The sequence below is a fragment of the Tursiops truncatus genome, chromosome 3 (genome assembly GCF_011762595.2).
Source record: "Tursiops truncatus isolate mTurTru1 chromosome 3, mTurTru1.mat.Y, whole genome shotgun sequence".
NCBI classification, from domain to species: domain Eukaryota; kingdom Metazoa; phylum Chordata; class Mammalia; order Artiodactyla; family Delphinidae; genus Tursiops; species Tursiops truncatus.
The window spans coordinates 43554607-43667081 of NC_047036.1; the positions used below are offsets into that span (position 1 = coordinate 43554607).

Consider the following 112475-nt stretch of genomic DNA (forward strand, 5'->3'; position numbering starts at 1 on the left):
TGTAACTCTCCTTCTTCAGTATACTTGGGTTGATTTTCCAAATCCCATCATATCCTGTATTTATAAACAAAGGAGAATACTGTCATGAACTTTATCACTTTGTTAAATACCAAATACTAAATTATTAGTTACAGAGATTTATTGAAAAAAATTCTTATAAAATTGTCTTGCAGACACTTGAATGTATTACCATGCTTTATGGATTTGTTCAGATTATTTTTAGAAGGCAAATGCTTTAGTCCTTTCAACTATTTGAAAACAAAAGAGTGTGCCTTGGATTATAAATCTTACATTTTCATTAGATTTTTCATAACTCTACCAAAAATTCAGCCAAGCATTTATCAGTCAGGAGTTAGAAAGTCAAAAGGAGTCCCTATTCCCTGGATTAAAAAAAAACTTTTTTTAATTTAATAAATTTACTTGGAAGGCCATGATAGTGACATTTCTTACTGAGAACCTCAACAAATTCAAAACATGGTGTCAACTGAAAAAACACACAACCTAAAAGTTGAGAATTATGTTTTATTCAGGGACATTACTGAGGACTATAGCCCAGGAGACAGCCTCTCAGATAGCTCTGAGGAACTGTCCCAAAGAGGTAAGGGGGGAGCCAGGATATATAGGAGTTTTTGCTGAAACACAAACAATGTAGTCAAACATCAAAGATTACTGCTAATCACAAAAACAGACATCTCAAATTAACGATTTTAGTGGTTTTCTATATAGGGGAAGTTGTAAGAATCTGGGCTCACTGAAATTATTCCTTTGATATACATCTTAACTATACAGGATCAGTACTCTGTTTTTCTCCATCCTGAATTTCCCTCATGGCATACTGGGTGAGGGGGGGCGTAGGGGGACGGATGGAGACTGCTGCTACATCAGTAGCTGATGTCTTCATGGTGGGCAGCATTCATTGTTTCCCAGGATGGCAGGCAACATTCTTTGTCCACAATGGTAATGACCAAATAGTAAGGACAGGGGTTGGGGGAGATTGTGAGTAGACAAAACAGAAATGTTAAACATTTATATCTAATAGTCACGAATTTCTTTCCTAAGAGATCTTTCAGAATATCACTCAGAGATAAGATACCCTTACTTTGTCCACAATTCTCATAAGCTTTTTCATTTGATTTCTCCCACTGTCAGTAGATGAAAAGTGGCGAATCAGAAGTGTGCAGACATTAGAAAGAAGACGGGTTCTTGCAGCCGCCAGCCAACAAGCCAGCAAACCTACAAGTTCATTTTGAATGTTAACTACTTTTCTGGCACTTCAGCAGTTGTTAAGGGACAGAAAAGTAAAAGCTATTATATTGTCCTCCATAGCTTATATTGGATTGGCCAAAAAGTTCGTCTGTTTTTTTCTGTAAGATGGCTCTAGTAGCACTTAGTTGTCCTTAACTTCATTCAAAACAATTTTGTTAGATTGTATTGTGACAGCTGTCATAATCAGCGTGCATGTAAAAAAAAAATTATCAGAATTGGTGAATTTTTGTGTAGCCATTTTAATATTGAAGATGGAAGATTAAAAGCAACATGTTCAGCGTATTATGCTTTATTATTTCAAGAAACGTAAAAACGCACTGAAATGCAAATAAAGATTTACGCAGTATATGGAGAAGGTGCCGTGACTGATCAAACGTGTCAAAAGTGGTTCGCGAAGAAGTTTCGTGCTGGAGATTTCTCGCTGGATTATGCTCCACGGTCAGGTAGACCAGTTGAGGTTGATAGCGATCAAATGGAGACATTAATTGAGAATAATCAATGTTATTACGACGCAGGAGATAGCCGACATACTCAAAATATCCAAATCAAGGTTGAAAATCATTTGCACCAGTTTGGTTATGTTAATCGCTTTGATGTTTGGGTTCCCCATAAGCGAAAAAAACCTTCTTGACCGTATTTCCACATGAAATTCTCTACTTAAACATAATGAAAACGTTCCTTGTTTTTTTTTTTTTTTTTTTGCGGTACGCGGGCCTCTCACTGTTGTGGCCCCTCCCGTTGCGGAGCACAGGCTCAGGACGCAAAGGCCCAGCGGCCATGGCTCACGGGCCCAGCTGCTCCGCGGCATGTGGGATCCTCCCAGACCGGGGCACGAACCCACGTGCCCCGCATCGGCAGGCAGACTCTCAACCACTGCGCCACCAGGGAAGCCCAAAAACACTCCTTTTTTTTTTTTTTTTTTTTGATGTGGACCATTTTTAAAGTCCTTATTGAATTTTTACAATATTGCTTCTGTCTTCTGTTTTGGTTTTTTGGCCGCGAGGCATGTGGGATCTTAGCTCCCCGACCAGGGATCAAACCCGCTCGCCCTGCACTGGAAGGCATATGCTTAACCACTGGACCACCAGGGAAGTCCCCGAGAACGTTCTGTTTTTAAAGCAAATTGTGACGGGCAATGAAAAGTGGATACTGTACAATAATGTGGAGCAGAAGAGATCGTGGGGCAAGGGAAATGAGCCACCACCAACTACACCAAAGGCCAGTCTTCATCCAAAGAAGGTGATGTTGTGTATATGGTGGGATTGGAAGGACGTCCTCTATTATGAGCTCCTTCCAGAAAACCAAACGATTAATTCCAACAAGTACTGCTCCCAATTAGACCAAATGAAAGCAGCACTTGATGAAAAGTGTCCGGAATTATTCAACAAAAAACACATAATCTGGGCTTTCCTGGTGGCGCAGTGGTTGGGGGTCCGCCTGCCGATGTGGGGGGCACGGGTTCGTGCCCCGGTCCGGGAGGATCCCACATGCCACGGAGCAGCTGGGCCCATGGGCCATGGCCGCTGGGCCTGCGCGACCAGAGCCTGTGCTCCACAACGGGAGAGGCCACAACAGTGAGAGGCCCGGGTACCGCAAACAAAACAAAACAAAACAAAAAAAACACATAATCTTCCATCAGGATCACGCAAGACCGCATGTTTCTTTGCTGACCAGGCAAAAACTGCTACAGCTTGGCTGGGAAGTTTCGATTCATTGACCATATTCACCAGACATTGCACCTTCAGATTTCCATTTATTTTGGTCTTTACAAAATTCTCTTAATGGAAAAAATTTCAATTCCCTGGAAGACTGTAAAAGGCACCTGGAACAGTTCTTTGCTCAAACAGATAAAAAGTTTTGGGAAGATGGAATTATGAAGTTGCCTGAAAAAATGGCAGAAGGTAGTGGAATAAATGGTGACTACGTTGTTCAATAAAGTTCTTGGTGAAAATGAAAATGTGTCTTTTATTGTTACTTTAAAACCGAAGGAACTTTTGGGCCAACCCAATATTTTTCTTGGGTGTAGAAAAGAGCTCCACACAAGAAACAAATAGAAAGAAATAAATTATGTAGCACTGACCATGATCTTTTTAAAAATTCAAAGAAGGGAGAAATCAGCAAGGAAGAAAGTATAAAAGTTTTCACGAGGCCAAATCTTTTAAAAAATATTAGAAAAATTAGAGCAGCCCTTTGTCTTAAAGACAAAAACCAAATGTCCGAAAAGTGATGCCGTGAAACCACAGTGGGAGAAATTTAAAAGGCTCTTTTAAAAAAAGTTTTGTTCAGAAGAGAAGATGAACGGGGAGTTTTAGGAAGCTTCAATATCTAAAACACAATTTTTTTTTGTAGATGCCTGGAAAATTGAATAAGAAGAAATCAACTTACAGTATAGAAGGAAAGATTTAGATAAGGCATTGGAATGTATCCTTGAATACAATTACGATTTTTAAAAGTCTTCCTTTTATATGCTGCTCTTTAAATGGTTTCGGTAAAACAGTGAGGAGGCACAGTAATGGGTTCAATGATCCCTTCCCCTTCCGTAGTCCTGGGTTGCATGACCTGTGTAGGATCACCTCTCCTGCTCTGTCCTGCCCCACCCCGCTCTGCCGCACCAGCTGTGCCAATCCACAGGAGCACTCACACTTTCCCAGCAGAAGTGCTCTCCTTCAAGGAGGTTCACAGAGATTATCATCTGTAATCAGGATTCTGAACAAGAACTTCATGAGCTGCTCTGCTCATGACCTAGGTTGGGAAAGAGGGCCAAGTTTGTCTGCTAGTATCAGTGGAAAATGGTGATGATAAAGGCTGTGGACTGAAGGTTCTAAAGGAGAGCAAACATGTACACTTCAAACTCGCTGGCTGACTCTTTGGAGATAGACACTGGCTTGGAATTTGAGGGCCACCAAGATAACCCCCAAATCACTTTTTTACCAACAAGAAAAACCCCCCAAATCACTTTTTTACCAACAAGAAAAGCAATGTAGTATGAAGAGAGGATAGTGGTTGTCTCTCCCCCAGGTAAAACACAGGCAATAAAAACAGTAAAGTTCCTACCAGCCAGACACAACTAATAATATATATTCCAGGTAAGTGGCCATTTGTAAATCTGTCCTAGATCAAAGATTGTAGAGAACAGTTTTCAAAAATGGAAAGAATATTTTCTCATTTTTTTGGATGCCATTCACAATGTAAAAACTATAGATGTGACATACTTTTAAGTTTAATTTGCATTATCAACATTTTTTTCCATCACATTCTTATTTTCTTTTTGCAGTACGCGGGTCTCTCACTGTTGTGGCCTCTCCCGTTGCGGAGCACAGGCTCCGGACGCGCAGGCTCCGCGGCCATGGCTCACGGGCCCAGCCGCTCCGTGGCATGCGGGATCCTCCCGGACTGGGGCATGAACCTGTGTCCCCTGCATCGGCAGGCGGACTCTCAACCACTGTGCCACCAGGGAAGCTGTCCATCACATTCTTAAGTCTAGACTCTAGACAACCAACAAAGCAGTAGATCAAGCCCTGATTTGCAGCATTTGCAAATTTCTGTGGTATAAATGCATCTACCATGGCCAATTTCAAGCTTCCAACATAATACCACTGAAAAATAGAGTCGCAAAGTGATGGGCAACAGCACACCATTCTAGAGTGTTTCCACCATACGGTTACAATACATGTAAAGACTTTCAAGAGCAAAGATAATAGCAAAGTGCAGCAAAATAATTAGGAAGTGATGAATTTTAAGAATTTACTAACTTTGTGTTTAATATAATTGTTAAGCCTGAGTTTATATAGTTTAATTTTTAACAGTGGATGTGCTTAACAACTGGCTCACAAAATTCCTGAAAATCGAACAATCAGCTCTCAAGAACCAGTAGGGGCCAGATCCAGCACACCCCAGGTTCCATTCATTCCTGAGACCTAGCTATATTTCCGTCCTGATTTCAGGAGCTGACAAATGCCCTTGTCTGTCCGTATAGATCAAGTTGCTTTCCGGTCACCGGCAACCCAAAGAATCTTGGCTTATTAAAGAGATCCCTGCCAGCTAGAGTGGACTGCTTCGTCAAGGTTCAAGCTACTACCTCTGAGGACTAATATTCCAGCCTACCTAGATGCTGCTGCTTTTTTTTTTTTTTTTTTAAACTGGGCTTCCCACCTCGTTAAATAGAATTTTCCGCTATGGAAAATCTGGCCATGCCATGCAATGGTCCCTTTAAATGTCCGCCCCAGATGAAGAATGTTTAATCAGCTGAGCGGAGCCTGCCCCTCCCCACAGGAGCTCTGGAGGATGTTCACAGCTCACAGCCGCTCCTGCCCCTTCCCAGGAGCCCCAGCGTCACTATGTGAAACCACAGAGGGTGGAGCCCAGGCTTTTCCCTGGAGAGGAAGTGGCTGCCGGAATGCCAGATGTGCCATTCCCACAGCAGCTGGTGGAGGGCCCGGCTCTCCCAGGGTGAGTAGCAGCCTCCGCAGCGACCAAGCCCTGGAAGTTTGCAAAGTTTCCACAGGGTAGGGAGAACCCAAGCTGCGCAGGGCCCCAGGCAACACAGGATGAGAAATAGAACGTTATTCAAGGCTGAATGCTCCCACGCACCTCGCTTGTTTCCTTCCACCAGTGTTTGGAAAACCTGTTTAAAGAGTTATTCCAAGTGTTTTTTCAAGCCTCTAATCTGCCTTCAAAAATATCCTCGAAGAGGAAACAAAGATTGTTTGCTAGCAGTCAACGAGGGTGGAAACAGCCAGGAAAAGTCTTCCCAGCACACCTAGGTGAAAGCCACAAATTAGGGCTGGGGAGGGCTTGGGCAGAAACCAGCCTGGTGGATCAGTTTGCAGAGCTCTGTGTGTCCTGCAGTTTTTTTTTCAAAAGGGGCAGCTGAAGTCCACAGCTCTTTGTGAAATCTGGGGGAGGGAAGATGAGGGCAGAGGGGAAATGAGGGGAGCAAGGGTGGAGATGCTATAGATGATTGGAAGTGGGGAGAGGGCTGGATGTGGGGAAGAAGTAGGAAAATCAAGTGTGCAGTTCATCTGAAATCTTGTTTAATGTACATTTTCTCAGGGGGGTTGAGCTGAACCCTTCAACTGTGCATCTGAAGTTGATTAAAAACCTGAAATTTTCTGTAATTGGACCTCATTAATAAATTCCTCAGGGTTCCAGTAGGCTCTGAAGAGGTAGAACAAGGGTCTGGAGAGAAGAGAGCAACAGGAGGTTGTAAGATCCCAGGCTGTGGAGTTAATTCCATTTAATCAGCTTGGAGAAAGTCCTCATTTACAACCCCCAGGACGCACGGAGGCCTCCCACCCTCTTCAGCAGGGCAAGATTTTCTCTCATTTGCTTCTCCCTTCTTTTTAACGCCCCTATTTCCAATCTGGGTAACTAGCTGCCCCATACGTTCTGCAAGCCAACTGTTAGGAAGTAATGCCTCTCTTCTCTTTAGGACCCTCGCTGTTTCTTTTGCAGGTGCGATTTCAGCATCAGAGCTAGGAAGGCTGCCACCTCCCAGCCTCCTCTGTTTATTTTCCACCCACCCCTGCCCACCACCACCCTGCCCTGCCCCACCCTTCTCCTCCCCTCCCACATCTATTCCCACCTCCATCCTCAGTTGTTAGCTTGACCCCAAATTCACACAATCCCAAACCTTGAATTGAGATATTAGCATTTGCTTGTTGCCACACCAAATCCTGCGTGCTTAGTAAGCGGCAAACCTGCTTGGTTTGTAATGTACCTTCTCTTTTTCCTCTGGTAGAAGTGAGCCTGAGATGCAACATGTTCAAGCGTCAGATACCTGGGGAACAAAACAGAAGCAAAGGGTGATGCCCAAGCTGGGAAATCAACTTCTGAATAGGAAAGGACAAAGGTCAAATGCAGGATTTTGCCAGGGCTCCAAATAGTTCATTCTCATAGCATCTTATCTTGTAAATTTTCCTTCCTTTTCTGGGCATTTCAGTGAGAAGTGTCATGCAGTAAAACCAGCATGGAAGAGGCATAGAAATATCAACCTCCATTCCCAAGGATCATCAGCTTCCATCCCCAAGGACCCCTGTGTGATACTCTGTATGTCTCCAGGCTGTGCTTGAGCTGCAGAGAAAAGGGGCTAGAGATAGAGGGAGCAGAGAGGAAGGGTCAACTTATCAGAGGCAGTGGAACCCAAGGAGGCGGTCAGCCCACTCCTGCAATTAACCTCCTTACTGCACCCTACCCACTCACACCCCAAATTCAAACTTGGAAGCATGAGAGCAGGCTGTCTCCTTGACTTCCGACTTAGCTTCTATTCACCTATTCCCTTGCCAGGCTGCATCTGGGCATGTTCCTTCCTCTCAACTTTTCACCATCCCTTCCTATAACATCTCCTCACCCCCACCCCAATGCAGGACAAGAAAAGTGTTTTGCACTGCTCTTTTTTATGATTTTAGAGAAGTCTCAGGTGACACAATGTTGCCATCATAGTGAAGTGATAGCTGAGCTGTAGCTCTCCCTCTCCTTGAAGGCCTCCTTGGTGTTCTTCCTCCCATCGTGGGGTGTTATACTCAGGCCATCATAACAGAAAAGGCTGATGAATGTGCCCATAAAATAAATTAAATAAAACAATGCACTTTCATATGGCAAATATGGTGTGCATCATAAACAAAGTCAAAAGACAGATTAAAAACTGGAGAAAAGTCCTCGCACATATCTGACTGACAAAAGTCTGGCTTCTTAATAAACAAAGAGTCTTTATAAGTCAGTAAGACAAAAGGGCAAAGAAAATTAACTATCTGCTCATAAAAAATAAATAGAGATAAAATAAGTGGACAAGATCACTCAACATTTAAAAGATAAAAATCAAAACAAGTCACTGCTTTTTCCTATCAGATTGGAAAATACTAAAGGTTTAGTCGTCCCCAGTGTTGGTAAGGATGGGTGAAACAGGCAGTCCCATACTGTTGGTGTAGCACTATTCAGTAAAAATAGCTTTATATATGTAAATTTGGCTGCATCTAGCAAAATGTTTTAAATGTGCATATACTTTGACCCAGAAATTGTACTGTGAAAGATGTATTCTATAAAGTACACAAAGATACATGTACAAAGATGGAAACTTTGTCAGTGAAACTTTATTTGCAATGAAAAACAAAAAAGAATGTGCATATATAGGCTATTACATTGATTTTTTAAATTCTGAGGGGACATTAAAGACACTGGTAAGTGTAGATGTCTTAGTTTGCTTGGGCTGCTATAACCAAATACTACAGACTGGGTGGCTTATAGACAACAGAAATTTATAGCTCACAGTTCTAGAGGCTGGAAGTCTAAGACCAAGGCACCAGCATGGACCCTTTCTGGTGAGAGCCCCCTTCCTGCTTCATAGCTGGTACCTTCTTTCTGTGTCCTCACAGCAAGGGGAAGGGGTAGAGGTCTCTCTTTTATAAGGGCTCTGCCCTCATGACCTAAGCAACTTTCAAAGCCTACCTCCTAATACCATCACCTTTGGGCATTAAGATTTCAACATGTGAATTTGGAGGGGACACAGATATTCGGTAGGATTGGGGGTGAGGAAAGAGAGAGGCTTTTATTTTTTGTCTAAAATTTTCTGTCTTAATTTTTCACCAAGTGTATTTTTAAAAAACATTCATTTTAAAATCAATAAATAAACAAACTAAACTCTGGCTATACCTCCTATGCTGGTTGCTAACAGTTGGCTGGTGCCCAAAAATTCCCCAAGACAAACACAAGGTTCACCTAACCAGTCCCAATTGGCCAATCCTTCAAACTGAGTAAAACCTTCGATATAGAGATATAGCAATATAGAGAAAGCTCCATAACAGAATAGTTGACAAAAGACAAAAATTCAGTCTTTCGAGAGTCCCTTTCCCAGTGACTCATTCAAAAAGAGTTGAGAAAGGCTGGGTTGCAGGGCAATAAAGTGGGATTTTGGAATAAGCAGCCACTAGCTCCACCCTGCTTTCTTGAGGTGGAGGCTGGTCTGGGTGGGGCTGGGAGCAGGGCAGCAGGGAGGTTGGTGGGCACAGGCACCCACCGATCTGACACCAACGGGCCTCTCTCTCTGGGCCGTACCCACTGTGGGAAAGAGACGAGGAGGCTTAGAATCCTGCTCCAAGGTATGATTCCAACTATATGATATTCTGGCAAAGGCAAAACTATGGAGACAGTAAAAAGATAAGTGGGTGCTAGGGGTTGGAAGTGGGGGTAGGGATGCATAGTTGGAGCACAGAGGATTTTTAGGGCGGTGAAACTACTCTGTATGATACTGTCATGGTAGATACATGTCCTTATATATTTGTACAAACCCACAGAGTCTACAACACCAGGAGTGAACTTAATGTAAACTATGGACTCTGGGTGACTATGATGTATCAATGGAGGTTCATCTGCTGTAACAAATATACCACTCTGGTGAGGGATGTTGATAATGGGGGGGGCTATGCAGATATGGGGGGGCAGAGGATATATAAGAAATCTCTGTACCTTCCTCTCAAAAAACAAACAAAAATGTTTGATGAGATAACAGATAATGCTAAATGTATGCTTGTTAGATGCTAAGTAAAAGCAAATCCTGCCCTAGGCTTTGCTCCTGCAACCACCGGGAGGAAGGAGAGTGCTGTGCACGCATCTCTCACCTGGGACACTTTTCACCCTCAACTGGACTCCTCAGGGCTTGGCCAGGTTCCACCTGGAATTTCACTCTTAAATATCTGGAGATGGGGTAGGGGCTTTCATTTTCTACTCCACATATATTTATAACTTGGAATTCTACAAGAATACCTTCATGCACTGCTTCTTTAAAAATAAAATAAAATAAATAGAATTTTGCAATATCATATTAGTTAAGCCTCTGACTTCAATTATAAACCAGATGTCTGCTCAAGCCTTTCTACTCTCTTGAATTTGTTAACCTTGGCCTAAGTCTTCCTCCCGAGACTTGAGATATGTGCATCCCCTCCCCACAAGTGTCCTGACTTCGTGCCTCATTCTCCTCTTTGCCTGTGCCCCACCGCCTCCCCGTGCAATGTCTCAATGGAGCTCCACACCAGGATGTTCTCAGACCCCACCCCCATCTTTGAAACCCAGGCATTTCACGAGGTTAGTAATTCTCTGGGGTGTGATGAGAAGGCATAGCTCATGAAAATGGCTCTCCACCATTTTCAGCCCCTGTGGGAGTGGAGTCCACATTCTCTTACTGCCTGCCTTTCTCAGCCCCTCTTAGGATCTCTGATGAATCCATTTCTTTCCAACTGAACAGAAACTAACTCCAGCTAGCTTAAACCAAAAGTAGAAGTCTGTCATGAGGGTACAGGGGGTCTCAGGAAATTCAGATGGACTATAAGAAGAACTGGAGGGACTTTGCTGGTGATGCAGTGGTTAAGACTCCCCAATCCCAGTGCAGGGGGCCCGGGTTCAATCCCTGGTCAGGGAACTAGATCCCACATGCATGCTGCAACTAAGAGTTCACATGCCACAACTAAGGAGCCCGCGAGCCGCAACTAAGGAGCCCACCTGCCACAACTAAAGACCCAGCGCAACTAACTAACTAAATAAAGAACGAACTGGAAAGTCTGGGCAGGACTGTCTCTGTATCTCCTCTTTGCTTATATATCTGCATTCCTCTCTCTCTGCAGTCCGTTTTCTCTGCTTCTCCATCTGCATGGGGGGATGTGGCTGCACCTTAGTAACCAAGTGTCTAGTTACATAGAAAGACAAACTGGCTGTCTCAGAACCCCAATCCCACATTCCTGGGAAGGAGTGTCAGTTTGGCCCTTGTCTAATTATCTCCAGCCAGAAGAAAGAGGGTCTTATAGCAGCAGGTCACATGAAAGGAGAATCGTTCATGGCTAGGCACCCTTGGGTGTATTGCAGTCTTATAGAACAGACAAGTAATATTCCTCCTAGGATTTGAGATTTGGTCATATTTTCAAAAAGGGCATTTGTTCTGTTTTGTTTTATTTTTACTGAAGTGAAACAAAGCACAGACTTTAAGATCAGACCCAATTGTTTTTGAGTCTTTGCTTAGTCACTTAATAACTGGACAATGTTGAGAAAGTCACTTAACTTCTCTGGTCCTTAATGTCCTTGACTATGAAATGAAAATGATACCCATTCAGAGGGTGGTTGTGAGTGGAAGATGATATCATTTATCTGAAGCACCCACTTCACAGCAGGTTCTCAGTGAATGTTGATTCTCTTCTTCCTTTATTTAGGCTCTTGATGGAGTGAGAGTAATCTTTCTACAGCATCATCTGGCCATGTCACTCCCTTGCTTAAAGCCTTTCTGTGGCTCCACATACCCTCAATAAAGTCCTGTCTCCTCAAGATAATATAAAAAGCCCTTAAAGATCTGTTCTCCACACTAATCACTCCCCATCACACCTATGCCCAGCCATACTTGCAGTTCCCAGCACCCATCATGCTCCCTCCTTCCCTGTTCCTCTTCACATCCATACCCCCAACCTTGTCTGCCTAATGTCTATTCCTTCTTGGGGACTTTTTCCTGGGGAAAATCTTCCTTGGCCATCACTTCTACCCACAAGACTATACTAAGAGTCCCTCTCATATGCTCCTAAACAGGAACTTTCCTCAGCTTCCCTGGTAACCAGCCTGCCCAGCTTTAATGGTTTTAGGGACTTTGCATTGGAAGGTAGAGCATTCCACTACTAATTTCTAGAAGGTTCTACCACTCTCATCCTAACCAACAATAAAGCTGAAAATGTCTCCCCAGAACTTCCACCCAGCAGTCTTAGCTTTTACCCTGGAACAACCTTCAAATTACTGGAAGCTTGAGTCAGTTACCCTCTCCTGCACTTCCCTAAATCTCTCTCTCCATTCCCTTCACTGGACCTTAGGAGATGTGGTTCAGAGAACAATCATCATCCCAAACATCCTCTAATTTGTCCCTATTCTTCTCAAAGCCTGTTGCTCAAGTGTGAGTCCAGCCACCACCTCCCTATTAGGCATCCTACAAACCCTACACAGCCTCAGACTGAGTCAATCAGGTGATCAACCTACCTACATCCTGTGGAGCTTCTGGTCAACCACACCCCCTCCAAGTCCTTATCATGCCCAGTCCCGTCTCTCCTTACCCCTGGACTTAGCAAGTGACTGAAGTTACACAACAAGCCAAGGACAGAGACCAGGAACCACGTCAAGATTTATGACACCTCTAATCTATCAAGGTTCAGCAATTCACTTGTCCACAATTCTCTGAACTAATGGCCTTGTATAGTGTGATAACAGTGAATGTGGCTGATGCTTACTGAGGGTCTACTTCATGTCAGGCTCTGGGCTAAGAAATATACATGCACTTTTCTCATTTAACCCTCACAACAAGGACTGTACAGATGAGGAAACCGAAGTTTAGAGAGATTAAGAAATGTAATCAATAGAATGGAGGGTTAGGTTAAACAACAAAGGAATAAAGTCTTAGAGCATACCAAATATGGCAGCTATAGATTCCCACATTTCTCCCCTATAATTAGGAGTTTCCTAATTTGAAACTCTTAGTACCAAACTTGACTTCATTTAAACACAGGAGAGAAAGGACTCACATCAATCAAATGAAGCCTGAGGGTCCAGAGGAACAGCCCGGCCCTCAGCTATTCAACTCCTCGGGAGTTCAGGTGCCTTCTTACAAGATGTGTAGAAGCCATACAGCTTTTGCCTCACTCATCCACCCCTTTTATTAACCTGAATGTGGTGTAAGAAACGATGTTGCAGCCTTGCAAAGCTTCTGTAGACATTTGCTATCTCTCTTACACTTTTATAACAAGGCTGCATCTCTGATTAATTTGATTATCCCCAGTCGATCTGATGTCAGGGCTACAAATTATAGTAAACCCTTGTTTGTTTATTTAACACAATTCCAGAATTTCCTTATATTCAATTTTTAAAAGGCAATAATGATTTATTGTTATAGCTAAACCATGGAATGAGAAACTTGCATTGGTTGTGTTGGCTCCCATGTAAAGAAGAGCTCATACGTTTTGTGACCTTCTGGTGACAGCCGACTAGCTTGACTGGCAAGTAGAGAAGTCCTCAGTCATATCACTTCCCTTGTAATCACTGTATAATGAAGAGATATTTGTCCACCAAACCTTTCACCCCCTTCTGGAACTCAGGGGGACCAGAGGCTGTCAGCCAACATCCTGGGTAAAGGCTCCCAACGGAAATTTCTGCTGGTTGAACTCAGATCTCGCCTTGCTTGTTCTGAAGCAGGATCAGACATCTGACTGCTCAATGTGTGGCTTCCCAGAAGATTCGGAAACACGCTTGATGTGGGTATGGGATGGGGACAGGGGAATTCTTGCGGCCTATGGGACAGCGAAGGGCTCCAAACACAACATTAGGGTTTGGCAAAACCCAAGAACATCATGCCAAGACCTTTTCCCTTCACTTTTAAGTCCATATGCATTTCAAAGGGAACTTAGTCCTCATTTCAGTAGCTAGTACACAATAGTCATCGGTGTACAGTCATATTAGCACTAAGGGCTGGTTCTAAAATGTCCCACTCTTTTTCTTTCCTATCCAATCTCTATTTATCCCTCAGAATCCAGTCCCTTTCCATCAAGACTTCTCCATCAAATCACCCATGAACACTGTAGCCCAGAGTAACCACTAGCCTATGACAAGATAACACTCATTACTAGAAAGGTGTCTCTTGACCATGTGCAGCCTTATGGCATCTTTTGAATTGTTTAACTATTTGTATATACATTTGTGCATCCATATTCATATTACAACTTTTAAGGCACTTACTCAAAAACTGTTTACTGAGAACCTGCTACTGCCAACCCTTGTGCTTGGTACTAGGGAAGCATTGGAGAACAGGAAGAGCAGGTCTTGGCCCTTCCAGACCTTACAGTGGGAATTCGTATTAAGTCAGAGTTCAGTGCAGACAACAGAACCCACTCAAGGTATTTCCAACTGAAAGGGATTTAGTGTAGGGAATGGAGTGCTTACAAAACTATTGGAAGGGCTGACGAGAAAGTCAAGGGACCACCACTGGACCATTTATTTCAAGGTTATACAGTTATAACTCTTATCTGGAAGTAGGGCAGATGCTGCTGCTACTGACACTGCTATCTGCTCACAACTGACTCACACCCACAAAGCTGGAGACTAGACGTGGGATGCTGGATTTACCCACCACAGCTGACTCTAACATCTCGATGGCCTTGCTCACCAGCAAGAGAACTTTACACGCATTTTCTGAATTTTGGAAAGGGAGGAAGGAGGGGATGAGTGTGGCCATAGATTTCTGTGTTCTACACAGCATAATAGAGCAGTCAGACATGTGCTGAACAAGGAAGACTGAACTGCCTTCTCTAGCCTGCAGGTGGTAGATTTTTAAGTCAAACAACAGTTTACAGTTGACATTTCTCTTTTGGACCGGATTGGTCTTCCTCCCCCATACTTTTTTTTTGCGCGGTATGTGGGCCTCTCACTGTTGTGGCCTCTCCTGCTGCGGAGCACAGGCTCCGGACACGCAGGCTCAGCGGCCATGGCTCACGGGCCCAGCCTCTCCGCGGCATGTGGGATCTTCCCAGACCAGGGCACGAACCCGTGTCCCCTGTATCGGCAGGCGGACTCTCAACCACTGCGCCACCAGGGAAGCCCCCCCCCATACTTTTTTATTTTAAGCTAAAAAAATATCTCTATTCATCTTTGAAGATACACCTCAAGCACTGCCTCTTCCTTGAAGTCTTTCTTTGTCTTACTAAGATAAGAACTGGCCACTCCCTCCTTAGGTCCCCCATGGAAGCGGATGTAGATTCTCATCAAGAACCCTGCTCTACTTCTTTGCACTCATACCACCAGTCTCTCTACTTGACTGTGAGCTGTTGAAGGCAATTCTTTGGCATGTGGCAGTGACAGAATTAATGATTGCTGAATGAACGAACAAAGCTGGGGTTCTTACCATAGACCCAAGACCCAAGTGGGGATTCCAGTGGTACCTATTATCCCATCTAATCAGAGAAGACGTAAGTAAATGAGTCTTCCTGTTTTAATCTAGGCTGAAATTTTGGACAATGTTAGTACATCTTAGCACTGGTACAGTTTGGGGCAATTGCAAGATACTGTAGCAAATAACTGAATAAGGGTAGCCTGAGCAGGTAATAGGAAGCAGAAAGAGTTAGCATCTGTTAGGACTCTTTTAGTCTCAACTAAATGAATTGAACTAACAGAAACTAGTTAACAGAAACTCAACTCAAGTGAGATAAAGGAATAAAAGTGAATGTTCTGACCAGCATAACTGAAAGTTCAGGGTGTGGGTTTCAGGCATAGCTCGATCCAGTCTACATCCTATGTTATCTAGGGTCTGTCACTCTGGCCCAGTTTTCCTCTGTGGCCTATATTCTCAGAGTGACCCTTCCACGTGGTAGCAAAGGTGATCACCACAGCTTCCAGCTTAGAGTCTACATAGTCAACACCTCAGTGGAAATGGGGAGTCTCTTTCCCAATACTTCCCCCAAATCTTTCTGCTCAGGATTGGCTCTAAAGTGGCCCAGTCTAGGTCCCAACTACCCCCACCCAAAGCCAGGAGGATAGAAGATGCAGGTCAGGGTGCTGTGCCCACCCTGAAACCAGGGGGCCTCGTGGTCATGTCAATCCCATCAACACCCATGGGCTGAGAGTGGCAAGGCGTGGCCCTTAAAGGAAAATCGAGGTAGTGTTATGAAAAAGATGAGTGTGGATGGTGAGTAGGATAAACAACAGGTTTCCTTCAGTACTTTGCTATCTCCAAAGGCGCAGTCTTCATTTTGAAAGAGACTTTGAACTATTCTGGGGCTCAGGAGCAACAACCATACTGGTACCATTCTCAAGGTGCTTCTCTGATGGGCTGCCCAAAGGGACGGGTACAAAACAGAGAAATTTGACATCATTTCTAAGTGTCAGTTGAGACTGGGGGGAGAAGGAAAAAACCCATCAGTGTGGGGTCTTGAATAGTAAAACAGGAGTAAGAAGGAAGAGGAAAAATGCTTGAGATGTAAATGTAATGAGCAACAGAAAATAATTGAAAAGGAAGTGGCTTCCTCTCGTGTTTCAGTCCGGCCTTGAGGAGAACAAGAGAAGTACCTTTTCTGGAGCCTCAGCTGCTCTGCTGCCTTTCCAGCCGCCTCCTTCAGAAGAATGAGGCTTTAACAGCTAGCATGGTGTCAGGGCTGGCTTCCACCCAAGCCTGAACAGTGCCCCCATTGAGGGACCCCGGGGCCAGCCCTGGATGCCTCTCCCTTCTCCTGCTCCCCTCAATGGGCCATTTGTGGGGCTAACAAGGCCCGGGAGACACACTGCCCATCTTCTACGAGCCCCCAGCAGCTGCAGGATTCCTCAGGAACTCCACAGGGCCCCTGCACATCTCTGCTAAGAGACTAGCAGGAAGATTGCTGGGTTCAGAAAGAGGTCCCTAGGAGCCTCCTGGATGGGAAAGAAGAATACTCCTCAGTTCTCCTCTCCTTTCCAGGCCTTTCTCCCATATCCTGGGATGGTAGCTCTTCACCCCCTAGATATTTGGTATCCTGCCTTCTTTCAGCGCAGACACCCTCCCTATTCCACCCTTCTGGCTGGCTGGGAGAGAGAAGAGAGAGGAGGAATGAGCTGAGAATTTATGATTGAAGCCATATTCAAATACTCCATCCTTATCGCCCACTTCCAAGACTGAGATAAAGTGACCTAGAGTAAGAAGGTGGCTAAAAAATTCCCATCAGACACCAAGATCACAGCTACTGTTCTTATTGGTCTTTTAATCCACAGCAATGCAAAGGAATGGTAGACAGTAATACTCTATTTCTGCAGTACCCATTACGTAATGATTGCTGTTGCCCTGGGAAAACAGACCAGCATACTGTCCAGAATAGGCGGGTGAGGATGCATCGTCCCTGACTTCCTGCTTTCATAGGATATGGAGATGTGATTATATATTCTCATTTAAGAGGTGCAAGTTGACCCCTGCCAAATGTCTCCCTCCAGGAGCTTATTCTTGCACATGAAAATCTCCCATTCTTGTGACATTTCCTTTGTTTTTAGCCTAAAGCAAGTGTAGTCGGCTTGAATGGAAGCGTGCCTCTTTGGTGGAAATTTACTGAAGTATAAATTTCTCAAGACCTCAAGCCTTATAAGTCATTAATATTGTGGTGGGATGCAGGTGATCCTGTCGTTCCCAGAATAACAGCTGGGATAAAGGGGACACGGGACAGCTCCAGAGACAAACTGCCTTCTTGGCAATGGATGGAATCTGAAGGCGGATCTAGTATAGCTTCACACTTCAATCTCCCCACAACCTCCTTGCCAGGTGGTTGATATCTGGCCTCATTCTGCAGGACCAGGGGACTCCCCTCCTCCCATGCCAGTGCATTTCACTTTTGAACAAATCTGTTCATCAGGGAACTTTTCTTTATATCAATCCCCAAAGGATTTCCCTGCACTCTCCAGAGGTTGATCCCAGTCTTGTCCCAGTGCTAGACGCTCAAATTCCAGGAAACCCTAAACCCTTCAGATAAGTAATTCCACACAGCAATCATCCAGGCCTCCTCCTGAGCTTTCCCCCTTTGGGCTAAACTGTGGCTTCTGCAATTCCTACAACAGTTTCCTATATGATACAGTTGCACGATTTTTGTCTTGGACACTTTTAAAGATACGGAATTCAGCTGAGGTTTGACCAGGGTTAAAATATAGGATCATCCTTGATAGAAGAATTCTACCTCCATGAATGCACTCTGAGAGCTGGTGCTCATCACGTGACACTGGACTCCCACTGAACTTTCTAGTGATAAAACTCATGAGCCCTTTCCCATGAACTTCTGTTAAGTCAGTCATCTCCAGTCAACTGATCTTTTTTAACCTAAGATCTAATATTCATTTCTTATTAAACTTCATCCCCTTTGTGTCAGTCCATCAATCTAACATGTGGAGGTCTTTTAGGAGTATTGATTCAATTAGTAGAATTTATGTAATAGTAGTAGAATTTATTCCCAAATTTATGTCATCTACAAACATCCAAATGTGTGTTCTACATTTGCATTCAAAATATTAAGAAAAGAGAAGGCAACACTGACAGGCTCAGATGAAGAGTCCTGAACCCATTGTTAGAGACCTAACAACGCCATATTCAAAACCATGTCAATATAAGAAAAATAGATTCTAGAATGCTGCAAGCTCACTCCTGCTTGTCAGCCCGGGGACACCTCAGAGAAAAGAATACCGTATTGTTGGACAGAAGGAAGTATTTTTATGTTTTTCTTTAGGTGATTTTGGATAGGGGTGGTCAGTACTGTTTTTCAGACTATGCAAACATAAGATTCTACGGATGCAGCAGAAGCAACGGCCCTTTAACCTACCTTATGCGTTAAGTAATGGGTCTCTGATCTTTAAAGATTACTTTTTATTAAAACAGCCTTCTTGCCAAAATCCTATATGTTTCTTTCTAAAACAGACTCCTGAACGAAAGCCTATCCAATCAATATGACAATAAAAGCCACATCGAAACCTTACTCCTGTATTTTCCTGGAATTCTCCAAACCCTTCCCAAAGAGGCACTATGTTCTCATTTCCCAGAGAAAAAGAAGACCACTCTATAAATTATTTTCAGAAACTATCATGAATTCCACATCCAAGTTCTTGCAGAGCAGATTCGAATGTTCAGTTAAGGCAGTTCTCAGGGTGGAAGCCTCCTAGTTTGAATGCAGAAAACCTTCTGGCAAAGTCATGTGAAAAAAAGTCTTAACCAGATATTTTTTCTAAGCCATTCCCCAGCTTCATGTCTAACAGAGGTTGAGTGTGAGCTGAAAAATGGATTGGATAATAACATGAGAATAAATAATTCACTTATTTCAGGTTTCTAATGGAAAAAAAAATTCACTGAAAAAGAAATGCACAGCCAAGTTCAGGTTTTGAACTAGTCTAATCATGGGATGAACACCCAAAGGGAAACCTAAGTAATTCTGTTATTTCTGGAGGTCAAATCCATCGGAATATTAATCCCTTTCCTATAAGGTCCTATTATAAATAATAAGGTGGATCATAGCTTACCTTGCCATATTTCAACCTTATAAAGGGCAGCTTACTTCTCTCTAGGCAGAGTTTACCTTTTTCCCTTGCCAAACCCAGTTCAATTTATCATGTACTCTTCTCAATCATTTTATAGCAACTGTTCTGATAAAATATTACTTCCCTCATCCAGTTCTAACCCCCAGCACCTTCCCACACAATGTCACCAAATCCATCCCTCATAATATCTCCTCATCCATCCCCTCCTTTGTTTCCATTATTACTTCCTATGGGAATGACATATAACTTGAGTCCTTCAGACTTTGGGGTTGCCCTTCCTTTTGATATCCAGATATAATTCTTGGAACTGCAGAAGTGCCCACCCAGTATTTCAGAAGATCAGCCACAGGTTGCTTCCCCTGGGGAACTGCCAGTCTCCGCTCTCCCCAAATCCCTGGCCTAGGCTCCTCCTAACCAGCTCTGCCCCGCTTGTCCACTCTTTACAGCCTTTTGTCCTTCGCATAGTCTCTGTTCTTGCCTCTTCTCTCTACAAGTCACCGTCAACATAAGTCCATGTTGTGTGACTAACACCGAAGGTGTAGAAAATCTGGAAAGGAATTATATAACACAACATAAAATCTAACTCAGGCATCACTGTTGTTAATGTCCATCCATAAATAGTCCTTGCCTGGCCAAGTTACTGGGCCTGCCCTCAGAATGGAGTCCCAGGTACCGCTCCCTCTCTTCCTTACCCACCAAGGGAAAACTCAATCTTCCTTAATATTATAAAAAAGAAAACAACCAACCAAAATTCTACAATAATTCAGCCATCCTGAAGTACAGATATGTCTGTAGTCAGGTTTTTTTAGAGCAATTTTTTAAATTTAGCAATTTTTTTAATGATATAAAAATGCAAAATTAATGGAGCATTATTTTTTTTTAAATCACAGTACGTCTATATGAGGTAATAGCATTCAGTTCTTTAAGGTTATTCTGCTACCTCTAAAAGGAGCAGCCTCTGATCAGATAGTTGCAGCTTTTTCAGTTGTGGGAAAATTGCTTATTATGTATTTTCAAAAAAAACCCGGATCCAAAATGGTATATAGAGTGTGATTTCAACGCTGTAAAAAGTCTGGAAGAAAGCATGCCAGATTATCAACAGGGATTACAGGAATATGGGTGATTGCCATTTTATTGCTTAAGCTTTCCTGTGCTTTTCAAGCCAACTGGATAATCACTGCCTTTTAAGACCATGCAAACCATCAAGACCATGCAAACCACCAACACCTGCCTGGCGGGTGCAAGACTGTTTTCAGGCTGGGGCTTAACCTAATCCCAGGGAAATATCTTATTCCACAAGATTCAGCTCAGACATCACCCCATCACCCATGAAGTCCTCTATGCCTACCCATCTTCCTTTCCACTGGGCAGTTGGTTGCTTCCTCCACCTCCCTATAACACTCTGTACAACCCTCTGAAATACCTCTCACAGCTGTATTAGTCAGGGTCTCAGCAAGAGACCACTAGAGCCCCTATACTGAAGAGAGTTTATTACAGAGACTCTTTACAAAGAAGCAGGGTGTAAGGAAACCACAAAAGACAGTGCATCCCCAGGGAAATGGAGAGGGGGCTCTGTTACTACCGCTAGCCTGAAAAGGTAACAGGAGGGAGTGGTTCCCAGAGCCTGGAAAAGGAATTAGAGGGATGCTTGCCGGGAGCTGCAGCCATCAGTAGATCGATGCAGCCAGCCTATAGCAAACCCTCAGGGAAGGAGCCAATTCACTCTCCTCCCTCCTTCCAAATATCACCTAGTGCTCATCATTGGCCAAATCCAGCTGGAAGCCAGGGGGCAAGAGAGCCCTAGGATGTGGGCCATAGCGGGCAGCCTCCCAGGAATGAAGCAGAGAGAAGGATGGTGAGTGGACCTGGGTGAGTGGACCTGGAGGGGTAAACCAGAGATCCAGTATAGTCACATAATTATTGATTTACAGGCGCAGCCCCAGTGTCTGTTACCTGAGATGCCCTCTTTCCCTTAATATTGCAAAACATGTAGAACTCAAAGCTTTATCCCACGCACTGCAAAGTCCAGACTCCTTCCATCTTCTCTTCAAAGGATTTCAGGGGGCGAGGTTTCTCCTGAGCTGGGCCTTGCTTCACCCTGTCTTGTTCCTCCATCTGCCCTCCTCTCACTAGACCACTTCCTACCATGCTAGACACCACCCTCCTTCCTTCCTCTTTCTCAAAGCAGCATGAATCCTTCGGTTACTGTATGTATCAGACTTCTAAGAGAGGGGGCAGAGGGGGTAACTGCAGCACAGTGTAAGGAACAACTTCAAACCCTTTTTAAGGCATCTCTTTCATAAATATTTATCAACCATTCTCCACCATGAAGAATTTCTCAGTTGTGCTCGCTGCCATCTCCCAGGGGGACCCCGTGCCCTCAAGGGTCTTCTCCTTCTAAAGACAAACCTCTAAAACCCTAAACTCTGTTACCACGCTTGTCTAAATCTTTAGATATTTTAATCCAATGGTTTTAAAAAATCAAATTGGAATATTTTATAAAGTTTTATTGGAACCAGGACCAGAATTAGGGTGAGGAAAGTGAGGCAAGATTATACATGTGTAGGATCAGATTCTCTCTTTATTTAAAATGTGCATACTTTGTTCATCATGGATTTTTTTTATTTTTTAAGTATTACATTATAATAGTATTTATGTTGATCACTGTGTTTTTTAGCATCCCCTTATTTCTTCGACCAAGGCAAGTATCTCACATCACATAGTCCTGACCCTGCCACTTGGGGGTTGGGGGGTGGAAGGGGCTCACCTTTCTACATTAAATATGCCCATTAAAGTGCTTTTCCAAACCAAAAGGCAACTTCTTTTCCAAGCAGAATTTTGCATTCAAACTACTGCCAATTTTGAGAATAATTTCTTCTTGCTACCCCTCCCCATTAGACCATGAGATCCTTCAAGACAGAAAATGATGCTTTGCCTGTTTCTATATCCTGGGTGCCTAGACTTAGTAGATGAATTGTAAATATTTACTGAATGTAAGTCTCTAGTGCAAAAGTTTGTGTGTAAGTAAGGTCAGTTGATTGTTCGATCTATTTAGAGCTTTTCTGTGTTGAATTGCAAAATCTTAGGAAACTAGCAGGCAAAGTCCTAAAGAGATCATTCAATCTAATCTTTTTATTTTATACATCAGGAGACTGAGACATTTCCATGGTTATATTTGTAAGCAATTTGCTCAGTGTTTATCAAGAATCATTAATATTTCCTACTGTCAGGGTGCCATCCCATCTGAATAATTTTGATAGCATCCCAGTGGGAAGAAAGGAGTAAAATTTTCCAGGGGGTTCAGGAAGCCCCCTGCCCCCATTCTTACAACACTATTATTTCTCCTGACGAATCTCGGGGCAAGAAAGTGGAGCTCATCCTGTGCACACACGCAAGAGATGGGAAGTGGGAACATTCCCCAACCTAATGACCTGAGTCAGAGCCACTTGTATCAGAGAAGCAGAAATACAAACATCAAGGAGAAACTAAACTTTTATATCAAAGCCAGAAAATGTATTTGCCCAAGGTAAAGGCATGAGTGTAAGAGTTACAGAGAGGACAACGGTGATAAGGAAAGCTTGCTTCTTTACAATGAACTCATTGTGTCAGACTGATGAGGCACCCAGCAAGCTGACAACGGTTCCTTCACCCCTGCGCCCAGGACAGTTTGGCCAAAGGACATTTAGGGTGACAAGCCGCAAACAGTCAGCACTAATCTCTTATCCCGGAATAGCCCAGAGAACCCGTCGAACCTGACTGGCTGCCCTTCAGAGACGCCTTTGGAATTCTTTATTCAGTCCTGCTTGGTTTACACTGGATTGTCTCTCCTGGGACTTCTCTGGTGACCTGATCTTCGGCCATGACAACATCCCCCAAGAGATCCACCAACCCCCAGATTTGCCCAGCAGGTGACACTAATAAGATCCAATGAGAAGTGATGCATTCAAAACAGACGAGGCACACATTCACACACAAGTCAGAGTCGCCACAAAGTCTCTTCTTCTTCACAACATTCCCCAGGCAGAAAAGAGATCAAACCGACCTTGAAGAAGAAACGTCCTTTTTCGATCCGTTACCATGGCAACGCCAGCCCTCTCTCCCCAGGGCACCTGCCCATGGGGGCTCGCACCTGCTGGCTGGTAGCAAGAGTGGCCCAGCAGCCTTAGTTCCCTGACATTGGGCTCATTTCACCAACAAAGTTGGCAGCAGTGCCAGTTGGCTTCATGATATGGATACCTGCCCACTAAGCATTGGCCTGGAGATCCGGGACTTTCACAAAGGCCAGCCAACAGCTGGCAGGCAGGCACCGCCAGGTCATTGTCATCCTGGGCTGAATTGGAGACAAAGGCTCTGTGTGTAACATGGCATCCCTCCCTCCTTCCCTTGGTGTTTTATTTTCATCTCCATGTCCCTTCCTATGGGAGGACCATGTGGCTAAAGGTGCCTTTCTCGGCCTTTTTTGTTCCTTTATCATTAGCCTGCCTGTGTACGCTGGTGTAGAAAAGCTTCCCCTGTCCCATGTCTCGTTTTATTGCAAATCAGGAAGCTCACCGTAAGTCACCCTGAGCCAGTGGATTCAGATTTGGAGCTGGTAACCAGAAGCCGTGTCAGACTGCCCCCCTGGCTCCACACCAAGGCCTCCGAGGATTTCTTGTCACATGCGGTTAGTGGAGTTTCACATCCTTTAAAGCAAATCTCTGTCGAAACTCTCGAGTCTCACATGGCTTCAGCTCAAAACAACACCCCACTCAGCTGCCTCTCTAACTGTTTCAAGCACCAGGTCAGGAGACCTGGGTTCTAGTTTCAGCTTAGTCTACTTGACCCTGAGCAATCACTGGTCCCAGATCACTTCATATAGAAAATAAGGGCCAATGTAGCTGTCACTAGGGTCCCTTTCAACTCTCCTTTTTTTAAAAAAAACAAAAACTTTGTTTTCCCTTTTTTAAGGACATTGCTAACCTGAGAGTTTCTGAAAATGAATAGAGATTATTTTAGTTTAAAAAAAAATGGATATACATAATATGGATGAATCTCAAAAGTAGAGTGAAAGAAGCCTCACACAAAGTTCTAGAATAGACGAAACTTATCTACGATAAAAGAAATAGGAAAGTGGTTGCCTCTGGGAGTGAGTTGGGAGCAGGGATTGCTCAGGAAGGGGCATGAAGAGACTTTCTGAGATGAAGGTTGTATTTTATATCTGGATAGGGGTTAGGGTCACACAGGTGAAAGCCTTTGTCAAAACTCATAGAATGCTGCTCTTGAGACAGATTGAGAGAGGGATGAAGAGATAGGTAGTAAAATAATTCTAGCAAAATGTTCATCATAGAATCTAAGTGCGTGTATGGGTGTTCACTGTGCAATTCCCTCAATTTTTCTGTATGTATGAAAATCTTCATAATAAAATACTGGGGGTGGGGGGAATATACTATAATAAATTACAAAATTCCTGTCCCACCCATGCCCTCCCTCTGTCTTGACTGTCCTCATTTTTCCACTAAATGAGTCAGGAAATGGCAATATTTATTGACTTGAGCAGACAAGTCAACAGAGCTCTATGATGACTAATACCTTTATAACTGTCCATGGCTTCAAGGGAGGAGGACGCAAGTCCTGCACACTCAGAACCCATCCTTTGGCCTCACCTTCCTCAGCACAATTATCAGAAATGGGATTCCTGTTAGGTTGGCCAGATGCCCACAACAGGGGTTGGTCTCTCCTCGCCCCACCTGCACCTCTGCTCTTTGATTACCAACGTCCTAAAAGCCTTACAATTAACACATTCCAATTAAGATATTTAATTCCATGAAATGGGGATATACATTTTTTAACATATTTATTGGAGTATAATTGCTTTACAATGTTCTGTTAGGTTCTGCTGTGTAACAAAGTGAATCAGCTATGGGCAAACGTACATCCCCACATCCCCTCCCTCTTGCGTCTCCCTCCCACCCTCCCTATCCCACCACTCTAGGTGGTCACAAAGCACTGAGCTGAGCTCCCTGTGTTACACAGCTGCTTCCCATTAGCTATCTATTTTACATTTGGTAGTGTATATATGTACATGCCACTGTCTCACTTCGTCCCAGCTTACCTTCGCCCTCCCCATGCCCTGAAGTCCATTCTACACATCTGTGTCTTTATTCCTGTCCTGCCCCTAGGTTCATCAGAACCATTTTAAATTTTAGATTCCATATATATGTGTTAGCATACAGTATTTGTTTTTCTCTTTCTGACTTACTTCACTCTGTATCACAGACTCCAGGTCCATCCACCTCACTACAAATAGCTCAATTTCGTTTCTTTTTATGGCTGAGTAATATTCCATTGTATATATGTGCCACATCTTCTTTATCCATTCATCTGTCGATGGACACTTAGGTTGCTTCCATGACCTGGCTATTGTAAATAGAGCTGAAATAAACATTGTGATACATGACTCTTTTTGAATTATGGTTTTCTCAGGGTATATGACCAGAGGTGGGATTGCTGGGTCGTATGGTAGTTCTATTTTTAGATTTTTAGGGAACCTCCATACTGTTCTCCACAGTGGCTATATCAATTTACATTCCCACCAACAGTGCAAGAGGGTTCCCTTTCCTCCACACCTTCTCCAGCATTTACTGTTTGTAGATTTTTTGATGATGGCCATTCTGACCAGTGTGAGGTGATACCTCACTGTAGTTTTGATTTGCATTTCCCTAATGATTAGTGATGTTGAGCAACTTTTCATGTGTTTGTTGGCCATCTGTATATCTTCTTTGGAGAAATGTCTATTTAGGTCTTCTGCCCAGTTTTGGATTGGGTTTCTGTATTTTTGATATTGAGCTTCATGAACTGCTTGTATATTTTGGAGATTAATCCATTGTCAGTTGCTTCGTTTGTAAATATTTTCTCCCATTCTGAGGGTTGCCTTTTCGTCTTTTTCATGGTTTCCTTTGCTGTGCAAAAGCTTTTAAGTTTCATTAGGTCCCATTTGTTTATTTTTGTTTTTATTTCCATTTCTCTAGGAAGTGGGTCAAAAAGGATCTTGCTGTGATTTATGTCATGGAGTGTTCTGCCTATGTTTTGCTCTAAGAGTTTTATAGTGTCTGGCCTTACACTTAGGTCTTTACTCCATTTTGAGTTTATTTTTGTGTATGGTGTAAGGAAGTGTTCTAATTTCATTCTTTTACATGTAGCTGTCCCGTTTTCCCAGCACCACTTATTAAAGAGGCTGTCTTTTCTCCATTGTATAATCTTGCCTCCTTTATCAAAGATAAGGTGACCATATGTGCATGGGTTTATCACTGGGCTTTCTATCCTGTTCCATAGATCTGTATTTCTGTTTTTGAGCCAGTACCATACTATCTTGACTACTGTACCTTTGTAGTATAGTCTGAAGTCAGGGAGCCTGATTCCTCCAGCTCTGTTTTTCTTTCTCAAGGTTGCTTTGGCTATTCGGGGTCTTTTGTGTTTCCATACAAACTGTGAATTTTTTTTTCTAGTTCTGTGAAAAATGCCATTGGTAGTTTGATGGGAATTGCACTGAATCTGTAGATTGCTTTGGGTAGTATAATCATTTTCACAATGTTGATTCTTCCAATTCAAGAACATGGTATATCTCTCCATCTGTTTGTATCATCTTTAATTTCTTTCATCAGTGTCTTACAGTTTTCTGCATACAGGTCTTTTGTCTCCTTAGGTAGGTTTATTCCTCGGTATTTTATTCTTTTTCTTGCAATGGTAAATGAGACTGGTTCCTTAATTTGTCTTTCAGATTTTTCATCATTCATGTATAGGGATGCAAGAGATTTCTGTGCATTAATTTTGTATCCTGCTACTTTACCAAATTCATTGATTAGCTCTAGGAGTTTTCTGGTAGCATCTTTAGGACTCTCTATGTATAGTATCATATCATCTGCAAACAGTGACAGTTTTACTTCTTCTTTTCCAATTTGGATTCCTTTTATTTCTTTTTCTTCTCTGATTGCTGTGGATAAAAATTCCAAAACTCTGCTGAATAATAGTGGTGAGAGTGGGCAGCCTTGTCTTGTTCTTGATCTTAGAGGAAATGGTTTCAGTTTTTCACCATTGAGAATGATGTTGGCTGTGGGTTTGTCATATTGGTCTTTATAAAGTTGAGGTAGTTTCCCTCTATGCCTACTTTCTGGAGGGTTTTTATCATAAATGGGTGTTGAATTTTGTCAAAAGCTTTCTCTGCATCTATTGAGATGATCATATGGTTTTTCTCCTTCAGTTTGTTAATATGGAGTATCACATTGATTGATTTGCATATACTGAAGAATCCTTGCATTCCTGGAATAAACCCCACTTGATCATGGTGTATGATCCTGTTCATGTGCTGTTGAATTCTGTTTGCTAGTATTTTGTTGAGGATTCTTGCATCTATGTTCATCAGTGATATTGGTCTGTAGTTTTCTTTTCTTGTGACATCTTTGTCTGGATTTGGTATCAGGGTGATGGTGGCCTTGTAGAATGAGTTTGGGAGTGTTCCTCCCTCTGCTATATTTTGGAAGAGTTTGAGAAGGATAGGTGTTAGCTCTTCTCTAAATGTTTGATAGAATTCTCCTGTGAAGCCATCTGGTCCTGGGCTTTTGTTTGTTGGAAGATTTTAAATCACACTTTCATTTCAGTGCTTGTCATTGTCTGTTTGTATTTTCTGTTTCTTCCTGGTTCAGTCTCGAAAGGTTGTGCTTTTCTAAGAATGTGTCCATTTCTTCCAGGTTGTCCATTTTATTGGCATATAGTCGCTTGCAGTAATCTTCATAATCCTTTGTATTTCTGCAGAGTCAGTTGTTACTTCTCCTTTCCATTTCTAATTCTGTTGATTTGAGTCTTCTCCCTTTTTTTTCTTGATAAGTCTGGCTAATGGTTTATCAATTTTGTTTATCTTCTCAAAGAACCAGCTTTTAGTTTTATTGATCTTTGCTATTGTTTCCTTCATTTCTTTTACATTCATTTCTGATCTGATCTTTATGATTTCTTTACTTCTGCTAACTTTGGGGTATTTTGTTCTTCTTTCTCTAATTGCTTTAGGTATTAGGTTAGGTTGTTTATTTTAGATATTTCTTGTTTCTTGATGTGGGATTGTATTGCTATATACTTCCCTCTTAGAACTGCTTTTGGTGCATCTCAAGGTTTTGGGTCATTGTGTTTTCATTGTCATTTATTTCTAGGTATTTTTTTATTTCCTCTTTGATTTCTTCAGTGATCTCTTGGTTATTTAGTAGTGTATTGTTTAGCCTCCATGTGTTTGTATTTTTTACAGATTTTTTTCCTGTAAATGATATCTAGTCTCAGAGCGTTGTAGTTGGAAAAGATACTTGATACGATTTCAATTTTCTTAAATTTACCAAGGCTTGATTTGTGACCCAAGATATGGTCTATCCTGGAGAATGTTCCATGAGCACTTGAGAAGAAAGTGTATTCTGTTGTTTTTGGATGGAATGTCCTATAAATATCAATTAAGTCTATCTTGTTTAATGTGTCATTTAAAGCTTGTGTTTCCTTATTTATTTTCATTTTGGATGATCTGTCCATTGGTGAAAGTGGGGTGTTAAAGTCCCCTACTATGAATGTGTTACTGTCGATTTCCCCTTTTATGGCTGTTAGTATTTGCCTTATGTATTGAGGTGATCCTATGTTGGGTGCATAAACATTTACAATTGTTATATCTTCTTAGATTGATCCCTTGATCATTATGTAGTGTCTTTCTTTATCTCTTGTAATAGTCTTTATTTTAAAGTCTCTTTTGTCTGATATGAGAATTGCTACTCCAGCTTTCTTTTGATTTCCATTTGCATGGAATATCTTTTTCCATCCCCTCATTTTCAGTCTGTATGTGTCCCTAGGTCTGAAGTGGGTCTCTTCTAGACAGCATATATATGGGTCTTGTGTTTGTATCCATTCAGCCAGTCTATGTCTTTTGGTTGGAGCATTTAATTCATTTACATTTAAGGTAATTATCGATATGTATGTTCCTATTACCATTTTCTTAATTATTTGGGGTTTGTTTTTGTAGGTCTTTTCCTTTTCCTGTGTTTCCTGCCTAGAGAAGTTCCTTTAGCATTTGTTGTAAAGCTGGTTTGGTGGTGAATTCTCTTAATTTGGCTGAAGTTTGGCTGAATTCTCTTAATTTTTGCTTATCTGTAAAGGTTTTAATTTCTCCGTTGAATCTGAATGAGATCCTCGCTGGGTAGAGTAATCTTGATTGTAGGTTTTTCCCTTTCATCACTTTAAATATGTCCTGCCACTCCCTTCTGGCTTGCAGAGTTTCTGCTGAAAGATCAGCTGTTAACCTTATGGGGATTCCCTTGCATATTATTGTTGCTTTTCCCTTGCTGCTTTTAATATTTTTTCTTTGTATTTAATTTTTGATAGTTTGATTAATATGTGTCTTGGCATGTTTCTCCTTGGATTTATCCTGAATGGGACTCTCTGTGCTTCCTGGACTTGATTGACTATTCCCTTTCCCATGTTAGGGAAGTTTTCAACTATAATCTCTTCAAATATTTTCTCAGTCCCTTTTCTTTTCTCTTCTTCTTCTGGGACCCCTATGATTCGAACGTTGGTGCATTTAGTATTGTCCCAGAGGACAATTGAGATTGTCCTCAATTCTTTTCATTCTTTTTTCTTTGTTCTGTTCCTGGCAGTTATTTCCACCATTTTATCTTCCAGGTCATTTATCCATTCTTCTGCCTCAGTTATTCTGCTATTGATTCCTTCTAGAGTATTTTTAAGTTCAGTAATTATGTTGTTTGTCACTGTTTGTGTGTTCTTTACCTCTTCTAGATCCTTGTTAAATGTTTCTTGTATTTTCTCCATTCTGTTTCCAAGATTTTGGATCATGTTTACTATCATTACTCTGAATTCTTTTTCAGGTAGGTTGTCTATTTCATCTTCATTTATTTGGTCTTGTAGGTTTTTACCTTGCTCCTTCATCTGTAACATATTTTTTTGTCATTTCATTTTTTTTTTTTTTTTGCTGGGTGATGCTGTATTCCTATTTTACTGGTTGTTTGGCCGGAGATGTCCAACACTGGAGTTTGCAGGTAGTTGGATAGAGCCAGGTCTTGGTGCTGAGATGAGGACCTCTGGGAGGCCTCACTCTGATTAATATTCCCTGGGTTCTGAGGTTCTCTGTTAGTCCAGCGGTTTGGACTTGGAGCTCCCACCATGGGAACTCAGGTCCGTCCTCCAGCCTGGAACCCAAGATCCCGCAAGCCAGTGGCTGCGGATTCCTCCCATCCCCTTAGGTGTCCATGGTCCCCTACTGGTGCCTGGTAGCTGCCCTAGTTGTGTGGAGATGTGAATTCCGTGTCCTCCTAGGATGCCATCTTGACTCCACCCCTGGAATGTGCAGTTTTAGAATCACTCTGGAGGTAAGTCAATTTCCAAGGGACAGATTACAAGTGCATCTTTTACTAGACTCTACCCTACTACCCCATCATAAATAGAAATATCATAAGTATGTCCCTGAAATATTGACTTTCTTGACCACTTCCCTTTAAGGCTCCTAAAACACATTCTTCTTTGTTCCTTCTAACTTGATTTCTTCTCCCTGAAAATCTTCAAGCCAGACACACACAAAAGAACTTATGTTTCTATGGTCTTTGCTGGCACCATCGGAGACCTAATTCACAGCTAACTTCTTTTTGGGGAAAAAAATGAAAGGAAACAAATAATTACTAAGAAGGCAGTGTAAATCTGTTTCCTCAGGGTAGAATTCATGACTTTCATCCATTATTCTTATTAGCAAGTTAATCAAATCTAACAGAAACATACATTTACTGAGTGCCAGATATGGTTCAATTCCTTGAGCCACCCAAGGAATTACTTTCTTCACTCCAAACCAGTGTATAATCTACTCTAGTGAAGGAAATCAAATATATAAGCTTGTGCAAAAGTTGAACAGTAAAATATCCAGATATTGGTCCCATCAGTGGAAGAGTTGTCCAAACTCCACAAATAATGAACTGATGGCTGGATGGTGGGAACTCTGGGAGTTTGAGAAGGGACATAACACCTTTGATGGGAGTGGGGGACAGAGGCCTAACAAGAGTGGGATTTCAGTTAATTCCAGAAGAATAGGTAGGATTTGGGGGATATAAGAAGGGGAGAGACTCCCTTGGGAGGGTAAAACTGGGTAATTAAAGGGGCACTTCTGTTCTCAATACATGAACACCAAAGCATCATTCCCAGTATAAAACACCTCTGTGACACTGAGTTCCTTGAAGGAATTGGTGTCCAAATTCTTTACCCACCATTTTAGGGGAAATTCTGAAATAAAATCAAATTCTGAGGTTGAAAATCAACCTCAGTCTACTCTAATGTCTCAAAGGAAATGAGCACAGATCACATCATCAAATTAGACCACGGAGACAACATTAGCCGGATCTCATCACTCAGGAGGGACATCTCAATGACTGGAGTACCTCTGAAGGACACACACAGGGGAACGTTAGTTCTTCTAGATGAGCACTTATCCAGCATTAGAAAGAGGCCTAAGGGTCCTTGCTCATTGATCCAGGTCATGGCAGGGAAGGGTGAGGCTTAGGGCTCTTCACAGTCATGGTCAATTCTTTTACATTAATGCTTATTTCCAGATTCATCCTAAATTTCCAAAAGCCACTCCACAAAAAGGAAAAATACAAAACCTTTCCAAGTAATTGGAATGTTTCTACTCCTTTGATTTCTCACAATTTTAGTTGTGGCAGCAGATGACTTACTGTGGATAAAAAGCTAAATTGGATCTGCATATGTAAAGTCAATGTGTATTCAAATAAATATAATAATTTTCCAGCTTTATTGAAATGCAATTGACATATAACATTGTGTAAATTTAAGGTGTACAAGGTGATGATTTTAAAAACTGATTTTTGTGTTTTTTAAATTCACATCTGTTCCCTCACATACCCACTGTACCATATAACCATCGTAATGGAGAGTAAGCAAAGGAGATGGAAGGTAGAATATTGGGGTTTAAATCCCAACTTGTTCTATGTGACCTTGGGCAGATTCACGTTTCCAAGCCTCCATATCTTCAGACATAGGTGGAAAATATAAATAGCTATCTCAAAAGGTTGATGTGAGAATGAAATAGAGAGGTGACTTCAAGATGGTGGAGGAATAAGACGTGGAGATCACCTTCCTCCCTACATATACATCAAAACTACAACTACATGTGGAACAACTCCTACAGAACACCTACTGAACACTGGCAGAAGACCTCAGACTTCCCAAAAGGCAAGAAACTCCCCACATACTTGGGTAGGGCAAAAGAAAACAGAAGAAACAGAGGCAAAAGAATAGGGACGAGACCTGCACCTCAGGGAGGGAGCTGTTAAAGAGGAAAATTTTCCACACACTAGGAAGCCCCTTCAGTGGCTGAGATGGGGGGTGGGCAGTGGGGGGAGAAGCTTTGGAACCACGGGAGAGAGAGCAGCAACAGGGGTGCGGAGGGCAAAGCGAGAGATTCCCACACAGAGGATCGGTGCAGACCAGCACTCACCAGCCTGAGAGGCTTGTCTGCTCACTCGCCGGGGGAACGTAGGGGCTGGGAGCTGAGGCTCGGGCTTCGGAGGTCAGACCCCAGGGAGAGGACTGGGGTTGGCTGCATGAACACAGCCTGAAGGGGGCTAGTGCACTACAGCTAGCTGGGAGGGAGTCCAGGAAAAAGTCTGGACCTGCTTAAGAGTCAAGAGACCACTGTTTTGGGGTACGCTAGGAGAGGGGATTCAGAGCACTGCCTAAATGAGCTCCAGAGATGGGCATGAGCCACAGCTATCAGCATGGACACCAGCGACAGGCATGAAACCCTAAGGCTGCTGCTGCAGCTACAAGAAGCCTGTGTGCAAACACAGGTCACTATCCACACCTCCCCTCCTGGGAGCCTGTGCAGCCCGGCACTGCCAGGGTCCCGTGATCCAGGGACCACTTCCCTGGGAGAACACGCAGCACACCTCAGCCTGTTGCAGCGTCGCACCGGCCTCTGCCACCACAGGCTCGCCCCACATTCCATACCCCTCCCTCCCACTGGCCTGAGTGAGCCAGAGCCCCCTAATCAGCTCCTACTTTAACTCTGTCTTGTCTGGGAGGGGAACACATGCCCTCAGGCGACCTACACATAGAGGCAGGTCCAAATCCAAAGTTGAACACCAGGAGCTGTGAGAACAAAGAAGAGAAAGGGAAATTTCTCCCAGCAGCCTCAGGAGCAGCAGATTAAATCTCCACAATCAACTTGATGTACCCTGCATCTGTGGAATACCTGAATAGACAACGAATCATCCCAAACTTCAGACGGTGGACTTTGGGAGCAACTGTAGACTTGGGGTTTGCTTTCTGCATCTAATTTGTTTTGGGTTTTATGTTTATCTTAGTTTAGTATTTAGAGCTTATTATCATCAGTAGATTTGTTTATTGATTTGGTTGCTTTCTACCTTTTTTTTTAATGTATATATATATATTTTTTTCCTTTTCCTCTTTTTGTGAGTGTGTATATGTATGCTTCTTTGTGTGATTTTGTCTACATAGCTTCACTTTTGACATTTGTCCTAGGGTTCTCACTGTCCATTTTTTTTTCTTTTTACATATAATTTTTAGCACTTGTTAAGATTGGTGGATTTGTTTTTTCGTTTTGTTGCTCTCTTCTTTCTCTCTCTCCTTTTTTTAATTATTTTTTATTTTTAATAATTTTTTTATTTTAATAACTTTATTCTTTTATTTAATTTATTTATTTTCTTTCTTTCTTTCTTTTTTCTCACTTTTCTTCTGAGAGATGTGGCTGACAGGGTCTTTGTGCTCTGTCCGGGTGTCAGGCCCAAGCCTCTGAGGTGGGAGAGCCAATTTCAGGACATTGGTCCACCAGAGACATCCCGGCCCCACGTAATATCAAAGGGGAAAAAGCTCTCCCAGAGATCTCCATCTCAATGCTAAGACCCAGCTCCACTCAACGAAGAGCAAGCTACAGTGCTGGACACCATATGCCAAACAACTAGCAAGACAGGAACACAACACCACCCATTAGGAGAGAGGCTGCCTAAAATCATAAAAACTTCACAGACATCCCAAAACACACCACCGGACATGGTCTTGCCCACCATAAAGACAAGATCTAGCCTCATCCACCAGAATACAGGCACCAGTCCCCTCCACCAGGAGGCCTACACAACCCACTGAAACAACATTACCCACTGGGAGCAGACACCAAAAACAACAGGAACTATGAACCTGCAGCCTGCGAAATGGAGATCCCAAACACAGTAAGTTAAGCAAAATGAGAAGACAGAGAAATACACAGTAGATGAAGGAGCAAGGTAAACATGCACCATACCAAACAAATGAAGAGGAAATAGGCAGTCTACCTGAAAAAGAATTCAGAGTAATGATAGTAAAGATGATCCACAATCCTGGAAATAGAATGGACAAAATGCAAGAAACAGTTAACAAGGACCTAGAAGAACTAAAGATGAAACAAGCAATGATGAACAACACAATAAATGAAATTAAAAATACTCTAGAAGGAATCAATAGCAGAATAACTGAGGCAGAAGAACGGATAAATGACCTGGAAGACAAAATGGTGGAAATAACTGTCAGGAGCAGAACAAAGAAAAAAGAATGAAAAGAATTGAGGACAATCTCAGAGACCTCTGGGACAACATTAAATGCACCAACATTCGAATCATAGGGGTCCCAGAAGAAGAAGAGAAAAGCAAAGGGACTGAGAAAATATTTGAAGAGATTATAGTTGAAAACTTCCCTAATAGGGGAAAGGAAATAGTCAATCAAGTCCAGGAAGCACAGAGAGTCCCACACATGTTAAATCCAAGGAGAAACATGCCAAGACACATATTAATCAAACTATCAAAAATTAAATACAAAGAAAAAATATTAAAAGCAGCAAGGGAAAAGCAACAATAATATACAAGGGAATCCCCATAAGGTTAACAGCTGATCTTTCAGCAGAAACTCTGCAAGCCAGAAGGGACTGGCAGGACATATTTAAAGTGATGAAAGGAAAAAACCTACAATCAAGATTACTCTACCCAGCGAGGATCTCATTCAGATTCAACGGAGAAATTAAAACCTTTACAGATAAGCAAAAATTAAGAGAATTCAGCACCACCAAACCAGCTTTACAACAAATGCTAAAGGAACTTCTCTAGGCAGGAAACACAAGAGAAGGAAAAGACCTACAAAAACAAACCCCAAACAATTAAGAAAATGGTAATAGGAACATACATATCAATAATTACCTTAAATGTAAATGGATTAAATGCTCCAACCAAAAGACATAGACTGGCTGAATGGATAGAAAAACAAGACCCATATATATGCTGTCTAGAAGAGATCCACTTCAGACCTAGGGACACATACAGACTAAAAGTGAGGGGATGGAAAAAGATATTCCATGCAAATGGAAATCAAAGAAAGCTAGAGTAGCAATTCTCATATCAGGAAAAATAGACTTTAAAATAAAGACTATTACAAGAAAGAAAGAAGGACAGTACATAATGATCAAGGGATCAATCTAGGAAGAGATAACAATTGTAAACATTTACGCACCCAACATAGGAGCACCTCAACACATAAGGCAAATGCTAACAGCCATAAAAGGGGAAATGACAGTAACACAAAAACAGTAGGGGACTTTAACAGCCCACTTTCACCAATGGACAGATCATCCAAAATGAAAATAAATAAGGAAACACAAGCTTTACATGGCACATTAAACAAGATGGACTTAATTGATATTTATAGGACATTCCATCCAAAAACAACACAATACACTTTCTTCTCAAGTGCTCATGGAACATTCTCCAGGATAGACCATTTCTTGGGTAACAAATCAAGCCTTGGTAAATATAAGAAAATTGAAATTGTACCAAGTATATTTTCCGACCACAACACTATGAGACTAGATATCAATTAGAGGGAAAAAAAAAATCTGTAAAAAATACAAACACATGGATGCTAAACAATATACTACTAAATAACCAAGAGATCACTGAGGAAATCAAAAAAATACCCAGAAACAAATGGCAATGAAAACACGATGACCCAAAACCTATGGGATGCAGCAAAGGCAGTTCTAAGAAGGAAGTTTAGATCAATACAATCCCACATCAAGAAACAAGAAATACCTAAAATAAAGAACCTAACCTTACACCTAAAGCAATGAGAGAGAGAAGAACAAAAAATCCCAAAGTTAGCAGAAGGAACGAAATCATAAAGATCAGATCAGAAATAAATGAAAAAAGGGAAGGAAATGACAGCAAAGTTGAATAAAATTAAAAGCTCTTTCTTTGAGAAGATAAACAAAATTAATAAAGCATTAGCCAGACTCATCAGGAAAAAAATGGGGAAGACTCAAATCAATAGAATTAGAAATGAAAAAGGAGAAGTAACAACTGACACTGCAGAAATACAAATTATCATAAGAGTTGCTACAAGCGACTCTATGCCAATAAAATGGACAACCTGGAAGAAATGGACACATTCTTAGAAAAGTACAACCTTCTGAGACTGACCAAGTATGAAATAGAAAATATAAACAGACCAATGACAAGCACTGAAATTGAGACCGTGATTAAAAATCTTCCAACAAAGAAAAGCCCAGGACCAGATGGCTTCCCAGGCGAACTCTATCAAACATTTAGAGAAGAGCTAACACCTATCCTTCTCAAACTCTTCCAAAATATAGCAGAGGGAGGAACACTCCCAAACTCCTATAAGGCCACCATCACGCTGATACCAAAACCAGACAAAGATGTCACACAAAAAAAGAAAACTACAGGCCAATATCACTGATAAATATAGATGCAAGAATCCTCAACAAAATACTAGCAAACAGAATTCAACAGCACATGAACAGGATCATACACCATGATCAAGTGGGGTTTATCCCAGGAATGCAAGGATTCTTCAGTATATGCAAATCAATCAATGTGATACTCCATATTAACAAACTGAAGGAGAAAAACCATATGATCATCTCAATAGATGCAGAAATAGCTTTCAACAAAATTCAACACCTATGATAAAAACCCTCCAGGAAGTAGGATTAGAGGGAACCCACTTCAACATAATAAAGGCCATATATGACAAACCCACAGCCAACATCATTCTCAATGGTGAAAAACTGAAACCATTTCCAGTAAGATCAGGAACAATACAAGGTTGCCCACCCTCACCACTATTATTCAACAGAGTTATGGAAGTTTTAGCCACAGCAATCAGAGAAGAAAAAGAAATAAAAGGAATCCAAATTGGAAAAGAAGAAGTAAAACTGTCACTGCTTGCAGATGATATGATACTATACATAGAGAATCCTAAAGATGTTAGCAGAAAACTACTAGAGCTAATCAATGAATTTGGTAAAGTAGCAGGATACAAAATTAATGCACAGAAATCTCTTGCATCCCTATACATGAATGATGAAAAATCTGAAAGACAAATTAAGGAAACACTCCCATGTACCACTTCAACAAAAAGAATAAAATACCGAGGAATAAACCTACCTAAGGAGACAAAAGACCTGTATGCGGAAAACTGTAAGACACTGATGAAAGAAATTAAAGATGACAGAAACAGATGGAGAGATATACCATGTTCTTGGATTGGAAGAATCAACATTGTGAAAATGACTATACTACCCATAGCAACCTACATATTCAGTGCAATCCCTATCAAACTACCACTGGCATTTTTCACAAAACTAGAACAAAAAACTTCACAATTTGTATGGAAATACAAAAGACCCCGAATAGCCAAAGCAATCTTGAGAAAGAAAAACAGGGCTGGAGGAATCAGGCTCCCTGACTTCAGACTATACTACAAAGGTACAGTAGTCAAGATAGTATGGTACTGGCTCAAAAACAGAAATACAGATCTATGGAACAGGATAGAAATCCCAGAGATAAACCCATGCACATATGGTCACCTTATCTTTGATAAAGGAGGCAAAAATATACAATGGAGGAAACACAACCTCTTCAATAAGTGGTGCTGGGAAAACTGGACAGCTACATGTAAAAGAATGAAATTCGAATACTTCCTTACACCATACACAAAAATAAACTCAAAATGGAGTAAAGACCTAAATATAAGACTGGACACTATAAAACTCTTAAAGGAAAACATAGGCCGAACTCTCCATGACATAAATCACAGCAAGATCCTTTTTGACCCACTTCCTAGAGAAATGGAAATAAAAACAAAAATAAACAAATGGGACCTAATGAAACTTAAAAGCTTTTGCACAGCAAAGGAAACCATAAACAAGATGAAAAGGCAACCCTCGGAATGGGAGAAAATCTTTACAAACAAAGCAACTGACAAAGGATTAATCTCCAAAATATACAAGCAGCTCATGAAGCTCAATATCAAAAAAACAAAAACCCAATCCAAAACTGGGCAGAAGACCTAAATAGACATTTCTCCAAAGAAGATATACAGATTGCGAACAAACACATGAAAAGTTGCTCAACATCACTAATCATTAGAGAAATGCAAATCAAAACTACAATGGGGTATCACCTCACCCCAGTCAGAATGGGCATCATCAAAAAATGTACAAACAATAAATGCTGGAGAGGGTGTGGAGAAAAGGGAACCCTCTTGCACTGTTGGTGGGAATGTAAATTGATACAGCCACTGTGGAGAACACTATGGAGGTTCCCTAAAAACTAAAAATAGAACTACCATACTATCCAGCAATCCCACTACTGGGCATATACCCTGAGAAAACCATAATTCAAAAAGAGTCATGTACCACAATGTTCATTGCAGCTCTATTTACAATAGCCAGGACATGGAAGCAACCTAAGTGTCCATGAACAGATTAATGGGTAAGGAAGATGTGGCACATATATACAATAGAATATTACTCAGCTAGAAAAAGAAATGAAATTGAGTTATTTGTAGTGAGGTGGATGGACATAGCAACTGTCACACAGAGTGAAGTAAGTCAGAAAGAGAAAAACAAATACCGTATGCTAACACATATATATGGAATCTAAAAAAAAAAAAAAAATGATTCTGAAGAACCTAGGGGCAGGGGAGGAATAATGATGCAGACATAGAGAATGGACTTGAGGACACGGGGACGGGGAAGGGTAAGTTGGGATGAAGTGAGAACGTGGCATGGACATATATACACTACCAAATGTAAAAGATAGCTAGTGGGAAGCGGCTGCACAGCACAGGGAGATCAGATCTGTGCTTTGTGACCACCTAGAGGGGTGGGATAGGGAGGGTGGGAGGGAGACGCAAGAGGGAGGGCATATGGGGATATATCTATACATATAGCTGAGTCACTTTGTTATACAACAGAAACTAACACAACACTGTAAAGAAATTATACTCCAATAAAGACGTTAAAAAAAAAGAGAGAGAATGAAATAGAACAGTGGACGTGAAAGGCCTGGGGAGAGGATGCTGGCCCACAGCAGATGCATTATATATATATGTCTGTCAAACTGAATTTAGAAGAACCAGCTTTGTGAGTGAAAATCATGTTAAATTGATCAAAAATAAGATGTAAACCCATAATTAATCAGTTATGCCATTGTTTTTTCCTTTCTGATAATTCTTCTCAAAGAGTTTTCACCTATAAAGTTGTGTTAGAAAGCGTTGCAGATTTGATAGCTATCTTTCCAGGGCCCTGACCCCATGCACAACACACACATTTGTTAAAGATTAACATTGTCCCTTTTGTGAAGTCTGTTATCAAGAATTCTCAAACATAGTGCTCAACGGACGTAGCAGTTTCTATTTCCTCCATTTCTCTGTACCTGTAACTGAGGCACGGAGCTAAAAATAGGCGTGACCAGGTCCTTTTTGTCGTTCAGCTGACTGAAGAGCTTCCCGGCCTGAATCATCCACCTAGATGCCCTAAAAGGAGGCAAAGGAATGGGAATTAAGTGAAGTGGAAACGCACAGTTTTAAAATGCTAACAGTTTCTAATGTCAATTGAGCAGAATTGAGGTTAAAGACATATTTTGTCACCATTTTCTCCATGGACCATTTCCTGTCCTCTCACTGTCAAGTTTAGAGCATAAAACAAACCACACAGATCCACCTCTGCTCCACACTCTGCCAAAAAGCAGAGTTAGTGTTCACCAACAGCAAAGTATGCACACTACATCTACAAGTGTGTGACATAGCCTCACAGTTTGTGTGTGACCACAGCCTCAAAGAAACCAAAAAAACAAACAAACAAAAAAGTAAGAGGTTTAATTTCACCAGAGTAAGAAAAAAAAATCCAAAAGCACAATCAAAGCAAAGAATGTTAGACTTGAGAAAAACCTTAGAGTCTGTTTTAGCCAAACTTATTCACTTTACAGAAAAAGAAACTGGACCTCAGAGAGATTTCCAGTTTAAATGCAGGTTATATCTGAGTCTGAATCTGAGACCTTTCATGATACCACCCAAAGACAGGGTTGGAATTAACCTTATACTTGCTGTATTCTAAGTTCCTCACTTTATTGACGTGGAAACTGAGGCCAAAAGAAATTAAATGACTGCTTTGAAGTCGTATACTTACTTAAGACTAAATCCCGTATGTTTATGCTTCTCAGAGAGAGATTTGGTACCTTCCTCCTCTGCCTCAAACCCCATCCAGCAGGCTTCACCACTCCTTCATTCTATGAGATGGGCAACTGATCTTTTTCACGTGGTCTTATAACCACATCAATAAGGTTTGAAGACCCACATCTCCTTTCCAACCAGATTAGCACTCCTTTATAGAAATTCAGGAGCCACCAATTAAGCCCAGCCCAGTACAAACACAGCCAGGTAGCATCTGGGCAATTTTAAATATCTGTGTGTGTTTTATAACCACCCAAAGTTGGTAAGCTTCAGGAAGATCAACTAGAAATGTTCAGCATTTTTCCATGTTGTATTCTGTCTCTATTTACCAAAATAAATAAATCAGGATACTGAAAGACTACAGTAAACACAGGTATTTTTACTCATGGTTACAGTAGCCGTACTGCTCTTCTGCTCTTAGTGGTAAATATACTGAGATAATAAGATCGCTAGAATTAATCAAATGTAGGAAGTTGTATAAATTCTATGTGATCCTGTAAAGAACTATTCCAGTAATAATTCAGAAAAACTCAAGCTTTAGAGCCATTTGTTTCATTCATTTAATAGTTTAGCAAAAACGGCTTACTATGCGCCCAGAACTTTCTAGGTGCTGGAGATACAGCAGGGAACAAAGGTCCTGCCCTCTTGGATGTTACATTCTAATAAAGAAACAAGCAAAGCCATAATATGTCAGAAGTTGATAAGTGCCATGGAGAAAAAGGAAGTAGAGGAGGTGGGACAGTAGGTGCCCAACTGAAGAGGTAGGGAGGGTAGTTTCTATGGTTTATATTTAAGATGGCCTTGCTGAATAACAGGGATGAAAGAAATGAGAACGCAAGCTCTGTGTGTATCTGAAGGAAGTGCTTTCAAAGCAGAGAGCCAACAAGTGCAAAGACCTGAAGCAGGAGCGGCGTGTACTTGGAACAGCATGAAGGCCAGTGTGGCTAGCGTAAAATGAGTGAGGGGGCAGTGGAAGGAGATGGTGTCTGAAAGGTGGTTGAGGCCAACTGTGTGGGACCTTTTAGAGCAATGTAGGGGATTTGACTTGTACTCAAGGTGAGATGAAAAGGCAGTGGAAGACGTGGAACAGAGGAGTGACATGGTCTGATTTCCCTTTAAAAGAATCACGTTACCTACGTGTTGAAAAACAATTGTAGCCTATTATTGGCTCTGACAATAATCCAGGTGAGACATGATGGTGGCTTGGACCATTGATGGTAGTGGTAGAGGTTGTAAGAAGGAGTAAGATCCTTGGAGGTACAACCATGGGACTTCTTGGTGAATTGGACGTGGCTTGTGAGGAAAAGAGAAGAATCCATGACTTCAAGCTTTTCCTCTTGAGAAACTCTTGGGGGGAATTGCCATTTGCTACAATGAGAAAGCCTATGGGAGGAGTGATTTGCAGGGGAGGGGATCATGAATCAGTAGTTCAACGCTAAACTTGTATGGCTGGAGATGCCTCTTAGATATCCAATTAATAGATACATCCTATTTCAGACACATCCTATTAGAAATGTGTCTTAAGAATGCAGTTGAATATACAGTAGAGTTCAGAGCTAAAATCTAGACCGGATATACAAATGTTGGTATTGTTAGCATCTGGATGATATTGAAAGCCATGAGATCAAATGAGATCATAGTGAAGGTGGATTAAAAAAGAAAAAAGGGGGCTTCCCTGGTGGCGCAGTGGTTGAGAGTCCGCCTGCCGATGCAGGGGACACGGGTTCGTGCCCCGGTCCGGGAAGATCCCACATGCCGCAGAGCGGCTGGGCCCATGAGCCATGGCCTCTGAGCCTGCGCGTCCGGAGCCTGTGCTCTGCAACGGGAGAGGCCACGACAGTGAGAGGCCTGCGTACCGCAAAAAAAAAAAAAAAAAAGAGAAAAGGGGCCTTGAGACACTCCAGTATTTGGAGGTCAGTAAGGTGAGGAGGAACCAGCAAAGAAGGTGGAGGAAGGGACCAAGAGAGAGATACGAAGATCAGAGACCAGTATTTTCTAGTTAGGTGAGTGATCAGCTGTATCCAAAGCTGCTGGTTCTGGATGCAAGCTCAGTTATAATGGGCAAAGTAAAAAGTAGCTGCCTGTGTCTCCTGCTGTCATATCCACAACCTACTGTGAATAGTAATAATAGAAGAATAGTAACAATTAAGAACTACCACCTACTGAGTGTCTATCAAGTACCAAGGATTGTGCTTTGTCAAATCTCCCATGCCAGCTCTGACGGATTGATAGCGCTTACCTGGAGCATTGTGTTGAGGAGTCTAAGGCTGCCTCTTAGCTTAAGGAAAAAGATTGAGTCGCAGTTTCTGCCATGGACACAGAATGAGAAGTTCTGGCTTCGTATCTGCTAGGTATTCATGATCCCTGTAATAGGACTCTACATACATTTTCAGTGGGGCTAACAACACTCCAGCGGTAGTATAATGAGCCCCATTTTACAAATGCAGAAACTGAGTTCAGGAACGTTTACTAATCGCCCTGAGGTGGCACAGCCAGATGTGGCAAAGGGGAAACTTGCCCCAGGTCAGCTGGCCTTTGTCCCATACTGCACAGTTTCCCTCTCCATCCCATCAGAAAAGTGCACAGAATTTCGGGTCCCCAGGCTACAGCTCTTCTAACTGAAACCTAGGACACAGGAAGCATATAGTCAAAGGTATAAACTTCAAAAGTAATGGTTCCTTTATGCTCAAAGAAAATATGGTACGGCTGGATCGATGAACTGATTTTAGAGAGATATGTTTGCAAACATAAGTACAGGAGAAAAAGAAGCAAAACATAACACAAGAGTAGTCAAAGTGATTCAAGCAGAAGTTTTTTGTTGTTTTTTTAAAAATTTTTTTTTGGCTGCGTCGGGTCTTTGTTGCTGTGCTGGGTCTTCGTTGCCGAGAGTGGCCTTTCTCTAGTTATGGTGAGAAGGGCTACTCTTTTTTTTTTTTTCTTTTTTGCAGTACGCGGGCCTCTCACTGTTGTGGCCTCTCCCATTGAGGAGCACAGGCTCTGGACGCGCAGGCTCAGCGGCCATGGCTCACGGGCCCAGCCGCTCCGCGGCATGTGGGATCTTCCCGGACCGGGGCACAAACCCGTGTCCCCTGCATCGGCCAGCGGACTCTCAACCACTGCGCCACCAGGGAAGCCCAGGGATACTCTTTGTTGCAGTGCGTGGGCTTCTCATTGCGTTGGCTTCTCTTGTTGCAGAGCACTGGCTCTAGGCGCACAGGCTTCAGTAGTTGTGGCGCGTGGGCTCAGTAGTTGTGGCGCACAGGTTTAGTTGCTCTGTGGCACGTGGGATCTTCCCAGACCAGGGATCTAACCCATGTCCCCTGCATTGGCAGGTGGATTCTTAACCACTGCACCACCAGGGCAGCCCCAAGCAGAAGTTTTTTCAACCTAGGGCAGTTGAAGATGACACAGTAAGAGCAATCATTAAAAATATGACTATTATTTTGTCATCATTCCCATAGCAACCTAGTAGTATTGCCTGCCAAAAAATAACTCAGTAGGCACCAAGAATTCTCAGCTTCTCTTTTAGCAGCAAGCCCTTCCCACAGTCATTTGTATTAACATTTGCAAAAGATTTATTTCCCTTTGATTCAAATAATTCCACATTCCCAAGAATATCTGGACTGGAACATGGCCAGCTGCCTGCAGGGGCCTGCAGCCATCTCCCTGGTCCTGGGTAGCTCCCTGGGTGCCCATGAATGGCTCATTGTTAAAGACAAACCCGCTGCAGAAAACAGAGAAAACACATAAGAGGAATCAGTGTCCTGTTCGGAGGACTGGTCTGGATTTTGAGCAATGAGACTGCGTGGGAGTAGCAAGCACCTAAGGCTGTTGTGAGTCAGTGATTGATGACTGCCGGCAGGTCTATGGCTCCTCTGAGATGCTGCCCCAGGTCACCATCAACAGTCAACTCACTCCAGGAGATTCTGAACCCAGATCCTTCCATGTGGCCAAGCAGAAGTCTAGAGCAGGCGCCAAATGAAAATCATCTTCATCAGCCCCTTGAATCTGTTAAGCACCAACTGTATGCAGGAATAAACACTAATGGAGAAAGTGGAGGTCACCTTCCAACAGTGTGTAAAAATCCAAGAAAAGTATGACCTTTAGACTCTTACATAATGGAGGCTGGGAGCCCATATTTTGCTCTGAGTTTTGCTACTGGTTTTCTGCATATATTCTTTCTCTATGCCAGCTGATAGGGCACTTTGGAGAAAAGTCCAGCTGCCCACTTCAAAGTCCCTTGAAAGCAAAGATAAGAAGTACTATAATTTTAGTATTTCTTGGAATTAATCAACCTTTCACTAAATTTAATTGCAAAGTGGATTAAATGTTTTCCTGATGTATACTTTCCACATTTAGACCATGTTTATTATTTCAGAGATGTACTGATAAACCCCACACTTAATGCTAGATGAGTATAATTTAGCAGCCACAAGCCTATAATTTAGATATGGCCATTTTCAAAAAGTTACACCTTCTGATACTTATTCAGATCTTTCATTGTCCTTATTTGAGCTTTTTCTTTTTAATATTCAGAAAACTACCATATTTCAAGATAAAATTCTCATGCTGCATTACTTCTCCCAGTTCTCAAAAACCCACCAAAACAGGGAAAATCAATGAAGTGATCTAGAAACAATAGACTAATTCAGTTACGGCCATAATTAATCAATCTGCCAAAACAATAGCTATATCTGCTCAAGTGAAAATATATGACTTTATGCCATGGAGAAAAATAAACCTAACTTGCTAAAACATGCCTCTATCTTTCAACTGCCCTACTTAACATTCTGCAAATAAGGCAAAAAAGCTATATGGGGTCTGAACTTCTATCCCTGTGGACACGTCTCCATCTTCACTGAGGCCATTAATACATTAAAAACACTGATGAAGGGCTAGTTGTTGGGTAAAGTCATTTTTCCCTTGACATTTATTATCAGTAGAAAAGTTTTTCTGTTTTAATACCCACATTCTGGCATATAATTACTGTAATAAAGTCTATTTCACTCTGGGTGACTGCTGCCAGTATTATGAAATCATGGCAATGGTTGTAAAAATAAGGGAGGTCACAACATTTCCACACACACACACACCCACTCTGCAGCTGATATTAAATAGCTTTGGTGGGAAAACGCAGACCTTTAAACTTTCTCTACCAAACTCAATGCATTCTGTATTTAACTTCTTCTTCTAAAAAGTTTGTGTTTTAAGAATTCAAAAACTGCATATGGCCATGGGGAAAAAAAAGAAGAAGAAGAAGGAGCTTATACTTAATTAGTTACTAAGTCCAACTTGGACAAAGCACAATAACAACCATTTCTTTGTGCTAACTATTTTTAATCATATGCATTACATGCATTGGCCTGTCTACTGCCCAGACTGTTCCAGCCTCAATCCTGCTTTACTATTACGGTTTTGGCAGAAGACAGCATCGAGAAAAGTCTCCATTTCGATGTTTTGCCATTTTGATGGGGATAATAACTCCTAACAACATGAATTCCCTCTAAACCTTAAACCACCACCATGGCTTCCTGACCATGAGAGAGTCAACATCCAAGTACATCAGATGCTGTACAGATATCCTCCTTACACCCCCAGCGGTACTCAACATTTTGATATATCCTCTCTGGGCTTAACCTGCTCAAATATTTTAATCCAATTGCTTTCAGCTATTCTCTTACATAACTGTTGGATATAATTTTTCTACTTCCAGCCAAGACCCAAGTCAAGCTAATTCAGGAACATAATAAAGACAGATAGGCCCAGGAGGAGTATCTTATGCATTTTTAAAAATTTTCTTTATTGAATAGGAATTTCTTTAGGGAGGGTCTAAGGAAATACCTATTTTAAAAGTAGAATCTTGGGATTCCAAATTAAAATAATCCTTAGTAGAAATGCTATTTGTGGGTTCAGAAGGTCAGAATCTCTCCTTGCCCTTGGAATGGGAAATCACTGGAATCCCTTGTCTTTTAAAGCAACAGAGGGAATATAGAAGCAAATAGAATGTTGGAGAACAGGCTGTGTTAGACCCACAAGAAAGCACCAACAAGAGCACCATACAGAGGAAGCTAGCCCTGGGACTGCTCCCTGCTTCGATCAGAGCTGTGCTGTCATCTACTTTATTTCCTGACCTTATGCATCAGGTTTTGTTTAGGGAGGAAAAGAGCTACTATAAGCACATTGAAAAACAATTTGAGGCATGCATACCCTATGACCAGCAATTCTGCTCTTTAGATATGTATCCTGGAGAAATGTGTACCTGTGTGCCCCAGACTGCATGTATATGAATGTTCACAGCACTGTTGTCCATAATGGCTCCAAATCAGAAGCAATTCAAATGTCCATCCTTAGTACAATGGATTGATACATTGTGGTGAATTCATACAATGGGAGACTATACAGCAGTAGAAATTAATAAGCCAGAGATTTGTGCCACAACATGGATGAACTTGCAAACACAATGCTGGATGAAAAAGGTAAGACAAAAAAGAAAACAGAATTATTGCATTTATATAAAATTTTTAAACCAGCAAAATGAATCTATATTTTTTAGAGGTATACATACAGGCAATAAAACTTAGGAAGAAGCAAATGAATGATTATCACAAAAGTCTCAAGAATATTTCCTTTGTGGGGTGAGAGAAGGTTGTAATCAGGACTCAGGGTGGGTGGCAACTATGGGAAATTTTCGGATGCTAGTAATGTTTTGTTTCTCATCCTTCAAAATTTTTCTGTATGGATATTTTATCTTTTACTTCAAAATTGCAAAAAACAAAAAGCATCACTCTTAAAAAAGAAAAGTTTGAAAATTCACAGCTTCAATCCAACTTCTTCATGGGAAAGATAAGGAACTGGAGGTCAGGGAGATTAAGTCAGTTGCCCATTTGTCCTGTCACCTAATATGCAGCTCACTCACGGAGCCTCTTCTCCAGTGCTTTGGAGGTGGGGGGGGGGTGGGGGGGTGGGGGGATGTGGAAGGGAGGGAGGGGGATCTATATTCTGGAGGCTCAGAGGGCCTGTCATTGTCCCATTCGGCTCTGCAGTCCAGCTTGAAAGCTGTCCCACTCCTTTCCCTCCCTCATCTCAACGCCCCTCCCCTTCATGGCCAGCCCCCAGCATCTCTCCTTGTGGGTCCACAGCCAAGGTCCACCTCTGAGTCCACTGGAAAGATGTCCATACTATATATGCGTTCGCAGATAGATATATATGCCCACTTGTACCTTGTACCCTCTTTTGGGTCTACTAGACTTGCCAGCCCTATATAGAAAATATGTCATATTTAATCTACACCTAAAACCTACCATATTTTGCATGTTACAGATATCTAAAACCAAAATAAAGTTTGTTAACTACAAATATTAAATCCAATGCTTCTATAGATACTTTTCAAGCGTCCCTCCAATAACCAGTGGAAGGGACCGTGCGAGTTGTAGACTTGCCACTGGAGGGGTCCCTTCCTGAACTATTATTCCTGAGCTGCACAGGATATGTTGCTTTTATAATGGAGTTTTAAAAGCCTTTATTATCCTCTTTGTTTTTTTAAAAAAATCAGTTGCTGAGAAAACATTTAGCCAGAACCTTTTTTAGAAAGTAAAATTGTGAGTTAAATTCTAGGGAAGGCATTGCATAGATATGAATAACATGATTTTCAAAGCTTATACGGGAGTCTCTTTACTAAATTTCTCCAAATCAGTGGTATTCTTGGATGTTCCTTCATATTTAAAGACTTATTTTCTTGCAGCAGCAGGAGCAGTTTTAGACTCACAGCAAAACAGAGAGAAAGATGCAGAGATTTCCCCATATACTTCCTGTCCCTACAGATGCATATCTTCCCCCATTATCTACCTCCCCCATCAGAGTGGTACATTTGTTACAATTGATAAACCTCCACGGACACATCATTATCACCCAAAGCCCATAGTTTACATCAGGGTTCACTCTTGGTGTTGTACAGTCTATGGGTTTGGACAAATGTGTAAGGACATGGATCCATCATTATAGTATCATACAGCATCTTTTTAGTGCCCTAATAATCCTTTGTGCACCACCCATTTATCGTTCCCCTTTCCTTTATCCCCTAGCAACCACTGATCTTTTTACTGTCTCCATATTTTTGCCTTTTCTGGAACAGTATATAGTTGGAATCATACAGTATGTAACCTCTTTCAGATTGGCTTCTTTCACTTAAGTTATACGCATTTCAATTTCTTCCATGTTTTTTCATGGCTTGATAACTCATTTCTTTTCAGCACTGAATAATATTCTATTGTCTGGATGTACTTCAGTTTACTTATTCATTCACTTACTGAAGGACATCTTGGTTGCCTTTAAGTTTTGGCAGTTATGAATAAAGCTGCTATAAACACCCATATGCAGATTCTTGTGTGGATATATGTTTTCAAATTATGGAGTAAATGCCAAAGAGCACAACTGCTGAATTGTATGGGAAGAGTATGCTTAGCTTTGAAAGAAACCACCAAACTGCCTTCCAAAGTGACAGTACCATTTTGCATTGGACCAGAAACCTCAGATTTGACAAGGTAAAGGTAGAAAAGTGAAGCTATATCTCATACATGAGGAATTCTAAGATAATTCTCCTAAAAATGGAACTACAGGAGAAGCCAAAAATCCAAGACAGACAATCCCACCAAGAAGAGCAAAAGTACAGAAGGGAAGAACAAGTACAAACATAGGCAACAAAAGAAAAACATTACATAAGGAAATCCAAATAAAGGGATAGAGTTCTTAGCCCGTGAACAACTTCCCTCCAAATAAAACTGCTATCATTATCAAAGAAGCCCTACGCAAGGAGTAGTTTTCCAGCCATGGATAAACAAGAAAGAAGTGTCATTTCAAGAAGAGCTGGCCATGGGGAAAAAATGCTTTTGTCAGAAGAAAGGCAGTATTTCCAGTCTCCCACGCTATCAGTAGAAGGCCAGTGTAACCAAAAGCACCTGAAGAAGTCAAAATCCTCTATGAGTCATGCTAGTATTATACCAGTAGCAGATAAAGCAAAACAAGAGGGGTGATTGTTGTTTTCTTTGAAACGACCCCATGCACAAAGATTTGGTTTTCTCCTGGAGTGCACCTTCAGTAGGATGAACTCATTTCGTTAAAATTCCAGACCATATCACTTCTTGAAAAATAATTCCCGGAGAATTTGCTCTCTGGTCCTCCTGTCTGTGCCTAACGGTACTCTTCCCATCCTTCCCCGTGCTGCCCACAGTGACAGCCTCCTGGCTTTGAATTCCTAGGGCACATCACTCATTTGGACTCAGTTCCACAGAGCCCTGCATAGGGGCTTAATGACTCCCCAACCATGCATGGCTTATTTTTCCGCCCAAATTTGAAGGTCATGGAAGACAGACCACTTGTGCTTTCTTGTGCGTCCCCTACCAAAGTGCTGAGCTCATAGTAGGTGCTCACACCCTCCCCAGTGGTTCATTTGCTCCATGTGGCCTTCCCTTCAATAGCTCACGATCATCACCAGAAGTAAATTCCCTTACAGCACTACACATCATGGAGCCACGGTCTTCCCTGACCTCTGTTACTGCAGTGCCTTCTCTTTCTCTGTTTTGCTTTAGAAGCAGATGGTGGGGGCTTCCCTGGTGGTGCAGTGGTTGAGAGTCCACCTGCCGATGCAGGGGACACGGGTTCATGCCCCGGTCCGGGAAGATCCCACATGCCGCGGAGAGGCTGCGCCCGTGAGCCATGGTCGCTGGGCCTGCGCGTCCGGAGCCTGTGCTCCGCAACGGGAGAGGCCACGGCAGTGAGAGGTCCGTGTACCGCAAAAAAAAAAAAAAAAAAAAAGCAGATGGTGGACAGAAACTAAAATCACATCTAGGTCAGTGAGTGTACATTTTATGGAGATGGTTCTCAACATTAGAACACAGATCAAGTCACCACTACACTCTAACATACCTTGATGGTAACACAGTTCATAAATGGTAATAAACATGGGCAGGATCACTGTGAACAACAAACCAAAACAAAGAACAGATCGAAGCTTTCATAGTAATTTGGAATTAGACTCTCAGAGCTTTCAACACTACTGTTTGTTCTGCTATAATGGGATATGTAGATTCCTAAAAATAACCTGGTTTGCCAAAAATTGTGATATTAAAAGACTTGTTTTTGTGGAAGAGGAAGGTATTAAGGTTAGGATTAAAGTTTCAGTCACAATAACCAACAACAGAGGAATTCCCATAGTTATAAGTAAATGTTATTATCATAATCTAAAATGTATATATCCATTGATCAACGATGACAACACACACCCAAATGTTGCATTCCACATACTCAGGAATTTCACAGTCTTCTCCATGCCCTTTGTCTTTTATTTTGCGATTCTGTTTGTTGAGCCCCTAATCTTAAACCAAAGGACAAAGGAGTATACACCAAACAGCAGAACAGCTCACCAGGGTGACACACAGCAGCATCTTCCCAGGCTTTGCAGGACCATAACTTTCCTCCCTCTTCTTGGGTTCCTAGTCCCTCAGTCACCTACATAACCAGAGGCAGTTACATAATACAAGAATGTTCCTCAATTGATAAAACACCTCATATCTAATTTCCATTATAAAAACTCCCAATGTAGGAAAAATGGTTGAACATCAGGCTCAAAATTAAATTTGGGCTTTTCACTTCAATCACTGGCTTCCTGCGGCCACATCTGTGATGTTTCTGCAAGGGGTCTATGGCCATAAAGACATTAGCCTTGCCCTTTCTAAACCAGCCTCTCCAGATTCACTTTCCCCTACCAATGGAGGAAAATGGTTACTGCACAATAAACAAAACCCAAAAATCTAGTAGAAAAGACCAGGTGTGTTTCCTTAAGGTATAGGCACCTCTCCACAGTGAGAATGATTTTGGAGGTTCGACTTAATGGGCCTGCGGCCATACCTCCAGGACAGCTCTTCATGTCCTATGGCTCATTGGGATATGGTTCCTTAAAGGAATGTCATCAACCGTGAAAACTAGCAGATTCCTGAGGAAGGTAGGAATACAAATCTATACTTTAAAAAGTCATCTTGTTCGGCTTCTATGGAATCCACCAAATCCATCCTAGATGAGGGGGTGAAAACTCTTACTTCCATGCTATCTAATTAAGACCATTAATCCCTTCCAGTACTAACATATCAGTCTGACCTTATTTGCGATTTTGACTAAATAGCTTACACAAGTTTTCTGATTAACTTATTCTAAGTTATTGTGAGGCCCTGGGAGAGTCAAACCTGGCTGCTAAGTGCTCTACCTGGATAATATAATCCATCCCCACAATATTTCAAGGAAGATTTCAATAGCCCCATTTCACAGATGAAGAAACCAAGGCTTAGGGAGGTTAAGTACCTTGCTCAAGAACATGTGCCTGGTAAAAGTGGAATCAGGATTCAAACCCAGATGCTCTGCTATAGCCGCACAAGGTTAACCACTACACCACACTGCCTTTCCTGTATAAGCCACAAGGACAAAGGGTAGAAAACATGATTGGTGATTTCTTGGCACCCTTATCACATCCACTCAGCCCACTTCTGATTTCAGCCACATTTTGGCAGAAAGTTCCATGAATCTCAGGCCAATTTTCTGCTTTCCTGCCTCATGATTTCCTCTGAAAGTGCAGGAGCCCACTCAGCCCATGTTCAAGTTGGCTTGGAAGTCCTCAACCAATGGGCCATGGGGACCTGGAGAAATGCTTTCCAAAGGACAATCCTGGAGACACCCCATATGCTTCTCAGAACCCCAGTGTCATCAGGGCCCTTTGCCCACCGCAGCAGCCATGATACCCTTTGCCTTTCTGCCACTCTCTCCCTGTTCTCTCATTCATTTCGCAAATAAACAACTTGCACCTGAGATCTTCTCACCAGCTTGCTTTTGGGGAATTAAGACATCCCGCCTTTGTGGTGTAATTAACTAGACAGTTTCTTATGGCTCCCTCCCAATCTTTTATTCAGTGACTTTTAAAATCACACACAAAATTTCAACAGTCTTCCAGTCAATTAAGCCTGAATTCATTAGCCCTGAATGAAGTCCATTAAGGCATATATTCTAGAAGGAGCTGCTGCTGTTGTAGGAACGTGGAGACACAACCATGGGACACGTCCCCCATGTTACAATTTACTGGAGTGTGAACAGCTGAATATGCATTTCCACCTCGATTTTCAGAGAAATGGCTGTTTACCTGGGAAGGCTCATTCTACTCACTCATCTATACAGAAGGCATGGCATAATTTTGTATTAAATTATCCAAAAAGACAGTTCTGGTCCTCACATTATCATTTGCTGTCCTTTTATCCAATCCAGACAAGTCTTGAAGCATAATTGACAAGTTCTCTTCATCCAAGTAAAAAGTTTCTAAGGCCAATCCATTTCTAATTATGTGACCTTAAGGGCATACCTATGACCCTATGGGGGACAGTCCCCCCAGATCTCTGAGGGTATGTCTACAGAAGGAGTAGGGACAGGTTAAGAGACACAATGTTCACCTAGTCCGACGGTATGTTTTCACAGATGAGAAAAGTGAATTGCTCGGAGAGTTACTGGACTGTGCACCATGCCCCCCAGCCATTAAGAACTGGGAGAACAGCCCAGGTCCCCGCACCGCACTGCCTTCTCCACAGAAAGCCAGCTGGTGACAAAACCCAGCCCGAAAAAATCCTTCACAGTCCCTGTCTCCAGTTTCTCTAGAATCAATGTGGGATACTGCCTTGTGCAAATATTATAAAGACTCCCATCCTGCCTATACGAACAGTAATGAAAAAGCCACAGTCCCTCAGAAACATACCATGCAGTCAGCGGGATAATCGTTGTATGATAATCACAGGTTTGCAGTTTTAGAGCTGAAAGGTCTGGTGGGTGGTTGTTCACTGTTAGGTGTCATTAAATTAGAAAAACTATGTATTTCTCATAATAACTAGCAAATTGGGTTTTCTTTTTTGCATTGCTCCAAATATTTTATTTTTCAAGAGAGCAATAGCAATAATACTAATTAAGATTTATTGTGCGATTACCATGCTAACTGCCTTAAATGTATCATATATTCCCTATGTTGTAGGTATAATTCTCATCCCCTTTAACCCTCATAGCTGCACCATAAACTCAGAGTAATAAATTAACATTCAAGAAAAATAACAGAATCTATATTTGCAATTCCTGACATAATAAGGCGTCGTTAAATATTGTTTAGAGTTCTGTGACAGTAATGTTACTTTGGTTTAAGACCTATTTTCAGCACACTGATCATTATAGGGGAATGCTACTTCTTTGTTTGTTGTGGTAAAATACACATAACATAAAATTTACCATCTTAACAAATTTTAAATGTACAGTTCAGTAAAGTATATTCATACTGTGGTGCAACCCATTCCAGAACTTTTTCATCTTGCCAAACTGAAACTCTGTACCCACTAAACAACTCCCCATTTCCCCCTCCCCCAACCCCTGACAACCACCATTCTACTTTCTGTTTCTAGGACTCTGACCACTTTAGACACCTCAGATAAGTGGAATCATGCAGTATTTGTCTTTTTGTGGCTGGCTTGTTTCATGTACTGTCACATCCTCAAGGTTTATCCATGTTGTAGCATGTCAGGATTTCCTTCCTTTTTATGGCTAACATTCCGTTGTAAGTATATACCACACTTTGTTTATCCATTCACTGGTCACAGACACTTGGGTTGCTTCTACCTCTTGGCTACTGTGAATAATGCTGCTATGAATATGAGTGTACTAGCAAATTGCTCTTAAGTAAAATAAATTGGTTACATTCTGCAGTGTTCATTTCAGCTCATAGTCTTGCATTCACGTTCTCAAGAAAAACTAATCTCAGTCCGTCTTATCCAGTTATTTACACTTGGAATAATCTTAGCCTGTTGGCCAGTCATGACCAGGTGTAGCCATTCATCTCACAGCCCAGATGAAGAGGCAATCTGCCTAGGAGGAAACAGGTTCACAGAGGGCTGGCCTTGCAAAACTCATTTTATGAAGTGGTGATAAAGTTCTTTAGGGAGATAATATAAGCATAGTGATTATAAACACGGGTCTGGCCTCAGAATCCCAGCTCTAGCACTTACCAGCTGTGTGACCTCCAAAAAGTTACTTAATCTCTCTAAGCCTCTGTTCCTAATCTCTAAAACAGAAGCAGTGATAAAAATAGTACTTACATCCTAGGGTCATGGTAAGAAATAAATGAAATAATCCGTGTAAAGAATTTAGCGTAGCGTCTGACATACAGTAGCTCAAGAGTTGTCAGCCTTTATTCCATGGTTATAGGTCACCAATTCCAACCCCCTCATTAAAGATGAGGTCCAACAAGATAAAGCAGTGCACACTCCTGCCTTGATAGCCACAGAGCTCTGGATGGGCAGAGACCCCTTGTCTGACATGAAAGTGATCAGAGATTTACTCTTTTTAATCACAGAAGTTTGTTTTATTTCAAAACTTTGATCAAAAGAAAATACACCACTTAACCTAAGGTTGACCATTTTAAGTCCACGGGCTTAAAAATAAAAGCTAAGAAACAGGAACTGAAAATATTAAAAAATAAAATCTGAGCAAAACCAAGTAAACATCACAGACATCTTTCTGCTAAGAAAGCCCTTGACCTTGTAAGTGTGTCTTAAATCTTGTTTAAAACATATTTGGTTTTCTTTTGCTTTTGTATCAAATGTGGATCATCACAGCCATCGTGCAAAGACCACCACATTTTAAATAATGATCTATGCTTTTACTTGGCCTCTCCTCAGGCTGTACCTCAGCATTTCTGCCTTTGCAATTCTGACGGACTTAAGAGTTTAACACATTTGGGCAGTTCATTGGACGGCAGTCCAAGGCTTCAGGGCAACTAGGGGCCACTTTAGGATAGAATCAAAAACTTTTCCCTCAATCACCCTGCAGCTGAGCAGCTCCCAGCCCCAGAGAGGAGCCTTCTAGCTCCAGCATCCTCTCTAAATCCCTGGACCACAGCACTTTTCAAGCACATGGTGTGCTTCCTCTAGCAGTCCCAGACAACTTGAAGAACCTACATGGCCTTTCTTTGATCAGATTTACATCCCACGATATTCAGGGTTCATGGTGATAAGCAACACTAAAGACATCTTTCTTTCCCAGGCTACGCTGCTTTGCTCCCGTTCACTGGTGATACCCTCAGGCCAAGAATCACCCAGCACATAAGTGGTTAGCAACCCTTGCTGTGCATTAGAATCCCCTGCAGTGCTTTTTTGTAAAACCATGGATGCCTGGAGATCACCCTAGGTCATCTGAAACTGAACTTCTGAGGATAGAGTAGAGGGCTCAGCCGTTCTCAGGAGCTCTGCAGGTGGCTGTGATGGGTAGTGAGGTTGAGAACCTCTGCCCTAACCAAAACAGGAAGTCAGAGTGTAGCATCAGGCACCGTGCTCCAAGGTAGGCCCCACTCAAGCTGAAGGGCAGAATCTTTCAAGCCACACCACAGATTCCAATAAATGACCCCAATTCACCACTAAAGGGGAAGAGGTCCTTCCCCAGCTCATCTAGACATCAAACCAGGACAACTCATTTCTAGCTGGGGCTACTGAAGCCCTGATCCACACTCCAGCCAACTTCACACCCTGAGTGCTCATCTTATCCAGCCAAACTCTGCTTCCAGTCTGTCTGCAGTGACTACACCTGCACGACTAGACTCTACTGAAGAGTAAGAGAGAATCGTATTCAGTCACGGCTCATAGGAAATCTCAGGGGCCACCAGCAGCATTCTTTATAAGCAGCAGGACCAGTATACATGAAATGGTCAAGACCCAGAAAGTAGGCAGACCACTGAGCGGGGCATCACTAAAGAAAGATGAAGGAGGCAGACATGCTGAAGGTGTTCAGCAGCAAAACTGAAAGGAGAAGAACATACAGGAGGCCCATCCCAGTATAATCAGAGTGGCAGACAAAGAACCAAGGCAGAGACTGAATATAGAAGCAGGGTGGCATGGTGGGTACACAACTGGGCTCCGGTTATAAATTGCCTGGATCGAACCCTGGCTCTGATCCATGACTGGGGGCAAGCAAAAGAACAACAACAAAAATAAAATAAAACACTCTAGGGCTTCCCTGGTGGCGCAGTGGTTGAGAGTCTGCCTGCCGATGCAGGGGACATGGGTTCGTGCCCCGGTCCGGGAAGATCCCACATGCCACAGAGCGGCTGGGCCCGTGAGCCATGGCCGCTGAGCCTGCGCGTCCAGAGCCTGTGCTCCGCAACGGGAGAGGCCACAGCAGCGAGAGTCCCGCGTACCGCAAAAAAACAAACAAACAAAAAAAAACACTCTAAGCCTCAGTTTTCTCATCTGCAAAATAGGAATAATATTACCTTTCTCATAGGGTTATTAAATACGATAGTGAGTATGAGGACCAGCACAATAGCTGGTGCTTAATCAAATGCTAGCAATATCATTATAAGAAAAAGAGGCAGATCCTAGGACCCAAGACAGAGGCTTAGGCAAAAGGAAATAAGACAAAAGGCCAGTTACAAATCAGAGCAGACCCTGCAGTAAAAAGAGAAGCCTTGTCACCACGATGGCAATAGACTAGAGCTCTCAGTTCTAGTTGCTTTGTAAAAACAGGGTTGGCTCCAGAGCCTTGGGCCAACTGGACAGCTGTGACCTTAGCTGCAAAGGTTAGAGGCCTGGAGGCGGGGGAACCAAGCTGACTGTTATGCCCATTGGCTTGCCACAGGTTCAAAGCTGAGGCCACTCGCTGGGACTCCTAGAGCCCACTTTCCTTTGAATCCATAGGTCCTTCCCAGTGTGGCCCTTACCTTCAGGAATTACTTTAAAAAACAAAAAACAAAACAAACAAACAAAAACTCCTAGTATTTTCTACCTCCAGCTGCAGGTTCCCATTCTTGCCCTGGCCAGGGGCCCCCCTTCTGTGCTACAGTCATTTTAGTTTCTCTAGCACCTCCCCTGCTTTGCTCAGTCTCCCTTCCAGCCTTCATTCTAGGCCCTTTAAACAGGCCCACGGAGTCCCCAGAGTCCAAAAGAAGGCTTTCTTCCCTACCCTTTCTCCCCACTCCCAACAAGTCCCACACCCTGCCCACCCCCAACCAGCCAGAGTCTTATTAGCTTCCAACTCCACCCTATAAAGCCTTCATTTAGGAATTCTCATACATATTTCCATGTTAATAACACCCACCATCTTCCCTGGAAAGTTCCCATTAGCTTTTCCTTAAGCACTCAAAATACAGTAAGACTTCACATTCATGTCTTAACACAGAAACCTCTGTCCTGCTGGCTCTTCAGTTCACTGTCATTAGGGGGAAGGGAAGCATTTGACAATACTCTGAAAACAAACCAAACCAGGAAGTGGATAAATGGGGACATTTTTCTTAACATGTTTACTTCTGACCTTCTCCCCTCCATCCCCCAAAGCTGACATACCCAGTACTCTGCTTCTCACTGCAGCACAGAGATATTTGGGGTCTGTCTCCAGCACAGACCAATAGATCTGTTCTCTTCTAGGGCAAAGCTTGAAGCTTTAATCTTGTCCAGCCATTTCACAGATTCATTGTAGAGCAGTTACAGATCTGTGATAAGGGGAACCAAGCAAGAGCGCCCACCTGGAGCCATCCGAGAGCATCAGTGTGGCTCAAGATCAATAGGCCCCCACGGTAGAAGGCCAAGAGGTAATTATCCTCCCTGCAGAAAGTACTCCTATCTGTGCCTGCAGGGTTCTATCTCCTGCTTATTTTCTGCACTCATGCACAGGAACTGGGGGAAAAAAAATTCAATAATGATACTGTGGTCAGCTGTACTCTCGGGTTAGGCAGTATTGGAAGAACATTCCCATTTTATAAAACTACCAAGTCTTAGAATATTTTCGGAGCTGAAGGAACCTCAGGAGTAATCTCTCCCACTTCTTCATTTTAGAGATGAAGAAACTGAGACCTTGAGAAGTAAATGGACCCACAAGGGTGACCAGAGCAGAAGAGGAAGCAGCTTCTCTCTTCCTGTGCTCTAGCCATTGCACCACACCATCCCACGGACAGCTTCATCTTGGCTATTCACAAAACGCATTTTTTAATGTAAATATATGACAGGGACTGAAAAACAACATGAGTGGATTTTTTTTCTTTGAAAAGTATTTATAATACCACAATGTTTTTACAAGAAATATACGTACCTGAATTGTCCTTAGAGAATGAGAAAGCACTAAGGATCAAAGAAGTCATTTGGTTGCAGAGAAGAAAAGGGGAAGAAAGTCATGGGTGTGTGTGTGGAAAAAACCAAGATGAGAGGTTTAAATAGTATTGAGATTGAATGCAGCATGAAGAAGGGAAGAACGGGGCTGAAAAAGAACATCCATGGAAGAAGGATATAGGAGATCAAGAGAGAAGAAAGACTCCAGAGAATCCTGAGGAAGTACTTTGAACTGTAAAGTGTGAGAATTCTTAATGTTACAGCTTTACAATACTGTGAGTAATGGAAAAGGACAATGGGGAAATGACCTCTGTTAAGCAGGTGATTTACATATTTTCTCATTCAATCCTCACAAAATACCATTATATCTATTTTACAGATGAGAAACTATGTCTCAGAGAAGTTAACTTACCTATGGTCACAAAACTAAAATGTAGTAAAGCCAAGATTTTATTCAGGGTTGACACCAAAATCCGTCTAACAATCTAGGTTATGGCTTCCTTTCCACTGGAAACTGTAACACAAGTTATAGTGCAGAGTTAGAATCTCATTGCTACATTTGAAAAGCGGCAACCACGTGTCATATTAATACATTTAACATTACAACCTGGAAATGCTCTATTCTACTAACTTTTACTTTGGGCCATAAGAATTATCTCCAAGCATTATAGAAAGTTGAAGCTGGGTTTTGGGCCAATCAAAGAATGATCAATGCGAGAGGTCCTTTTATTACCTAAGTGATTAAAAAAAAAAAATTGTATCAAGGGTTCATGTCCCCATTTCAAAGTAAAACAATGTGAGTCCTCACCTAGCAACCAAAATTTATGTTCCTAGCTCATTTCAATTCAGATTAGGTTTTAGAAATCCTAGTTCGTATTCAGTTTCCATTTCTTCATTCTTATGTATTTTTTAATTAAAGTGTGATATTTTCGACATAATTTAGCTCCAAAAGTTTTAATAGTTCCTCTATTAAGAATATACCATTAGGGCTTCCCTGGTGGCGCAGTGGTTGAGAGTCTGCCTGCCAATGCAGGGGACGCGGGTTCGTGCCCCGGTCCGCGAAGATCCCACATGCCGCGGAGCTGCTGGGCCCGTGAGCCATGGCCACTGAGCCTGCGCGTCCAGAGCCTGTGCTCCGCAACGGGAGAGAACACAGCAGTGAGAGACCCGCGTACCGCAAAAAAAAAAAAAAAAAAAAAAGAATATACCACTAGATAACCACATACTGCGAAAATGCCAAAGAACTGATTAAAAGTTCAGATTCCCTTGTTAATTTATGTTATTTCAAGGGAAATGATTGCATATATGATAACAATTTCTCTGGGAGGTATGTTTTGCTTTCTCTTATGATTACTACACAACTGGAAATTAATTTAATTTTCATGATCTCTTGTGCAGTTTCTTTTGTTCTACAGATCTTCATCTCCCCCTTCCCAAAATATTTTAATATCAAAATAACTGAGCTGATATTATTATTTATTTTTTTTTTGCGGAGCACAGGCTCAGCGGCCATGGCTCACGGGCCCAGCTGCTCCGAGGCATATGGGATCTTCCCAGACTGGGACACGAACCGGTGTCCCCTGCATCCGCAGGCAGACTCTCAACCACTGCGCCACCAGGGAAGCCCTATATTTTAAAGTCCTAATATAGAAGACTTTTAGCAGTTACAAGAAGTTGATTTTAATAGACATTGAGTTCAGCAGATTAATTATAATTTCAAATGACAGTGAAAAGTTGAGGAAGGAACTGAAGAGAACAAGAAGAATGTGAGAAAAAAGGAGTTTCCCCAGTAAGACAATTTTTTGTTAATTTTTAACCCAAAATTGAATCCACATTTTATTCATTTCCACATTAAATTATAAACACATTTTGAGGTGTTGTTTTTAGATGTTTTTTGTTTTGTTTTGTTTTGTTTTAGATGTTTTTAATTTGTCTAGTCTAACACACAACCTAAAAATTTTCCTTTAGGGTGTGACAATGCTTAAAAACAAAACGAAAACAAACCCTTTTTCCTGTTCTGTTTAAGGTGGGTGGATCAAAGAATGTCTGGGCAGATAAGAGAGCTTCAGACATTGGGCAACCCCAGTTACTGAGGAGAATAAAAAGGACGGTTCTTACAATCATGTCTATAAACAGTTTCTTGCTCAAAAAGGCAAGAGACTTCTCCAAACACTTGTTGGTAAGTGTTCAATTCAGTTTGCTACATTTCACATCTTCACAGTCTTCAAAGGCTACAAATTTGAAACATTATTGGGTAGGAAGGTTTTGAAACTCAAGTTCCATTTATTCTTGGCCAAGTTCAATAGTCTGGTTCCTGGGATGGGGACCAGGGAGGGACAAACAGAAATAGTTTCTGATGATTTCCTCATACTCAAGCTCCCTAGAGGAGTCAAAAATGTTTGTTGTTGTTTTATTTTGTTTTAAGTATGAGTCTAAAATACAACTGAGAAAAGTGTTTTACTTTGTTTTGTGTTTCAGCAGCCAAGACCCAAGGTGCTCTGATTCTGTAGATTGAGTCCCACTTTCCTTCTTGGGTAACTTCTGTTTGGTTGGTTGGTTCGTTGGTTGGTTTTTATTCTGGGCACACTGATGCTTTGAAAGAAATTTGAGACTTGTTAGAAAGAAGAAAAGAAAGAAGAGATTTTGAGTAGGTGAATTAGTTATCTATTGCTGTATAACAAATTACCCCTCCCCAAAACTACCAGCTTAAAGTAACAAACATGTATTATCTCAACTAGTTTCTGAGGTAGAAGAATGGAGAAGCAGCTTACTTGGGGGTTCTGGCTCAGAGTCGCTCATGAAGTTACAGTCAAGCTGTCAGCCAGGGCTGTAGTCACTGAAGGCTCAGGATCCATTTCAAGGACACACACATGGCTGTTGACAGGCCTCAGTTTCTTGTTGGCTGTTGGCTGGAAACTTCATTTCCTAATCATGTGGGCCTCTCCATAAGGCTGCTCACAAGGCTTGCTTCCCCCAGAGTAAGGGATCTAAGAGATAGAAAGAGAGAGACCGACGACAAACAGATGCAACATGCCCATGATGGAAGTACAGCCTCTTAGAACCTAATCTCAGAAGTGACATTCCTTCACTTCTGCTGTTCCTTACTGCTCACACAGAACACCCTGGCACATGGTAGCAGGGGCTTGCATGAAGCCACAAATACCAGGAGATGGGGATTGTTGGGGGCCATCTTGGAGGCTGACTATCATAGAAGGCAACTAGCAAATCTGACAAACTTTGACCCCTTTTTTTTTTTTGCCATGCAGCGTGGCTTGTGGGATCTTAGCTCCCCAGCCAAGGATCGAACCCGCGCCCTCAGCAGTGAGAGTGCAGAGACTTAACCACTGGTCCGCCAGGGAATTCCCAAGCCCTTAATTTATATTTCATATACCATTATTGAGACTTCACACAGCCACAGAACCTGGGACACTCAACAAATATTTATGGAATGAGTGAGTTGAGAAACGTACATTTCAAGCTACTGTGCTGTGCTGCTATCTTCCGGCCAGCAACTGGCATCGTAACCATTTTATTAGGACTTCGGCATTTCTTTCTGCAAATATTTCACGGGAGTGATTTTCAAATGATGCTCCAAGGGGTCCCAGGTGGAGCCCCTGGAAGGTAACCCCTCAACCCTTCTTGGTTCAGTCAGAGCAACTCCCCTGACATCTATTTTTACATGTTGGATTTCCTTTGAAAAACAATTCTTCAGCTAAAAAAGGGGGGGGGGGGTTAAACTAAACCCTTCTTATGCATTTTACCTATGTTATTTTAAATAAAAATATTAGAAAATGGATAAATGAAAATGTAGATAGTGCTGAAAAGTATTGTCCTCTAAATTTAGAAATCCTCAGGGAAGCCCAAAGCAGTAAATCTTTAATGTCAATTCAGACATTAGGCTTAAGCTGGTTGACTTTGGATTCAATTATACAAAACATACACATGGAGGTGTGCACACACAAAAGACAGGGAAAAATATATGCAAAAATCTAGAAGTATGCAATTGAAGATTATGTCTTAAAATAAGGTAAAATTAAATTTTTTATATTTTTTCCAGCTCTTGAGGAGGGAGGACATTCTCAGAATATATGAGCCTATCTTTTGACTTTTGTGTCAGACTTTCCTATTAGTTTTGGGGGACAAAGTACACGGAGAGGTAGAATCTTGTCTGTGTGCTCCTAAATTTTGCTGGATTTATCATCCCATGTTTAAAATTCCCCATATTTCCACGGCTAGCCAGACTCTAATCAAATACTACAAGTGTTTCGAGGGACCCTTTAAAGCCATTGGGCCTTAACCTCACCTTAAGCCAAACAGAATATTTGGATTTCTATCAAAGTAGCCTTTCTTCACCCAAGTTCTCAGAAATCACAAGCCTCTCAAGTATCTTCTAAATGAGCTCTGTTTTGTGTGTTTTACTTCGCATAAGGCAAAGGTCATTTGCTTTACCATTAGCTCCATGTCTCAGTTGATTGTAAAGTCCTCAAATAACTACACATTGACTATAAAATGTCATTAAGGTATATCATATCCTCTTAAAAATTCCCATAGAAAGGAACAAGGAAAAAAATTAATGAATTAGCCTCCACTTATAAGGAAAACAAAGAGCTTAACTATTGAATTACACTACCTAAAATTGAATGTTTGGGGATTGAATTGTGTCCCCAAAACGATATGTTGAAGTCCAAACCCACACTATCTCAGGATGTGACCTTATTTGGAAATAGGGTTATTGCAGATGTAAAGATGAGGTCATGATGGAGTAGGGTGGGCACCTAATCCAATGTGACTGGTGTCCTTAGAAGAAAAGAACCATGTGAAGCCTGGGAGAATACCATGTGAAGACGGAAGGTTGGAGTTTGCATCTACAAGCCAAGGAATGAATGCCTGGGGCTACTAGAATCTAAGAGAGCAACGAACAGATTCTCCCTCAGAGCCCTCAGAAGAAACCAGGCCTTCCCACACCTTGATTTTAAGCTTCTAGCCTCCAGAACTGTGAGAAAAATCAGTTCTGTTGATTAAGTTACTCAGGTTATAGTACTTTGTTTGCAACCCTAGCAAACCAATACAGTGAATTCATGTCTTACAGCTCTAGTCCAGTTCCCACAATGCCTTTAGGAAAATTAACTCCCGGACTGCTCTGGGCAGACCACTGAAAGCTTCTATGCCTCTCCATTGTCCTCAGCAGGGCTCACAGGCTGCTGCCTGCCTTGCAGACAGGTTTTATTTTTGCCTATTTATTTTTTAAAAAGTTTATTTTGACTCCAATGATAAAGTTGAGAGATTTCCCATCAAAATCTGGATTCCAATTTCTCTTGAAAAATCAGAAAATCTGGCAGGAAACTCAAACTCAATAGGATTCTAGTCCTTTCTGCATCTTATCTGCCTGGAGGTATAGTTATTTATATACCTGCTTTACCCTCTTCCAAACTTAGTCTCACCTATCTATTCATCCCCTACCACTGTGGTTGTCAAACTTCAGCAGGCATCAGAATCACCTGGAAGTCTTGTTAAAGCCCAGCTCCCTGGGCCCTACCCCAGAGTTTCTGATGCAGCAGGTTTGGGGGTGAGGCCCATGATTTGCATTTCTAGGATTTCCCAGATGACACTGCAGCTGCTGGTCTGAGGACAACACTTTGAGAACCACTGCCTTATAACACGATGTTGGTCTTGCACATAAAATGGGCTCAATAAATTGCTGAATTATTATAGTTGTTGCATAGTGATTAAGAGCACACAAATACCATTTGCAGCTTCCAATTTCATCACTCACTATGACTTTGCACAGGTTACTTAATTTCCTTGTACCTCTAGATCCTTGCTTGTTTAATTAGAAAAATAAGAGCACCTGTGTACTTCAAAGGGCTGTTATCAATATTAAATGAGATGATACAGGTAAAATACTGCAGCTGATCATCCGTGCTCAGCAGACATTAGCTGTTATTACTATTTATTAATTCTCTCCTTCCCCTAGTCTATAAGTTTGAAGCCAGTCTCCCTCTCATTTTCCTTTATATAACCACCCCCTGGACCCGCACCGATATCTAAAGCTGTGCCTCACCCAAAACAGGCACTGAATAAACATTTCCTGAATGAATAAATGAAGAAACTTAACATACACTCAAATTCCGTGGGTTGAACATATCAGTTAGGACAACCAAGCTGAGTCGACACTCTTCTAGAGCCCTTATAGTTGCAACACAAAGCTGAATTAAAATGGGTATTCCTAAATTAAAGTGTAAACTCAGAGATGATTGGCAAATGTAATAATTCCCCAAAGGGGCATTAACAGCTAGCTTTTTTGCACACGACCTCGGTGTCAGGCACTATTCTCTGTCCTCTGGGCTTACTCACCCCTCAAATCAGGCCTCGTTAACGTTAAACCTCAGGTTGATATATCAGTTAGCAATTGCATTTGGCTACTTGTGACAGAGACACCAAAAATAATGACCCAAACACACAAAGGAATTTTCTCTCATAAGGAAAAACCAGAGGAGGCAGGTCAGGGCTGGTGTGACAACTCAGCAAAAGCTTCAGGGACCGAGGCACCTTCTCTCTTCCTGTACCTCACCTCAACCCTCAGCTGTGTCTTCAAGGTCACCTGGTAGTCCAGCATCGCTAATTGGGGCGCCAGCCTCATATCAGCTTTCCAGTCAGCAGGGAGACAGGAAGGGCAAAAGCGCCCGCCCTCCCTTTGCAGAAGGCTTCCTGGAAGTTCCACAGAATACTCTGCCCACATCCAGTCAGCCCAAACCTGGTCACACGGCCACACCTACCTCAGGGGAAACTCGATCTCTGAGCTGAACACGTTGCTGCCCTGGGAAAGCCAGTTTCTGTTAGTAAGGAGAGAGGGAGAGCCCATCTAGAGCATTCACCATGTCTGCAACAGCTAATACAAGTTCACACACGTAAACAAACACATACAGACATGCAGTCTTCATCCTGGGCTCCCACTGAAGAGCAAATCCCACGTTTGAAACACGTTTCAAATTTGTTAAGTAAGCTACCGTGAGTGTAGGTTTCACTCACACATTTTTGCTATCACCTTTTTGATGAGGCAAGACAAGAACCTTGACCATATCTCAGCCTTGGGGAAAGCAGCTGGCTCCCCAGCAGTGCCACGGGCTGTGTGTATGAGGAGTGTGAATTTGGATCACACACACTGTGATGATGCTGGCAGTGGGGATAAAAATAAGTGCCTCCCAACACCCTCTGCATTGTGATTACAGTATCCAAACCTTGAGCCCGAGGGTGCTGAAAGCAAACAGCAGGAGAATGAACACACTGTAATGCCTCCTTCAAGGAAAGCTGATAGGATCTGAAAAAACAGGAGACGTCACTGAGTAGGAAACTCTCCCTTTCCCTCTCTCTCTCTCTCTCTCTCTCTCTCTCTCTGTCTCCCTTTTCCCCCCTCCCCCTTCCCACTATCTAAAATGTATCAGGGTTGTAGTGTTAATTAACTTTGCGACTTAAAGTGTAAAGCACCCCTATGCAAACCACCAAAGAGCACCTCCTCCATTGAAACCCTCTAAGCCATCAGCTAACCTGGATTTGCAATTTCTCCGTGATTGAGCCTTGCAAGGCAGACAAAAACTCCTTTATAAAAAAGCTCGGAAAGAAGTGAACTCTGAAACGATAGGGTCTCTGTGTTCTTTGTGTAGGTAGGCAATTTCCCAGCAAGGTTTCGGGTTTTGCAGTTAGCTTTTGTAATTACAATAAAAGAGAGATAGTAACCTTTACAGTGAGTGGCAGTAGCACCCTAACACTAGGCTGTGTGAAAACAGATCACATTACCTAGAGCCTCACATTGCAGGGGGGGGGGTTATTGTATAAAAATGGGTTCTGTTGTAGGCATCCAGGTAGCCTTTCTTTATCAAGGCAGGCCATTGCACCTGTGTGAGGCGGATTTTTTTTTTTCAGTAAGGGAAAATCTCTCCTCCCAGCAATTCAATTGATATTGAAAGTCACTTGCTAAGTGGATTTGTCGGGGAGTTGTGTGGGGGGATGGACAGAGAGGAGGAAATCTTGCAGGTGGGAGGGGAAGCATCCACAAGCTAAGTAAACTACTAGGTGAACAACCTCAGGGGTGAGACTGCTCTGGGATTCCTTTGGTTGCTGTATGTGGCTACCCTGACTAACAGAGTTTGGAAGCTGCTGGTCATCATCACTTTTGCTTTCCTGTGATGAGAATGAATGCTATTAAACTAAGAACTGTTTTCACTTTTGAAGACTTTCTTTTAACTTAGTTCATGGAACATGAGTGTTGCATAAAATTATATCCTACCTAATAAATACCAACGTTAAAAGTTACATTTTCACATAGAAAATTGTCCTTCGTGCTGAGCTTCTGCTAGTAGAAGAATTTAAAGAGAGTGTCTCTTATCTATCGATGTTAATGGGCCTTCACATCACCATGGACGGATTGGAACTGTGTGCAAGAAGGCACGGATCGTGATAATTCAGTGCCGGTAAAGGCTGCTCAATTGACAGAAGATGTGTACTGAGGAAAGCAGTCATGCAGTCAGTAAATATTTATTGAGTTAGGAGCTTTAACGGGATATTGTCAGAGCTTAAAAGAGGGTGTGTATGCATGTGAAATGGTCTAAGACTAATAAATTTACAAGAGCAAAACCAAACTGGAACAAATTGGGAAGTGCTGAGGAGTTGCAGAAGGGAGCGTGGTAAGGTGAGGCCAGCCCAGGAAGGCGGTTTGGGACCAGGCTAACTCTGAATCGGAAGTTTAGGGCTCGTGGCCCCAGGTCCCTGCATAACATGTAAATCCCTGCTGGACCCAGCCAGCCATTCACTGAGGGCAAGAACCCATCAAGGACATTTTAAGCATGTATATGTGTCCTATTCTATTTTCCAGGCTTCCTAGAGAAGGAAAGGTATGTACCTCAGAGGTCAAAAGTGACCCAAAATAGTCTTGTGTTTGGCCTGCAATTTTTTTTTTTTGAGCTAGCATTTAAAAATCAATGGAGAGGGCTTCCGTGGTGGCGCAGTGGTTGAGAATCCGCCTGCCAACACAGGGGACATGGGTTCGAGCCCTGGTCCGGGAAGATCCCACATGCCGCGGAGCAACTAAGCCCGTGCGCCACAACTACTGAGTCTGCGCTCTAGAGCCGGTGAGCCACAACTACTGAGTCCATGTGCCACAACTACTGAGCCTGCGTGCTGTAACTACTGAAGCCCACATGCCTAGAGCCCGTGCTCCGCAACGAGAGGCCACTGCAACGAGAAGCCCGCGCACCACAATGAAGAGTAGCCCACACTTGCCGCAACTAGAGAAAACCGGCACGCAGCAACACCCAACGCAGCCAAAAACAAACAAATAAATAAATAAATGTAAAAACACAAAACAAAGTACCTGTAGCGCACACACACACACAAAAAAAGCCCCCACCCCCCCCCAAAAAACAATGGCGATTTCTGTCTTCTTTAAGAGAAATTAGGAGATAATTTGGTGCAATCTGGATTTGCACCGCTGAAATACGAGTCCAGCGCTGGTAAATTTCAGACAGCCATCTCACCGTCCAGGGGAGGTGGGCCTTGCCTCCCCACACACAGTCCCCGCCACTTCCCGCAGCCTCCCCTTCTCCTCTGCTCTGAAGTCTCCCATCAGCTGCCATTTCCCATAAGGGTTACAAGGTTGGTATTTTATAGGAAAGAAATATGTTCTTCCAATGTCACTATCAAATACGGGGACATGACGGACCTGAAGGATTATGTATCAAGGGGAAAAAATCATTCTTTGCTTCATTCTACAACTATTTATTGAAGACCTACTATGAGCCAGGTACTGTTTTAAACACTAAGGATATAAGGGCAGGGTCGGGGGGAATGGACATGTTCCTCCCCCTGTCAAGCCGTTTCTTATTTGTAAGAGAGAGACGATAAACAAAAAATACGATAGCACTGCAGAGAGTAGTATGTAATATGAGAAGAAAAAAAAAGCAGGGGTAGAGTAAGGGTGGAGGGTCGGGATGGGGTGAAGGGGCAGCTATGTTGGTCACAGAAGGCCGCTCCAGTGAAGTGGCATTTGAACAGAAATCAGAATGAACTGGAGGAGTGAGCTTTGAGAAAGTGTATTTCTTTGTGGAAGGGAAAAAAATCTTTCAATGTATTTAATATGCAAAGGGCCTTTGTGTCAAAAGAACTCAGGCACTATTATGAAATAAACCAAGGTAAAAATTATGGAAGAGCAAACAGAAAAATTCAGGCCCAGTCTTCAAGAAGCCTGCTTTTTAAATGATTTTTAAATTAAATGATCTTTAAAAGAAAGATCTATATTTTGAATTTTTATATTCATTTCACTAAAGACCAAAATCCAGTTTGATATTAGCAATCTAATTACATTTCCATCTTAGTGACCTTATGGGATAGGGAAGAACATCTCCATTCTACAGATAGAAAAGCAAAGCTCAGAACCGTTAAAACTCGCTGCACATGGCAGCATCATTACTACGTAGACAGGACAAGGCTATCCTGATTCCAGTCCCAGCGAATTTCCAAGGCTAGTGCTTTAATATGTTCCTCCTCTGAAGCACCTGTAACAAGAGCGGAGCGAAAGCAAACCTGGGTGAGGAAGTGAGGGGGTACAGAGTTTTAGAGGGCCAGGAAGTGTTTCTGAGCAACCGGCTCTAGATACAAAATTTCTTTATGATCTCATGTTATTTCTGAAATACAAACACATTTTACATTTGTTCCATAATGTATCTGTATTCTTTCAATTTTGATCAAATAAACACACTACAAGAAGATGTGCTGTTTTTACTGCTTAACTTTGCCTACCATCCCCCCCAAATGCACTGAGTACCCCAGTTTAGAAAACAGGGCCAGAAGGTCTGCAGAATTAACAAGTAGAACCAGAGCCAACAGGGACTTGAATACCCATCAGGGCTACAGACCATGATATTCTCCATCAAATGCACAATTATTAAGATACATAAAGATAATTAAAATACTCTCTACATCAAGATCAAACATTCAGTTTATTACTTTAGTGTAATTTTCAAGATGTTGTGCACATCTGGAGTTAAAATAACACAATCTAAGAAAACTGGGGATGGTAAGGTCCAAGAATAAAGTTATTGTCTTTGCACACAAATCAGTGGATTGCTGAGACAAGTTTTCCTTTACTGCATAGTTATTATTTCATTGAGGGTAAAATACAACGTTACTGTTCCGGAATGTATCACATAGATGTTTCCAAGGGTTGGTGTCTCTGCACTCTTCTAATCATAAACTGTTACAGATGGGTTTCTGGGGTTCTGTGGATCACATGATAAAAATAACTCTCCCTTGCCTTGTCTTTCAATCTTTGTGTAATTGCAGGGGGTACGTATCAGTTTTTGGCTCATCTGTAATGGAGGACCCTCTTCCCTGACTTTTCCCTAAAGGACTCTATTTATATTGCACCTGATATGTACCCAGTCTCCAAGTAGAAGGATGAACTTGGCGAGAGTCTTTCTTCAACCCATTCATCACGGCCATTGCAAATGTCTGGCATGAGTCCACGTTATTTCCCTCACATTCCAACGCATGTCATTCCAAGACATCTTTCCTCGTACCATGTAGGAAATAGCTCCATGCACCAAGAAACAAAACCCAGCCAAGGAATCTGATATTCTGTCCAAAGACCTTTGAAGAAGATGCTGATGTTGGTTCACTTGAACTAAAGGCTTCTAGAAATAAATCTGCGTATGAGTTAGTAGTGGATTTAAAAGAAGGATGCAGAACTGTCCTTCTACGGCCCATTTCAAGGGAGGGGGGAAAAAAGAGACTTGTTTCATCTGCAAACCATTTGAGGAAGCAACTGACAGGGAAGTTCTCTTAACATGCTTTGCTGTGGCCTCTAACCTTCTGCTGCTTCCCTCCCTTCCCTTCCCCCACCGCCTTACTCCTGTTCTTTAAAAGTACTGATGATGCAAATCACCGTAGCCCCCACTTGCTCCATTGCCCTAGGTCAGGCTGTCCTTATCTGTCTTCCTCATTGCTGGAACTGCCTGTCTCTAGCATCTCCTCTCTCAGGTCTACCCTCCCCACCGCTGCCAGAGCAAACTTAGCAAAGCACAGATCTCATCCAGTCCCTCTCCTGATTAAAAGTCTCAGAAGCTCCCCATACCTGCAGGGGAAGGTCCTTCTCATAGGACCCGGATTACCTTTCTCTCCCATCTCTGACAGTTCCCTGCCCCATGTACTCTGGGCCCTGCTCTCCCTCCAACACACCCGTGCACCTGCTGGCCTCTCCAAACGGAAAACCTGTCCTTCTCTCTGCCTGTCTGGCTTCTGTTGGAATTCCTTCACAATTCAGCTCTCCTCTCTCAAACATCCCCACTCCACCCCAGCTCCGCTCAGAGCACCTCAAACAGAGCTCTAACTTAGCAAGTATATTTTAACTTCATTTGTTTTACCATCTCTACCCAGGCCTCACCATCCCTCAGAGGATAAAGACCGGGTCTTCATTTCATATCCCCTTCCCCCCAGGGGCATTAACTCCCCCACACATCCAATCTACCCTGCCTTAAAAAAACCCCAAGGCTGGAAGCAGAGAGATGTAGCAGGTGCTTGAGATGGGCTCCCAGGAGCAACACCGGGACCTGCCCAGCACAGCTGCAGCAGGAATGAGGTGGGCGGAGGGCATGCGGCTAAGAGCATAAAATGTGTCTGCTGCAGGCACACAGGTTTGAGTAACCATGGAAACTCAGAGTAGGAGAGCACCTCAGAGGCCCCCTGGCTCAGCCTCTCATGCAGTGCAGGGATACTTTTGCAGATCGCTGACAGATGGGCAGCTTCTCCTCCTCTCCTCCCTTGACATAGCCAGATGTTATCACCAGACAGCTCGCTGCTTGGCATTTCTACCAAGCATAAATTGATCTGATTTTAATAATATTTAAAAATTAAAAAATAATAACATTATTGAATGTTATATGCCAAGTACCGTACTAAGAGCTTGCCATGTACCATTTAATCTTCACAAGTACCTTCTCTGGTAAATACAATCATCATCTCCATTTTCTAGGCAAAGACTCTAGCAGATGCTGCCTGTGCCCTGACCGTCGCCTCTCAGACCCGTCATTTTAGTGCATGCTGGCAGGACTCCCCCATGACACACCTGCATCTCTGGGCCAGAGCCCACTTTCCTGCAGTATATTTGACCAGAAGTGCCAGAGAATTAACACCCCCTTAGAAGCATCCCTCAACCAATGACCAAGAGGACTGCTCCTCAGGTGGGTTGGCTCTGCAGTGTGTGGTCTACACTGGCTCTCAGAGTTCCCCAGTAGGGTGAAGCTCTGGTCTCACAATTGTAACATGCTTGATAACTCAGCTTTTATTGGCCACTTTCCCTTCATCTGCTTACTTCCCCACTCCCCTACCAGTGTTTTCTCAGATCACCTCCCAATATTTGCACTTGAACCTGATTGATCACTGGGTCTACTTCTGGAAAACCTAACAAAGACAAGGAGGCAAAGGCACAGAGATGCAGGGACACACTCAGGATGATGTCTCACTCCAGGGCCCTCACTTGTCTCCACTACCCTGTAATGCTTCCTCATCCAGGCTTCCCACTGGAGAAGGAAACGCCATCTTCTCCTTCCACTATAACCAAATACATGAAGGCAGCCCAAGCAGCTCCTATTCCTTCTGCTGTGACGGATACAAATGTGGTCTCTATGCCCATCACCCCCTTGTGAGGCACCCAATCTAGTGTCAAATTTTCCACTTACACTTAAACATATGAAATTTTTTCTGCTTTAAACCTTTCATAATTCCATGCATATGTTTCTTAATCCTGTGTCATTGTAGAAGCAGAGAATTCAGAATATAGTCTAGTAAGCCATTCAACTTTAACTCTATTTTAATAGGAAAAAAATGCCTGGGACTCTTTCTATGTTCAGAATAGCATCCATGCACACGAAATGTTGAATTGATTACAGTGAATCTTATTAAATATGGCAATACAAGTAATAATTACGTTCTTATCAATTTAGTGAGATATAAATACTGAACATCTACTATTTATTCATTAACAAAATAACAATAAACACTCTAATAGACTCCTACTGTGCATCTTAGTCAATTGCTCCCTCATCCAGAGGTCCTGGATTTACCTCTGATATACTTTCTTCTCCAGCATCTTCTAAGTTGGCTATAAATAAAAATTCAGATAGATTTTTAACCTTAGATTAACTCTACAGAAAGTACTCCCAGAAGTTAGCCACTCCACGGTGGGCTGTGTAAAACATTTTTGCTGAGTTTAAAGTTCTTGATCTGCTACAAGGAATCAATCTAGGTATGACATAGTCAATGTACAATAATTGATAACTTCAGGAATTATGTCACAGATTACAAAATGACGATTTATAGAATATTAGGGTGAGAGGAACCTTAGAAAACATCTATTTTAATTTCATATTTTGCAGAAGTAAGACCTTACAAACAGGTAGTGACATAATCAGAATTAGAACTTAGGTTTCTAAACTCTCAATTCAGTGCTTAGTCCATTTACCATAATCTGTCACATATTCTGAATAATTTTCACTTTCCATCCAATTACAATAGAGTATTCCCTACATATGGAGTCACTAATTCATCTCCATGATAACCAGCACCTGGTTTGATAAGTGAAACTAATCAAACTTGTGTCTCAGGAATTTAAAATTAGGACAATGAGAGACTGAGTCAGTGGAGAGAACTTGAACTGAGAGATTGTGCTAAATAGTATAGAATTAACACTGGGTGCCATGTTGGGTCTCTACAGTAAGATCAGTGTAAGTTGCCGCAGAGTCCCAAAGAGAAAGAGAGCAGCCTGAGTCTCACTTTCCCAGAGTTCTTCTGAGGCCTGGTGACATTTGGACTTCATGAAGGTTATTTTTATTTTGATGTAGTATCCCTCAACCAATTTACTTGAACCAGCTTGAGTAGGTTTCTCTTCCATATAACCAAAAGTCCCTGGGTAGAAGGCTGTTCCCTCTTCTTGCTTCTAAACTAAGCAACTATAAAGATGGGTGTTGAATAATGTGAGAGTAAGAATGGCCTTTGGAATCAGCGCAAAGAACTGGAATAAAGCAGGAGACTAAGATTAGCCAAATGCCAACTGTGGTTAGAGAATGTCATTGGGTGGGAAAAAGAGGTTGAGATCCCTAACTTCTTAAGCCAGTTTAGGGGCAGTCCCTTGATATGACAAATGTATGGGTTTTGAGTGGTAAGTTTTCTGCCCCCCTCCTCCTCTAGACTTACCCTCATACAATAGGGCCTCTTCAATTTCATACTGGTATTACTGGTTTCCTGTGGACGTCAGACAATCAATATACCTAAATATAATAAAGCATTTTAAAAGATCTTCTCCCCAGTTACATTAAACACAGTTGTACTGGCACTATTTGTTCTCAACCAGCAGCCATTCTCCTACTTCTTTGCTCATAGAATTGTTCTGTCAACAAGGTGACCCTATTTCTATCTCACTAGCTCAAAAAAAACACAAAAAATCTGGCTGACTTTAAGATAATCATGAAAGTGCCATTCCCTTTGTCAGTGATTGGTACAGACATGGACTTGTGACGTAAACCTAGCTGATGAGATAATGGTAGCTAATATTTATTGAATGCTAGCTATGTGCTCTGTTTCAAGGGTTTTACAGGAAATCATTCTCTTTTCTTTCATTACAATTCTAGAACATAAGGTCTATATTTGTCCCTACATCGTGTCTTCTTAAAAAGTGAGATAATTCATTTTCTGCATGGTTTAAGTCATTTTGATTTGTATTTTCTATTGCTTGTCACTACAAACATTTGAACCAATACTCCAATTAATTTGTCCTCTTCTCTTTAGAATACCATTTAAGCATGTGTACAAAGATAGCAAATTGCAATTCTTTCCTTTCCAGTTCTTGTAAGGGTTTTTTCTTATCATTTACTATGAGTGAAGAAGAAGAGGCAGAGGAGGAAAAGTTTCATTTTCATCTATTAGGTTTATTATTAGGATACCTTATTATTGGTTTTATTCATGAAAAAATCACCTTGTAAATAAATATTTTCAGTGCAAACCCTATCAAAAAGATAGACAAATAGCTCTTTCCAAGCTTGTGTTATTTCATTTAGGAGTATCACTTGCTGAAGCAATGACAGATCCTTCCATTGCTCCTCCCAGGACTCTAACTGCATGGTTATCGAGTGAAATCCAGTCTTCTATTATAATTTACATTTTTATGGGACTTCCCTGGTGGTGCAGTGGTTAAGAATCTGCCTGCCAGTGCAGGGGACATGGGTTCAAGCCCTGGTCTGTGAAGATCCCACATCCTTGGAGCAGCTAAGCCCACACGCCACAACTACTGAGTCTGCACTCTACAGCCCGCAAGCCACAACTACTGAGCCCACATGTTGCAACTACTGAAGCCCGTGTGCTCTAGGGCCCATGCTCTGCAACAAGAGAAGCCACCTCAGTGAGAAGCCAGCTCACCGCAACGAAGAGTAGTCCCCGCTCGCCACAACTAGAGAAAGTCCACACGCAGCAACGAAGACCCAATGCAGCCAAAAATAAATAAATTTTTTTTTAATTTACATTTTTATGATTTTAATTTTTGAACCATTTCAAATCATTGCTAACTGGTAAACCATTCCCCCATAAAATAACATTTTTGTTACATGTTTCCTGGTACTTTGGTTACATTTGTACATATTTTCGAAATACAGGAAAAATCATGTTTAATTTCTTTAGTAGATATATGAAATAGCCATTATATAGGCTCTTGGCTATTATATTCCTGATATTATTTTAATAAATTAGGATTCAGGTGTTTTCTTGTTGCTCTCTGGCCAACATAAGGCAATTCAATCTGACAATTTTTATGTTATTATAAATATTTCAGCTGTACTGAAGTAGCTTATATAGTAGTAGAAACAGATAACTAGATGTAAATGCTAACTCTGTAACTTACTATGTTTGTAACACTGGGCAAGTTAATAACAGGTTCGTGCCCCGGTCCAGGAAGATCCCACATGCCGTGGAGTGGCTGGGCCCGTGAGCCATGGCCGCTGGGCCTGTGCATCCAGAGCCTGTGCTCTGCAACGGGAGAGGCCACAACAGTGAGAGGCCCGCGTACCGCAAAAGAAAAAAAAAAAAGGAACAAACATATACGAAGCACTTAGAAAATTCCCAGCACATAGTAAGGACTCTAAATGTTATCATTATTATTATTACCAGGGTTAACCTGTAATAAACAGAAAGCTTGATTAACAGTGGCTTAAACCATAAGAACACATATTATTTACTTAATAAGAAGTGTGTTGCCCCTGGGTTTGGTTTACAGCTCAAAGATATCACGAAGGACTCAGGCTCCTCCCATCCTTCCTCTTTGCTTTTCTCATTGTATTGGCAAAATTTCCCCTCATCACAAGATGGCTGCTTCAATTACAAGTTCTTTAGGCAATAGGATCCTAAACAGGAGGTCATAGGATGAGAGCAAAACTAAAAAAAATAAAAAGGGGGGGGGGTGATTTCTCCTGATGAATATTTATCTTTTCAGAAGAAAAATATTTCCCAGAAATAGTCAGCAGATGTCTTATTGGCCATAACTCTGTTATATGACCACTTCTAGACCAATCACTGGGTAAGAAGAATAGAATTGTTATGATTGATTTAGAGCAACCATGAGTCATTTTTCTGGGGCTGGACCTTTTGTTGCCTGATCAAAACCAGGTTTCTATCACCAAGAGGAAAAAGAGAATAGCCACTGGGTGTACAACCAATAGCGTGTATCATCAACAAGCATTTATTTGTTGCCTATTATGTGCTCAACTTGTGCTCCTGATAAAACTGTAGAAACTACCAAAAGAACAAATGATATTTTCTTGGCCCTTGAGGTCCTATTTACTTGACATCTTTAGACTGAAAGCTACTTCTGCTAGGTCCTGCTAAGCAACTAAACCAGAGCCTTTAAGGCCTCCTTCCTGATCCACTCACTCTGACTGGCTTCACTTACTCCCCCCCAACTATGTTCGAGCTTCTTTTTCTTGGTCACATCCTTGCATTGCATGTTGAAGTACTTCTCCACTTTCAAGTAGTGATAATTGATGGATTGCACAAAGAGTTAATGCTCCAAAATTGCATGTTTAGAAGCTCTGAGCACCCCAGATACCCAGGGGCAGATTCCATTTTTCTTTTTTCTTTTTCTTTTCTTTTTTCCTCTATTGAGGGCCTACTGTGAGCCAGGCATTTTCATAAAATTCTTTCCATTAATTCTCATCCAAAAACTCCATTAAATATGATTCAGATAAAGGAAAGAGAGATTAAGGCAGATTAAGTGATTTGTGCAAAACCATAAGCTAGAAATAGGAAAAATAATTACCTGAGTACTGCTATATATGAGCCAAATACCATCCTAAATGCCACATGTGAATTCATGCCTTTAATTCTCTTAACCACTCAGTGAAGTAAGCAGTCACTCACCACAGATACTCTCCAAACACCCTCTATCTGCCATTACACAGATAAGAAATCTGCAGCTTCAAAAGCTAAGTAATTCAAGTTCACCCAGCTAGAAAGTAACAGGTATTGTATAAAGCTGGGTCTGTCTAATTCCAAATGCTTTATGTTAAAGTCCCACCCACCCCTACACTGCAGGAATTTGAACCCAGGCCTCTTAACTCCTGGGCTCACTCCAAAATCCCTAAATCAGGACAGAACACTCTGCTGTTTTATTCTATCAGCTTGTTCTGTGAGGTGTTCTCCAAGTAGTTCATAATTGGTCCAGTTGTCTAAAACGAAGTTGGGAATTTATCCAAAGTATTTAGCAAATTAGCAACTACATCCTTCCTTTTAGAGAGCAGAGAGGCAAAGCTAGCTGATCCCTACTGAGTTTAAAGAAAGAGACTTCTGGGGAGGCAGATTATGAACATTTATCACATTTCTGCTCTGCCCTCAAGCCCCAAATTAGAGCTTAACACTTGAATTAAGCAAAATTGTGCAGTTGTGCATTTTACCTAGTCTAAGTTTTGTTAGCTGCTCTGTGTTTTAGAAATAATATGACTAAGAGCTCTGCTATAAACCATTAAGACCTGTAATTCCCTGTCAGCCCCAGATTAGAGCTTGCCAGGAAAGAGATTTAACAATTGCTAACTGCTTCAACTTCACCCCTGAAGGAAGCTTTCTATCCCTGCATATCTGTGTCGTGTGGCCTTGCTCTGGTAGCCTCCTACTCAAAAATCAACTGGGACATTATCCATAGAAATACAGAGTTCAAAGGATCATTCCTTGCCTGTTTCCAGCCCTGCTAGAGACTTAGAAGAAGTGGGAGGTGTAGAGAGGCATTTCTTTCTTTGTTCCTTTTTCTTTTAATTTTGTTTGTTGTTGTTTTGCTTTGGGTACCTAGGTTTTAAATATGCCACACGTCAAAATATTACCAAATCCTGTCCCAAAATGCATTTATCTTCATGACAGCGTGAGGTTTCAGAAAGAAAAACCTGATATCTGACACTAACTCCATATAGCTCTACACGTCTGGTCCCCAGTAGCTGGGAAATCATGGGTTAGGGAAGCACGTGTGTGCTGATCAGTCCAGCTATATAAACAATCCACCATGTTAAAAAAAGACGGTATGAGAATCCCAGTGATCAAGATATTTCAGAAGATCCAAAGGCCCATGTAAATTAAATTAAAGAAAACAATGTTATAGTTATATTTACAGTTTTCTTTCATTTACATACCAAAACACATATATACACCCCCCAGAATATCATTTACAAAGTTCATGTGGGTGGGACAGAAAGCATGATGTAGAGTTTTAAGGTCTTTCACACAAATGAAGGAAGACATTGAAGCCTCCCTAATTCTGAGCCCCAATTTTTTCTTTGTGAAACAAGTCTTTGATAGACTTAAGAATTATCTTTAAAGTTTCTTTTAGGTTGAAAAACTTGCCTCTTCATCTCATTTCACCTGTTCTCTATAGGTCCATCTATTATGGTACCAACTACATTCCATTGTTCTGTAATTAGCAGGGACATTTTTTCTGTCTCCTACCATTAGACATGAAGGCGAAGCCAGATATTAACCCAGGACAGGGTTCCCGGTGGAAATGTAGCAAGTGTTCATTAAAGTGAGATGGGGTCTATGAACCTGTTCATTTCCATTTATATTTTGAATGCTATAAGAAAGTTTTCAGAATCATCATGATTCTAGAAATGTCCAGGAAGTAAACAGTTAACTATTACTAAAAACAATGTTTCAATAATATTTGGGATAAGACTCTTGAACATTTATCTAACATTTGTTGAATATAATTATAAGATGTGTACAATCTTGCTTTAGTCAGATGAGTGGATTAATTTAAATGATTTTTCTGTGAGGTTATGGCAGTCCATCCCAATCATTTTCTGATTATTCTTCATATATTTCTTCCCTGTCAAAACTACCTAAATCCCAAGCACCACTAAATCATTGGTTCTCATAGTTCATTCCATGGCTGAACCAGCTAGAGTGTGCATCATAAATACAGCTTCCAGGGCCCTCTGGCAGCCTTGCTGAGCTAGATTCTCCAGAGGTAGAACACTAGAAGCTTCACATTTAATAAACTACAGGTGATTCTTGTTTAATAAACCACAGGTTCTGATGCACACTCATGTGTGAGAACTACCGCTCAGGACCCATGAATTAAAACTGAAGAGCAAACAGAACTGGACTGTGGGGATCTGTTGACACAATTAATTAAGTGGGCTGAAGGTCCATTAGGTTACAAGGTTACTTTGAATCCAGCATCTAAGAGAAGCACCTTGATTTCTGAAACCACTAACCTGAGATTTGACTCAGAGGTCTATCACCATTTATAATCATATGATCTTCTGGTTTCTCTCTGCTTGCTTTCCCTGTGAAGTGAATCATCTCCTTCTATGTCCATGGCAGTTAATATACATTTTATATTTAGAAACAACATCCTCTCACCTCCTTTCAACATTTGCCCCTACTTTTTAAAAAAAAATTTTATTGGAGTATAGTTGATTTACAATGTTGTGTTAGTTTCAGGTGTACAGCAAAGTGAATCTGTTATACATCTACATATTTCCACTCTTTTTTAGATTCTTTTCCCATATAGGTCATTACAGAGTATTGAGTAGAGTTCCCTATGCTATAGAGTAGGTTATCTCTTTTATATATAGTAGTGTGTATATGTCAATCCCAATCTTCCACTTTAACCCCCCCGCCCCCCACCCTTACGCCCTGGTAACCATAAGTTTATTTTCTACATCTGTAACTCTATTTCTGTTTTTTTTTTGTTGTTTTTTTTTTTTTTTTTGCGGTACGCGGGCCTCTCACTGTTGTGGCCTCTCCCATTGAGGAGCACAGGCTCCGGACGCGCAGGCTCAGCGGCCATGGCTCACGGGCCCAGCCGCTCCGCGGCATGTGGGATCTTCCCGGACCGGGGCACGAACCCGTGTCCCCTGCATTGGCAGGTGGACTCCCAACCACCGCACCACCAGGGAAGCCCCTCTATTTCTGTTTTGTAGATAAGTTCATTTATACCCTTTTTTTAAAGATTCCACATATAAGTGATATCATATGAATTACTTGTCTTTCTCTGACTTACTTCACTCAGTATGACAATCTCTAGGTCCATCCATGTTGCTGCAAATGTCATTAATTTTTTCTTTTTATGGCTGAGTAATATTCCATTGTATATATGTACCCCCCATTTTTATCAAACCTCGCATCTCTGCCTTTCCTATAAAGAAGGGACACCTAAAATGTTGCCTCCTTTACAGCCAGTTCACCCAGGGTTCTGCTCAATGGTAGGGTACTCTCCTCTGAACCAGAAATAGCAAAACCATCATATTTAATAGAAAGTAGAAACTTCATGCTAAGGAGAACATGTTGTTACTGAAAAGATAGGTATTTTTAAAGACTTTAAAGTGACCACACAAATACTCAGAATTATTGGCAAACATTTTTGGTGAAATCAAAAATATTTTGACAATCATAATAATGGTACCACTTAGGCAAATTCTCATCCCAGCAAGTACCCATTCCAGTGAGAGAGAACATAGGAGGTCACAGAGAATCTGATGGGAAAACCTTACCAAAAGAAACCATCCACTGTGGAATGTTCATTGGTCTCCTGCATATGCCTTTTCCAGCAATGAGGGGGCATATTCTGAGATACAGAACTAAAGGAGTTTGAAGGAGATAGAATATTTTTGTTCTATATTATTAGAAATAAGGTGCTATCACAGAGTGGATACTCAAAAAAAAGGCAATGAATGAAAAGTGTGTCCCTTCAAAGGAAAAGGCAAAACAAAAAATGTACAGAAGGAAAGAGGAAAGGAGGAATGAAATCCCTAATTCTCTTGGTTTGACACAAGTTTAAGAGGAAGTGAGGAAAAGGGACAGATTTCAAGAGCAAGCATGATATAATGGGAGAGCCCTAAGAGGAAAGTCTATTCATTTCTCCACTTCTAATGGGTTGCAAGAGCTCCCCACTCCACCCAGCAGATTCCTCATGCCCTGGAGGAGCGGCTTGAAGAAGCAACTTTGCCAAGGACATATGATTCTTTGAATTTTGATTTTTGACTGCTAGATAACAGCCACATTAATGAAGGAATTTACCAAACTTAATCATGTTAATCCCCACCCCCACCCTAATCCAGAATGGAATGAGTGTTTTCTTTCCAAGAGAGATAGGCATCCTCCAGTTTTCCCAGTGCTCAGATCCTGCCTGCAGTAGATTGCCTCCAAGTCTCCAGAGGAAAAAAACTTGAGTAAATAACCTACTAAGTAGGAAAGAGGGCTGTTGTTCAGACAATGCCCATCTCACCAGGTTACTGGCTACATCCCTCTGGCCATCCAGAAGGGATCTGAATTAGGAGAAATTTTCTCCAGGTGGTTGTATGATTGAGTCATTCATTCCATGGAGTCAAAAACAAAAACAAAACACACAAAAATAAAGGAATGGGGGGTCAGAAAAAGTAGGATATGACATATTATGTGTCACTGTCCTCCTTTCCCCATTCTTCCAAGAGAAAATGTTTTTTTACAAAAACAACCCCCAAACAATTAACAAAATGGCAATAAGAACATACATATCAATCATTACTTTAAATGTAAATTGACTAAATGCTCCAATCAAAAGACACCAAGTGGCTGAATGGATACAAAAATAAGACCTACATATAAACTGTCTATAAGAGATTCACTTTATTAAGTCCCATTTGTTTATTTTTGTTTTTATTTCCATTATTCCAGGAGGTGGGTCAAAAAAGACCTTGCTGTGGTCTATGTCAAAGAGTGTTTTTCCTATGTTTTCCTCTAAGAGTTTTATAGTATCTGGTCTTACATTTAAGTCTTTAATCCATTTGGAATTTATGTTTGTGTATGGTGTTAGGGAGTATTCTAATTTCATTCTTTTACAGGTAGCTGTCCAGTTTTCCCAGCACCACTTATTGAAGAGGTTGTGTTTCCTCCATTGTAGGTTCTTGCCTCCTTTGTTGTAAATTAGGTTAACATATGTGTGTGGGTTTATATCTGGGCATTCTATCCTGTACCATTGATCTATATTTCTGTTTTTGTGCCAGTACCATACTGTCTTGATTACTGTAGCTTTGTGGTATAGTTTGAGGTCGGGGAGCCTGATTCCTCCAACTTCTTTTTTCTTTTTCAAGATTGCTTTGGCTATTCAGGGTCTTTTGTGATTCCATACGAATTGTGAAATTTTTTGTTCTAATTCTGTGAAGAATGCCATTGGTAGTTTAGGGATTGCATTGCATCTGTAGATTGCTTTGGGTAGTATAGTCATTTTCACAATATTGATTCTTCCAATCCAAGAATGTGGTATATTTTTCCATCTGTTAATGTCATCTTTGATTTCTTTCATCAGTGTTTTATAGCTTTCTGAGTACAAGTCTTTCACCTCCTTAGGCAGGTTTATTCCTAGGTATTTTATTCTTTTTGTTGCAATGGTAAATGGAAGTGTTTCCTTAATTTCTCTTTCTGATTTTTTTGTTGTTGGTGTATAGGAATGCCAGAGATTTCTGTGCATTAATTTTGTATCCTGCAACGTTACCAGATTCATTGATTAGTTTTAATAGTTTTCTGGTGGCATCTTTAGGATTTTCTATGTATAGTATCATGTCATGGGCAAACAGTGACAGTTTAACTTCTTCTTTTCCAATTTGTATTCCTTTTATTTCTTTTTCTTCTCTGATTGCCATGGTTAGGACTTCCAAAACTAGGTTGAATAAGAGTGGCGAGGGTGGACAACCTTGTCTTGTTCCTGATCTTAGTGGAAATGCTTTCAGTTTTTCACCATTGAGTATGATGCTTGCTGTGGGTTTGTCATATATGACCTTTATTATGTTGACGTAGGTTCCCTCTATGCCCATTTTCTGGAGAGTTTTTATCATAAATGGGTGTTGAATTTTGTCAAAAGCTTTTTCTGGATCTATTGAGATGATAATTTGGTTTTTATACCTTAATTTGTTAATGTGGTATATCACATTCACTTTGTCTAAAGTGTATAGAGGGCTTCCCTGGTGGCGCAGTGGTTGAGAGGCCACCTGCCGATGCAGGGGATACGGGTTCATGCCCTGGTCTGAGAAGATCCCACATGCCGCGGAGCGGCTGGGCCCGTGAGCCATGGCCACTGAGCCTGCGCGTCCGGAGCCTGTGCTCCACAACAGGAGAGGCCACAAGAGTGAGAGGCCCGCGTACCACAAAATAAATAAATAAAGTGTATAGACATTCACTTTGTCTAAAGACAAACACAGACTGAAAGTGAGGGGATGGAAAAAGGTATCCCAGGCAACTGGAAATCAAAAGAAAGCCAGGGTAAAAATACTTATATCAAACACAGTAGACTTTTTTAAAAAATAAATTTATTTATTTTATTTTTGCGTTTGGTCTTCATTGCTGCACGTGGGCTTTCTCTAGTTGCAGCAAGTGGGGGCTACTCTCGTTGCTGTGTGTGGACTTTTCTCATTGTGGTGGCTTCTCTTGTTGCAGAGCATGGGCTCTAGGTGCGTGGGCTTCAGTAGATGTGGCATGCGGGCTCAGTAGTTGTGGCACACGGGCTTAGTTGCTCCGTGGCATGTGGGATCTTCCTGGACCAGGGCTCAAACCCATGTCCCCTGCACTGGCAGGCAGATTCCTAACCACTGTGCCACCAGGGAATTCCCCACAATAGACTTTAAAACTAAGACTATTACAGGAGACAAAGAAGACATTATATAACCATCAAGGGATCAACCCAAGAAGAAGATATAACACACGTAGATATATATGCACCCAACATAGGACCTCCTAAATATATAAGCAAATATTAACATACATAAAGGAAGAAATTGACAGTAACCCAAGAGGAAATGTTTTCCGTAAGGAACTTACAATGTGAATAACATAAATACCTTAGAGTTGAGACAGATTTCTAGTCTAGAAGCAAAAGCACCACTGCCAAAATTAAAATTGTTCTGTGACACAGAGGAACCACGGCCCATTGCTTGCAACATACAGCCCTAGTGCTTCAGCTAACCACAAGGAGTTAACAGTTATTGAATGCTTACTCTACGGATTAATCACCTACATGTTTACCTCTTTTGAAAATCATATTTGGAACAAAGATTTACCTTCATGCCTGTAGCACGAATCTATGCTAGAGATTATTATGTTTAGAGAAATTATTTCACCAAAATAACTACAGCCACTTTATCAGCTACTTTGCAAACCCTGATTTAAATATATATATATATATAAAAAATCTTGGCTCAGAAACAAGCCAAAAGAGCATAACACAGTCCTCTAAACTCAACCTTGAAGTTGTCCTTGTCTCAATCTCATGCTTTTGTTTGAAAACCCAGCCTTTACATAAAAGTCCAACGTCACTGGGTGTGGCTGACAGGCCCAGACAGGAGAAGTGCATATTTCTTTATGGGATCAGCATTTGGGGCAATCTCAGAGCAATGTCACCATGTGGCTAGATCTCAGGATAAAAGCTGAGGATCTGAATAAGCTGAATAAGAGAATATCTGGGAACAAAAGATGGAGACCCGACCACAAGTTAATGTGGAACAATTGTCAAGTCAGGAGGCCAGTTCAGGCTGAAGGGAGACAGGAGGCTCACAGTGTGACAGCCGTGGATCCTGACGGAATCAGACGCAAGTTTTCCAATGTGCCTGTTGGTGCACTGAGGAAACCAGGAAAGCCTATGGCAACGCCACACAAAACCAGATCAGGATAGCTGCCCCAAAAGTAGCCCATGAAGCAGCCTGTACAGTCAGCAACCCTGAAACGAACACCGCTCACAAATGCAATGCCAGTTGGGCCGCTTCGTCAGGACCAAAAGTGATCTTTCTTTTGATTAGTTCAGAAACTTGCCTTCCAGAGATCAAAGGAAATTAGCTCTGGAGAGGTCGGATGCAGTTGTGGAAAGAAAAATGCTCAAGCTTTAAGGAGAAAGCTGTATATGTTCCTGACCCATTGACTATCTTCCTTACTCTTTTTTTCCCTGCCTGTTCAGCAGCTTCTTTCCTTACTTGAAAGTATTTTGTTTTCCTTTGCAATGGAAATTTCCTTTCATACTAGGGTTAGATTACATTCATTTTAATTTTCTTTTCTCCTATAATGTTTTTTTCTTTAAAAAAATCTATGAAAATAAATTAAAAGTTGTCCATTATAGAATATACAGAAAAAAATACAAAGAAAAAAATTAAAGTCATACATAATCCCACCACATGGATTACCACTGTTAATCTTTGTCTTTATTGATTTCAAGTCTTTTAATTTTTCTTTGTGTTTGCATGTATATATGCATATACATATATTGTACGTATGTTTGTACATATAATCAGTTATTTTACAATATTGGGATCATTCCAAAATACAGTTTTGTGATCTTTTTTCCACTCAATATAATGACAGCATATTCTTAAGCCATGAAATATTCTCTGAAAACACATTTTTTAAATGACTATAATTACTATTCTTATTCAGACTTCAACATTGAGTACAATAGATTAAATGGAATAATATATGGATTTTTCCCCTTTTTAATGTAACCTTGAGCCATTTGTGTTTGATTGCACTCATCTTAATGCACTTTCCTATTGCTTTTCAAGATCAGACAATTTAAGTGCAGCCAATTAAATTGAAAACACTAAAACTGAGAGCATCAGGAAAGATTTATTGCTGGTATAAACTACCGAGGAAACTTAAGCCGGCTGTATTTCTCAAAACAGCCATATGTACAATCAAATAAAGTTCACCTCCTTTAAATAAGAGATAGCTTGTTTTGTGTGATTTTAAGTGTTACAATAGGCTGGCTTAGTTGTGTCATGACCTGGGATGGCACTATGTCCTTAGCTATCGGTTATTTACTTGCAAACATCTGAAACCTTTCATCCCATTAGATGACATAGCATCACATCATATGGTTATCTAGAAAAATTTGTGTAATTGACTGCATTATCAGTTGGACTTAACTTTTGAACAGCTTTTATTCCCAATGTTTGGTTCCCAATGTTTGGCTTCAACCTGGTTGTTTGGAGCTCTCAGAAAACATTCTCCCAAAGAAACAAGCTCTAAGTGGTAGCTACCTGACAATGAACAAGAGGCATAATATGCCATGCTAGGGGTACCATATACTAGTGTAATAATCATACTGGGAGAACATGAATTCAGAGTACTTTGGTGAGATCAGTGACTTTTTTTCTTATCTTTCACCCCAGCTACCCAGCAGCAGGAGTTAGGATTCCAGAGAGCAATCTCGGGACACTCAAAGAAGCAAAGTCCCGAAAAGAAGGCTCAAGGGCTCCAGGGAAATGTGTCTCCTTCTCAGAGCCTTCTCAGTGTGGGTCACCTTCCAGATACTTTGCTCTGAGCACCTCAGGGTGGGTCTACCTGCTTCAACGTTCTGCCATCACCATCTATTGACACCCCTCAAGGTTGTCTCCCTACCTTTGTCCACTTCCCAAATTCTTTTAAGCCTTCCTTTTCCTATAACAAGCTTAAAATCTTTTTTAAGGTTGTCTAGGAGTTTGTGTTGCTAAGAATACTAAGAAAGAGGGCTTCCTTTGGTGGTCCAGTGGTTAAGACTCCACGCTTCCACTGCAGGGGGCACGGGTTTGACCCCTGGTCCTGTAACTAAGATTCCACAAGCTGCACAGCGAGGCCAAAAAAAAAAAAAAAAAAGATTACTAAGAAAGAGAAAGTGAAATCTCCCCCCCAAAGTCCAACCATAATTTTAATATTCTATAGAAAGACGAGGGTGGCAGTGGTAGTAAGGGCATAAAGTGAGATTAGAGATCACAGGGGTCTAGAGGAAACAAAACAATCATCTACATTTCAGAGGAACATTCCATTCCAATGACTCCCCTGAACACTAGGGCCCCTGGAGAGTAAGAAAGGAGAGCGAAAGGGTAAGGTACAGTTGAGGCTTCTTCCACGAGGGACCACAGGAATATTAAAGGAGAAAACCTACTGGAGACTTAGCTTCCTGTCTCATTTTCCTCCATTTTGCTATTATCATATCACCACTTAAGTGGATAGAAAATAGGGTATATTAAGAAGGGAATCAATGTTATCTAAGTTTTTACCATGGTCCAGGCCCTAGGCTTTGACAAATGAGGAAACTGAGCCTCAAGGAGGTTAAGTGAGAAACAAGGACAAAGGGAAGCAGGAAGAGGGTGCAGTTCTTAGCAGGAGCAAAGCCAGCAAAAGCAAGTTGGAGGACTGAAGGAAGCCTCAGAGAGTGTCAACTGGGAAGCAGAAATAGCTCCCTGTTCCCTGACTGCCATTCCCCGATCCTTGCTTAGAATGGGGCTGCCATTCCAAAGACAGTTCCTACATATGGAATGAAAGTAAAGCATGCATCCGTAGATGGGGCTGTATTCTGATTTGGCATCTTGTATACACCACCATAGCATGTTTTGGTTTCTACCGAAAGAGGTTCAGAAGAAATTATTAACAGTTAAATGTTTCCAACAAGACAGCCATTCCTCCCTCTCTCCCCATCCTGCATTGTCAAGCTCTGAATCTGGTTCCAAGATCCTACATGAGTCTACAGTCTTTAATGCTGGAAACATGTCGTGATTGAAACAAATTCAATTATTTTCAAAATGGATGGCGCATGTCTTACTTTCAGTTGTTCTTACATGAACTTAATAGGACCTCTTTTTCTTCTGGGGGATAACCGAATTCTAAACTTCATTTCTTTTCCCTTTAGCTGGTTACATCAGTTTCACATTTTAAGCTTACTTGTTCTAAGCTGTCCAACAAGTCTAAGCCGTCCAATAAGTCTAAGTTGCAGAGTCTCTCCCTACGATCTCTAGAAAAGTTACCTTTCCTATGATAATTTAGCTTTCTCATCTTATTTTAATAAATAACTTAGCATTATTCTCATCGATACATAATATTAACAACAACAAAAAACATTCCTAAGCAAAGGAGATGACTAGAAAGTTCAGACAAGAACTGATATCCTAATAAATATTCTCTCATATTTAGCAAATTTCATATTTCTGCTCAGTTCAGAACTTGGCATCACAAATGTTGTAGAAACAAAAATATGAGCATTCCTGGGGGAGTCTTATTTTTAAAGAGCAGGAAAACACTTGACAGTTGTGCAGAAAAGGTCTAGACCTTTCAGCAGTGAATCAGGAGGAGGGTGAGGTTCTTACCAGCAGCAACATCAACAAAAAGGGACATTTCAGAAAAGTCTCTGAACTGTCTATTATAAAGTAGAAATTCTTTGGGTTTCTTCCTGTGCCCACTGTCCCATAAGCGTGGAAAATAAGCAACAGTTTCATTAGCAGCACACTCAATAAGAACTTCTTCGCAGTCTAAGCATATTGGACAACTTTACTGCTGAAGAAAAGCAGGCTCTAGCTCCTCAGGCTACAGCCATGCCAAGTCCCAGAGGCAAAACAAGATTGTCTTTATTGTTAAGATGGGACGCAAGATGTTTCTAAGGTTTAGAGTTCAACTTTTACAAGCACTTCCCTTTGTCTCCAGAATTACTTTATACTTACAAGGTATGGTCCCTTAATTCCCACAAGGAAATTTATTCCCTAAAAAAGGAGTCCAAACTCAAAGAAGAATAAAGGCTGAAAGACTGAAAGTCCAGAGGTTTCTGAAGACTTTGGATTTGATTTATATTTTGCTCCTTGGGGTTATTATTTGTGTGGATTGGGATATTGTGGGTAAGGAGAACTTGTTCTTTCTTTATAAAAAATTGGTATTATGGGCTTCCCTGGTGGTGCAGTGGTTGAGAGTCCGCCTGCCGATGCAGGGGACACGGGTTCGTGCCCCGGGGAAGATCCCACATGCCGCGGAGTGGCTGGGCCCGTGAGCTATGGCCGCTGAGCCTGTGTGTCCAGAGCCTCTGCTCCGCAATGGGAGGGGCTGCAACAGTGAGAGGCCCGCATACCGCAAAAAAAAAAAAAAAAAAAAAAAAAATTGGTATTAAAATTAGATGAATGGAAAATCATGACAAGTCAATGCATTTATAGCATATTAGTATGCCCTAACATGCATCATTGCTTTATTTTCACTATTCAGTCACTAATAATTATATCTTAAAATAATAAGCCCTATCTTTCATCATGAGTATTTATTTACAAAGCACAATTTCAATAACTGTAATTTTCCTTTCTAAAGAGTTATGTGATATCTTTCAAATGAGCCTGTCCTTTTTAGTATTCTGTTCCATTATTATGATTTCCCCTTATTTTATTTTAGACACTTATTTTATAATATCCTAATTTTCATATTGCCTTAATAAGTTCCTGGGGTATAAATTTTCCTAATTTTTATTCTATTTCATTTTGTGGCATGTGGAGTGTGTATGTGTGTGTGAATTCTGTATGCTGTGAACTGTAGAAATGTATTTAGAGAATGATTTTTATTTTTTTCTGTAAAGGAAGCCCAGGGGTTTCATTAGTCTACAGTAAGTTCCTATATTAATTTTTCAGCTTGGGATTCCCCAAGAAGCAAGTAGGGTAAATTTGGATTCCACACCATGCATAGCACACTCATAGAGTTTCAATTTGTCGTGGAAAATATTTTTTCCACCAGGACCCTGGGTACTCATGAGCTTCCTTGGAGATTCCCTGGGCCTTTGCGGAGTTTTTAAAGTTTACCTTTTATTGAAAGGGCAGGCATCCATGGCCCTGGCTTCAGGCTAGGATCTCAGCAGCCTGGAGGAGGCCAGGGACAGATCTTTGGGCATTGAAACCCTACCATCTCCCTAGGCATCTGGTGCATATATCAAAGTCTAATTCTCTTCTGGGCCGTGATAACAGCTGCTCATGAACTTATCATTCTGGTTTTGAGTTCCCTCTTTTTTTCAGATACCTGGAGATTTCCCTTTCTTCCTTTCGGGTACAACTTTCTATTTTTAACATTTTATGTGGTTTTTTCTTAAATTTTTATTTTATACTGGAGTATAGTTGATTAACAATGCTGTGTTTCAGGTGTACAGCAAAGTGATTCAGTTATACATGTACATGTATCTATTCTTTTTCAAATTCTTTTCCCATTTAGGTTATTGCAGAATACTGAGCAGAGTCCCCTGTGCTATACAGTAGGTCCTTGTTGGTTATCTGTTTTAAATATAGCAGTGTGTACATGTCAATCCCAAACTCTGAATCTATCCCTCCCCCCAACCTTTCCCCCGGTAATCATAAATTCTTTCTCTATGTCTGTGAGTCTGTTTCTGTTTTGTAAATAAGTTCATTTGTATCATTTTTTTAAAAATTCCGCATATAAGTGATATCATACGATATTTGTCTTTCTCTGTCTGACTTACTTCACTTAGTATGATAATTTCCAGGTCCACCAGTGTTGTTACGGATGGCATTATTTCAATCTTTTTTTAAAAAAATTAATTATTGTTATTTTGTGTGTGTGTGTGTGTGTGTGTGTGTACAGAACTTCCATGATAGTCTGTCATGTTTCTGGGACCAACAATCTAAAGAACTTTTATGTAATTTTTTCATTTACTTATCAGGACAGGGAAGTTAACATATTTTCCCAATTTTAGAGACGAGGGAATAGAAATTCAGACATCTTAAGTCACGGAGCTAATGCATGATGAAGCAAAGCTGGTGACATCTAGACCTATATTCTTTCCATTCTGGAACTACACCTCAGGTCCACTCTGCTAGAGATTCCTAGTCAGGGTGTTCTTCAACCTTTTGGCACTAAGAACTGTCTTCAGGCTCAATAAGCAATGCCTTAACACATATATTCTATTATGTTTTGAATATATCTGTTTGATTTTGTGATTAATGAAATATAACTTCATTTAAAAGTAAAACTCCCAGCAAGTCTACTTCTTTTTTTTTTTAATAAAAAATAACTTTGGTTTTATTATACTGCTACAACAAAATCAGAGGTAGTTAAAAAAAAAAAGAAATATCTAAGCAACACATATCCACCAGCAAGTCTACTTCCTGGGGTCTAATTCAGAGATACTGGCCATATAGTCCTAAGGAGATTACATATACATACACACAGATGGATACACACATACACACCAACTGATGATTGTGCAACACATTTCATAGTAGCAAAATGTGAGGGAAAATATAAATGACCAACAAAAGGGCAATGAATAAACTATGATATTACACAGGGGTTAAAAAAAGTGAGGCTCTCTATGAACTGACATGAAACAACTTTCAAGACACTGTGTTGAGCTGCAGCATAATACCGTAGGATGTAGTTTGTTAAAAATGCGTATACCACACGTAAAAAGTAGTACCAACTATTTTTATAGATGCACATCTGTATATGAGAGCAGAGAAAAGTTATGGATGGATACAATCTATGGTACTAATACCAGTTCCTTCCAGGGAGGGGCCTGGAATTGGAGCTCAGGTCATGAGATGGGAAGGAGGCTCCAGCTTTACAGGTTGTATAACTGAAGTTAATAAACAGTTGTATTTAAGTACACTTAAAAAGAGGCCATGTAACTGAATTCACAATAGCGTCACCTTTTTTTTTTTTTTTTACATTGTGTTATTTCTCAGTCAACAGATACTGAAAAGACATATGTTAATCCATGAAAAATTTTGAAGCACAGTGGGCCTCCTAATCACATTACTGGTGACCTCTGTCCTTAGCCACATGCCTCTTTGTGTAATTAATGGCTATGCTGGTGAGGCTAGAAAAGCAATCTGGCATTATTGTGAATCTATAAATCCTGGATACGCAAAGTCCATGACGAAGGCTAGTAGATCACACCAAGGTGTATGTTAAGAAGGAAAGTGTCATGGAAAACAGAATGTAATTTCTTCAAAAAACTAAAAATAGTGTTTTCATGTGATCCAGCAGTCTCACCCCTGGGCATATGTCTGAACAAAACTCTAATTCAAAAGGATATCTGCACCCCAATGTTCATAGCAGCACTATTCACAATAGCCAAGACATGGAAGCAACCTAAAGGTCCATCCACAGATGAATGGATAAAGATGATTTGGTACATATATACGATGGAATCCTACTCAGCCATAAGAAAGAATGAAATAATGTCATTTGCAGCAACATGGATAGACCTAGAGATTATCATATTAAGTGAAGTAAGTCAGGAAAAGAATATATCATACCATATGATATCACTTATATGCAGAAGCTTATAAAAAAGGGTACAAATGAACTTATCTACAAAACAGAAACAGACTCATAGACCTAGAGAACAGACTTGTGGTTGCTGGGGTGAGGAAGGGGACTGGATTAGGAGTTTGGGGTGAGCAGATGCAAACTATTATATATAGGATGGATAAACAACAAGGTCCTACTGTATAGCACAGGGAACTATATTCAATATCCTGAGATAAACCATAATGGAAAAGAATACGAAAAAGAATATATATGTGTGTATAAGTGAATCACTTTGCTGTACAGCAGAAATTAACACATTATAAATCAACTATACTTCAGTAAAATAAATTTAAAAGAAGAAACAAGAAGGAAAGTGTCATATGAACCCGCTGCTGCCACAAAAGTTAATATAAGAAAGATAATATATCACAGGCTCTCACTGTGCAAGCTGCCTTTATACAAAGATCAAACAACGAAAAAATTCATATTTTCTTGCATCTTTGTCGCATATCATTTCCTATTTTTGGAGATCCTTGCTACTTGGTATGGAAGAGGCACACTAGGTGTTTCTATTACCACTGAAAAAACAGCACTTATTTTGTTTTCCCCTTTTGTTTAAAAAAAAAAAAAAGGTAGCCCAAACGTATTGAGACCTCCTTCTGCTACAAATTTCTACAAATACAGACTGAAGGACCTTTAGAGTCAAATCATTTTTAAAGACCCTGTGGTGTTCCAGGAGGACTCATGAAGAGGCCAAGGAAAAGATGGTTGGGGAAAGTGCAGCCTCAAACAATCAGACACTGACCATAAGTTAGCCATGCTTGAGCCTAGACATAAACACTGCTGATAAGTGGGTTCAGCCTCCTTCAGTCCAGTAAATTCTTTCAGATCAGCAGAATGCGTCTTTGCCAGAAGTGAAAAAAGGAACACCAGCTAATGTGTACCTTTAAAATAAGAAATATCTTTAAAATGGGTAGGTCAAATTCTTCCATAAATACAAATCAATTTATAAATCTGGAATTAGCCAGAGGAAGGAGTTCTGTACCACACAGCCGTAGTAACCAGGTCCAACTTTAATCTTAGATTGATCTGCAAGGTCCTCTCCAGAGTATCTTGAGAAATATGTATATATAAATGAATCACTTTGCTGTACACCTGAAACTAACACAGTTTTTAAATTAACTATAATTTAATAATAAAAAAAAGATCTTGGGGCTTCCCTGGTGTCGCAGTGGTTGAGAATCTGCCTGCTAATGCAGCGGACACGGGTTCGAGCCCTGGTCTGGGAGGATCCCACATGCCGCGGAGCAACTAGGCCCGTGTGCCACAACTACTGAGCCTGAGCGTCTGAAGCCTGTGCTCCGCAACAAGAGAGACCGCGATAGCGAGAGGCCCGCGCACCGCGATAAAGAGTGGCCCCCGCTTGCCACAACTAGAGAAAGTCCTTACACAGAAACGAAGACCCAACACAGCAAAAATAAATAAAAATAAATCAGTAAACTCCTACCCCCAACATCTTCTTTAAAAAAAAAAAAGATCTAGCATAACATCCATGAAGAAGTCAAAACACTCATGGATATCAGTGCCTTTCAGTGACGTTTAAACCCATGTTGCTGACCGAAGTCCTAACACAGGATTTAGAGAAGGCAGTCCTTATTCAAAAGAAAGAAAGAAACATGTTCAAAAGTCACGGGAGGAATTCCCCAAATGCTTGCTTTAGAAGACAATTTCCCATCGCTCTTTAAAAAACACATTTCCTGATAAAAGACATTTTCATACAGATTTAAGCACTTTATTCAACTTTCAAATGCAACAAAATCATTCCTCAGATGTTGGTTGAAAAACGTGAAGACTCCAGAACCTTGTGGAAGCGCTGGTTTTTAACTCAAGATGCATTAACTTTAGAAATGCCAACCAGGTAAAGCCCTTAGTTTTTTTTTTCAGTTTCTTCATAATAAGCACAATTGTACACTTTGCTCAAAATTTAATGAGTCTTAATGTTATCCTTTCAAGCAAGGTGTGCCTTGTATCCACAGAAACATCCCTATAAATCTGAACAGAAGTATATCTTAATTTCCTCCACTAGATAGAATCTTGGTTTAAAGTTTGCAGTGAAAAGTTGCATTGCATAGGAATTGAACGTTGAGTTCTCATCCTTTGTATAAGGCTTATTGTTCTCAGCTGTGCATTAAGATCTCTACCTGATGTCAAATAGGTTGGCAGTTTTGGCAGATATGCTAAGTATAAACAGGGAGAGAGAATTAGATCCAAAATTCCATCAAGAGCATGTGTCATCACACAAGTCAAAGACCAAGCATCACAGGAGTATTATTGCCACAAAGGTCTTTACAAATCTACTTAATTTTTCCATTTGACAGAGGAGGAAACAAATTATAATAACTCTGGCTACCATCAATAAAGCACTTTGCTTTAATGCATCCTCTAATTCTCAATGCTACCTTACGAGGGAGGTACTATCATTATCCCATTTAGGAGGAGAAAACAGGCTGAGAAAGACTGAGACTTCCTTTAGATCTCCCCTCAAATGTTACCTTATCTGTGAAGTGCTCCCTTCATAAAACAGCAAGCCCTCCTTGGCACTCCCTTCTCCCCCATTATCTTGCTTTATTTTTCTCCCTGCCATGTATTGCCAACCTGACACATCCTACATTTACATTTTTTGCTATCTTACCCTTGTAGCTTATAAGCCTCATGGGAAAGGGGCTTTGCTTTGTCCACTGCTATATCCCCAGCACAGAGAGTACTAGGCACGTACTTGGTGCTTAATAAATATCTGTTCAATAATGAAATGATTGAAGAAATCTGTCTAAGGCCACTGAGCTAGTATTTGGTGGACCCAGTATTTGGATCCAAGACTATACCTCTTGAACACACGCTTTTAAACATTTTGCTGTTACTTGAGGTCACTTCATCTTCTCTAATGTATTGGCTTATTTCACATCAAGATATTTTGCAGGAATTCCAGGTCGTCCTTCATTTTCTCTGGTTGCCTCTCTTGCTGTGACTACACTAAGAGGATACTTATTTGAAGGACTCCCAAACGGGCTGGGAGTCCTAGATGAGATTCTACACTCAGCTAACTGGCATCAAATCTCTCTACATCTCATTTCATCAACAAGGAGCCTTCTTTCTGTTCTAGCTCAAACACTATTATTCAAAATTCTCAGAACAGAAATTTACAATGTGACTCCAAATGTTGGTGGAAGCCTCCAAACCAAATTCATTTTAATTGAATTAAATTAGAAACTGTGTGTTTCCCACATTCCACCTTCCCAATACCCGCCCCCACCCCCACCAAAAACAAAAACAAAAGAGCACCTCTTGATAGAAAAGTCTGCAAGAAAATACACAAAAATATTAATAGAGGTGGTCTGTAACAGCAGGGATAATTTTTTTTTAATTTTTTACTCTGTATTTACCATTATTACTTTTGTAATGAAAAGAAATACACTTTAATTTTAAAATAAATCTAAAAATAAAGATACAGCCAACAGAACTCTTAGGGAAAATAGAGTTTTATCAAGAAAGCAACAATTCATTTGTTGTATTATTTTTTAAGTGCCATTATGTGTTAGGCACTATATTATTCCTCCAAAAATAGATGATCAGTCTTTATAAAGTTTAAAAACAGCAAGAGTCCAGGATAAACAGTTTTGCTAGATCTGATTTCATTTTAAGAATGGGTTAGAGTTAATGATAAGATAGGAAGAAGAGAGACTACTCTGACCCTTTAACATTTATCTTTTCCGTAGACACCATGCAACTGCCAGGTTTCATTCTAGTTCAGGTATGTGTAACAGTCAACTTAAGATTGACTCGAGTCTTGATCAGAGTAGAGACACTTTTCTAACGAACATAGGGTGGAATTCTCAGTTTTGAATTCTCCCCCTTTCCTTTCTCCCATTATGGTGGTCCACTTGACTCTCTTGCCCTCCTGGTCCCTGGAGTCTCCACCCACCTTGATATTTTCTTTATCAACCAGTGCTCTCAGTCATATTGACAGCCAGCTTCCTGGTGCCCATCCTCTCAGATTTGCCATAGCAGAACAACACACCTAACAAGATGGGGCAAGAGGAAAGCAGCCAGGCTCGCCTGCAGCCCCAGTTTATTGACTCATTAATAGCCTTGGTGTAACCTAGTCTTCCTAAAGCAATAGGGCAGTAACTAGCTTGGCTTGGCCTGTCAGCCAGCCCACAACAAAAGGCAATAAAATAGGAATAAATGGAAAGATAAAAAATAAAATCAGTTTATAAGCAGCATACCTTTAAACATTTTATTATCTTTTAAAATTAGAAGGCTTTGACTTTTAATTCCATAATGAATAGCCCACGAAGTTACTTGTCTGGACAAAAGGCATAGCAGCTTCAAGCACCAGAACAAGAGTGCCTGGGAGCACAGCAAGTTGAAAATTATAAATTCTTTTATAGACAGCAACAATGTCTCCAATCCTCTGATCTTCCTCATGAAGCTGCTTACAGAGAGCAGTAAGTGTTCTGCTGTCCCTGAAGGAGCCTAGGACCGGCAGCCTAGGAACCTCACAGCGCAATTAGCAAGCAGTTCCTTACTTTTAGTGGAAGCAACAATGTTTATTTCTGGACTTGGTGCCCACTTCACAGACACCCCAGTATGTTTTCAGTGTATATACATGTATGTATGTGTATATATATTTCAGTATATATGTATTTTTATAAATAATTTATATATATACACACAAATATATAAAATGAACCAAGCACAAAGCCAAACAGAAATGTCACTTCAGTTTACATCAATGCTGGATTTCAATTTAGTTATTCAAATTGTTTCCATGGTCATCTTGACTTGCAATGTTATGATGGAGAAGCCTCAGATGTTTCAAACTAGAAATGAGGAAGTTGGGATCTCACCACCACTGTCTGGTTCATCCCCAAATCTGTTTCCTCATCAGCAAAAAAAAAAGTTACCAGTGTTATTGAGAACGATGGTCTTGGTGGCATTGTCCCCACGGTCTCATCTGAGCAGGTGCTGCTACTGTGGTGTCTTGAGTGGGGCAGGAGCAGTGAGCTGTGCTGAGACCCTAAAGCCCAGAGAAAACCAAGAGAGGAAGGAGCCGAAGCTAAGGAAGTGTGGCCAGCAGAAAGTGAGCCCCTAAGGGGAGCAGCCAGAACTAGAGTGTACAAAGGAGCAAGGTGACCTCAGGCTCAGCACAGACCAGTATGCATGACGCTCTGAGTTGCTAAGTGGACACAGCACCTGGAGACCCCAGACAGACAGGTACCAGCACACTAATTCCAGGATGTCCTGGTTCAAAGCAGGATCTAGCCCAGAAAAAAATATCTCTAGAAAGGATTAAGCAGAACACATGTAGACTCCAACTAAGCAGGCTACACTTCAAACCTGGTTCCCAGAGGACAAAAAGTAAGGCAGGAGGAAGGAGGAAGGCCAAAGCTCCTACTGCAATGCTCAGACCCACAACCATCCCAGGGATGAGAGCCAGGTGTAAGCCAGGAAGAAGAAGCAGAGTTGCTAATACCCTCCCAGCTTTGACCAAGACTGGTTCCAGATTGGAATCTATTGGTGGAAGATCCTTGATATTACAGCAGAGCCGGATTGGGGGAGTAAACTAAGGGAAATCAGAGACTACCTTGAGATTCAATGAAATTCACCAGGAAGGTTCTCAGCACCCTGGCATTAAGCAACTGAAAGGCCCCAATGGGAAAGAAAATGTACTGAGATAACTACAGTAGTTATTAACATTTGACATCTACCCTAGCCTGAGGGTTGGTGGAAAACTGCTTTCAAATCTTTGTGTTTCCTGAAAGTGAGCATTTGCGTGAAAAATCAGTACTTTGAATTCCTCAGTGTGTGTCTGCTGTCATTGGACAGGGGACATGGCTCCTCTGGGCACAGGCCTGGGAACCGTCTCCTTAGATATCAAGATCACCAGCAGGGGCACCCATCTGCCAGGTTCTACACGGAACCACACTCCAAAGCCAGAAGAGAAGACTAGGAATTTTAACAAGCTACTGTCTTGACACTTTCAAGTGACTCCAGTGGTTTACTTCTGCTCTTGGCCAGGAGTTTCCTAACCAGCTTCTGGGTAAATGCTTAGTTAGCATTATTTTCACTCCGTCTGGGTCTGTGACTAAAAGGTTAGCAGTGTTTTGTTTTACAACATGAGGGGAATTTGGTGCCTTGGAAACAGAGTGGCTAACTCAGACCAGTGGTTTTCAGGCTGCTCATGGAATCTTTTAGAAACTTAAAAAAAAAAAAAACCAGCGTCAGGGCTCTGCCCCTAGAGATTCTGACGTAATCTGTCTTGGGTAGGCAGTATGCCAGGGAATGTTTTAAAAGCTCCTCAGGTGATCCTTAGCACTTCTCAAACTCTAATGTGCAGCTGAATCCCTCAGGATCTTGCAGAATTCACAGATCCCAATCCAGGAGGTCTAGGCTGGAGCTTCAGATTCTGTATTTTTAACTAACTCTCAGGTGATGCCCAAGCTGTCTGACTATAGGCCATAGGTTGAGATGTCAGAAAATGGGGGGGAAAGTGTCAGGAAAGAGGATTCCACATTCATTTCCTCCCAGGGCTTGGGGGGCGGGGCAGTGAGTAGATGAGCCCTCCCTGACCAGGGCAGACTCCACACCCCTCCACACCCCAAGATCCATGGCTCTTTCTTCAACCATCTGCCAAGTTGAGCAGATGCTACCAGATCTCAAAGATGACCTTCTGAGTTAGCTATGAAAATAAGCAATTATCCAAATGTCCAGTAAGGCCTCAAATCAATCAGGGCGACACTAATGGGAATCCAAGAGTCAAGCAGTGAACTTTAAAAAAAAAAAAAAGAATCTGCCTTTGTTTCGCTTTGGCTCTGGGCCTGCGGGGAAACTCCGTAAGCAGAAGCTTAGGAAGCCCTTGCCCGTCAGATGGTGGGCAGGGGCTGAAGGAGGACGAGGGCTCCGTGTACACACAGCGGCTCGGTAGGGCTCTCTACGCAGTCCACAAACCTCTGCAGACTTAAGTCTTTGGCCACCTTGAGACGGGACCCAGTGAGGTCCTCCTGCAGTGGGTACCACTGTCTCCTTTGCCTTCACCTTCCGGACATTCTGCTTTCCTCACCTCCCTCCCCGATCACACATGTCTAGCAAGTTGAACTGCAAACTCTCTGTGACCTCTAGATCTATGGGATCCTCAGCCTTACTTCCCAGGACATTCTTTTTTCTCCTCCCAAGCTCAGAAGCCGTCTCCTCAGCCAGGTCTCACAGCATGGATTCCCCTACCTGGAAAGTCTCCCTTTCACATTTCCAATGACTGAAATACTCCTACTTCCCAAGGCCCCGCTTCAGTCCTATCTTTCTTTTTTTGTTTTGTTTTGTTTTGTTTTTTTGCGGTACGCGGGCCTCTCACTGTTGGGGCCTCTCCCGTTGCGGAGCACAGGCTCCGGACGCGCGCAGGCTCAGCGGCCACGGCTCACGAGCCCAGCCGTTCCGTGGCATGTGGGATCCTCCTGGACCGGGGCACGAACCCGTGTCCCCTGCATCGGCAGGCGGACTCTCAACCACTGCGCCACCAGGGGAGCCCAGTCCTATCTTTCTTGTCAATCCTTCCCACACCCGCCAGGTCCCACCAGGTCCTGGACACTTCTAGGACCTTCCTTGTCATCCACGGCTTTTACATGTCCTGCTTCTCCCGAGTTACTATCTTTTCACAAGAATATGGTGTATCTCCTTAAGCACATCATAAACTTCTGTCTGGCAGTACTGTGCCTATACTTCCTTGTACCTCCTGTCCCTGGTACAGTCCTTTGTAAATAGACGCTCAGTAAGATTTCTCACCTGTTTACCAGAGAGCTCACCACAGTTGATGAAACTGAGATTCCCAGAAGCAAGATTCTCAGGAGCATCCGCTCACAGACAAGACTTCCTACCACTGACAGAAGTATCAGTTGCCTCAGTGCCTCAGAGCCCTCTCTCATCCAGGGATGTTTGCCATTATGCAGCACCAAACAGTCCCTCTTCTGGATTCCCTGAAAGCCCTATGCTTTATAATCCGACAGGCCTCCTGTCCAGGCCAACCCTCGTGTTGGGATGTGTGTCCAGTTCAATAACTGAATCTCAGGCCTGTGCAATTTTCACTCCTTGTAAGGAAGTCAGACGTCTTTGCAGGATCAGGCCCTCGGTCTGTTCCTCTGAAGAGAAAAACAACAGGGTGTGGTTGGGAGAAAAGTAGAGACCCAGCCAAACAATGTCTCCTGGAAAAACCACTCATGCAGCTAGAACAAACAGGTATGACCACTCCACTAGCCCTGAGCAGAACCCTGCACCAGTGCAGGCCACAGATGTATACCTAGCAGCACCATCCAATGCCGTCTATCCAGGAACCACCACCAAACTTTCCGATGGGGGGAACATTTTCCCAAAAAACAAAAACGCTGGAAATTACCGTGTGATTATTGGAATGCACCATGGGAATACTTGGAAAGCAGAACCTTGCTGAGGGGTCTCAGGAATGTCCTAGTGTTCTGGCAGCCCTTGACTAACAGCAAAAGAGAAAGGAGAGGGCTCAGTGCTCAAAGGCTCTGCTCCTTTCTCCCCCAGGACACAAGGCCAAAGATGCTGCCTTAAGATGCACATGCGACTTGCCCTGGCCAGGTTCTGTGTTGGCCTTGGGCACTGAAGGCTGCTCTGAATCCTCCCCCGCTGCCCTCAGGCTCCTCTTTTGTTTCAGTCAGACTTCTCCCAGGACCCACTCCTCAGGCATTACAGAGAAGGAAGAGAGTTAGATTCAGTCAAGGTGGAGGGGGGAGAAGACTTTGCAATTAAATTGCTAATTAAGGAAATACCAACCTGAAGAAGCTAATTTGCACTGACCTATTTAAAATATCTAGCAGCAGATCAGGCATGCATTGAGGTACGGCCCTTTTATGCGCCAGCCAACTGGCTTTCTTTCAGAGCAGCGGCTATCAATAATTCCATGCTGAGGAGCATCTGATAGGAAATCAACCGCTGGCCCCTGGAATGCCAGCATTCCCCACTGCTCTGTTTTCCCAGTTGTCAGCTCTGTTTATAAATTGTCCATTTATAGCAAATCCAGCACCTGCTATGAACACCTCATCCTGCCAAGTGTTGGAGTGCATCTCAGAAAGAGCCACTATAGACTTTTTCAGCTCCTTTTAACCTTTTCCCAGTCCTTGAGTTTGAATATTTGCATAGGAATTCTGTACAGAAAAAAAGCCTAGATAGTCTATTAAAAGTTAGCATTTTGCTCCACTAAAAAAAAGAGAGAGCAAGAGAGCAAATCATCATTCTCTTGGGAGACACAGTGCTCTTTCTGAACAAGTCTGACATTGGGACACATTTAAAATAACCCTAAAAAATTCCACAGGGTAAAAATGCTCTGGAGAAAACTTAAGGAAGGCTTTCTTTTGAACTCTATTATGTAGCTTTTTAGCTCACTGTCTCTACAGCCACTTAGCAGATAATGCTGCCTGCTGCTCAAACACATTATGTAAAATATATTTAAAAACACCTTCTTCAGTGCTGGAAACCCACTATGTGACCTAGATTTGGGGTTGTTTTTTTTTTTTTTTTCCTTCTCAGTTATCCATTTGCAAAGTACTTAAAGTTAATTCTCAAAATTCCACCCCCTCCCCCCAATCCCAATATGCTTCTGTGCATTTTCTTCTAGGCAAAACAAACTAAAATCAATGGCACACGTAGAATATTGGTGGAGTGTGGGTTCATGGTTTCTAGAGGGCTGTGAAGGTCAAGCCAGGTGTGTGTGTGGATAACCTTGGGGTGGTGGGGCAACAGGCTTGATGCTTCAGTTTACAACTTGCCGCAATAATCCTCCTCGAGCATAAGATGGTCACCCTTTGAAAGCCCTGAGGGAGACCCTGATTAAGACCACGTGAGCAGAGGCAGCTGGGCTGAGGGGGGCAGCATTCCTGAGCCCCAGCTCCGCCTTCATCCAAGTGGGCAGCCCCATATTTTTATGAGAGGACTCAAGGGCTTGATGCTGCTTCTTTCTTAAAAATAAAGTTGAGGGCTTCCCTGGTGGCGCAGTGGTTGGGAGTCCACTGCCGATGCAGGCGACTCGGGTTAGTGCCCCGGTCCGGGAGGATCCCACGTGCCGCGGAGCGGCTGGGCCCGTGAGCCATGGCCACTGAGCCTGCGCGTCCGGAGCCTGTGCTTCGCAACGGAAGAGGCCACGGCAGTGAGAGGCCAGCGTACCGCAAAAAATAAAAAATAAATAAAATAAAATAAGGTTGAGTTATCTGGATATAAAAGACAACCCAGGCGAGGTTATTATTATTATTTGCGGTCCAGCAAAGTTAGGTGGTCATGAAATCGGGAAAAACTGAAGGGATTCAAGAAATAGAATCAGGGGCTTCCCTGGTGGCGCAGTGGTTGAGAGTCCGCCTGCCGATGCAGGGGACACGGGTTCGTGCCCCGGTCCGGGAAGATCTCACATGCCGCGGAGTGCCATGGCCGCTGAGCCTGCGCGTCCGGAGCCTGTGCTCCGCAACACGAGAGGCCACAACAGTGAGAGGCTCGCGTACCGCAAAAAAAAAAAAAAAAAAAAGAAATAGAATCAGAGGACCTGGAATTAAATACCCGTGAAAGTGGAAATGTTGCTCTGACACAATGTGTTTTCCTTTGCACAGGTCAGGGTCGTCAGCATTCCAAAACATTCCAAAAACGTGTAGCTTTTGTTGCAATCCATATAGATTAAGCTAATCTTAGATTACATAGGCATCAATTATTTCTTTCCAAAGTGGGATTGTGCTTAAGCAGTTACACGTTACTCCAATGCAAATCATCCTTGCTTACTTTTTGCTCATTCGATGGCCATCTGTTTTACCAACCTGGATTCTCTCACTCATCACGGAAGTCAAGCCCGCGGAGATGATCTCTGAGATGCCCCTGCTGGAGAAAGGAATGTGCAAATTAGGAGACCACAAATCAGTTTGAAAACTCAATGACTCCTTCCCATAAATCTGTGTCCTTAATATTAAAAATCATTTAGAGGTGCTGAAAAGAAAGAGAACTGATCGCTAACAGAAAACAGCAGCCCTACTCTCTTCGGGGCTCGGATTAGTAGTCGAGAGGGGTAACACAGGTCTAAATCCATATTCTGCTACCAAAAATAGAAGAGAGGAAACCTTTGAAGCCAAAGAAGGCCTAAGAATAACTGTCAGCAAAGAGCTAGAGGGACATGGGCAGGAAGCAATGCTCAAATGCCAGTTTTGTGCTGCCTTTTTTTTCTTCCCCTCCCAGTGGCTTTCACATTCGTCCTGTTAAAAAGATAGCTTTCAAAGACTTCCCTTCCTCACAGATACGGAGCCCTTCACAGCCTGCCTTTCTGCAGCGGCTCAGGGGCCTGGCACTCCACATTGCTTCCATGCAGCCCTTGGATTTGGTGCTACTTCCCCATATGGATTACTTCAATCTGTTTAAGGTTGAACAGTGAGCCCTTCATAGACCACGTTCCACAGAGAGCCCTCAGTAGGAAATGGTTGGCTGAGCAAACATTTGTTTCCTGTTTTGCTTTTGATAATTTTACACTTCAGCTCAACCTAGCTTTCCTCTTTTAAATTGTTTTTGTAGTCATGAAAATGAACGCACCAAACTAGTGAAGTTTGTTTGATCTCATGTGCTTTGAATGATGCTATTAAAAATACACTTGAATACATCTTATAAGAGGTAGTGGAATTAGAAGAGATTCCTTGGAAACAAGAGGGTGAGGGAGCTTTGGGATGGCCTTGGGATGCCTGGAGAGACACAGAGGGTAAGAGGGTTACTAGAAGGAGATCAGCTTCATGGGTGGTGATGAGGCAGCTTAACGGCCTGAGAATGGAAAATAGGGTATGGGGGAGAATGTAGGTAAGACAGACATTAAGACAGCACAGCCTCTGCTAGCCGTACAGCTTTATGCAAATTAGAAGGAGGCATCCCTTTTTCTGAGCACACGCAAACATGTGAGGGTGCAGGGCTAGATTTCAGCCCTCGCTCTTCCCTTTGGCCAGGTGCCCTTCTGCAAGGCAGAGCCCGCACATATAACACGTGGGGCTCGGGAAGAATGTGTGCAAGAGATTGAAAGGCCCAAATGGGGAAATTTAGAATTGGCAAAAAAAAAAAAAAAAAAGGTCACGACGAATGCTTCTGGTAGCGTACAGGAAATCCTGTTTTGAATCATAGATCTGTGCTGGCGTGTATGGGTGGGAGGATGGTTGGCAAAATTGATTTCTCCACACCAGCTGTATCAAAACATCTCCGTGGAATGTTTGATCCTTTGTCATGTTTCATATGATACATGTATTGTTCATTTCACAAGCACTTTGTGCTCCTTACATCTAATGAATAACGTCCGGGATTAATACAATTTAATTTGTCAGGATCATAACCCATGCCTTGGCACAAATCATTGTGACTCGTTATAATGTGAGCAATCCTCAGCCAGGACCTGAGAACATTTAGACTTCACAGGATGAACAGCTGGGGACGCTTAACTGCCTTTATCTCAAAACTCTTGAACGTCTTATCGAAACAACTGGTTAAACTTCAGCCAAACAAAAAAATGTAACAACCTCCACTCCTCAGACAGATTGTTCTTCCAAGGTAATGGCCCCAATTTGTAATATAATCCCTTATCAATCTGTCTGGGTTAGGTCCATGAATTGCATCATGGTTAGCACAACGGAAGTGGGCAAAAATCAAAATCTCATAGAAAATAGAGAAACAAGAAAAAAACCAGAACATGACATTTCATACCGATAACATAATCAATATGTGGCAAATGCACTACTCTCGCTTAGGACCAGGGCATTCAGTGACTGCTAGGGAACCATTAACGTTTATGTGACAATTTACAGATTTTACAGTTCCTCAGCAACGGTTCCATGCACCATATTGTCAAATCATCAGAACAGTCCTTTGAGGTAAGTATGGTTTTGTCATCACCTTTCGATAGATGAGAAAATTGAGAGTTCAGACAAGCTGAGAGACTTGCCTAAGACTGTCCAAATAGTAAATGACAGAACCAGGCTTCAATCCCAGGCCTTCTGGCTCAAATCAAACGAGCAATCTTGCTAATATACCGATTCGCTAGTTCAAACGGAAGCATCTCCTAATGGCTTTCTGCATCACAGACAGGGTCTACCTATTTCTGGGATGAAAAATAGCCTGATATGCGATGGGATTAGCAATTATACATTCTGGCAACTTCAATGACTTAGCTTTTGAACATCTATTTTACTTTCTAAAGATTTTGGTCTGATTTTTATATGTAAAACGATATTCTCTGTTGCAATTGACCCAGGCATGTAGCAATCAAAAGATTCAATAAAGGGCTTCCCTGGTGGCGCAGTGGTTAGGAATCTGCCTGCCAGTGCAGGGAACACGGGTTCGAGCCCTGGTCTGGGAAGATCCCACATGCCGCGGAGCAACTAGGCCCGTGAGCCACAACTACTGAGCCTGCGCATCTGGAGCCTGTGCTCCGCAACAAGGGAGGCCACGACAATGAGAGGCCCGCGCACCGCAATGAAGAGTGGCCCCTGCTCACTGCACCTGGAGAAAGCCCGCGCACAGAAACGAAGACCCAACACAGCCAAAAATAAATAAATAAATTTAAAAAAGAAATTCAATAAAATCTATGGAACTATAAAAACCAATAGCAATATTATTAAAAATCATAATTTAAATAGGAGAGGTCTTTTGGGTTTTTTAAATTTTTAAAAATTTGTTATTTTTAACAAATAAAAATTGTATATATTTAAGGTATACAAAGTAATGTTTTTATATATGTTTACACTGTGAAATGATTACCGCGATCAAACTAATTAACATATCCATCACCTCCCATAGTTACATTTTCTTGGTGTGTGTGTGCTGAGAACACTTGAGATCTCTTGAAAATTGCTAACTATAGTCACTGTGCTATACATTCATCTTATAACTGTAAGTTTATACCCTTTGATCAGTATCTCCTTTTTCCCCTACTCCCCAGCCTCTGGTAACTACCATTTTACTCTCCACAAAAACCAGGTTTTGTCAGGTTTTATTTTTATTGTCTTTGGCTGGTTTGGAATGTTGGGGAGTGTGATGTTTATTTTAACATGAAAGCATTTAATGAAGTTTAAAGTAGGTCTTGCAAAGAACTTCCGGCTGAGGCCGATTCTCAATGTTGGTATATAGTCGACCAGTTCTCATTGTTTGATGACCAGCCATCCAGGTGAGAGGACAATCTTGTGTGCTGCCTCGGCATCCAGGTCAGTAATGCCACATCAGAGGCTAAGAATAAGGTCCTTTATGCAGTCCCTCTGCCAAACACATTTTTGGAGAAGTAAGAGGTTAACTGATTTCAGTTAACAACTGCCTCTGAGTTATCTGCTTCTATAATAACCACTCTATCTTAATTCAGATTCCTGATTAAAAAACTATTTTTCAAAATTGAGGATACCTTTGTATTTACCATTTCAGGAGTCTGAAACCAATTTGATTGGATTTACAATATCATTATCTCAAGTTGTGTAACAAGTGACAAAATACTTTGGGAAGTTGTAAGGCCAAGGCTGGCAGCAATCCATTGGAAGGCCTGCTTTCTAGAAGATTCAGCCATGTAATCAAATGATGACAACAGATGGTCAAACTCATCCATCATCACATCTTTACAATAAAAAACAGCAGCCCTTAGAATAAATCTAGTAAAAATGACACATAATCTAATCAAGTAACTAGGGATAGTTCCAATAAGTAGTCCCTTATTGTTTACATCCACTTCAGTTCTGCATGTCCAGGTTACATTGTTAGGTTATCACTTCCCAACCTGCTCTATGATACCAATTCCACTTCTAGTTTTCTAACCTAGAAAAATTCTTGTTTGCGTGAGATGTGTGCAAAAATGTTTGTGGCAGTGCTGTTTGTTATTTTTTTTTTAACTTTTTTAAAGTTTTTAAACAACCTAACTGGCCCTCATGGAAGAAATGGATTTGAATGTTTTGACTCAATGTGAATACAGCAGAATGATAAACAATGAATACAATGAATAAATTGACGCACGCATTTCAGGATGGATAAATCTCAAAATATTGTTGAATGAAGAAAAGCAAACTGAAAAACGCTGTGTTTAGTGTGCTAGTTGTCCTAATTCATTCAGGCTGTTACAACAAAATACCACAGGCTGGGTGGCTTATAAACAGCCAAAATGTATTTCTCACAGTTCTAGAGGCTGGAAAGTCCAAGACCATGGTGTCCGCATGATCAGGTTCTGGTAAAGACGCTCTTCCGGGCTGCAGATTGCCAACTTCTCACTGTGATCTCACATGGAAGGGGCAAGGGACCTCTCTGGAGCCTCTTTAATCCCATTTGTGAGGGCTCTGCCCTCAGGACCGAACCACTTCCTAAAGGCTCCACTTGCTAATACCATCATCCTGGAGGGTTAAGATTTCCACCTGTGGATTTAAGGGAGGTGGCACACAAATACTTAGGCCATAGCACTAGTATCTTAGTAAAAAACTTAAAATGTACAAAATAAGTTATAAATGGGTACATACAAACATGTATCCTTCTGGGGAAGGATAGAAGAGATGAAGAGAGCTTTGCTCTACCTGTAATTCTTTTCATCTTTAGCTAGATTTAAAACTTTTTTCACAGTAATCAAAACATTATGCTAGGGGTTTCCCTGGTTGTGCAGTGGTTAAGAATCCGCCTGCCAATACAGGGGACATGGGTTCGAGCCCTGGTCTGGGAAGATCCCACATGCCGCGGAGCAACTAAACCCATGCGCCACAACTACTAAGCCTGCGCTCTAGACCCTGTGAGCCACAACTACTGAGCCCACGTGCCACAACTACTGAAGTCTGTGCGCCTAGAGCCCGTGTTCCGCAACAAGAGAAGCCACTGCAACGAGAAGCCCGCACACCACAAAGAAGAGTAGCCCCCTCTCTCCGCAACTAGAGGAAAACCCGTGCCCAGCAGTGAAGACCCAACGCAGGCAAAAAAATAAATAAAATTAAACAAAAAGGGGGGGGGGGAGGAACATTAATTCATTCATGTGTTTAGGGAAAGGGCTAAAAATTTAAAAAAAGAAGAAAAAACAGTATGCTACTGGCATAAAGACAGGCATATAGACCAGTAGAATAGAATACGGAGCCCAGCAATAAACACCCCTGTGTATTTGCTCAAATAATTTTTGACAAGGGTGCCAAAACCATTCAATGGGGGAAAAGATAGTCTTTCCATCAAAATAAAAGGGAAAACTGGATATCCAAGTGCAAAAGAATGATGTTGGACTCACACTTTGCACTATATATAAAACTAACTATATAAAATTAACCCCAAATGGATTTAAGACCTAAACATAAAAGTGAAAACTATAAAACTCTCAGAAGAAAGGATGGGGGAAAAGCTTCATGGCATCGACTTTGGCAATGACTCCTTGAATATGACACCAAAAGCATAGGCAACAAAAGAAAACATAAATTAGACTTCATCAAAATTTAAAATTTTGTGTTATCAAATGACATTATCAACAGAATGAAAAGGCAGCCCATAGAATGGGAGAAAATATTTGAAACTCATATACCTGATAAGAGATTAATATCCAGAATATATAAAGAACTCTTATAAGTCAACAACAAATACAATTTTAAAATGGGCAAAAACTTAAACAGATAGTTCTCCAAAGAAGATATACTAATGGGCAATGAGCACATAAAATGATGTTCAACATCACTAATCATTAGGGAAATGCAAATCAAAAACAAGAGATCCCACTTCAAATCCATCAGGATGTTTATTTTAAAAAACAAAACAAAACAATAAGTGTTGGGGAAGATGTAGAGAAATTGAGACAACGAAAACGCCACTGCCGAAATGGATTAAAGACCTAAATGTAAGGCCAGAAACTATCAAACTCTTAGAGGAAAACATAGGCAGAACACTCTATGACATAAATCACAGCAAGGTCCTTTTTGACCCACCTCCTAGAGAAATGGAAATAAAAACAAAAGTAAACAAATGGGACCTAATGAAACTTAAAAGCTTTTGCACTGCAAAGGAAACCATAAAGAAGACCAAAAGACAACCCTCAGAATGGGAGAAAATATTTGCAAATGAAGCAACTGACAAAGGATTAATCTCCAAAATGTATAAGCAGCTCATGCAGCTTAATAACAAAAAAACAAACAACCCAATCCAAAAATGGGCAGAAGACCTAAATAGACATTTCTCCAAAGAAGATATACAGAGTGCCAACAAACACATGAAAGAATGCTCAACATCACTAATCATTAGAGAAATGCAAATCAAAACTACAATGCGGTATCACCTCACACCAGTCAGAATGGCCATCATCAAAAAATCTAGAAACAATAAATGCTGGAGAGGGTGTGGAGAAAAGGGAACCCTCTTACACTGTTGGTGGGAATGTAAATTGATACAGCCACTGTGGAGAACAGTATGGAGGTTCCTTAAAAAGCTACAAATAGAACTACCATATGACCCAGCAATCCCACTACTGGGCATATACCCTGAGGAAACCATAATTCAAAAAGAGTCATGTACCAAAATGTTCATTGCAGCTCTATTTACAATAGCCCAGAGATGGAAACAACCTAAGTGTCCATCATCGGATGAATGGATAAAGAAGATGTGGCACATATATACAATGGAATATTACTCAGCCATAAAAAGAGACGAAATTGAGCTATTTGTAATGAGGTGGATAGACCTAGAGTCTGTCATACAGAGTGAAGTAAGTCAGAAAGAGAGAGACAAATACCGTATGCTAACACATATATATGGAATTTAAGAAAAAAAAAATGTCATGAAAAACCTAGGGGTGAAACAGGAATAAAGACACAGACTTACTAGAGAATGGACTTAAGGCTATGGGGAGGGGGAAGGGTAAGCGGTGACAAAGCGATAAAGAGGCATGGACATATATACACTACCAAACATAAGGTAGATAGCTAGTGGGAAGCAGCCGCATAGCACAGGGAGATCAGCTCGGTGCTTTGTGACCGCCTGGAGGGGTGGGATAGGGAGGGTGGGAGGGAGGGAGATGCAAGCGGGAAGAGATATGGGAATATATGTATATATATAACTGATTCATTTTGTTGTGAAGCTGAAACTAACATACCATTGTAAAGCAATTATACTCCAATAAAGATGTTAAAAAAAACAAAACAAAACAAAACAAAACAATAAGTATTGGGGAAGATGTAGAGAAATTGGAACCCTGATGCATTGCTGGTAGGAATGAAAAATGTTGTAGCTACAGTGAAAGACCACATGTTGGTTCCTCAAAAAACTAAACATAGAATTATCGCATGATCCAGCAATTTCACTTCTAAGTATATATTCCCCCCCCCCAAAGAAAAGGTGAAAGCAAGGATTGGACAGTTGTTTGTACACCAACATTCATAACAGTATTATTCACAATAGCCAAGAGGTGGCAACAACCCTAACATCAATTGACAGATACCTGGGTAAACAAAATGTGATACATACACGGAATGGAATATTATTCGGCCTTAAAACGGAATGAAATTCCGATGCATGCTACAACATGGATAACGCTTGAAAACATTATGCTAAGTGAAATAAGCCAGTCACCAAAGGACAAATACTGTATGATCCCAATTATATGTTACCTAGAAAAGCCATATCATAAAGTAGAATAGTGGTTACCAAAGGCTGGGAGAGTTATTGTTTAATGGGTACAGAATTTCAGTTTGGGATGATGAAAAAATTCTGGAGATGGAAAGTGGTGTTACACAATGGTGGGAATGTACTTAATGTCACTAACTGTACATTCAGAACGGTTAAAATTGTCATTTTTGTGTTATGTGTATTTTATCACAATTTTTTTTCTAGTGGGAGAAAGATGAATCAAATATGGCAATGTGCTAAAATTAAAATCTTAGTAGTAGGTTTACAGATCGTCTATTACATTAGTTTCTGTACTTTTCTGCGTATTTGAAATGTCTCGGCTTAATTTTGGTTAATTTGTTATAAGTTTCAAAAGAACGGGGTTCTCTTAAAATTATTCTGACCCTCACTGTCAGGTAGAATGATGAGAATAAGGAATAACGTACTAAAGGCTGAAGGCCAGCTCTTTAATTATTTGATTAGTTTCCTGTGATCTGAAACAGTGCTTCTCAAATTTAGTGTGCATACAAATTACCTACAGATCTTATTAAAATGCAAATTATGATTCAGTTGGTCTGGGGTGAGTCTCCAGTTCTAAAAAGCTCCCAGGTGATAGCAATGCTGCCGCTCCACAGATACTTTGAGTAGCAAGGATCAAAAGGATGATAGCATTCTACATATGTTCTCTTTCATTCGAGAGTTTTCTTAATTATGCTCTTCTAGATAAAGGGCTGCAGCCAGCCTTGATTCTTCTTAACCGAAAAATTCATCATCTTACAATTTGTTTGATAGACTACTGTAAAGCAAAATTAAACAAACCCAAATCATTGCTGAAAATATTTCACAAAGACTACAACTACTTTAAAAATCCTAAACTGGAAACTGACTCAGCTGCCAAAGTCCATAATAAATGCATAGTTTAGGATATACTAATCCCTCTTCCCCAGACAAGTTGTGAAATAGGAATTGCTGTAGCACAAATTTCCACTGATGGCAAGTTACTTCACTTAATTATACAGCCCTTAAAAGATCTCTTTATTTTGTAAATTCCAGGATAATCCTATGTTGGGAGCTGATAATTTCACCTACCATAAGATGATGGATTAATTGCCTAAAATTGGAAAAAAGAAAAGAAAAGAAAAAAAAAAAACCAGGAAAAAATTTCTTGCCAGAATGGTTTAGGATCTGTTCTGCCTGGTGGGT

General features: G+C 41.5%; 1 long non-coding RNA gene across 5 annotated transcripts; it reads right to left on the reverse strand.

Moving 5' to 3' along the window:
• Positions 1–2848: 2848 nt before the first annotated feature.
• Positions 2849–65752, reverse strand: LOC109549122 (uncharacterized). 5 transcript variants are annotated; one of them, XR_012330690.1, is made up of 7 exons: positions 65614–65752; positions 61814–62029; positions 61504–61634; positions 58284–59556; positions 40092–40191; positions 6986–7045; positions 2849–4753 (listed from the first exon to the last, which is right to left on the reverse strand). It is a non-coding gene; the product is annotated as an uncharacterized lncRNA (long non-coding RNA). The 5 variants fall into 5 exon arrangements; XR_012330692.1 differs by lacking the exons at positions 2849–4753; positions 40092–40191 and adding an exon at positions 4776–6444 and having other exon boundaries at positions 59455–59556; XR_012330691.1 differs by lacking the exons at positions 2849–4753; positions 6986–7045 and having other exon boundaries at positions 29911–40191; positions 59455–59556.
• Between the last annotated feature and the right edge of the window lie 46723 nt (positions 65753–112475).